The sequence below is a fragment of the Nerophis ophidion genome, linkage group LG05 (genome assembly GCF_033978795.1).
Source record: "Nerophis ophidion isolate RoL-2023_Sa linkage group LG05, RoL_Noph_v1.0, whole genome shotgun sequence".
In the NCBI taxonomy this organism is placed as follows: Eukaryota; Metazoa; Chordata; class Actinopteri; order Syngnathiformes; family Syngnathidae; genus Nerophis; species Nerophis ophidion.
In genome coordinates, this window is record NC_084615.1 from 77390170 (window position 1) to 77522628 (window position 132459).

The following is a 132459-nucleotide window of genomic DNA, read 5'->3' on the forward strand; positions in this document are numbered from 1 at the left end:
AAAAAATATTTTAACTAAATTAATAATTCAATGATGTATTTATTTAGTACGGGATAACAAAGTTAACATAATTAAAACATAGATGTACATATTTTCCTGACACACCTTATACGGGAATTAGGTTCTAGTCTGAGTATTTACCAGCCCAGCATTGACACTACCTGCCACAAGGGACACATTTAAAATTATATTATTGGCAATGACAGAGCAGGAAGGGGCTAGGAATTTTTTTTGGATTTTATTTTCAAGTCCTTCCTCCTTTCACAAAATGTTCCCATCTTTTTTTTTTTTTTTTTTCTTGAATGAAAACATTTTTTGGGACTTTTTTTTTTATCAAACTTGAATAACATTATTGGATATAAACAAAATATAAAAATATATTAATAAATAATGCAAAAATAAGACAAAAATAATTCAATAATGTATGTGTTTAGTGCGGGATTACACATTTAACATAATTAAACATATTTTCCTGACACATTTACCAGCCCAGCATTGACACTACCTGCCACAAGGGACACATTTAAAATTATATTATTGGCAATGACAGAGCAGGAAGGGGCTAAGATTTTTTTTTTACATTTTATTTTCAAGTCCTTCCTCCTTTCACAAAATGTTCACATCTTTTTTTAATTCTAATTTTCTTGAATGTGAAAATTTTTGGGGGACTTTTTTTTATCAAACTTGAATAACATTATTGGATACAAACAAAATATAAAAATATATTAATAAATAATGCAAAAATAAGACAAAAATAATTCAATAATGTATGTGTTTAGTGCGGGATTACACATTTAACATAATTAAACATATTTTCCTGACACATTTACCAGCCCAGCATTGACACTACCTGCCACAAGGGACACATTTAAAATTATATTATTGGCAATGACAGAGCAGGAAGGGGCTAGGAATTTGTTTTGCATTTTATTTTCAAGTCCCTCCTCCTTTCACAAAATGTTCACATCTTTTTTTAATTCTAATTTTCTTGAATGTGAAAATTTTGGGGGGACTTTTTTTATCAAACTTGAATAACATTATTGGATACAAACACAATATAAAAATATATTGATAAATAATACAAAAATATGACAAAAATAATTCAATAATGTGTTTAGTGCGGGACTACACATTTAACATAATTAAACATATTTTCCTGACACATTTACCAGCCCAGCATTGACACTACCTGCCACAAAGGACGCATTTAAAATTATATTATTGGCAATGACAGAGCAGGAAGGGGCTAGGAATTTGTTTTGCATTTAATTTTCAAGTCCTTCCTCCTTTCACAAAATGTTCCCATCTTTTTTTTTATTTTTCTTGAATGAAAACATTTTTTGGGACTTTTTTTTAATCAAACTTGAATAACATTATTGGATATAAACAAAATATAAAAATATATTAATAAATAATACAAAAATATGACAAAAATTATTCAATAATGTATGTGTTTGGTGCGGGATTACACATTTAACATAATTAAACATATTTTCCTGACACATTTACCAGCCCAGCATTGACACTACCTGCCACAAGGGACACATTTAAAATTATATTATTGGCAATGACAGAGCAGGAAGGGGCTAGGAATTTTTTTTGGATTTTATTTTCAAGTCCTTCCTCCTTTCACAAAATGTTCCCATCTTTTTTTTTTTTTTTTTTTCTTGAATGAAAACATTTTTGGGGACTTTTTTTTTTATCAAACTTGAATAACATTATTGGATATAAACAAAATATAAAAATATATTAATAAATAATGCAAAAATATGACAAAAATAATTCAATAATGTATGTGTTTAGTGCGGGATTACACATTTAACATAATCAAACATATTTTCCTGACAAATTTACCAGCCCAGCATTGACACTACCTGCCACAAGGGACACATTTAAAATTATATTATTGGCAATGACAGAGCAGGAAGGGGCTAGGATTTTTTTTTTTGCATTTTATTTTCAAGTCCTTCCTCCTTTCACAAAATGTTCACATCTTTTATTTTTATTTTTCTTGAATGTGAACATTTTTTTGGACTTTTTTAATCAAACTTGAATTACATTATTGCATACAAACAAATTAAATTAAATATAAAAATATATTAATAAATAATACAAAAATATGACATAAAATATTTCAATAATGTATGTGTTTAGTGCGGGATTACAAATTTAACATAATTAAACATATTTTCCTGACACATTTACCAGCCCAGCATTGACACTACCTGCCACAAGGGACACATTTGCCATTATTTTCTTAGCACTGACACAGCAGGAAGGGGCTACGAATACATTTGTGGTCAAATGTGATATGAATCACCCTGTCATTCATTATATATAGATAGTTTGCCGAAATCGTGGCCATAGGCAGAATCAAAACATTTTCACACTTTTTTAATTCATGTAAAATGTTTTTTTATACGTTATTAATCAAACTATAATTACATTTTTTGTACAAAATCAAATATATTGTAAAGAGATTGTTCAATATTCTATTTTATACCAGCCCAGCACTAACGCTACACGCCACAAGGGACTAATTTGCTATTGTATTCTTAGCAGTGACAGAGCAGGAAGGGGCTAGGAATATATATACATGCGTTCCTTCACACAAAACGGGGCCAACCACAGATCACTGGGCCCTACACACAAGTGCGGGCCTTTTTTTGTGACACAGGTAAATATATTATTTTTCATGATATTGGACCTCACATGGGCATATATATTAAGTGTATTTCAATTTAAATTGGAGATATCGAGAATTTTGGTATAGCTCAGATACAGGGCGAGTATCACCAATGCCGATATTTTTGACTTATTTCTTTATCGCTCGTGTTTGCGTGCGACCAGTATTCCTCTCAGAGAAAAAATCACACTGGTCGATCCCAAGTTCTTTTGGATGGCATATATGTTGAATAAAAATGACCCCAGAGACAGAATGGTACGATACCACGTTTCACTGAAGCTTCAGGAGACCAGCCCTTACTATGCAGCCACAGTATCAGCAAACAAAAAGAGTCATCTTACGTAGAGCGAAAACAGCCCGTCGCCCAGAAAGGAGCGCAGCTGCTTCTTCAAAACAGATAAGGAACTGGCCAAAACAGCTCTGTGAGCTGATAAACAGGAGCCTTTAAGACAAAACAAAGAGTTTACTAGCGGACATAAGATAAAAACAAGGAGGTCAGGAGAAGACACACTGCATGGGAAATTACTAACTGCTTTGAGCATGACTATGGATTAAAGAAGAACAATTAAACATACATCATTCTCACACTTTAGAGAATAAAATATTTTCACATTGCAGTCTTATTCTGTTGTTACATTTCGAAAAAACACTTTGGCTGATTACTAAGAAAAGAAACAGCCAGTTGTCCAACATTACTTATCTGAAAAGTTGCAAATGTAGAATATGGCCCCTTTATGACCACATCACACCAACTCTCAAATCCCTTCACTGGCTTCCTGTTCCATTCAGGATTGAATTCAAAATCTCCCAGGGCCTCCATGGAAATCCCCCCCTCTACCTCAAGGTTCTGCTCACCCCCAAATCCTCCACACATGCTGACCTCCTCCAATCTCCACGGACAAAGCTTCGAACAATGGGAGACCGGGCTTTCTGCTCCGCTGCTCCCAGTCTGTGGAACGCTCTCCCTGACCACCTGAGGGCACCTCAGACTGTGGATGCTTTTAAAAAAGGCTTAAAAACCCATCTTTTTTTGTTTTAAAAAAGCCTTTCTATAGACATGCATGCTGGTTGTAGCTTTTGGGCTGTTTCTAGTTTTATATTTCATTTATTTTTATTATTACTATTTTATACACTGTGGCACTTTGAGGTTGCTTTTTACAAATAAAATCAATTATTATTATTATTATTATTAAATACAAAACCAGTCATTTGTTTGGAAAGAAACCAAAAAAGAGAGGGCGTGAGTGTATTTCGCAACATCGTAATGACGATAAGAAGCAAAGTTTCACTGAGGCGCGCACCTTGACATATGTAAATGTTCCCATTTATTGTCTCGACTAGAAACCCTCTCCCTTTTTCTCCCTCCCTTCAGCGACAAACCAGTTTGACAGCTTTGGCTTGTGGCTTTGACTCTTAAATGAATCATGAAAAAGGTGCCACTGGTGACGAGCACAAAAAAAATGGGAACAAAAGAATGCAAGTTATTTTGTCTTGATGTCATCAACACACCGATGTGCTATGACAAAAATGCATGTGCAAAATAGGATGCATTTGAGGTATTAAGTGCTTCATAATAGTGAATGAAAGAGCAGAACTATCACGCCGATGATTTACATATTGAGGTATAATGTAAAGTGAAATTATTACAACATAATATGTTTGTTTCAGTCAGCAGGCTACTTTTATACGCAGGGATTCTCAGCTGGTGTCAACCTGCGTCACACTTTGCACCGTCTTAACGTCACAACTCTCTTTTTACTGTCATATTTGTAAATATAAATTGCACGTGCACTTTACAGGATGTGATAATAAATTGCAAAAAATAAAAAAAGTTTAAATTAAAATGTAAAACATTGCACAAAAGAGCAACACAAAACTGAATATGCTACTTCTGTGCTTTAACTATATAGCAGGACTGGGCAATTGTTTTGAATCAGGGGGCCAAATTTAGACAAAAGAATGTGTGTGGGTATATCTGTCTATATATCTATGTATACTTATATCCATCCATCCATCCATCCATCTTCTTCTGCTTATCCGAGGTCGGGTCACGGGGGCAGCAGCCTAAGCAGGGAGGCCCAGACTTCCCTCTCCCCAGCCACTTCGTCTAGCTCTTCCCGGGGGATCCCGAGGCGTTCCCAGGCCAGCCGGGAGACATAGTCTTCCCAACGTGTCCTGGGTCTTCCCCGTGGCCTCCTACCGGTTGGACGTGCCCTAAACACCTCCCTAGGGAGGCGTTCGGGTGGCATCCTGACCAGATGCCCGAACCACCTCATCTGGCTCCTCTCCATGTGGAGGAGCAGCGGCTTTACTTTGAGTTCCTCCCGGATGGCAGAGCTTCTCACCCTATCTCTAAGGGAGAGACCTGGAAACTCATTTGGGCCGCTTGTACCCGTGATCTTATCCTTTCGGTCATGACCCAAAGCTCATGACCATAGGTGAGGATGGGAACGTAGATCGACCGGTAAATTGAGAGCTTTGCCTTCCGGCTCAGCTCCTTCTTCACCACAACGGATCGGTACAACGTCCGCATTACTGAAGACGCCTCTCCGATCCGCCTGTCGATCTCACGATCCACTCTTCCCCCACTCGTGAACAAGACTCTTAGGTACTTGAACTCCTCCACTTGGGGCAGGGTCTCCTCCCCAACCCGGAGATGGCACTCCACCCTTTTCCGGGAGAGAACCATGGACTCGGACTTGGATGTGCTGATTCTCATTCCGGTCGCTTCACACTCGGCTGCAAACCGATCCAGCGACAGCTGAAGATCCCGGTCAGATGAAGCCATCAGGACCACATCATCTGCAAAAAGCAGAGACCTAATCCTGCGGTCACCAAACCGGAACCCCTCAACGCCTTGACTGCGCCTAGAAATTCTGTCCATAAAAGTTATGAACAGAATGGGTGACAAAGGACAGCCTTGGTGGAGTCCAACCCTCACTGGAAACGTGTCCGACTTACTGCCAGCAATGCGGACCAAGTTCTGACACTGATCATACAGGGAGCGGACCGCCACAATAAGACAGTCCGATACCCCATACTCTCTGAGCACTCCCCACAGGACTTCCCGAGGGACACGGTCCAATGCCTTCTCCAAATCTGGTTGGGCAAACTCCCATGCACCCTCAAGAACCCTGCCTAGAGTATAGAGCTGGTCCACAGTTCCACGACCGGGACCAAAACCACACTGTTCCTCCTGAATCCGAGGTTCGACTATCCGGCGTAGCCTCCTCTCCGGTACACCTGAATAAACCTTACCTGGAAGGCTGAGGAGTGTGATTAATACACTAATACAAAACCTCACAATAATGTCTGATTGAGTACTAAAAACATTATGACCCTCTTAAAAAACGGACTGGAATGTAATTTTCTTTAAACAAAATGAAACACCCAGAATCTACATGAAAATAAAGAATGTGGGATTTACAATATTAACTACGAATGATAAAGCACTGAATATTGACAACATATGAAACGCAACAAAAATGCCACAAACACAGCAAAATATGAATGTGAAGGGTATAAAAAAAAAAAAAAAAGCCCACCTACAATCTGATATATCACTAAGCTTTAGAACTTTGCTGTAAAAATGTCCTGCCGCGTCTGTCCTTGACATTTCAGGCTGGCCGCTCTGGAAACTCTCTGTGGAAACACTTCCCACCCGCAGTACTTGATGCCTGGTCTTGATGACCATAGTAACAAGTACATCATGCAAACCTGCAGGTTACAAGCATTGAAATACTTTGCATAGTTCAAGACTTACGGTCATTTGAAAACATCATAATGGCAGCTACACTTTCCATTTTAAAGATCTAAAAAAAATAATTTGGGAATGTCCAGATTGAAAAGCTTAACGGGCCTTAATTTGCTCAGGTCTGCTTTATACTGTACTGTAAAAAGGAGGAAGATGGCTACTGACATCCTGTATTTGTTGCACCTTTTTTGTCTGCAATTTTGCATGTATTGGTGCTTTAATACGTTTTTTTTTTTAACATGTAAATGTATTTAAATATCCTGAACGTGTACGGTTTACTGTGCAGAATTGTTTGCATTAATGTAAACACTTGAAACACTAAAAAATATGAAAATAATAAAACATTTATAAATTAATTAAGTTAGCGCCAATAAATTCCTTATTTATGAATGGGCAACAATTTTTAAAGGGGAACATTATCACAATTTCAAAAGGGTTAAAAACAATAAAAATCAGTTCCCAGTGGCTTGTTGTATTTTTTGAAGTTTTTTTCAAAATTTTAATGGTCCCGGAATATCCCTAAAAAAAGCTTTAAAGTGCCTTATTTTCGCTATCTTGGAAACCACTATTCATTTCCCTGTGACGTCACACAGTGCTGCCAATACAAACAACATGGCGGTTACCACAGCAAGATATAGCGACATTAGCTCGGATTCAGACTCGGATTTCAGCGGCTTAAGCGATTCAACAGATTACGCATGTATTGAAACAGATGGTTGGAGTATGGAGGCAGACAGCGAAAACGAAATTGAAGCTTTTGAGCGAATAGCTATTGACGCTATTCGGCCATAAAATGGGTGTACCTAATGAAATGGCCCATAGCATGGCTGCCTTATTAGCATCGCCGGTAAAATGTGCGGACCAAACCATCAGGACTTTCTTGTGACACTGGAGCAACTTAAATCCGTCGATTGGTAAGTGTTTTGTTTCGCATTAAATGTGGGTATCTAGTTTCAAATGTACACACAGCTAGCGTAAATAGCATGTTAGCATCGATTAGCATAGCATGTTAGCATCGATTAGCTGGCAGTCATGCTGCGACCAAATATGAATAGGAATAAATAACATTTAATTTATTTATAAAGGTGCTGGATAAAATTGAGGGTAGTCTTTAAACATGAAAAAAATTACGTTTTTTTGTGTACAATGCTTACAAAGATGCATGCAAAGAGAAGTCTCATTTGGAATTGATTAAAATGAATGAGACTGTCAACATAGACGATGTGACGTGATAAATCTATTGTTTGAAACAGTTTTCCTCACATGAATGTGTACTTGATGTATAGAATAGAATAAAACACGATGATTCAATATGCTGCTGCTGCCACATTATAATGTATAGGAGGCCCGGAAAAGGGTGGAGTGCCATCTCCGGGTTGGGGAGGAGACCCTGCCCCAAGTGGAGGAGTTCAAGTACCTCGCAGTCTTGTTCACGAGTGAGGGAAGAGTGGATCGTGAGATCGACAGGCGGATCGGTGCGGCGTCTTCAGTAATGCGGACGTTGTACCGATCCGTTGTGGTGAAGAAGGAGCTGAGCCGGAAGGCAAAGCTCTCAATTTACCGGTCGATCTACGTTCCCATCCTCACCTATGGTCATGAGCTTTGGGTCATGACCGAAAGGATAAGATCACGGGTACAAGCGGCCCAAATGAGTTTCCAGGTCTCTCCCTTAGAGATAGGGTGAGAAGCTCTGCCATCCGGGAGGAACTCAAAGTAAAGCCGCTGCTCCTCCACATGGAGAGGAGCCAGATGAGGTGGTTCGGGCATCTGGTCAGGATGCCACCCGAACGCCTCCCTAGGGAGGTGTTTAGGGCACGTCCAACCGGTAGGAGGCCACGGGGAAGACCCAGGACACGTTGGGAAGACTATGTCTCCCGGCTGGCCTGGGAACGCCTCGGGATCCCCCGGGAAGAGCTAGACGAAGTGGCTGGGGAGAGGGAAGTCTGGGTTTCCCTGCTTAGGCTGTTGCCCCCGCGACCCGACCTCGGATAAGCGGAAGAAGATGGATGGATGGATGTAGGAGGCCTAGGCCAGTGGTTCTCAAATGGGGGTACATGTACCCCTGGGGGTACTTGAAGGTATGCCAAGGGGTACGTGAGATTTTTTTTAAATATTCTAAAAATAGCAACAATTCTAAAATCCTTTATAAATATATTTATTGAATAATAATTCACACAACATATGAATGTAAGTTCATAAACTGTGACAATAAATGCAACAATGCAATATTCAATGTTGACAGCTAGATTTTTTTGTGGACATGTTCCATAAATATTGATGTTAAAGACTTCTTTTTTTGTGAAGAAATGTTTAGAATTAAGTTCCTGAATCCAGATGGATCTCTATTACAATCCCCAAAGAGGGTCCTTTTGTGACGATCCGTCACTTCATTTCTGTTGATTTTCCTACTTTTTGTATTTACTTCCCGTCAGCGCTCTTATTTTGTTAAATTTCCTGTTTGTTCCGCAGAACACTGTTTTCTCCTCACCTGCTGCCAATCAACATATGTCTATTTATGTTTTCACTCCAACACTCCTCAGCGCTCAAAGATAATTCTATGTTTGGAACTTCTGTTTGCAAGACTGCTTTGTGTTTTTGTTTTGATGATGATTAAAGTCGTCTTGCCTGCTCTCAGCTCTCCTGGTTCTTTAATTCTTGGGGTAACAAGACGGCAGTCATGCCTTTTCCTGACAACTTTAAGTTGATGATTACTTCTGTGTGCAGAAATCTTTATTTATAATTGAATCACTTGTTTATTTTTCAACAAGTTTTGAGTTATTTTTATATCTTTTTTTCCAAACAGTTCAAGAAAGACCACTAAAAAATGAGCAATATTTTGCACTGTTACAGAATTTAATAAATCAGAAACTGATGACATAGTGCTGTATTTTACTTCTTTTTCTCTTTTTTTCAACCAAAAATGCTTTGCTCTAATTAGAAAGTACTTGAATTAAAAAAAAAAAATTCACAGGGGGTACATCACCGAAAAAAAGGTTGAGAACCACTGGCCTAGGCAATTATTTTTACTCGGTGGGGGGCAAATTTATATCTCTTTTTGGAAACACTAATACAAAACCTCACAATAATGTCTGATTAAAAGCTAAAAATGTTATAAAAGACCGCCTTAAAAAACAGAAAGGAATTTAAAATTGTTTTACTGAATGAGAAAGAATGTACATAGGGGGCGGTATAGCTCGGTTGGTATAGTGGCCGTGCCAGCAACTTGAGGGTTGCAGGTTCGATTCCCGCTTCCGCCATCCTAGTCACTGCCGTTGTGTCCTTGGGCAAGACACTTGACCCACCTGCTCCCAGTGCCACCCACACTGGTTTTAAATGTAACTTAGATATTGGGTTTCACTATGTAAAGTGCTTTGAGTCACTAGAGAAAAGCGCTATATAAATGTAATTCACTTCACTACATGAAAATAAAGAATGTGTGATTTACAATATTAACTATGAACGATAAAACATTGAATATTGACAACATATGACCATCACACCAATTCTACAATCAAGCAAAACGCAACAAACACAGCGAAACAAGAACGCGACGAGTAATAAAATAAACCCAAAACTGCTGTATCACTAACCTTTAGAACTTTGTTGTAAAAATCTCCTTCCGCGTCTGTCCCTGACACCCACATTTCAGGCTGGCCACTGTGGAAACACTGTGTGGAAACGCTCCCCAACAACACTATTTGGTGCCTCGTTGGAGCTGCTGTGGCATAGATGACCATAGTAACTAATTAGATGACCATAGTAACTAATTAGATGACCATAGTGACTAATTAGATGACCATAGTGACTAATTAGATGACCATAGTAACTAATTAGATAACCATAGTAACTAATTAGATGACCATAGTGACTAATTAGATGACCATAGTAACTAATTAGATGACCATAGTGACTAATTAGAGGACCATAGTAACTAATTAGATGACCATAGTAGCTAATTAGATGACCATAGTGACTAATTAGAGGACCATAGTAACTAATTAGATGACCATAGTAGCTAATTACATGACCATAGTGACTAATTAGATGACCATAGTAACTAATTAGAGGACCATAGTAACTAATTAGATGACCATAGTAGCTAATTAGAGCACCATAGTAACTAATTAGATTACCATAGTGACTAATTAGAGGACCATAGTAACTAATTAGATGACCATAGTAGCTAATTAGATGACCATAGTAACTAATTAGAGGACCATAGTAACTAATTAGATGACCATAGTAGCTAATTAGATGACCATAGTAACTAATTAGATGACCATAGTGACTAATTAGATGACCATAGTGACTAATTAGATGACCATAGTGACTAATTAGATGACCATAGTAACTCATTAGATGACCATAGTAACTAATTAGATGACCATAGTGACTAATTAGATGACCATAGTAACTAATTAGATGACCATAGTGACTAATTAGATGACCATTGTAACTAATTAGATGACCATAGTAACTAATTAGATGACCATAGTAACTAATTAGATGACCATAGTAACTAATTACATGACCATAGTAACTAATTAGATGACCATAGTAACTAATTAGATGACCATAGTAACTAATTAGATGACCATAGTAACTAGTTAGATGACCATAGTAACTAATTAGATGACCATAGTAACTAATTAGATGACCATAGTAACTAATTACATGACCATAGTAACTAATTAGATGACCATAGTAACTAATTAGATGACCATAGTAACTAATTACATGACCATAGTAACTAGTTAGATGACCATAGTGACTAATTAGATGACCATAGTAACTAATTAGATGACCATTGTAACTAATTAGATGACCATAGTAACTAATTAGATGACCATAGTAACTAATTACATGACCATAGTAACTAATTAGATGACCATAGTAACTAATTAGATGACCATAGTAACTAATTAGATGACCATAGTAACTAATTAGATGACCATAGTAACTAATTACATGACCATAGTAACTAATTAGATGACCATAGTAACTAATTAGATGACCATAGTAACTAATTACATGACCATAGTAACTAGTTAGATGACCATAGTGACTAATTAGATGACCATAGTAACTAATTAGATGACCATTGTAACTAATTAGATGACCATAGTAACTAATTACATGACCATAGTAACTAATTAGATGACCATAGTAACTAATTAGATGACCATAGTAACTAATTACATGACCATAGTAACTAGTTAGATGACCATAGTGACTAATTAGATGACCATAGTAACTAATTAGATGACCATTGTAACTAATTAGATGACCATAGTAACTAATTAGATGACCATAGTAACTAATTACATGACCATAGTAACTAATTAGATGACCATAGTAACTAATTAGATGACCATAGTAACTAATTACATGACCATAGTAACTAGTTAGATGACCATAGTGACTAATTAGATGACCATAGTAACTAATTAGATGACCATTGTAACTAATTAGATGACCATAGTAACTAATTAGATGACCATAGTAACTAATTACATGACCATAGTAACTAATTAGATGACCATTGTAACTAATTAGATGACCATAGTAACTAATTAGATGACCATAGTAACTAATTACATGACCATAGTAACTAATTAGATGACCATAGTAACTAATTACATGACCATAGTAACTAGTACATCATGCCAAAGCGCAGATTTCAACCATTGAAATACTTTGTATAGTTGAATACTTACATTCATTTGAAAACATCACTGCACATCATAATGCCAGCTACAGTTTCCGTAAAGATCTAAAAAAATATATATTTGGGAATGTCCGGCAGCACCCGGGCCTTAATTTGTCCAGATCTGATGCAGTCTACCTGCAAAATTCAATGATATCCAATACAAGTTTTGACTGACAGTAATGTTTATATTCAGTTCAGTGAAGGAATGCACTTTTGGCTGTATATGAAAGGGGATATTGACATACAGCAGGGGTGTCCAAAGTGCGGCCCCAGGGGCCATTTGCGGCCCGCAGGTTATTTTTTAACAGCCCCACGGCACATTTTAAAAATACTATGGAAAAAATGTAAAAACATAAAAAGTGGCATAAAAGAGCAAACAGGTGAAATATAACAAGAACATGTTGAAATGTTTACTCTGATAACACAAAGCTGCCGTGCAGGCTGTTTCTTTCTTAAAAAAAAAAAAAAATAGTGAATCAAAATCAATTATTGACCTATTCAAAGCTCCAATTACGTCACATTAAATATTCCACTTTGAGACATTTTTGGGGGCAAATGGATATTTTGTGTTTGCCATATAAAAAACTGAGCTGTTCATTTTTTAAAGAAGGGCCTAAAAGGAACAAAGAAAAAACATAAACAAAAAAAAAAACTTATAATTGACGGATAGATCTGAAGTTGATCTCGAGACCATTGTGTTGAAAGTAAACAGTAAAAAAAATATATATAATTCATTTTTAACACTTTAATGAGTAGGACCCTTTTGGATCAGTGTGTTTTGTTTTTAAGTCTCATTGCACAAAAAATAATAGTGAATTAAAATCAATGATGTTATGAGTTGTTGACCTTTTTCCGGCTCCAATTATTATATAATCTCAAATGTTATACTTAAAAGTTTTATTGAGTGAAAATATTGCACATTTTGTATTTTTTTTCAGTAAAAAACAGTTTTCTTTGACAAAAAGAGCATACAACTTACATCCTTAAAAACGTCACATTGACAGATAGACCTAATGTTGATCTAGAGCAGGGGTGTCAAACTCAAACACAGAGTGGGCCAAAATTTAAAACTGAACAAAGCCGAGGGCCAAGGTTGAACAAATTAACCTTTTAACAAGGACCCAAACAAGTTTAGCAATGAATATTGAACAAGCACGGCTTAAATAGGGCAGCACGGTGGTACAGGGGTTAGTGCATCTGCCTCACAAAACGAAGGTCCTGAGTAATCCTGGATTCAATCTTTCTGTGTAGAGTTTGCATGTTCTCCCCGTGACTGCGTGGGCTTCCTCCCATGGAACAGGCAGAGCTTATATAACGTAATAGAGCAAAATCAACTTTCAAAAAACAAACGAAAAAACATCAGTGGTATATTGAATGAAATTTAATTTAGAAAATGAATGCCTCTTTTCTATTTGCAGCCTTCTGAGGTAAATATCAACATTAACTTTTTGCACAGGCTAATAAATTCAAAAATAAAATAAAAATGAGGTGGGCGGGGTTTGGTGGTAGCGGGGGGGTGTATATTGTAGCGTTCCGGAAGAGTTAGTGCTGCAAGGGAACCTGGGTATTTGTTCTGTTGTGTTTATGTTGTGTTACGGTGCGGGTGTTCTCCCGAAATGTGTTTTGTCATTCTTGTTTGGTGTGGGTTCACAGTGTGGCGCATATTTGTAGCAATGTTAAAGTTGTTTATATGGCCACCCTCAGTGTGACCTGTATGGCTGTTGACCAAGTATGTGTGTGTGAAAGCCGCATTTATTATGTGACTTGGCCAGCATGCTGTTTATATGGAGGAAAAGAGGACGTGACGACATGTTGTAGAGGACGCTAACAGTGCCTTTAAGGCACGCTCCCAATATTGTTGTCCGGGTGGAAATCGGGAGAATGGTTGGCCAGGGAGATTTCCGGGAAGGGCACTAAACTTCGGGAGTGTCCCGGGAAAATTGGGAGGGTTGGCAAGTATGAGTATTAGCAGTGAATTTGGTGTTACCGGCGGGCCAACTCTAATGTTAATTTGATATTCTAGAGCATGGGTGTCAAACTCTGGCCCGCGGGCCATAATTGGCCGCCATGTATTTTCATTTGGCCCTTGAGGCAATATCCAATTAACATTAGAGCTGGCCCGCCGGTATTATACAGCGGCGGTGTCGCTGTAACACCGCATTCACCGCTAATACTCATACTTGCTAACCCCCCGTTTTTCCAAGGAGACTCCCAAATTTCAGTGCCCCTCACGAAAATCACAGAGGAAAACCATTCTCCCAAATTTCTCCCGATTCCCACCTGGACAACAATATTTGGGGGCGTGCCTTAAAGGCACTGCCTCAAGCGTCCTCTAAAACCTTTCGTCACGCCCGCTTTTCCTACGTAGAAACAGCGTGCCGGCCTAGTCACATGATATATGTGGCTTTTACACACACACACACACACACACACACACACACCCGCTAATGCAATGCAAGCTTGGTCAACAGCCATACAGGTCACACTGAGGGTGGCCGTATAAACAACTTTAAGACTGTTACAAATATGCGCCACACTGTGAACCAACACTAAACGAGAATGACAAGCAAATTTCGGGAGAACATCCGCACTGTAACACAACATAAACACAACAGAACAAATACACAGAACCCTTGAAGCACTACCTCTTCCTGGACGCTACAATATAAAAATGTATTATTAGCCTGTGGGAAAAGTTTATTTTGATATTTACCTGAGAAAGCTGCAAATAGAAAAGAGGCATTCAATTTCTATTTAAATTTGATTTGATATGCCATTGCTATTTTTAAATTATTAGTATTATTTGAAACTCGATTTTGCATGTCACTATAAGGTTATATAAGTCTCGCTTGTTCAATATTCAATGCAAAACTTGTTTGGGTCCCTAATAAAAGGTTCATTTGTTCAACCTCGGCCCACGGCTTTTTTCAGTTTAAAATTTTGGCCCACTCTGTATTTGAGTTTGACACCCCTGATCTAGAGCATGGTGTCAAACTCTGGCCCGCGGGACATATTTGGGGGCGTGCCTTAAAGGCACTGCCTCAAGCGTCCTCTAAAACCTTTCGTCACGCCTGCTTTTCCTACGTAGAAACAGCGTGCCGGCCTAGTCACATGATATATGTGGCTTTTACACACACACACGCTAATGCAATGCAAGCTTGTTCAACAGCCATACAGGTCACACTGAGGGTGGCCGTATAAACAACTTTAAGACTGTTACAAATATGTGTCACACTCTCAACCAACACTAAACGAGAATGACAAGCAAATTTCGGGAGAACATCCGCACTGTAACACAACATAAACACAACAGAACAAATACACAGAACCCCTTGCAGCACTACCTCTTCCTGGACGCGACAATATAAAAATTTATTATTAGCCTGTGGGAAAAGTTTATTTTGATATTTACCTGAGAAGGCTGCAAATAGAAAAGAGGCATTCGATTTCTATTTAAATTTGATTTGATACGCCATTGCTATTTTTAAATTATTAGTATTATTTGAAACTCGATTTTGCATGTCACTATAAAGTTATATAAGTCTTGCTTGTTTAATATTCAATGCAAAACTTGTTTGGGTCCCCATTAAAAGGTTCATTTGTTCAACCTTGGCCCGCGGTTTTGTTCAGTTTTAAATTTTGGCCCACTCTGTATTTGAGTTTGACACCCCTGATCTAGAGATTTAAAACTTGAATAATAATTTTTAAAAATGACTGAATAATGACATTCTTAACATTTTATTTTTTACCAAAACCCTTTGGGGTCCCCGGCATCAAGCCTGAGTGGAGGCCTAAATAAATATTTTTTATACATATATTGTATTGTTTTTTAAAATAAATGGCCCCCGCTTGCTTTGATTATTCAGTGCGGCCCTCAGTGGAAAAAATGTGGACACCCCTGACATACAGTATTGATTAATACCTCTCTAAAAATATCATTAAATTCACATTTTGTGGTTACTTTTGTATGTGCTTTAATTCTGAAAGGATGAACTCCTGCTCTCTGCTGGTGAAAATGGTGCACTGCAACTAAAAAGGCACAAAAGTGCTCAATACCTGCTTACACCACTGCTATACTACGTCACTATCAGGCATTGTGTCTGAGATGAGGATAGCTCTGCACCGTGCGTTCGATCCCCTCCTTCAGGCCGACTACAGGTTTGTATCCCATGTCCTGCTTGGCTCGCTCGCAGCTGTAGTAGTGGTGGGTTCCCGCCAGAGCCACCCTCATTGGCGTGAAGGTGGGTTTGAAAGACACCAGCGGGCGTAGCACCAGAGCCAGCAGCCAAAGGAGGAGGGCAAGTCCGTACACAAAGGTGTATGGCAGGTGGTAGCGTGGAGCGGCGTAACCCAGAGCGACCAACACATCCGACATGAAGTCCCAAAAGCAAACTGGTTCATCGTTGGTGATGTGGTACGGCTAAAATGAGACACATCATTCAGTGAAAAATCTTTTAACAACACATATATACAGTGGGGCAAAAAAGTATTTAGTCAGCCACCGTTTGTGCAAGTTTTCCCACTTAAAATGATGACAGAGGTCTGTCATTTTCATCATAGGTACACTTCAAGTGTGAGAGACAGAATGTGAAAAAAAAATCCAGGAATTTTAAAGAATTTATTTGTAAATTATGGTGGAAAATAAGTATTTGGTCAACCATTCAACGCTCTCACTGATGGAAGGAGGTTTTGGCTCAAAATCTCACGATACATGGCCCCATTCATTCTTTCCTTAACACGGATCAATCGTTCTGTCCCCTTAGCAGAAAAACAGCCCCAAAGTATGATGTTTCCACCCCCATGCTTCACAGTAGGTATGGTGTTCTTGGGATGCAACTCAGTATTCTTCTTCCTCCAAACACGACGAGTTGAGTTTATACCAAAAAGTTCTATTTTGGTTTCATTTGACCACATGACATTCTCCCAATCCTCTGCTGTATCATCCATGTATCCATTTTGGTATAAACTCTACTCGTCGTGTTTGGAGGAAGAATAATACTGAGTTGCATCCCAAGAACACCATACCTACTGTGAAGCATGGGGGTGGAAACATCATGCTTTGGGGCTGTTTTTCTGCTAAGGGGACAGGACGATTGATCCGTGTTAAGGAAAGAATGAATGGGGCCATGTATCGTGAGATTTTGAGCCAAAACCTCCTTCCATCAGTGAGAGCGTTGAATGGTTGACCAAATACTTATTTTCCACCATAATTTACAAATAAATTCTTAAAAATTCCTACAATGTGAATTCCTGGATTTGTTTTTAACATTCTGTCTCTCACAGTTGAAGTGTACCTATGATGAAAATGACAGACCCCTGTCATCATTTTAAGTGGGAGAACTTGCACAATCGCTGGCTGACTAAAATACTTTATTGCCCCACTGTATTATTACTACTGACTTTGCCACAGATGGGAGAGTCTGGCCTCAGGTGCTCTGCAGCTAAGATGTGTCCATGGACCACGTTCTCCACAAAGGTGAAATCCACCAGGTTGGTGCCATCGCTAGAGAACATATAACATGAAACAAAACATAAGACAAATCTTCCATCCATCTTCTTCCGCTTATCCGAGGTCAGGTCACGGGGGCAGCAACCTAAGCAGGGAAGCCCAGACTTCCCTCTCTCCAGCCACTTCGTCCAGCTCCTCCCGGGGGATCCGGAGGCGTTCCCAGGCCAGCCGGGAGACATAGTCTTCCCAACGTGTCCTGGGTCTTCCCCGTGGCCTCCTACCGGTTGGACGTGCCCTAAACACCTCCCTAGGGAGGCGCTCGGGTGGCATCCTGACCAGATGCCCGAACCACCTCATCTGGCTCCTCTCCATGTGGAGGAGCAGCGGCTTTACTTTGAGTTCCTCCCGGATGGCAGAGCTTCTCACCCTATCTCTAAGGGAGAGACCCGCCACACGGCGGAGGAAACTCATTTGGGCCGCTTGTACCCGTGATCTTATCCTTTCGGTCATGACCCAAAGTTCATGACCATAGGTGAGGATGGGAACACAGATTGACCAGTAAATTGAGAGCTTTGCCTTCTGGCTCAGCTCCTTCTTCACCACAATGGATCAGTACAACGTCCGCATTACTGAAGACGCCGCACCGATCCGCCTGTCGATCTCACGATCCACTCTTCCCCCACTCGTGAACAAGACTCCTAGGTACTTGAACTCCTCCACTTGGGGCAGGGTCTCCTCCCCAACCCGGAGATGGCACTCCACCCTTTTCCGGGCGAGAACCATGGACTCGGACTTGGAGGTGCTGATTCTCATTCCGGTCGCTTCACACTCGGCTGCGAACCGATCCAGTGAGAGCTGAAGATCCCGGTCAGATGAAGCCATCAGGACCACATCATCTGCAAAAAGCAGAGACCTAATCCTGCGGTCACCAAACCGGAACCCCTCAACGCCTTGACTGCGCCTAGAAATTCTGTCCATAAAAGTTATGAACAGAATCGGTGACAAAGGACAGCCTTGGCGGAGTCCAACCCTCACTGGAAACGTGTCCGACTTACTGCCAGCAATGCGGACCAAGCTCTGGCACTGATCATACAGGGAGCGGACTGCCACAATAAGACAGTCCGATACCCCATACTCTCTGAGCACTCCCCACAGGACTTCCCGAGGGACACGGTCCAATGCCTTCTCCAAGTCCACAAAGCACATGTAGACTGGTTGGGCAAACTCCCATGCACCCTCAAGAACCCTGCCCAGAGTATAGAGCTGGTCCACAGTTCCACGACCAGGACGAAAACCACACTGTTCCTCCTGAATCCGAGGTTGGACTATCCGGCGAAGCCTCCTCTCCAGTACACCAGAATAAACCTTACCGGGAAGGCTGAGGAGTGTGATCCCACGATAGTTGGAACACACCCTCCGGTCCCCCTTCTTAAAGAGAGGGACCACCACCCCGGTCTGCCAATCCAGAGGTACGGCCCCCTAGACAAAACTTGTTTTTTTATAATTACCGGTGCTTTTAAGGATGTACTGCAAAAACACCAGAGAAAGATCATCTATATGTGACAGGAGCATTCTCTTGGTTTCAGGGCCTTAATGGAAAACCCAAGACAAAGACCTTCATTTTAAAAGACATAGGAGTGAGGGACCTCTGGTGGTTGAAAGGGCCTACTACAAAAATAAATTCAAAGATCTTCTATATAACCGAAGCATTCTGTTTTAAACTATGTACTCCAAACAGACAAGACAAAGATCCTCTATATACACACACAACAGGAGCGTTATTTTATTTTTGGGGAATTACTGGAAAATATAAGACAAAGATCATCTATTTAAAAGACATAAGGGGGGTCTCTGGTGGTTGAAATAGCATACTACAAAAAACACATTTCAAAGATCTTCTATATAACAGAAACAATCTATGGTTTTAAAACCTAGATTAAGGGTTATTTATTCAAAAGACAGGCGTGCTCTGGTGGTTTTTAAGGATCTACTAAAAAAGCCCTAGTCCGCGATCTTCTATATGGAACAGAAGCAGTGTGGGGGTTTCAAAAACCATCATTTAAAAAAATAAAAAATAAATAAAATAAAATCCCAAGTCAAAGATCATCTACATCAGTGGTCCCCAACCTTTTTGTATCCGCGGACCGGTCAACGCTTAATAATTAGTCCCACGGCCCGGGTAGGTGGGGGGGTGGATTGAATCTTTTTTTTTTCTTTTTTTTTCTTTGTCATGAAAAAGGGAGGTTTTTGTGGTTAGTGCACTAATTGTAAGTGTATATTGTGTTTTTTATGTTGATTTAATAAAAAAATATATATATGTATTTTTTTTTTAAATAAATAAAAATACATGAAAAATTATTCTGCGGCCCGGTACTAATTGGGCCACAGCCTGGTAGTTGGGGACCACTGATCACTAAGGATTGAACTTTCACAGTATCATGTTGGACCCGCTCGACATCCATTGCTTTCGGTCCCCTAGAGGGGGGGGGTTGCCCACATCTGAGGTCCTCTCCAAGGTTTCTCATAGTCAGCATTGTCGCTGGCGTCCCACTGGATGTGAATTCTCCCTGCCCACTGGGTGTGAGTTTTCCTTGCCCTTTTGTGGGTTCTTCCGAGGATGTTGTAGTCGTAATGATTTGTGCAGTCCTTTGAGACATTTGTGATTTGGGGCTATATAAATAAACATTGATTGATTGATTGATTGATGATCTACATGACAGGAGCATCCTATTTTTTTTTAACAGTTAACCACAAAACCCAAGTCAAGGAGAATTTGAAAACAGGCATGCGGTGGTGGTTTTAGGGACCTAAAAAATCCATTTGTTGAGATACGCACACACACACACACACACACACACACACACACGCACGCACGCACGCACGCACACAGATTGAGAGAATACTTCCTGACCAATAGGGTTCAATATGATGTGGGTCCACCTTTTGCAGCTATTACAGCTTCAACTCTCCTGGGAAGGCTGTCCACAAGGTTGCTGAGTGTGTTTATAGGAATTTTCCACCATTCTTCCAAAAGCGCATTTGTGAGGTCACACACTGATGTTGGTCAAGAAGGCCTGACTCTCAGTCTCCGTTCTAATTCATCCCAAAAGTATTCTATCGGGTTCAAGTCAGGACTCTGTGCAGGCCAGTCAAGTCGTCCAACATCACTGTGCACTGGTGCACAGTGATGTTGGAAGAGGCCCGTTCCAAACTGTTCCCACAAGGTTGGGAACATGGAATTGTACAAAAATGATTTGGGATCCGGGAGCATTCAAAGTTCCTTTCACTGGAACTATGAGGCCAAGCCCGACACCTGAAAAACCACCCGACACCCTAATTCCTCCTCCACCAAAATTCACACTCTGTACAATGCAGTCAGAAATGTACCTCCAAACCTGGACTCGTCCATCAGATTGCCAGATGGAAAAGTGTGATTCATCACTCCAGAGAACGCGTCTCTACTGCTCTCGAGTCTTGGTGATGTATGGCTTGGATGCAGCTGCTCGGCCAAGGAAACCAATTCCATGAAGCTCTCTGCGTACTGTACGTGGGCTAATTGGAAGGTCGCATGAAGTTTGGAGCTCTGTAGCAACTGACTGTGCAGAAAGTCCTCCCCCTCTTTGTACTATGCGCTTCAGCATCCCCTGACCCCTCTCTGTCAGTTTACGTGGCCTACCACTTGGTGGCTGACTTGCTGTTGTTCCCAAACTCTTCCATTTTTCTTATAATAAAGCCGATAGTTAACTTTGGAATATTTAGTAGCGAGGGAATTTCTATAACAGTTCCATGCTGGAAATCACTGAGCTCCTGAGAGCGGCCTATTCTTTCACAAATGTTTTGTAGAAACAGTATCTATGCCTAAGTCATGGGTGTCAAACTCTGGCCCGCGGGCCAATTTGGCCCACCGTGCAATTTAATTTGGCCCTTGAGGCAATATCAAATTAACATTAGAGCTGACCCGCCGCTATTATAACACAGCATTCACCGCTAATACTCATACTTACCAACCCTCCCGATTTTCCCGGGAGACTCCCCAAATTTCAGTGCCCTTGCCGAAAATCACCCGGGGCAACCATTCTCCCGAATTTCCACCCAAACAACATTGGGGACGTGCCTTAAAGGCACTGCATTCAACATCCTCTACAAACTGTCGTCCCGTCCGCTTTTTCTCCATACAAACATTGTGTCGGTCCAGTCACATAATATATGTGGACTTTACACACAAACAAGTGAATGCAACGCATACTTGGTCGAACCGCCATACAGGTCACACTGAGGGTGGCCGTGGGGCGGTATAGCTCGGTTGGTAGAGTGGCCGTGCCAGCAACTTGAGGGTTGCAGGTTCAATTCCCGCTTCCGCCATTCTAGTCACTGCTGTTGTGTCCTTGGGCAAGACACTTTACCCACCTGCTCCCAGTGCCACCCACACTGGTTTAAATGTAACTTAGATATTGGGTTTCACTATGTAAAGCGCTTTGAGTCACTAGAGAAAAGCGCTATATAAATATAATTCACTTCACTATAAACAACTTGTTACAAATATGCGCCACACTGTGAACTACAGATGCGCAGATAGGCAATTATATCATCCGCGTCACCAAAATCGTCATCCACCCGCCGTCCACCCGAACCAAAATCGTCCGCCCGCTGAAATACAGCAGAGGTTGGCCACCTTTACCACTCACAGAGCTATTTAAACCTGTTTCACAGAGTAACAAAGACAATTGGAGCCGCTAAAGTTCTCGCAATTATCCAATTGGCGTTCATCCTGACGACAAGGATATGGGCGTGCTGTGAAGCCATTGCCTTAGACACCTTCAACAACATGTACACACCGACTGTTAGTCCGGCATCATGTTGTGTGCAGCTTCCGCAATCACACGTACAAGATTGAAAGGCATACTGGGTGATACAGAGTACACTGATGGTTGTGATATAAACAACTTTAACACTTACCAATATGCGCCACACTGTGAAGCCACACCATACAAGATTGACAAACACATTTCGGGAGAACATCCTCACAGTAACACAACATAAACGCAACACAACAAATACCCGGAATCCTTTGTATCCGTGACAATTCCTGAATATATTTTACACCCCTGTGCCCCAACCCCGCCGTTTGCTGCTTGCGGGGTGTATAAAATAGTCAGGCAGTGTCACGGATACAAAGGATTCTGGGTATTTGTTGTGTTGCGTTTATGTTGTGTTACTTGGAGGATGTCTTCCCGAAATGTGTTTGTCAATCTTGTTTGGTGTTGGCTTCACAGCGTGGCGCATATTACTAAGAGTGTTAAAATTGTTTATATCACAAGCATCAGTGTACTCTGTGTCACCCAGTATGCCTTGCAGTCGTGTGGTGTTGCTGTGGAAGCCACACACAACATGATGCTGGACTGACAAGCAGATCGTACATGTTGTAGAGGGCGACAAAGCCAATGACTTCATAGCACGCCCTAATACTTATTATCTAGGGCAACTGCATTCTATATTCCTTCAAAACCGCTCTAAAACAACACCTCCAGGCAACTTCAACACTTTACTAATACCCTCCTCCATTCACATCCCATCTCCCCGGATTATAAACAACTCAAATGTACTTCTAATGTATATACTTGTTCTTATGCTATGTGAACTCACTATGTTCTCTGCTGGCTGTACATATCCTACTAAGTAAGACCTACACTGTTTCAATGTCCACATTTCTCTGTTGATGCAATTGTTGATGACTGAAGTTCTGATATCAACCAAAGCTCCTCATCCCACCCCCCGGATTGTAAATAATTCAATGTATATACTATGATGATTAACTTGTGTGATGACTGTATTATGTTGATAGTATATATTTGTATCATGAATTGATTAACGTGGACCCCGACTTAAACAAGTTGAAAAACTTATTGGGGTGTTACCATTTAGTGGTCAATTGTACGGAATATGTGCTGTACTGTGCAATCTACTAATAAAAGTATCAATCAATCAATCAATGCTGGTAGTCATTCTAGAGAATATTAGCGTCTCCTATTGACTTCTTCGCTTTGTGACACGGGTCTTAAATGGCTCCTTGAATGGCAAAGGATACCGATCCCAGAACCATGTATGTCAAATATTCCGGATGATTCAACCGCCACCCGCCCGAATCTAATTTAAATCTATTTTTTCGTCATGTCAACCGCCCGACCCGCGGTTTATCCGCGGACTCCGCGGATGAGACCGCAAACCGCGCATCTCTACTGTGAACCCACCCCAAACAAGAATGACAACCACATTTAGGGATAACATCCGCACCGTAACCCAACATAAACACAACAGAAGAAATACCCAGAACCCCTTGCAGCAATAACTCTTCTGGGATGCTACAATATTTGAAAATCGATTTTGCATGTCACTATAAAGTTATACAAGCCTTGCTTGTTCAATATTCAATGCAAAACTTGTTTGAGTCCCTATTAAAAGGTTAGTTTGTTCAACCTTGGCCCACGGCTTTGTTCAGTTTAAAATTTTAGCCCACTCTGTATTTGAGTTTGACACCCCTGTCCTAAGTGCTGGATTTCATACAGCTGTGGCCGGGCCAAGTGATTAGGACACCTGATTCTGATTATTTGGATGAGTGGCCGAATACTTTTGGCAATATGGTGTATGTGCTGCTAAAACTGCTGTAAACCATAACAATGGCAGACATCATTCAAAGAATAGACAGAGGCAGATACATAAAATCACTATGATATCATGTACGTGCAAGCAGTCACTCACCCAATGATGAACTTCATCTTGCCCCTGCGAGCTGCGTCCACCAGGATGGGCACCAGCTGCGGGTCCCGGGGTCCGAAGATGCCATGAGGACGGATGGCAACTGTGAGGAAACCTGTCTGCTTGTCACACGCCCGGAGGACCAACTGGAACATGGATGTACAAAATTCAAATAGGAAATTTATATATTTGCAGGATTCTTCTTTGAACATTGCATATTTTGTTTTCATTGCTTTGATGTTGGACAAGGCTCATATGAAGACTGGACTTCATTCTTCACCACTACGATTATTTAGTGTACATCATTTGCTGCAATGTGTTTTATACAACAGAAACAATCTGCTGTTTGAAGAATTTACTGCAAAAGAGCTAATAAAAGATATAATATTCTTATATTAAGATGACCTTATTATACTTATACTGTATAACATTTTTAATTACAGTATTTCCTTGAATTGCCGCCAAGGTGCTAATTAATTTAAAACCTCTTCTCACTCCTGCACTTACCAAAGGCATGTGGTAAAATGTAATGTCACCAGATGGTTAAGTATATTTAGCAAAAAATGTAGTCAAATATCCTTTACAGAACAAAAGCACTTTGGTGGTTGCTACGACCTATTCACAATTAAATATAGTTATAGATATTTTCTAGTGGACAGAAGTTATTCTGTGATTTTTTTCTTTGGTTCTACTGTACTGTACTAAAAAAAAGGAATTAAAGTGGTCCCCAACCTTTTTGTATCTGCGGCCCGGTCAACGCTTAATAATTTATCCCGTGGCCCGGGAGGAGGGTGTCCTTTTTTTTTTTCTTCTTTGTCATGAAAAAGAGACGTTTTTTTCATGAAAAAGGGAAGTTTTTGTGTTTGGTGCACTAATTGTAAGTGTTTGTTGTGTTTTTTATGTTGATTTAATAAAAAATAGAAAAATAATGATAATATTTAAAAAAAAAAAAAATTTTTTATAAAAAATTATTCGCGGCCCGGTGGTTGGGGACCACTGCTCTAACATCTTACATTTTAATCGATACGGTGCCAATTCTAATTCACGAAGCTCAGAGTAAAGCCGTCTGTTTTCCACATCGAGAGGAGCCAGATGAGGTGGTTTGGGCATCAGGTCAGAATGCCCCCCCCGGAACGCCTCCCTGAGGAGATGTTTAGGGCGAGTCCAACCTGTGGGGGACCACGGGGAAGACCCAGGACATGTTGGCAAGATTATGTCTCCCTGCTGGCCTGGGAACACCACAGGATCCCCCTGAGAAGAGGTGGACTAGGTGGGTGGGGAGAATGGAAGTCTAGGCTTCTCTGCTTAGGCTGCTGCCCCCGTGACCCGTATTCGGATGAGGGCAAAAAGATGGCTGGACAGTACCAATTCCTGGTAGCTGGGAAACAATTCCGGTACTCAACTGTACCAATTTTTGGTACTTTTGTGTGTGTTCAAATGTGTTAATAAATGAATGTTAAAACTTGTTTTCAAAAGGTATATTGTTTTTGAAACATTGAGCTGTGTGTTATCTTGTTTTCTTACACTTCTGTGTCTCAATAGCAAGTTCTGTACAGTATTGTGACTTTGCATGCAGTGTGTTGTCTTAGTCAGGAACTAGTCTCCGCCCTTAGGTTGAATGTTCCAGTTTTGTCTTTTGTTGAGCACTACAGAGTATTTATACTGTTAGTATTTTCATTATTAAACATCGACGGTTTTCGTCCTGGTCGTGGAACTGTGGACCAGCTCTATACTCTCGGCAGGGTTCTTGAGGGTGCATGGGAGTTTGCCCAACCAGTCTACATGTGCTTTGTGGACTTGGAGAAGGCATTCGACCGTGTCCCTCGGGAAGTCCTGTGGGGAGTGCTCAGAGAGTATGGGGTATCGGACTGTCTTATTGTGGCGGTCCGCTCCCTGTATGATCAGTGTCAGAACTTGGTCCGCATTGCCGGCAGTAAGTCGGACACATTTCCAGTGAAGGTTGGACTCCGCCAAGGCTGTCCTTTGTCACCCATTCTGTTCATAACTTTTATGGACAGAATTTCTAGGCGCAGTCAAGGCGTTGAGGGGTTCCGGTCTGGTGGCCACGGGATTAGGTCTCTGCTTTTTGCAGATGATGTAGTCCTGATGGCTTCATCTGGCCGGGATCTTCAGCTCTCACTGGATCGGTTCGCAGCCGAGTGTGAAGCGACCGGAATGAGAATCAGCACCTCCAAGTCCGAGTCCATGGTTCTCGCCCGGAAAAGGGTGGAGTGCCATCTCCGGGTTGGGGAGGAGACCCTGCCCCAAGTGGAGGAGTTCAAGTACCTAGGAGTCTTGTTCACGAGTGGGGGAAGAGTGGATCGTGAGATCGACAGGCGGATCGGTGCGGCGTCTTTAGTAATGCGGACGTTGTATCGATCCGTTGTGGTGAAGAAGGAGCTGAGCCGGAAGGCAAAGCTCTCAATTTACCGGTCGATCTACGTTCCCATCCTCACCTATGGTCATGAGCTTTGGGTCATGACCAAAAGGATAAGATCACGGGTACAAGCGGCCGAAATGAGTTTCCTCCGCCGGGTGGCGGGGCTCTCCCTTAGAGATAGGGTGAGAAGCTCTGCCATCCGGGAGGAGCTCAACGTAAAGCCGCTGCTCCTCCACAGACACGTTGGAAAGACTATGTCTCCCGGCTGGCCTGGGAACGCCTCGGGATCCCCCGGGAAGAGCTAGACGAAGTGGCTGGAGATACTTCCCTGCTTAGGCTGCTGCCCCCGCGACCCGACCTCGGATAAGCGGAAGATGATGGATGGATGGATGGATGTTTGTCCGTGTACCTTAGTTGTAATTTTCATTACCAAATTTAGAGGTCGCCATGTAAAATTGATAATGCTAATTGCTTGCATGTCTGTGGCAAATCCAATGTATAATAGCGATGATCTAGTGCCTGTGTGTCAAACTCTGGCCAAATATCATCCCAGGGGATGATATTTAATTAGTATTAGAACCGGCACACAGGCCGCAGCTCTTTTACACGCATCAATACTCAATCAGTGTTGTTGGAGTCTCACAGTAAATGTTTAGGGTCCCACTTTTTTTTGTAACTGTTCATTGAAAACAAATGATAAATATATGCATTATCCTGTTATATCTCACATTCTATATTGTGTTTTCAGAAAAAGCTTGTCATGAATGTTATTTAATTTATAAAAGAAGAAGAAAAATGTTATGCAAATGTAAACGAAATTTGGTTATAAACATTCATTCACTTTCTTCTTTCCTTCTTGGATGTAAACTTTACCGCTGACGGTATTTTTTTCCATATTTTTATTGTAATATTTTCAGAAAGTATTTGTTGTATTTTTGGCCAAAGTAAGACAAAAGGAAGCAATCTGAAGTTGTCTTTATTTTTTAGTTTTAATGCCATGATTTTAATAGTCCGCGGCCCGCCTGTGCACAGATTTTCCTTCACGCGACCCCTGAGCTAAAATGAGTTTGACACCCTTAATCCAGCGCAGTTATTTAGAAAAGTGGAGCCATACCATACTTTTGAGTGCCTTCTTTTGGCTCTCTTGACATATAAAATTGTAACATCACCCAGGGGCAGTCCAGTTGAGTCCACTCTATGAGTGCTTGACTGCTTGTTTCCCAGCCAAGTGCTTGAGCCAGAAATGAAGTCACGTGCAACAAAAGGTATCAAAATACATTTTCAGCCCTTTCAGACACTTGTGATTTAGGGCTATATAAATAAACATTGATTGATCAAAATATGGAGCCAGTTTGATTTTACGTGACTCGACACTCAGTAGTAAGAACGGATATGGTTGGTACCTTTAAAAGTACCAAATTCGGTTCCCATCCTTAAAGACTTGATTCTTGATTCTCACGATCATACTCATAATCTGTTTATGCAATCAAAGTTGCTCAAATTTGATGATCTTATTAAATATAATACATCAATAATCTTATATAAAGCATTTAACAAACTATTGCCGCCTAATCTACAGCGTTTTTTTAATAAGACGAGTCCAGGTTCATAACTTGAGAGGCTTTGGATATTTCTCATTGCCGAGACCTCAAACCACTTGTAAATGTTTTTGTGTGTGTCTGTATGCGCAGTAAAACTACGGAACAAACTGGACTTACAACACAAGCGATGCCAAACTATTAAGAGTGTAACTGTACACAAAAATTTCGGTACGGTACGTACCTCGGTTTAGAGGTCACGGTTCGGTTCATTTTCGGTACAGTAAGAAAACATCAAAATATAAATGTTTTGGTCATTTATTTACCAAATTTGTAAACAATGGCTTTATCCTTTTAACATTGGGAACACTATAATAATCCTGCCCACGTTAATCCACATTAAACTGCTCAAGTTGTTGCTTAGATTAAATAAAATGACACAACTTTTCTTCTACATATAAAAAGTGCAACATTAAACAGTTTCAAGTCAACTCATCATGCTTCATTTATAACAGCATTTGGGAAGCCTGTAGTAGACTTTTATTATGTAAATGTTATATTTTTATCAACATGTTATAGCAGGGACCCTGCTATTCAAAACTAGGCTGCTACATTACTAATGATTCATGTAACTATTGCTGAAAAAAATAGTACAATAGCAATAGGAGAGACTATTCATCCCTGAACACCATGGAGTTCAATGAAATAACAGACAGACAAGGCTTTGCTCCCCTAACACGCACACACACCACAAAATGAGCCTTCACCTCAAGCCAGACCTGCGAGCGAGCTGAGCTGCAGTTTAAGTTTCTAGAACAGGGGTAGGGAACCTATGGCTCTAGAGCCAGATGTGGCTCTTTTAATGACAGCATCTGGCTCTCAGATAAACCTTAGCTGACATTGCTTAACACGATAAGTAATGAATAATTCCGCTGGTAATCACGATGTTGAAAATAACGATCAAAATATAAAACATTCTCATGCATTTTAATACATCCATCCATCCATCCATCCGTTTTCTACCGCACCTGTTCAAGCAATAAAAATTGTTATTAAAAAAAGAATTAGAGACTTATTATACTCTAAAAATGTTGGTCTTACTTAAAAAATGCTCGCATTTAGTTGTATTATTACTTCGGTACTCTTGTCTTGTTCTGTATACTGTACAGTATTTTGTATTTGTAGTGTTTTTCTATTGTACAGGATTGCTTGTTATTTGTAATAGATAGTAGTCTGTTTATTTCAATTGTTATTTTTTCCTTTATTACCTCGTGTTATTTATTGTACCCCATATTTGCTCCCACAACCGCACCTTAAATTGGAGTCTTTAATCTTGTTATATGCAAATATAATGACAATAAAGTCTACTCTATTCTCTTGTATTGTATTCTATTCTATTCTATTCAGCGTTAAAAAATATGATATGGCTCTCACGGAAATGCATTTTAAAATATTTGGCTTTCAGGGCTCTCTCAGCCAAAAAGGTTCCCGACCCCTGTTCTAGAAGGTCAACGGGCTCATAGTGATGGTAATAGTAGTTGTTGTGACTGGGAGGTGTTTTTTATCATTTGGGGGAAGTCCGCTGCCAAATGCTCCCCTGCTAAACACCTATCTGCTCGACGCTGAAGCATTAACTACATGCGCTCTGAATACGCACTGCTGATTGGCTTTGTATGTAACCAATCAGATGGTTGTGTGGGCGGGACAATGCTGGGTGCTGACACAGAGGCAGAAAGCAGAGCAGCTTGTGAAGACTTTTGCTCACAAACTCGTTCGGTACCCCGCCTGCCGAACCGAAACGGTTCAATACAAATACACGCACCGTTACAAACTATTAATCGATGTAAACTATTTTACAAACATCGGGTCTGGTTCAAATATAGAGATGAGGGTTTTTAATTTGACTTGCTGTTGTACTCTGTCTCAAATTAACATGTGCTCAATGTTTCCTTACCATTATTGCTATGTTGTCTATTACCATTGTTTGTATTGTTCATTCTTCCTACATTGTTGATACAAAATATTGTTACAGTGTAATAATTATTGTTACCTGTGGTAATGCCACCATGCTACAACATTTGTATAATAACCATTGAACAAAGTAACAGTGAATCACCGAACAGAAAACTGGGAGTGGGATTAAATAAATTAGGCAAAGTTGTATCATCATGCTTACATACTATAAATTACCTTTTGCATTATATAAATAAAAATTATTATGTGTTGTCTAGCTTGTATTTTTTTTTATGTCATCGCCTGAAATGAGTAAATGAAATGAATTCATTGTAAGTACAGAACAGTGTAGCCCCCTACCTTCTCTTGCTCAATCTTGGTCTGCGTGTAGTAGTCGATAGGCTTCTTGGCATACGGTAAATCTTCCCTGCCGTTCTTGATGTGGACCCCCTCAAACACCACACTGGCACTACTGGTCAGCACCAGTTTCTGACAAAAACAAGCCAGTTTAAACACCTCCGCGCCAATATCTGTAATCCAAACTAACCTTTACCTGCATATCTCACCTGTACTCCGGCCTTGGCGCAAGCCTGAATGACAATCCTCGTGCCCTGAATGTTGACCTTTTCAAAGAGTCGCCTGTCGTCACTTGCAGGTGATGGAGAGGCGCAGTGGAAGACCAGAGACACGCCATTCAGGGCCGGCAGCAGGGCCTGAAGCAAAAACACACATGTAAAAGAGGATAGTGTGTCAATCAGAAGAATGAGGCTCCATGCAGACAAGTTATTTTTCAAAATAAAAGTATTATGCATGAACTTTTGGAGTCTTGTGTCTCTGCAGAGCAGGGGTCACCAACCTTTTTGAAACCAGGAGCTACTTCTTGGGTACTGATTAATGCAAAGGGCTACCAGTTTGATACACACTTAAATAAATTGCCAGAAATAGCCAATTTGCTCAATTTACCTTTAATAAATAAATCTATATACATAAAAAAATGGGTATTTCTGTCTGTCATTCCGTCGTACATTTTATTTCCTTTTACGGAAGGTTTTTTGTAGAGAATAAATGATGAAAAAACACTTAATTGAACGGTTTTAAAGAGGAGAAAACACGAAAAAAATGAAAATTTAATTTTGAAACATAGTTTATCTTCAATTTCGACTCTTTAAAACTAAAAATTCAACCGAAAAATATGAAGAGAAAAAAATAGCTTATTCAAATCTTTTTTAAACATTTAAAAAAAATAATTTATGGAACATCATTAGTAATTTTTCCTGATTAAGATTAATTTTAGAATTTTGATGACATGTTTTAAATAGGTTAAAATCCAATCTGCACTTTGTTAGAATATATAACAAATTGGACCAAGTTATATTTCTAACAAAGACAAATCATTATTTCTTCTAGATTTTCCAGAACAAAAAAACAAGAAATTCAAAAGACTTTGAAATAAGCTTTAAATTTGCTTTAAATTTGATTCTACAGAATTTCTAGATTTGCCAGAATAATTTTTGGGAATTTTAATCATAAAAAGTTTGAAGAAATATTTCACAAATAATCTTTGTCGAAAAAACAGAAGCTAAAATGAAAAATTACATTTAAAAGTATTTATCATTCTTTACAATTAAGAAAATAAATTTACTTGAATATTGATTTAAATTGTCAGGAAAGAAGAGGAAGGAATTTAAAAGATAAAAAGGTATGTATGTTTAAAAATCCTAAAATCATTTTTAAGGTTGTATTTTTTTCTCGAAAATTGTCTCTCTAAAAGTTATAAGAAGCAAAGTAAAAACAATTAATGAATTTATTCAAACAAGTGAAGACCAAGTCTTTAAAATATTTTCTGGGATTTTCAAATTCTATTTGAGTTGTGTCTCTCTTCGAATTAAAAATGTTGAGCAAGGCGAGACCAGCTTGCTAGTAAATAAATACAATTTAAAAAATAGAAGCAGCTCACTGGTAAGTGCTGCTATTTGAGCTATTTTTAGAACAGACCAGCGGGCGACTCGTCTGGTCCTTACGGGCTAGATGGAGCCTCACCTCCATGTCGCACAGGTCTCCCTGGTGGAAGGTGACCCCGGGGAGCTCGAAGCTCTGTCGGATGTCAAACACGGCCACGGTGTAGCCACGATCCAGGAGCTTCTCCACCAAGTGTCGGCCCAAGAAACCTGACCCCCCAATCACTGCACACCGCTTAGTGCTCTGCGTGACAAACAATGTGCATAATCAGGGAAAAAACTTTCAAAATCACATAAAATATATGTTATACTCACCGGTCGAACACGAGTGGCCATAGTCTGATTTGTTTTTAAGTGTAAAATTAAAGAAAATAATTCCAAAAACACAAGTAAATACTACGAGTGAACGATACTCGGTTTCAAGTTGGTTCAACAGGTACCATGCGTTTGGTTTTCATGGGGTTTTATCAGCTGAGTAAATACCGCCCTCTGATTGGGCAGCACGGTCATGACGTGTAAAATAAGCCAATCAGAAAAGGAGAGTGTCAAAGAACGCCACAATTTTGTCCAATCAAAAGACGTGTTACGCCCCCTAGCGTTGAACTGTCCGCCACTAGTAAAGCTTCCCATCGTGATTCGATGTATATGGTAGTTATATAATACAACAAAACATATATAAATAATGAAAACAGTTATGTCCAAATACAGTAGCGGCATTAATGTATGCAAAACAGTTCGCGGTTACGGTTAGAGAAAAAAGATAAGAATCGAATTGAACCATTTTGTCAGTGCACAGTGCTTTATTTCTGCGTCTTCACACCACGTGATTTCTAACAACCAATCCCCGTTTTGCCCGATCAATGCGTTTGATTGTACTCACCGCGTGCGCCGCCTTTAACCAGCCCGTACCATCTGAACGGCATTCGTGTTCAGGCACCCACGGTGACCAAAACAAACGCTTCCACGGGCAGCAGCTGCTAAATCGAGAACGCAGAGCGTGCTAACGTAGAGGGGAAAAAAAAAAAAACATTTCGTCTGTCATTTTTAATGTTTTTAGGAATATAACATACAAGGCTGGTGTGTGCAGCTAATTTAAAAGTATACATTGGTGTCTTACTTTCATCTTTACTAGGGAAGCCTGAAGATTCACTTTGCCCGGCGATATACACAACTGATGGTGAGTAAAACATATTGTATTGGCTACAGTCCATCCATCAATTTTCTACCGCTTGTCCTACAATATTGTATTTCATTTATAGAGAGGTTTGTTTTGTGTGTCCACCAGGCGTGTGCCAAGAGACCATCCTTACAGGGACCGGTGCCTCCTCCTCGCAAAAAGACTGGACTCAAAGCTGAGCTGACTGAGGAGCAGAAACAGGAGATCAGAGAGGCCTTTGAGCTCTTTGACACGGATGGATCTGGATATATTGACGTTAAAGAACTCAAGGTAGGAATACATAAAATAAAATACAAATGTAAAGGCCTACTGAAATGAGATTTTCTTATTTAAACGGGGATATCAGGTCCATTCTATGTGTCGTACTTGATCATTGCGCGATATTGCCATATTTTTGCTGAAAGGATTTAGTAGAGAACATCGACGATAAAGTTCGCAACTTTTGGTCGCTAATAAAAAAGCCTTGCCTGTATCGGAAGTAGCAGACGATGTGCGCGTGACGTCACGGGTTGTGGAGCTCCTCACATCCTCACATTGTTTATAATCATAGCCACCAGCAGCGAGCGCAATTCGGACCGAGAAAGCAACGATTTCTCCATTAATTTGAGCGAGGATGAAAGATTCATGGATGAGGATAGTGAGAGTGAAGGACTAGGGAAAAAAAAAAAAAAGGCGAAGGCAGTGGGAGCGATTCGGATTGGAGATGCGCGGATAGGCAATTATATCATCCGCAACCGCATCACCAAAGTCGTCATCCACCCGAACCAACATTTTATCAGAACCGCCCGCCGCCCGCCCGTTGAAATACATCAGAGGTCGGCCACCATTACCACTCAAAGAGCTGTTTAAACCCGTTTCACAGAGTAAACAAGACAATGGGAGCCGCTAACGTTCTCACAAATATCTGCTGCTAGCGGGGTGTATAAAATAGTCAGGAAGTGTCATGGATGCAAATGATTCTGGGTATTTATTGTGTTGCGTTTATGTTGTGTTACTGGGAGGATGTTCTCCCGAAATGTGTTTGTCATTCTTGTTTGGTGTGGCTTCACAGCGTGGCACATATTAGTAAAAGTGTTAAAATTGTTTATATCACAACCATTAGTGTACTCTGTGTCACCCAGTATGCCTTGCAGTCGTGTGCGTGTTTGACAAGCAGACCGTACTTGCTGTAGAAGGCGACAAAGCCAATGACTTCATAGCACGCCCTAATACTTATTAACTGGGTGACTGCCAGCAGTCATTCTAGAGAATGTTTACGTCTCCTATTGTCTTCTTTGCTTTGTGACACGGGTCCTTAATGGCTCTTTGAATGGTAAAGGATACCGATCCCTGAACCATGTATAACAAATATTTCCGAATGGTCCAACCGCCACCCGCCCGAATCTAATTAAAATCAATTTTTTCGTCATGTCAACCGCCCGACCCGCGGTTTATCCGCGGACTCCGCTGATGAGACCGCAGACCGCGAATCTCTAATTCAGATGTTATTAGACACATTTACTAGGATAATTTGGGAAAATCCCTTATCTGCTTATTGTTTTACTAGTGTTTTAGTGAGATTATATGGTACCTGAAAGTCGGAGGGGTGTGGCCACGGGTGTGGTGACCGCCAGTGTCTCCGGTGGGAGGAGGTAAGAGAGTCAGCAGCTGCAGGAGGATGCAAGCTCCACTCATGTCTACAGTTAGAGCTGACTTATTACCACCATTTTCTCACCGAAACCTGCCCGTTGACATGTAGTCGGGAACCATGTTCACTTGACCGCTCTGTTCCATAGTAAAGCTTCACCTTCGGGAATGTAAACAAGGAAACACCGGTTGTGTTTGTGTGGCTAAAGGCTAAACGCTTCCCCCCTACATCTTTCTTCTTTGATTTCTCCATTATTAATTGAACAAATTGCAAAAGATTCAGCAACAAAGATGTCCAGAATACTGTGTAATTATGTGATTAAAGCAGACGACTTTTAGCCGTGAGCGGTGCTGGAAGAACATGTTCGCTACAACCGGTGACTTCACACTCATTCCGCGACGTTTTTAAAAGGATACTTAGCGTGAAATTTAAAATGGCAATTTATTAAACTAAACCAATCCGTATTGGCATGTGTTGCAATGTTATAAATAAATAAATGATAAATGGGTTGTACTTGTATAGCGCTTTTCTACCTTCAAGGTACTCAAAGCGCTTTGACACTACTTCCACATTTACCCATTCACACACACATTCACACACTGATGGAGGGAGCTGCCATGCAAGGCCCCAACCAGCACCCATCAGGAGCAAGGGTGAAGTGTCTTGCTCAGGACACAACGGACGTGACGAGGTTGGTTCTAGGTGGGATTTGAACCAGTGACCCTCGGGTTGCGCACAGCCACTCTCCCACTGCGCCACGCCGTCCCTATGTTAATATTTCATCATTGATATATAAACTATCAGACTGCGTGGTCACTATTAGTGGCTTTCAGTAGGTCTTTAAAGTCATGTAACATATTTATATTGAACGCCACATGTCTTTGTTGTGTTTTCAGGTTTCGATGAGAGCTCTGGGCTTTGAACCCAAAAAAGAGGAGATTAAGAAGATGATCGGTGAAGTGGATAAGGATGGCACGGGGAAGATCTCCTTTGGAGACTTCCTCAGTGTCATGACACAAAAGATGGTAAATGAAAACATGTTTGTGGGGGATGAGTGGATGTCCAAGCAAACTAAGAAAATAGAAAAAGCACAAAAGCTGCATAATCAGCACGGTGGCCCAGGGGTTAGTGCATGTGCCTCACAATATGAAAGTCCAGAGTTCAATCCCGGCCTCTCCCCGTGACTGCGTGGTTCTCTCTGGGTACTCCAGCTTCCTCCCACATCAAAAAACATTCACCAGGGGATAGGTTGATTGGCAACACTAAAAATTGGCCGAAGTGTGTTAATGCTGTCTGTCTATCTGTGTTGGCCCTGCGATGCGGTGGGGACTTGTCCAGGGTGTACGCCGCCTTCCACCCGAATGGAGTTAAGATTAGCCCCAGCACCCCCCACGAACATACTTGCCAACACTCCCAAGATTCCCGAATTTCAGTGCCCCTCCCGATTTCCACCTGGACAACAATATTGTGGCCGTGCCTTAAAGGCACTGCCTTGAGCGTCCTCTACAACCTGTCGTCACGTCCGCTTTTCCTCCATTCAAACAGCGTGCCGGCCCAGTCACATAATATAAGCAACACAAACAAGTGAATCCAAGGCATACTTGGTCAACAGCCATACAGGTCACACTGAGGGTGGCCGTATAAACAACTTTAACACTGTTACAAATATGCGCCACACTGTGAACCTACACCAAACAAGAATGACAAACACATCTCGGGTGAACATCCGCACCGTAACACAACAGAACAAATACCCAGGATCCTTTGCAGCACTAACTGTTCCGGGATGCTACAATATACAACCCCTCTCCGCTACCATCAAATCCCAACCCCATCTCCCGAATTCGGAGGTCTGAAGGTTGGCAAGTATGCCCGCGAACCCAAAAGGGATAAGCGGTAGAAAATGGATGGATGGCTGCATAATCGGTACATTTCTCTATTCCATGCACGCAATCAGCAAGTGCTTTGGATTTTAACATTGCAGCCACTGGTAGGACGAGTGCAAGCGTAGTAGCACCTTCAGTAAAACTGCTTTCCCATTTAGGCTGAAAAGGATTCCAAAGAGGAAATACTAAAAGCCTTCCGCCTATTTGACGATGACGAAACCGGCAGGATCTCCTTCAAGAACCTAAAAAGAGTCGCCAAGGAGCTGGGAGAGACCCTCACAGATGACGAGCTGCAGGTCAGTCTCATAACGGGCCTTGTTCTGGTTAAAGGGGTTCACATAGTAGCTGTGGTTCTCGGACTAAAATACTTAGCTCACCAAGTATACAACCAAAATGACCAGCATTAAAATACAGTAGCGTAGTAGGCCAAAGTATTCATTAAAAGCAAGGCAGAAGTTTTATTTAACAAGTATTGTTTCATATTTTTGGCCACTACAACATTATAATCATTGTGATCCGCCACACTGTGTGTAAATATAGAAAAATAAAACACTGTACTTTAATCAAGTGATTCTATAGCATACCACTGGATGGAGCCCGAATACTAATAGTAGGCCACGTACCACAGTTAGGGAATCTCTGCTGCAGAAGTGACCGCCTCATTGACATGTGCTGCTATTCTCCCACTTTGTTTGCGATGAAGGAAATGATTGACGAGGCGGACCGAGATGGAGATGGAGAAGTAAACCAACAGGAGTTCCTGCGGATTATGAAGAAAACGTGCCTGTATTGATGGAAGTCTATATTCCTGACTAAACGGTTTGATACGGAAAGCTGCTTTTAGATTTCATTCTCTCGCAGTTGTCCATTTTACTTTTATCATTACGATTGTTGTGATGTGTCAGAAAAAGAAATGAACTTCAAACATATATTTAAAATCCTGTCAAGGTCGTTGTACAATCACAACATTGCTGTCACGTTAAAGGCCTACTGAAATGAGATTTTCTTATTTAAACGGGGTTAGCAGGTCCATTCTGTGTCATACTTGATCATTTCGCGATATTGCCATATTATTGCTGAAAGGATTTAGTAGAGAACATCCACGATAAAGTTCGCAACTTTTGGTCGCTAATAAAAAAGCCTTGCCTGTACCGGAAGTAGCAGACGATGACGTCACAAGTGTGAGGGCTCCTCACGTCCTCACATTGCTTATAATGGGAGCCTCCAGCGACAAGAGCTATTCGGACCGAGAAAACGACAATTTCCCCATTAATTTGAGCGAGGATGAAAGATTCGTGGATGATATTGATAGCGAAGGACTAGAAAGAAAAAAAAATTAATATAAAGTTTAAAAAATAAAAAGACGATTGCAATGGGACGGATTCAGATGTTTATAGACACATTTACTAGGATAATTCTGGGAAATCCCTTATCTTTCTATTGTGTTGCTAGTGTTTTAGTGAGTTAAATAGTACCTGATAGTCGGAGGAGTGTGGCCACAGGTGTCTTGACACCAGTCTCTGAGGGAAGTCGACGGCAGCTGCATGGACGAAGCAAGCTCAGCTGATCTCCGGTAAGAGGCGACTTTTTACCACAATTTACTCACCGAAACCTGCCGGTTGACGAGTGGTCGGGATCCATGTTCGCTTGACCGCTCTGATCTATAGTAAAGATTTACCTCTGGGAATTTTAAACAAATAATCCCCGTGTGTTTGTGTGGCTAAAGGCTAAAAGCTTCCCACCTCCATCTTTCTACTTGGACTTCTCCATTTTTAATTGAACAAATTGCAAAAGATTCAGCAACACAGATGTCCAGAATACTGTTTAATTGCGCGATGAAAAGAGACGACTTTTAGCCGCAAATGGTGCTGCGCTAATATGTCCTCTATAGTCCGTGAGGTCACGCGCACGCCTCATCATCAACAAGAAACGCCGCGGGAAATTTAAAATTGCAATATAGTAAACTAAATAGGCCGTCTTGGCATGTGTTGCAATGTTAATATATCATCATTGATATATAAACTATCAGACTGCGTGGTCGCTAGTAGTGGCTTTCAGTAGGCCTTTAACAGACTCTCGTTCGATACCGCATACTGTTGTGAAGATTACTGATATTTGTCAAATACTCTCAGTGCCTGCATTACAACCGTACAACATTCTTAAAATAATACCGGCATATTTAGTTTGTACATTAACTTGTATGAACTAGAGGCATGCTGTGAAGACAAAGTCAGTGAAGGAGCGTAATACATCTTTACACATCATAAGGAAGCTTTGCCATGATGTGCACAAAATGAAAATAGCAACACTTTCACACAGCACAGAATATGGAAAATTACATGCCAATTGTCTCTTTCTTATGTGTTACAGCAGTGGTTCTCAACCTTTTTTCAGTGATGTACCCCCTGTGAACATTTTTTTAATTCAAGTACCCCCTAATCAGAGCAGAGCATTCTTGGTTGAAAAAAAAGAGATTAAGAAGTAAAATACAGCACTATGTCATCAGTTTCTGATTTATTAAATTGTATAATAGTGCAAAATATTGATCATTTGTAGTGGTCTTTCTTGAACTATTTAGAAAAAAAGATATACAAATAACTAAAAACTTGTTGAAAAATAAACAAGTGATTCAATTATAAATAAAGATTTCTACACATAGAAGTAATCAACTTAAAGTGTCCTCTTTGGGGATTGTAATAGAGAGCCATCTGGATTCATCATCTTAATTCTCAACATTTCTTTACAAAAAAAGAAATCTTTAACATCAATATTTATGGAACATGTCCACAAAAAATCTAGCTGTCAACGCGGAATATTGCCTTGTTGCATTTCTTTTCACAGTTTATGAACTTACATTCATATTTTGTTGAAATATTATTCAATAAATATATGTATAAAGGATTAACTTGTTGCTATTTTTAGAATATTTTGAAAAAAATCTCACGTACCCCTTGGCATACCTTCAAGTACCCCAGGGGTACGCGTACCCCCATTTGAGAACCACTGTGTTACAGTATGAACATGGCTAATATTTTGAATGATACATAGTGTTTTGTCTGTATTTTTGAATGTTTTGTATGTCGTACTGTGCATAAAAAAAATATACAAATAATATTGCTTATTGTAGTGAATTGTATTTATATAGTGCGGGGGTCGGTAAACTTTTTGGCTGCGAGAGCCATGAAAGCCAAATATTTTAAAATGTATTTCCGTGAGAGCCATATCATTTTTTAACACTGAATACAACTAAATGCGGGCAGCACGGTGGGACAGGGGTTAGTGCATCTGCCTCACAATACGAAGGTCCGGGGTTTGATCTTGCACTCGGGATCTTTCTGTGTGGAGTTTGCATGTTCTCTCCGTGACTGCGTGGGTTCCCTGGAGATAGGTTGATTAGCAACACTAAATTGGCCCTAGTGTGTGAATGTGAGTGTGAATGTTGTCTGTGTTGGCCCTGTGATGAGATAGTGACTTGACCAAGATGTATCCCGCTTACCGCCCGACCGCAGCTGAGATAGGCTCCAGCGACCCCAAAAAGGGACAAGCGGTAAAAAATGGATGGACAACTAAATGCGTGTTTTTTTAAAGTAAGAACAACATTTTTAGAGTATAATAAGTCTCTAATTATTTTTAATAACATTGTTATTTCTTGAACAGGTGCGGTAGAAAACGGATGGATAGATTAAAATGCATGAGAATGTTTTATTTTGAACGTTTTTTTAACATGATTACCAGCGGAATTATTCATATCTTATCGTTTAAGCATTGTCAGCTAAGATTTATCTGAGAGCCAGATGCAGTCATCAAAAGAGCCACATCTGGCTCTAAAGCCATAGGTTCCCTACCCCTAATATAGTGCTTTACATAGTGAAGCCCATTATCTACATATTTAAACTACATTTAAACCAGTGTGTAGGACAGACTACAGCCCAGTAAGGCAATTAGTCTAGGAGAAGGATCTCTGATATAAAATACCCCTTCCAACCCGCACCAAGCCAGCGTGGAAGGTGTAGGCTAATAACCAACATGAGAAGTACGCCAAACGGCAGAAACATGCTGAGGCTTTCGTCCAGCAGTGGACTGACAACGGCTGATGAGGATGAAACCAGTGTGAGTGGCACACTGGGGGCAGCTGGGTAAATTGTCTTGCCTAATGACACACCAGCAGTGACTACAAGGGCGGAAGGGGGTATCGAACCTGGAACCCTCAAGTTGCTGGTACAGCCACTTATTCAACAGACCTACCCTTCCCCATTGAAGCATTTTGCCCTCCTATTTTTTTTTTTTTTTTAAACTTCCATCCATCTATTTTCTAACGCTTATTCCCTTTTGGGATCGCGGGGGGTGCTGGCGCCTATCTCAGCTACAATCGGGCGGAAGGCGGGGTACACCCTGGACAAGTCTCCACCTCATCGCAGGGCCAACACAGATAGACAGACATCATTCACACACTAGGGCCAATTACGTTACTTCATTGTTCTGCATAAGAGCTATTGTCCCTGCACACCACCTTTGTGATGTATTGACTTTCAGCATTTATTTAGGAAGCATAATCTAATACATTTGGATACTTTGATATGATGTCATACTGGATCACGATAATACCAACGACTGATGACCTTTGTTGTTGCGCACTTCATACAATTTGTGGGAGGGAAAAAATGAACAGGTTCGATGCATAAACATGAAAACTTTTATTAGTTGTATAAAACCGGACACAAGATAATCTAGAAGTCCACTCCTTAGAACACCACAGTTGTTTGATTGGCTCAGCGCTTGACAGAATCTAAACATTGACCATAAAATACACAACTGATTACTTAGTAGGCCATTGTATACTTCCATTATATTCTGACTGGTTCTGTTGCGGTGTTCCACTTACATCAGCATTATTTAGTCAAGAATGTCAATTTTCACTGACCTTGTTCTTAGATGCAAAGTCTGCACTGAGTTTTCGCATGACTTCTGCATGACTTTGACCCGTGAACTCCTGGCGTACAGTCTTGTAATTTTCCTTGACAAAGCTAGCGAAAGGTGTCGGAGGGCGAGGCTTTGACGGCGTGAGCAAGACGAGCTGACCAGTGCAAAGTGCACACACAAACCGCTGCGTGTCCAGTGACTTGGAATGGCGGCCGATCCTGTAGACATGCGCAGGAAGTAAGTATACACGGTACAAACGGCATAAAGTTGGAATCTCTTTAACTGACCTGTTCTGACAGCGAGTGCACTGGTACGTAAACTTGTACTTGATGTCATAGCTGTGGCAGCGAGTCACCATTGGGAGCTCAGGGTGCACCAGGATGGACTTGCGAGCGTACAGCTTCCAGAAGCCTCCGTGTCCGTCCCTGACGCCGTTGATCAGCCAGGTTGCTGCGTGGCACATCTCATGGATCAGTGTGTCTCTGAGGCGATCTATGAGGATTGGATCATTGGTAATAGTTTAATCAGTTCTACAAGCACGAGTTCAAGGATATAAAACAGGGGTCGGCAACCTCCGGCTCTTTGACCACTCTGATGTGGCTCAGCCGCATACTTGCCGACCGCCCGGAGAAGTCCGGTAGATTATCAATTTGAATGTCTCTATCAGAAATCTCCCGGGTTAACATTTTTCAATTTTCACCCAGACATCAACTTTGACGGCGTGCCGTGATGACAATGCCTCTAACACCCTTTCCACATGTCATCGCACCAGGATTTTCACCATGCTGGCTGCGTGCCGGCCGTCCGGTCACACTTTGGATGCGATCTCTATCTGAACGCATACGTAACTGCAAGGCATACTTGTTCAACAGCCATATAGGTCACACTGAGGGTTGTGATATAAACAACTTTAACACTCTTACTAATATGCGCCACACTGTGAACCCACACCAAACAAGAATGACAAACATTTTAGGAGAAAATCTGCACTATAACAACATAAACACGACAGAAGAAATACCCGGAATCTCATGTATCCTGACTCCTCCGGGCTCCGTTATACACCCAGCTACCACCAACACAACCCCCCCTCCAACCTTGCCCACCTCAACCGACACACAAAGGGGTGGAGGGGGTTGGGTTGGTGGTAGCTGGGTGTATAATGGAGCCCAGAAGAGTCAGGATACATGGGATTCTGGGTATTTGTTCTGTTGTGTATATATTGGGGGTGTAACGGTACACAAAAATTTCGGTTCGGTACGTACCTCGGTTTAGAGGTCACGGTTCGGTTCATTTTCGGTACAGTAAGAAAACAAAATATACATTTTTTTGGTATTTATCAAATTTGTAAACAATGGCTTGATCCTTTTAACATTGGAACACTATAATAATTCTGCTCACGGTAATCCACATTAAACTGGTTTAAGTTGTTGCTTGGATGAAATAAAATGACACAACTTTTCTTCTACATATAAAAAGTGCAACAAACAGTTTCAAGTCAACTCATCATGCTTAATTTATTACAGCATTGGGGAAGCCTGTAGTTGATTTTTATTATGTAAATGTTATATTTTTATCAACATGTGATAGCAGGGACCCTGCCATTCAAAACTAGGCTGCTACATTACTAATGATTCATGTAACTATAGCTGAAAATTCATCCCTGACCACCATGGAGTTTATGTAGGCTTTATGATGCACTTAAATTATTTTATACACTATTTTATACACTATCTGAGACAGAAACTCTTCATTTAATATAATGTCCTTTGATGCTTCAACACACCTTAATCAACACGGTCCGTAACACACGCACACCGCAAAACGAGTTAACGTTTCGCTAAAAGCTAACTAGCCTTCACCTAAAGCCAGGAATGCGAGTGAGCTGAGCTGCAGTTTGTTTCTAGAAGGTCAAAGGGCTCATAGTGATGTTTAGAAAGTAGTTGACTTGGAATATAATTTGGGGAGAGTGAGTTGCTTCCCTGCTAAACACCTACCTACTCGACATCGACACTGAAGCCTTGACAACATGCGCTCTGAATACGCATTGCTGATTGGCTTTGTATGTAACCAATCAGATGGTTGTGTGGGCGGGACAATGCAGGGTGCTGCGTACAGACACAGAGGCAGAACAGAGCGGAGCAGCTTGTTAAGACTTTTGCATAGGCGGCTACTTCATATGTACGTTTTGAACTCATTCGGTATTCCTCCGCACCGAACCGAAACCCCCGTACAGAAACAGTTCAATACAAATACACGTACCGTTACACCCCTAGTATATATGTTGTGTTATAGTGCGGATGTTCTCCCGAAATGTGTTTGTCATTCTTGTTTGGTGTAGGTTCACAGTGTGGCGCATATTAGTAAGAGTGTTAAAGTTGTTTAAACCTCCACCCTAAGTAACCTGTATTGCTGTTGAATAAGGATGCCTTGCAGTCTCTTACGTGTGTCTGCAATAGCCTCGTCAAACATTTCTTTTGGCTGGCAAGCTATTTGTACAAGCTGTAGAGGGCGGTAGTGACATCATTGTACGCCCTTGTTAGTGTTCATTGGGTGAACACCAGCGTACATTCGAGAGAATAATTACTCTGAAATTCGGGAGTCTCCTGGGAAAATTGGGACGGTTGGCAGGTGTGATGTTGTCAAGCTGCAATCATATAAAACTCGCCCGCTGCACTAACATTAAATTTTCATATTAAGGTGCGGGCCGCGTGTCTGAGACCCCTGGTTTATACATAGCACAAAGCAAAAAAAAAAAAACTCAGTATGCAGTATTATTTCATTATAAATTTCAAAAGGACGGCGTGGCGTAGTGGGAGAGTGGCCGTGCGCAACCCGAGGGTCCCTGGTTCTATCCCCACCTAGTACCAACTTCGCCACGTCCGTTGTGTCCTTGAGCAAGACACTTCACCCTTGCTCCTGATGGGTGCTGGTTAGCGCCTTGCATGGCAGCTCCCTCCATCAGTGTGTGAATGTGTGTGTGAATGGGTAAATGTGGGAGTAATGTCAAACCGCTTTGAGTACCTTGAAGGTAGAAAAGCGCTATACAAGTACAGGTACAAAAGAGTTATGTGGTTCCCATTGTTTTCTTTACTTTGTGAAACGGGTCAAAATGGCTCTTTGAGTGGTAAAGGTTGCCAACCCCTGATTTAAAAGAACACTCGTAATCTGGTTCAGTCAGTAGGAAGCCTATTTAACGATGGAAATGACAGACTTTCTGCAGGTATCACCAAGGCTAATCTAATGCCATTTTTTTAAACCATTTTAATGTCCAATTCCTGCTGCAGATGAAATATATAGTTTACAATTGCCTGTATGGACAACATTGTTAACAATGCACATTGGTTATTTGAATAGATTTAAAAATGCACATTAACTGTTACACTCCAGCCAATTAGAATCGGCGTACAAGACTGTTAAATGTGAGGAATGTCTTAAATTTTCATTTTAGCAATAGTTGCTTGTTTGTTCACATCAAAGAAATTAAATAACGGCTGCCTGCTTTTGATCCCTGACTTGTGATTAGCTGAAAGCATGTGTGATTTTATTGCATTAATACTAGGGATGCACCGATTAATCGGTAACCGAATATATTCGGCCGAATATGGCAAAAAAAAGCCACATTCGGCCTTCGGTGGAATGAGTTAAAAACAAGGCCGAATAGTGGCGTGTGACGCAATTTTTTGACGCGGTGACGCAATCAACCAACGTGTGGTGACGTTGGGATATGTTGTGTACCTGTATAAGTGTATGAGGTTACAAGCACACACTTATTGAGATTTAGTGGGGCCTCTGTTTACATTATTAGCATATCTACTGTGGCTAAGCAGATTTTTACCAAAAGGACAATAATTCATTTGTTGTGGGTTTATCCACTTTAATGCACTTCATTTTTTGGGGAATGCATGTTTTGTTTGAAGGCCTAATATAAATGAAAAACTTAGCTTTTTTTGAAACGCAAAGACTACTGGAATATTAAAAAAATGTCAATATTCACTAAAAAATTACTTTATTTGAAAAACATGTCCAAATATTTATTCTGGGGTATTTATGCAATATTAAAAAAATTGTGAAAAACTGCATTCATTATTCAGTATTCGGCCTTCGGCCAAGCGTTTAAATTTTATTCGGCTTCGGGCACAAATTTTCATTTCTGTGCATCCCTAATTAATACCCATTGAGCTAAGTTTGGAATTTATTTTCTCTGGGTTTATCATGGACGGGCATAAACCATCGTTCACTAATGAAGTCCAAGAAAACAAAAAGGTCATGATAAAACTCTTAAGTACACTATAAAGACAAATTACTTCAAAGACAAAACAAAAAAATTTTAATATGTTTTTATTTTGTTATCCCTTGCACATGTTTAATATATATTTTGTTTACTATATCCTTATGATAGTTTTGTTTCAATTTATTTGAACATTATTGAGAAAACATTTCAATCTACATATTTAGAAAAAAATGTAGAGAAACATGTTTACTTGTAAGTTCTGATTGTTTGAATTTTGTTTATCATTTTTGTTGAAATAAAATTAGGAGGAAAAGAACGTTAATGGGTCAACTTGTTACGAAAACATTTCCGGGGTTCACACAGGCCACCTTTGCGAACGTGTTTTCCTACGGTTTTGAAGAAATGTGCGCATTAAAAGTTACCCGTTTTATTGAAATGATTAGTTCCAGCTCCGACATTAAAGTGAGAGCCACTACCACTGCTACACACAGGAAAATACGTGCAAAAGAATTGCAAGTAGGTCCCGTCTGCTTATAGAGGGGTATCAGATGTTTCTACATTTCCCACAACGCATTGCCTTTGGCCATATTAGAAGGCTTCCTCATTGTTGCTGATCATTCAACTATTGATACTAGGGGTCTGGGGGAAAAAATCGATTCGAATATGTTGTGCGATTCAGAATAGGTTATCTTTTTTTTTTTTTAAATAAATATTTTTTTTTGATCAATCCAACAAACCACTACACAGCAATACCAAAACAATGCAATACGATTCCAAAACCAACACCCAGAACTGCAATAAACAGAGCAATTGAGAGGAGACACAAACACGACACAGAACAAACCAAAAGTAGTGAAACAAAAATGAATATTATCAACAACGGTATCAATATTAGTTATAATTTCAGCACGGCAGTGATTAAAAATCCCTCATTGAAATTATCATTAGACATTTATAATAAATAAAAAAAAAAGAACAACTCGTCATGTTTGGAGGAAGAAGAATACTGAGTTGCATCCCAAGAACACCAAGAATACTGAGTTGCATCCCAAGAACACCATACCTACTGTGAAGCATGGGGGTGGAAACATCATGCTTTGGGGCTGTTTTTCTGCTAAGGGGACAGGACGATTGATCCGTGTTAAGGAAAGAATGAATGGGGCCATGTATCGTGAGATTTTGAGCCAAAACCTTCCATCAGTGAGAGCTTTGAATGGTTGACCAAATACTTATTTTCCACCATAATTTACAAATAAATTATTTAAAATTCCTACAATGTGAATTCCTGGATTTTTTTTCCACATTCTGTCTCTCACAGTTGAAGTGTACCTATGATGAAAATTACAGACCCCTGTCATCATTTTAAGTGGGAGAACTTGCACAATCGCTGGCTGACTAAATACTTTTTTGCCCCACTGTATTGGTCACATGGTTACAACCCAAAAATAAAATTAACCACAGGCTGAACTTTGGCCACCAATATCAAATACAAGACAACTATAATATCAGTAACAGCGTTCTGGTTAAAAGGCATCGTATTAAAGAATTACCTGCAGAATCACAGACTTTCTCCGAGAGTTCTATGCGAGCGTATCTGTCCCCTTGTCCTCGCTCCTGCCCAGTAACGCAGTAGCCTGCCGTTTTACGCATCTTCTTATTCCAAGTCACAGACATATTGACTGGGAGCTAAACAAGGAAACATGAGTCATTCACTGCATTACCCAAGCTGTTATACACATGGATGATTTAAAAAAAAAAAAAAATAAACATTACAGTACTTTATTGTCAAACACGCTGCTGTTGTACATCTGGTATAGTTTGCTGGTGAGCTCTTCCTTGTGTTTTTTAAAATGAAGACAATATCTGGAGCACGGGTTTACCAGGGACTCCAGGAAGCAACCTGGGGTTTTGCACACTGCTAACCTGGAAGAAAAAAAACAAGCAGAGTGAAGCACAGAGAAGCCTTGCTTGATGGATGCTAATAAATACAGTATGCTTCAACAATCTAAAAACAAAGTGCACCTGCTGACGGGGCCCTGTCTGGGTTCTGTTTGACTGACAGTGAAGGTGGTGCTTTTTGCTGGAGTCCTTGCATCAAGAGGTTGTTCACCTAACGATCTGGCAATCCTCGGTTTAGCTGGTACCTTCATAGGTGGGTCCTGGCTGCATTCTGTATTCAACAACAAAGCTACTTTAATCTCTAAATATTTTTTATTATATTAGACCGTTTGTATAAATACGCCATATTGAAAAACACATTGTTAGTCCGCTTTATCCTCCACAACACTGGTGCACTTGGAAAAAAAAAACTGACATCCTATGCAAGAGCTGATCACTAATCCTGCCTTTAAAAAAGATCATGCTTAGTTTTGACACTGAAGGCAGGAATTTATTAAATGTCCCTGGTTATACAAAAATGACATTTAAATGTTATAACCGTAATACCAGTATGGTCTAACATTCAGAATACACTATTGGGGGACCTTCAGCAATATGTTAATGATTGTTGTTTGTAGTTAAAGGCCTACTGAAAGCCACTACTACCCACCACGCAGTCTGATAGTTTATATATCAATGATGAAATATTAACATTGCAACACATGCCAATACAGCCATTTTAGTTCACTAAATTGCAATTTTAAATTTCCCTCGAGTTTCTTGTTGAAAACGTTGCGCAATGATGACGCGTACGCGCGACGTCACGTGTTGGAGGGGACATATTAGCAAGCACCAAACACGGCTAAAAGTCGTCTGTTCATGGCGTAATTACACAGTATTTTGAACATCTGTGCTGCTGAATCTTTTGCAATTTGTTCATTTAATAATGGAGACTATAAAGAAGAATGCTGTTGGTGGAAAGCGCTGGATTGCAGCTGTCTTTAGCACCGAGACACAGCCGGTGTTTCTTTGTTTGTTGTGAAGCAGAGCGGTCAAGCGAACATGTTTTCTCTACGTCAACCAGCATGTTTTGGATGGGAAAATTCTGATATATGTCTTACCGGAGAAATCATTGGTTTATTCGTCATCCTGCAGCAGCTGTCGAAAAAGGCAGCTGTGAGCTTGCCTCCTCGGCTTCTCTCTGAGACACTGCGTGCTCACCGCAGCCAATCTTTAAAATCTCACTAAAACACTATTCAAACAATAAGCAGATAAGGGATCTTCTAGAGTTATCTGCTTGCCAGTCCAGTAACATGTGAGAGGCTTCCGCAGATGCACACACACGACTGGAAGGCATACTGGGTGACACAGAGTACACTGACGGTTGTGATATGAACAACTTTAACAATCCTATTAATATGCGCCACACTGTGAACCCACACAAAAGAATAATGACAAACACATTTCGGGAGAAAATCCTCACACTAACACAACATAAACGCAACACAACAAATACCCAGAATCCTTTGCATCCATGACACGACCTGACTGTTATACACCCCGCGAGCACCAAACCCCGTCCACATATAACATAGTCAGGAAGTGTCATGGATGCAAAGAATTCTGGGTATTTGTTGTGTTGCGTTTATGTTGTGTTACTGTGAGGATTTTCTCCCGAAATGTGTTTGTCATTCATCTTTTGTGTGGATTTACAATGTGGCGCATATTAGTAGGAGTGTTAAAGTTGTTTATATATCAATCGTCAGTGTTCTCTGTGTCACCCAGTATGCCTTGCAATCTCATACATGTGCCAATAGAAGCAGCGAAATGTATGTGTCCGGTCGGCATGCAAATAGCATTCCGTGAATGGCGGGCGCGATGACGTTCAAGAGGACGTTAAGAGTAATATCATCACGGCACGCCCTTAATATTGTAGTCCGAGTGAAAATTGGAGAACGCTGACTACGGGTGATGTCCGGGAGAGGCATTGAATTCCGGAATCTCCCCACAACAATCTGGGGGGTCGGCGATTGTGCAGCTGAGCCGCATCAGAGTTGCCAAAGAGCCGCATGGGGCCCCGGAGCAGCGGGTTGCCGACCCCTGTCCTAGTAAATGTGTCTAATTACATCTGAAACGCTCACACTGCCGCCGCCCGGAGCCGTCGCTTTTTTTTTTTCTTCTAGTCCTTCACTATCAATATCCTAATTCACAAATCTTTCATCCTTGCTCAAATCAATGGGGAAATTGTCGCTTTCTTGGTCCGAATTGCTCTTACTGCTGGTGGCTGCCATCCTAAACAATGAATATGTGTGGAGCCCTGCAACTCGTGACATCACGCGCACATACTTCCGGTAAAGGCAGGGCTTTTCTATCAGCGACCAAAAGTTGCGAACTTTATCGACGATGTTCTCTACTAAATCTTTTCAGCAAAAATATGGCAATATCGCGAAATGATCAAGTATGACACATAGAATGGACCTGCTATTCCTGTTTGAATAAGAAAATCTCATTTCAGTAGGCCTTTAACTTTACTGTATCATACTGAAGCTGTTTCTAAAATGTTACCCCTTGGAACCACCTCATTAACTAAGATGTCCGTTAAGATAATGGCATTATGACTTGACAAAATAAAACATTTCAAACTAAAAGGATAATCTTTGCAGGCACCTTTGTTCATCATAGGAGAACACGAAGAGCCTGTGGATGTGTTCTTTTTAAGTCTCTCAAGTAGGGATCTGAACTCATCTTCTGAACTGGATGAGTCATCCAGCTTGGAAGGAATGAAAAGTGTATGCTTGGGAGATGCTGCAGGATGAGGGGAAGGCTGAGGAAAAACGAAAGAGGGTCCTGGGAGCAAAAACGGTGACTGAGGGCTGTTCTTCTGGTCATGAAGAATTGCATTTCTTCCAGGTTTAGGCAGAGAACAGGGCGTTGTGTGGCGAGACCTCCAAGTGCTCTTGACGACAATATTGTCATCATCGTCATCACTGTCACTAATGAAAACCGAGAGGCCACACCGAGACAGTGACAGAGGTTTCTTGAAAGCACCAAGTGTGGCTGGAGTGTTGTTGTTCTTCTTAGGTCCTGCAGAATAAGCATGGTATGTGTTACTTTGTGATAAAAAGCAATGCCAATTCCATAATTAGGAATACCTTTTAATGATGATTTTGTCAATATGAAGTCATCCTCTGATGAGTAATCATCCACAATGAATTGTTTAAGGCTTTGGGATAGACACAAATAAGAGGGCTTTGGAAAAACACATTTACATCAACAGCATGAATACATTTGGATGGCAAGTTAAAGAATTACCTGTCATCACTCTCTGACAGTTTTTTCGGTTTGGCCGTTGGGGTTTTCACACGTAGCAGGACTTGATATGTACAGAAAGATGAGCTTAATGTCACACAGAAATAATTCTTCTGTTTTTTTTTCTTATTTAACAAAACACTATACTCCCACAATTTAATAAGATACAATAGAATAGTTGCATCAGCAATGCTGGCTTTATAGAAATAATGATTTTAATTTGACTATTAATTATTAAAGTTTTGTTTAAAAAGGTGTGCACCAACAATGTGTAGCGTACTAGCGTGTGGTCCACCCTGCACAGGCCCAAGTCTTAATCACACAGCCACACATTCACACTGATTGACAGATCGAGCAGCGCTAGCCACTGAGGCAAAATCCCTGGGCAATAAACTCTCTGTCCAGCGCAGCTCTTAGGGCGTCGGGGACAGAGGTCTCTACAACGTACTGTCATGCTATCTGGCATCTGTTACAATTGCACCATATTGGCAAGCCCGTTCCTGTTCTCATCATGCCTTGCTGCGTATACAAATTTAAGTTGCTTTTATAGTCTAGCGCAGGGATGTCAAACTCGTTTTCATTGAGAGCCACGTCGCAGTCATGGCTGCCATCGGAGGGCCGCTTGTAAAAGCAAAAAATGTATGAATTTGCCTTTGGATGTCATTATTAATTATATAAATAGTTTTAAGTATTGATCGATTGATTGATACTTTTATTAATAGATTGCACAGTTCAGTACATATTCCGTACAATTGACCACTAAATGGTAACACCCCAATAAGTTTTTCAACTTGTTTAAGTCGGGGTCCACGTTAATCAATTCATGGTACAAATATATACTATCAACATAATACAGTCATCATACAAGTTAATCATCATAGTATGTACATTGAATTATTTACAATCCGGGGGGTGGGATGAGGAGCTTTGGTTGATATCAGTACTTCAGTCATCAACAATTGCATCAACAGAGAAATGTGGACATTGAAACAGTGTAGGTCTTATTTAGTAGGATATGTACAGCCAGCAGAGAACATAGTGAGTTCACATAGCATAAGAACAAGTATATACATTAGAAGTACATTTCAGTTGTTTATAATCCGGGGAGATGGGATGTGAATGGAGGAGGGTATTAGTAAAGTGTTGAAGTTGCCTGGAGGTGTTGTTTTAGAGCGGTTTTGAAGGAATATAGAGATGCACTTACTTTTATACCTGTTGGGAGTGCATTCCACATTGATGTGGCATAGAAAGAGAATGAGTTAATACCGTTGTTAGATCGGATTCTGGGTTTAACGTGGTTTGTGGAGCTCCCCCTGGTGTTGTGGTTATGGCTGTCATTTACGTTAAGGAAGTAGTTTGACATGTACTTCGGTATCAAGGAGGTGTAGCAGATTTTATAGACTAGTAGACTGTCGATTTTACAGTAAAAACTTTACATTCACAAAATTGTACTAAAAAATAGTGTTTTTTAGATTTTTTACGACATTTTATGGTAAATGGAAAAACAGTACCGCTGTTTTGAGGGGGGGGGGGGTTTACGGAAAAAGCTGGCAGCTTAGTTGCCAGAATTTTTGTGTTAAACTTACATTGGTTTTTACAAAATTATATTGTTAATTGAAAAAACAGTACAAGTTTTTTTTTGTTTTGGCAACTTAGCTGCCAGTTTTTCTACCTTAAAAACAAATATATCGTTCTTCCATTTACAGTAATACAGCGTTAAAAACAAGACTTGACAGTAAAAATATGGCAGCTCAGTCAACAGAATTTTAATGCAATTGTTTTTTTTTATTTTTTTCAATTGACACTAATATGCTCTAAAGAACACCGTAAAATGTATTGTCATTTTTATTAATTTGATGGGTAGTTTGCTTTAAAATCATAAGTCAAGCAGATATTCAAGTATTTATTTTTATTTAGACAAAAATGTTTGGAAATTATGATAATATACTGTAATATGTTATAATATTGGGCACTATTAAAGTTTAAAAAGGTATGCAATTTCAAGCAGTACATATATTTGTCAAAATTAAAAAATAAGTACTTAATTGAGACATAATTTCCAGGTGTTTGCGGGCCAGATAAAAATATGTCACGGGTCTTGAGTTTCACACCTGTGGTCTAGTGTATTTGTTGCGCTATTTTGCCTTTTGTATGCTTTCCCCAATTTCGAAACTGTCCCTTTGTATATGTAATCTTTTTTATTATTAGCGTGTTTAATTGGTGTTCTGAGTCATGACACGCCTGTCAATTCCCCTTCTGAGCAACACTAGTAAGTCATTGTTTCTTATTACTATCACAATAAGAAGTACTCCCATCAAAACAAGCAAAAGTGCCTCTGACCTGTGTCTTGTTGGCCCTAGATTGTCACAGAAATATTTACAAAATTATGAGCACTTTTAGGAGACTTGTAGGGATTAAGGTTGGCTGTGTGATCATCTGCAACGACTAAATACTTCTGTTAAAATTGACTTTTTATTGAAATCCTTGCATTGGATATCACAAATGAATGTATTGCACTACAGTTCGAAAAGAAAACTCACATTTTTCAAAATCGCTGTCATCGTCTGAATTCACAGTGGGAACATTGGAACTGTAAATAAATGACATGTTGGTGAGGTATCATGCAACGGTCAGAATAAAGAAGGAATAACACACAAATGTATTTACACTGGTGTGCTCGAGTGTCCTACCTGTCATTCTTCACAGTGCTGCATGGGTTCTTTGAGGTAGGTTTAGGAGTAGCCCGGCTCACAAGAACTAAGGAGTGAACAAGTTTAGTGCACAAAACAGTTTTTGATGCAATCTTCAACACATTATGCACAAGCCAGTAGTCTCACATTTGTCAAAATTGTCACTGTCATCATCCGAATCCACAGTACGAACATCGGAACTGTATAGGAAGAACATTGTGGTTTTCACATGTTGGTGAGGTTACAACTGCCATAATAAAGAAAGAATAATGCACATGTTTACATTTTGCTCTATTTTCTTACCTGTCTGTCTTCACAACATGGCATGGTTTCTTTGAGGCAGCTTTAGGTTTTGGAGTAGCCCGGCTCACCAGGACTAAGAAATTAACAAGTTTAGTGCAAAAAAAACGTGTTCATGCAATCTTCAACACATTATGCACAAGCAAGTACTCTCACATTTGTCAAAATTGCCACAGTCATCATCTGAATCCACAGTACGAACATCGGAACTGTATAGGAAGAACATTGTGGTTTTCACATGGTGAAGTTACAACTGCCATAATAAAGAAAGAATAATGCAAATATTTACATTTTGCTCTATTTCCTACCTGCCAGTCTTCACAACAAGGCATGGTTTCTTTGAGGCAGCTTTAGGTTTTGGAGTAGCCCGGCTCACCAGGACTAAGGAGTGAACAAGTTTAGTGCGCAAAACAGTGTTGATGGAATCTTCAACACATTATGCACAAGCAAGTACTCTCACATTTGTCAAAATTGCCACTGTCATCATCCGAATCCACAGTACGAACATCGGAACTGTATAGGAAGAACATTGTGGTTTTCACATGTCGGTGAGGTTACAACTGCCATAATAAAGAAAGAATAATGCACATATTTACATTTTGCTCTATTTTCCTACCTGCCAGTCTTCACAACAAGGCATGGTTTCTTTGAGGCAGCTTTAGGTTTTGGAGTAGCCCGGCTCACCAGGACTAAGGAGTGAACAAGTTTAGTGCACAAAACAGTTTTTGATGCAATCTTCAACACATTATGCACAAGCAAGTCAACTCACATTTGTCAAAATTGCCACGGTCATCATCAGAATTCACTACAGGAACATTGGAACTGTAAAGCAATAACATGTTGGTGAGGCATGATGCAGCTGCCATAATAAAGAAGGAATAAGACACGTATTTACATGGTGCTCTCGTGTCCTACCTGTCGGGCTTTACAACACTGCGTGGTTTCTTTGAGGGAGCTTTAGATTTTGGAGTAGCCTGGCTCAAGAGAACTATTAGAAAATGACTATTAGAAAATGAATCATTCTCATATCCCCCTTGTAATACCTTTCAAAAGTATAAATTCTTAAAGTCCTACTGAAAGCCACTACTATCGACCACACAGTCTGATAGTTTATATATCAATGATGAAATAACATTTCAACACATGCCAATACGGCCGGTTTAGTTTACTAAATTACAATTTTAAATTTCCCGCGGAGTTTCTTGTTGAAAACGTCGCAGAATGATGAGGCGTGCGCGTGACGTCATGGACTGTAGAGAACATATTAGCGCAGCACCGTTTGCGGCTAAAAGTCGTCTCTTTTCATCGCGGAATTAAACAGTATTTTGGATATCTGTGTTGCTGAATATTTTGCAATTTGTGCAATTAATAATGGAGAAGTCAAAGTAGAAAAATGGAGGTGGGAAGCTATAGCCTTTAGACACACAAACACACGGTGTTTCCTTGTTTAAAATTCCCGGAGGTGAAGCTTTTACTATGGATCGGAGCGGTCAAGCGAACATGGTTCCCGACCACATGTCAACCGGCAGGTTTCGGTGAGAAAATTGTGGTAAAAAGTCGCCTCTAATCGGAGATCTGCTGAGCTTGCCGTCGACTTTCCTCAGAGACTGGTGTCAAGACACCCGTGGCCACACCCCTCCGACTATCAGGTACTATTTAATCTCACTAAAACACTAGCAACACAATAGAAAGATAAGGGATTTCCCAGAATTATCCTAGTAAATGTGTCTACAAACATCTGAATCCATCCCAATGCAATCGCCTTTTTTTTTTTAAACTTTATTTTAATTTTATTTTTGTAGTCCTTCGCTATCAATATCATCATCCACGAATCTTTCATCCTCGCTCAAATTAATGGGAAAATTGTCGTTGTCTTGGTCCGAATATCTCTTAGTGCTGGTGGCTCCCATTATAAATAATGTGAGGACGTGAGGAGCCCTCACACTTGTGACGTCATCGTCTGCGACTTCCGGTAAAGGCAAGACTTTTTTATTAACGACCAAAAGTTGTGAATTTTATCGTCGATGGTTTCTACTAAATCCTTTTCAGCAAAAATATGGCAATATCGCGAAATTATCAGGTATGACGGATAGAATGGACTTGCTATCCCCGTTTAAATAAGAAAATCTCATTTCAGTAGGCCTTTAAGTTTTGAACATTTCCAAAAGTTTCAAATAGCAAAATCTTACATGGGTTAGGACAAGCTCCACTAAAATATTTTATGGGACAGAAAGCAGCGAATCTCAAATTAGACTGACCAGGCCAGATGTGAGATGCCACCAAGGCGTTCCACTTTTGGGCAAAATGTTTATTTTTATATTTATTTTTTTAAAGAGAGTACACAGAGGAACACTTTATTGCTTTCTGTCAGAAGTCCCAGCTTTGCAAGTTTTAAAGACAATTTGAAAATGTGGCACAGGACAAACCAGAGTTGTTACTGTGTTTAAATATGTCAATATTCCGATGCTTACAGAATACAAGCTATGTATTAATATTTGGTGCAACATTTCTTACATAGATACACTTATGTATGCTATTTTGGTGCAATACATGCATATACTCATCTGTTAATGCTAACTACTTGCGCAATAGGGTTATGTGCAATAATAATAGTACTTTAACCTATATATAATCATTTTGCACACTTTTTCATCTGTTTTAAGCACTTCTTTACCACAAAGCCACGCTGTTGTAACACATGTAGAATGTGGCTTGGCATTGTCTTGCTGAAATAAGCAGGGGCGTCCATGAAAAAGACATTGCTTGGATGACAACATTTGTTGCTCAAAACCTGGATGTACCTTTCAGCATTAATGGTGCCTTCACAGATGTGTAAGTTACCCATGCATTGGGCACTAATACACCCCCATACCATCACACATGTAACAAATAACTAACACGTTTAGAGATGCACCTGGGGATAGGTTGAAAGGGCAACACTAAATTGTCCTTAGTGTGTGAATCTGAGTGTGAATGTTGTCTGTCTATGTGTGTTGGCCCTGCCATGAAGTGGCGACTTGTCAAGGGTGTACACCGCCTTCTGCCCGAATGCGGCTGAGATAGGCTCCAGCACCCCCCGCGACACAGTATTGATGCAATCTGCAACACATTATGCACGTACAAGTTAACTCCATCCATCCATTCATTCTCTACCGCTTTTTTCCTTTGGGGTCGCTGGTGCCTATCTCAGCTACAATCGGGCGGAAGGCGGTGTACACCCTGGACAAGTCGCCACCTCATCGCAGGGCCAACACAGATAGACAGACAACATTCACACTCACATTCACACACTAGGGCCAATTTAGTGTTGCCAATCAACCTATCCCCAGGTGCATGTCTTTGGAAGTGGGAGGAAGCCGGAGAACCCGGAGGGAACCCACGCATTCACGGGGAGAACATGCAAACTCCACACAGAAAGATCCCGATTCCGGGATTGAACCCTGACTACTCAGGACCTTAGTATTGTGAGGCAGACGCACCAACCCAGGGGTCACCAACGTGGTGCCCGCGGGCACCAGGTCGCCCGTAAGGACCAAATGAGTCGCCCGCTGGCCTGTTCTAAAAATAGCTCAAATAGCAGCACTTACCAGTGAGCTGCCTCTATTTTCTAAATTGTATTTATTTACTACCAAGCTGGTCTCGCTTTGCTTGACATTTTTAATTCTAAGAGAGACAAAACTCAAATAGAATTTGAAAATCCAAGAAAATATTTTAAAGACTTGGTCTTCACTTGTTTAAATAAATTTGCTTCTTATAACTTTCAGAAAGACAATTTTAGAGAAAAAATACAACTTTACAAATGATTTTAAGATTTTTAAACACATGTACCTTTTTACCTTTTAAATTCCTTCCTTTTCTTTCCTGACAATTTAAATCAATGTTCAAGTAAATATTTTTTTTTTATTGTAAAGAATAACAAATATATTTTAATTTAATTGTTCATTTTAGCTTCTGTTTTTTCGACGAAGAATATTTGTGAAATATTTCTTCAAACTTATTATGATTAAAATTCAAACAAATTATGCTGGCAAATCTAGAAAATCTGTAGAATCGAATTTAAATCTTATTTCAAAGTCTTTTGAATTTCTTTCAAAATTTTTGTTCTGGAAAATCTAAAAGAAATAATGATTTGTCTTTGTTAGAAATATAGCTTGGTCCAATTTGTTATATATTCTAACAAAGTGCAGATTGGATTTTAACCTATTTAAAACATGTCATCAAAAAGATCTATTTATTGTGAGAAATCATTAAGATGATCAGTGTTTCCACAAAGATAAATATCATCAATTATTAATAATAACATAGTGTCAAAGGTAAATTGAGCAAATTGGCTATTTCTGGCAATTTATTTAAGTGTGTATCAAACTGGTAGCCCTTTGCATTAATCAGTACCCAAGAAGTAGCTCTTGGTTTCAAAAAGGTTGGTGACCCCTGCACTAACCCCTCTGCCACCGTGAAGCCACAAATTAACTCACATTTGTCAAATTCGTCATCGCTGGACTCCGTTAAGACCTTGCTTGTACATTTGTCGCCCTGGTTCTCTTTGTCGTCATCGTCCAATTGAGGATGTGCAGGGGATATTGACCAATTCACAGCAGGACAGCCACTCGGGATGTTGTGACGTTTCTTTCCAACTGAATTCATCAGCTACAAATAGAAATAGACAACAATGAAATCAAACCTGCTAGTAAAGCAAATAGAAGTGTTGAATACATCATAACAAACCTTCTTCTCTGCTATGTCCAGTGCATTGTCACCAATCCACCCCATCTTTTGGGAAACTCGCTCAAATAAGCTGCAGGTTTCATCATTCATATTTTTTTTCCTCTGAAATGTATTAAAAACTATTTAAATCAATTAGAAACATTGTCAATGCCTTCGAAGTCTGATTAGAAATATAATGGTGTCAACAAGGCTTCACGGTGGAAGAGGGGTTAGTGCGTCTGCCTCACAATACGAAGGTCCTGAGTAGTCCTAGGTTCAATCCCAGGTTTGGGATCTTTCTGTGTGGAGTTTGTGTGTTTTCCACGTGAATGCGTGGGTTCCCTCCGGGTACTCCGGCTTCCTCCCACTTCCAAAGACATGCACCTGGGGATAGGTTGATTGGCAACACTAAATGGTCCCTAGTGTGTGAATGTGAGTGTGAATGTTGTCTGTCTATCTGTGTTGGCCCTGTGATGAGGTGGCGACTTGTCCAGGGTGTACACCGCCTTCCGCCCGATTGTAGCTGAGATAGACACCAGCGCCTGTCGATCTCACGATCCACTCTTCCCTCACTCTAAAACAAGGGTGCCCACACTTTTTCTGCAGGCGAGCTACTTTTCAATTGACCAACTCGAGGGGATCTACCTCATTTATATATATCATTTATATTTATTTATTTATGAAAGAGACATTTTTGTAAACAAGTTAAATGTGTTTAATGATAATACAAGCATGTGTAACATATATAGATGTCTTTCTTTCACGAAGACAAGAATATAAGTTGGTGTATTACCTGATTCTGATGACTTGCATTGATTGGAATCAGACAGTAATGATGATAACGCCCACATTTTCAAATGGAGGAGAAAAAAAGTTGTCCTTTCTGTACAATACCACATGAAAGTGGTTGGTTTTTGGCATCTATTTCATCCAGCTTCCATACACTTTACAAGAAAAACATTGGCGGCAAATTCCGTAGCTTGCTTGATTGACATTCACGGCACCCGAGGGTCTTGTGAGATGACGCTGGCTGCTGCCAGTTCATTATTATGAAAAAATGACAAAGAGGAAGGCGAGAAACACTTTTTATTTCAACAGACTTTCGCGCCGTCCCTTCCGTCAAAACTCTAAAGGCCGACTGCACATTTCCTGTCTTCACAATAAAAGCCCTGCTTCATGCTGCCTGCGCTAACAAAATAAGAGTCTCGGAAAGCTGGCGTGCACAAGTGATGTGCACGCCAGCTTTCTGAGGGATCGCTTGTGCACGCCAGTTTTCCGAGACTCTGTATTTAGTTAGCGCAGGCCGCATGAAGCAGGGCTTTTATTGTGAAGATAGGAAATGTGCAGTCGGCCTTTAGAGTTTTGACGGAAGGTACGGCGCGAGAGTCTGTTGAAATAAAAAGTGTTTCTCGCCTTCCTCTCGGTCATATTTTCATAATAATGATCTTGCAGCAGCCAGCGTCATCTCACAAGACCCTCCGGTACCGTGAATGTCATTTAAGTGACGTCTTGGTGAAGATTGATGATCACTCATTTTTAGGTCTATTTTTTTTAAAAGCCTGGCTGGAGATCGACTGACACACCCCCCGCGGTCGACTGGTAGCTCGCCATCGACGTAATGGGCACCCCTGGTCTAGAACAAGACTCCGAGGTACTTGAACTCCTCCACATAACTAAGCATTTTGAAATTAAAATTCCCCTCTCGTGTGCAGAACAATTTTTGAACGCTTCCTGGGAGTTTATTTATTTTGGCTTTATAAATTATTTGTGCAGTTTGATACAAAATAAAATCATTAAATTTCAATATTCTTGACTGTAAGAATAGTGAATGAGTATGGTCCAGATATCCAACCTTGTTGATGATGCATACAGCTCTTTTCTAAACTATAGTTATTGAGTTTAATGAGCTTTTATAATTATTCCCCCAGTAGGTTAAGTATGGTAAAACTAATGAACAGTAGAGAATGTGGAGTGATTTGTGATCCAGAACCTGCTTTGCCTGTGATGAGGTTGCGACTTGTCCAGGGTGTACCCCGCCTTCCGCCCGATTGTAGCTGTGATAGACGCCAGCGACCCCAAAAGGGAATAAGCGGTAGGAAATGGATGGATGGAACCTGCTTTGCTTTATGGACGGTGTCAACAAGAGCACGCTAACTCTTTAGCGAGATAGCTAGCTTCAAAACTATTATACATGAGTTTAAATGAGTATGAATATAAAGCTTGGAACAAAACCTAACAGTAAGAAGTGTAAATTACCTGTTTAATGACGGCTGAATGTTTCTCGGTTGCTTAAAAAAAACACTTAGCTAAGCGAGGTTTGAATCCGGCGCCTTCTTCCGTCCAAATGAAATGAACCAATGAGAGCAGGTTTTATTGCTTGGCTTCTACCAGCCTCACTTCCGGCGCACGCCCCGCCCATTAGAGTCACGTGATGCTCAGGCTGGCTTCTGTTCTCAATGGGTGCGAGTATAGTCTTTTAGTCTTTCTCGAAGATAAAAACAAAATTGCCGCACGTTCGTGTTGTTTTCGGCCGTACGAGTCGTTCGAATTTCGAAAAGGATATTTGCAGAGTTCTTTGAGGGGGAATCAAACAGGGCGGAAGAGTGCGAGATTTTACGAAGCTTTTTTTTTTTTAATTGTATAAACCTTTATTTATAAACTGCAACATTTACAAACATCCATCCATCCATTTTCTACCGCTTATTCCCTTTCGGGGTCGCGGGGGGCGCTGGCGCCTATCTCAGCTACAATCGGGCGGAAGGCGGCGTACACCCTGGACAAGTCGCCACCTTATCACAGGGCCAACACAGATAGACAACATTCACACTCACATTCACACACTAGGGCCAATTTAGTGTTGCCAATCAACCTATCCCCAGGTGCATGTCTTTGGAGGTGGGAGGAAGCCGGAGTACCCGGAGGGAACCCACGCATTCACGGGGAGAACATGCAAACTCCACACAGAAAGATCCCGAGCCTGGATTTGAACCCAGGACTGCAGGAAGTTCGTATTGTGAGGCAGACGCACTAACCCCCGGTTTGTAAACTTAATAAAGTAAAATAGAATGCAATAGAGAGAGAGAGAGAGAGATAAAAGTGCAAAGCCATAGTTCAGTGTTTCTCAACCTTTTTTCAGTGATGTACCCCTGTGAACATTTTTTTAATTCAAGTACCCCCTAATCCAGGGGTGTCAAACTCAAATACAGAGTGGGCCAAAATTTAAAACCGAACAAAGTCGCGGGCCGAGGTTGAACAAATTAACCTTTTAATAGGGACCCAAACAAGTTTTGCATTGAATATTGAACAAGCAAGGCTTATATAACTTTATAGTGACATGCAAAATCCAGTTTCAAATAATAATAATATTAAAAAATATCAATGGCATTTTAAATAAAAATTGAATGCCTCTTTTCGGCAGTGCGGTTGAGGTGGACGGGGTTTGGTGATAGCGGGGGGGTGTATATTGTAGCGTCCTGGAAGAGTTAGTGCTGCAAGGCATTCTGTTCTGTTATGTTTATGTTGTGTTACGGTGCAGATGTTCTCCCGAAATGTGTCATTCTTGTTTGGTGTGGGTTCACAGTGTGGCGCATATTTGTAACAGTGTCAAAGGTATTTATACAGCCACCCTCAGTGGGACCTGTATGGCTGTTGACCAAGTATGCCTTGCATTCACTTGTGTGTGTGTGTGTGTATAATCCGCATATATTATGTGACTGGGCCGGCACGCTCTTTGTATAGAACAGGGGTCGGGAACCTTTTTGGCTGAGAGAGCCATGGAAGCCAAATATTTTACAATGTATTTCCGCGAGAGCCATATAATATTCTTTTAACACTGAATACAACTAATTGTTTCCCTTTTTTTGTAAAACCACGTCTGTTATTGTTTTTACTAAAAAAAATTCATTCTGAAGCTAACTAATAATGAAAAAAATACTTCTTACCATTCTTGACTTCTTGAACAGGTGGGGTAGAAAACGGTTGGATGGATAAAAATGCATGAGAATTTTTTATATTTTGAACGTTATTTTTAACACTGATTACCAGCGGAATTATTCATTACTTATCGTGTTAAGCAATGTCAGCTAAGATTAATCTGAGAGCCAGATGCAGTCATCAAAAGAGCCACATCTGGCCAGAGTTTGACACCCATGCCCTAATCAGAGCAAAGCATTTTTGGTTGAAAAAAAGAGATAAAGAAGTAAAATACAGCACTATGTCATCAGTTTCTGATTCATTAAATTGTATAATAGTGCAAAATATTGCTCATTTGTAGTGGTCTTTCTTGAACTATTTAGAAAAAAAAGATATAAAAATAACTCAAAACTTGTTGAAAAATAAACAAGTGATTCAATTATAAATAAAGATTTCTACACACAGAAGTAATCATCAACTTAAAGTGTCCTCTTTGGGGATTGTAATAGAGATCCATCTGGATTCATCAACTTCTAAACATTTCTTCACAAAAAAAAAAACTTTAACATCAATATTTATGGAACATGTCCACAAAACATCTAGCTTTCAACACTGTTTATTGCATTGTTGCATTTCTTTTCACACTTTATGAATTTATGTTCATATTTTATTATTCAATAAATACATTTATAGAGGATTTTTGAATTGTTGCTATTTTTTGAAATTTTTTTTTAAATCTCACGTACCCCTTGGCATACCTTCAAGTACCCCCAGGGGTGTGTGTACCTCCGTTTGAGAACCACTGCCACAGGTGTCAAGTTAAAGTTTGGTCGAGAAGGCCTGGCTCTCAGTCTCCGTTCTAATTCATCCCAAAGGTGTTCTATCAAGTTCAGGTCAGGACTCTGTGCAGGCCAGTCAAGTTCATCCACACCAGACTCTGTCATCCATGTCTTTATGGACCTTGCTTTGTGCACAGTCATGTTGGAAGAGGAAGGGGCCCGCTCCAAACTGTTACCACAAGGTTGGGAGCATGGAATTGTCTGAATTGTTTTGGTATCCTGGAGCATTCAAAGGTCCTTTCACTGGAACTAAAGTTAAAGTTAAAGTACCAATGATTGTCACACACACACTGGGTGTGGTGAAATTTGTCCTTTGCATTTGACCTATCCCCTTGATCACCCCCTGGGAAGTGAGGGGAGCAGTGGGCAGCAGCGGAGCCGCACCCGGGAATCATGTTTAGTGATTTAACCCCCAATTCCAAACATTTATACTGAGTGCCAAGCAGGGGGGGCAATGAGGAGGGGTGGGGGGGTCCTCTCCAAGGTTTCTCAGAGTCATCATGGTCGACATCCCACTGGGGTGAGTTTTTCCTTGCCCTTATGTGGGCCCTACCGAGGATGTCGTTGTGGTTTGTGCAGCCCTTTGAGGCACTTGTGATTTAGGGCTATACAAATAAACATTGATTGATTTTATCAGGCCCGCAAACACCTGGAAATGATGTGTCAATAAAATACTTCATATTTTCTCACAAAAGGCAATTCTTTTTTTATAATTTTGACAGAAAAAAATGTATGTACTGCTTGAAATTGCATACCTTTTAAACTTAAATAGTATTCAATATTGCAACAAATATTACAGTATATTATCATACTTTCCAAAACATGTTTTGGTCCAAATAAAAATACTTAACTTTACAGCAAACTACCCATTATATTGTTCTTTACAGCATAATACTGTTATTTGAAAAAAACTACAAGTACTTTTGCGTTAAAATTCTGTTGACTGAACTGACGGTTTTTTTTTAACTGTAAAATCGACAGTTGTTGTTTTGAACGGTGTATAAACCTCCCCAAAAAACAGTGGTGGTTTTTCCATTCACCGTAAAATGTTGTTAAAAAAACACTATTTTACAGTAAAATTTTGCTAAAGATTTTACTGTAAAATTGACAGTCTAATTAAAATGGGGATAGGTTGATTGGCAACACTAAATTGGCCCTAGTGTGTGAATGTGAGTGTGAATGTTGTCTGTCTATCTGTGTTGGCCCTGTGATGAGATGGTGACTTGTCCAGGGTGTACACCGCCTTCTGCTCGATTGTAGCTGAGATAGGCACCAGCGCCCCCCGCGACCCCAAAGGGAATAAGCGGTAGAAAATGAACCCAGCCACTTGTTTTCCCTTCCAGGAAAATAATTAGTGTGTTAGAATATAAAAAAATTGGAACGGGATGGCGAAACGGAGGTCACGTGGTTTCAAACAACGTCCGCCCCCCATATATTACGAGGATGGTTAAAAACGAGATGGAATTTGATGGCCTTTTTTTCTCCGATGATTTTGAAAATAATATAATTGTAAATGTATCACATTACATCTGTTAAAAACATAATATTGACATGGGTCCTATTAAACGTAACATTGTGATGGCATCCTAAGACAGCTTCTTCAATTCGTTTATAACTCACTATCCATATCCATTTTCTACTGATTGTCCCGTTAATAACGACAAAAATAAAATAAAAAGGTCATAACCCCACCTTCTAAAATAATAAAAATGGTTACCATCCCCCCCAAAAAGTGCAGGTTGATACTTTTATTTTTCAAGTGTTACCCTTCACACATTTAATTCTTCCTTGCTTGTGTGTATTGTGGTTTCTTGTCAACGTATAAAATACATGGATGTCGTAATCTTCATTGTTGAATTAGAACTCTACTTTAGAACACTCTCTACCTCGAACAATCAAAAAGCTGTGAAAACGATGATGCTGTGTTCCAAATTTGGATTTACAGAACTTGCGTGAGCCTATGGTTTTACATTTTGCTAGTTGGCAACACTAAATTGGCCCTGTGTTGAGGTGGCGACTTGTCCAGGGTGTACCCCGCCTTCCGCCCGATTGTAGCCGAGATACGCTCCAGCGCACCCCGTGACCCCAAAGAGAATAAGCGGTAGGAAATGGATGGATGTATTGTCCTGGGTGTACCCCGTCTACTGCCCGAATGCAGCTGAGATAAGATTCAGCGACCCCAAAAGGGACAAGCGGTAGAAAATGAAGGTTGGATGGAAAATGAAGTTAGAAAAAAATTGGATTCATGGTTCTTTGAAGGGAACCTTACCTTTCAAAGAGTTGTTCAAAAGACTAGATGGTTAAACACAATTTTTTTTCATCAGAGAACAATATCAGGCTAGAAATCAACATCCATCCTGTTCTACAGCTTGTCCCTTTTGGGGTGGTGGGGGGTGCTGGAGTCTATCTCAGCCACATTCGGGCGGAAGGCGGTGTACACCCTGGACAAGTCGCGATCTCATCGCAGGGTCAACACAGACAATTTTCACACACGGGCCAATTTTAGTGCTGCCAATCCACCTATCTCCAGGTGAATGTCTTAAATTTTCACAAACATTACTCTACTTGTGGAAATTACCGTGAAATATCAACATCCATCCATTTTCTACAGCCTATTCCCTTTGGGGTCACGGGGGGCGCTGGTGCCTATCAGCTACAATCGGGCGGAAGGCGGGGTACACCCTGGACAAGTGGCGATCTCATCGCAGGGTCAACACAGACAATTTTCACACACGGGCCAATTTTAGTGTTGCCATCCCACCTATCCCCTGGTGAATGTCTTAAACTTTCACAAACATTACTCTATTTGTGGGAATTACTGTAAAATATCAACATCATTTTTTTTTGTTTTCATTTCAAACATTCCATAAGGAGATGTCATATTTCTATGCTTTTGACCGTGACATCACTAGTCTTGAAATTGAGCCTCACCTAAATAACGTAGCACAAGCGTTACTTAACAATACAGGAAAAAATGCACAAATAATAAAATGCCTTACCGGGTCCAGGGTTTCACCCGCCTTCTGCCCGAATGCAGCCGAAAAAGGGTAAGAATGCTGCAAGAAAGTACACCGTTGTCTAATTGGTCTGTCACTGAAATAAGCTTTTCTACCAATATACATATATAGTGGATTGACAAAATAGCATTGACGGGTGTAAAACATTGCAAATTGCCATCTTTATTTTTTCCCCAATATTCAGAGCAAATCATAATTGACAGCATAAACTCAGACTTTACAAAAACAAAACTGCTAAGAAAATACTTACCTAGGCCGTTCCTTCAGTGATTTAAGACCTGCTTAATCTGCTCTTAGCTATAAGGTTTCGAACTTGAACTTCATCCAAATGACCATTAGTTATTAAGCAGTGTAACATCAAAACAGGACAACAGCTAAATGGTCAAGGAGAGGAAGTCATTTCTTAAAAATGTTTTACATCCTCTTCGTTGCTATAATTAAATATCTTGGGAGAAGAGAGCAGATGCAATTGGTGTTAAAATTATAGGTTCAAGGTGAGTGAACTTAAGACTTACAATATCCATGGCGCAAAACTATCATACAAAAACAAAACAATATCTTTAATCCAATTATAAATATAACTATTAGGACTAGGCAATTTCTCCACAAACTGAAACAAGTCCTGTTCACACAACACATGGAAAGCAGGAGGAGGTTGAGGAGGGACTATTGATCCAAGTAATCTATCACGGTTACTCAAGTATCTCATGCTTTCCGAGATAGTCTCAAAACTGAAAGTTTCTAGCTGAGGATACACGATCAAGCGATGCAATGTGATGATGGGGGATAAATGTGTGTTTGGGTGAAGATCCATTGAGTCCCAAATAAAAGTCAAAGGGCGTGAAAAAACAGTGCTTCAACGGAAAGGTCAAAACATCCTTCCAAACCAAGATGCTAATGATTGTGGGAAAGTTTACATCCGTGGTAGTATTGTTAAGTTAGGGGAAGGTTGTGGACTTTTGAGTTTAGGCATTGTCGCTGCTTTCTACTGTGTGGACTTTAAAGATGTGCTCTGGTTTGTTGCCCTTGCTATGGTGCTCCCACATCTGCAGATAGAGTCTCTCCAATTCGATAGTGTACTGCTTGGTGTTGAAGAGAGGACTACAGATGCGCTGCTTCCAAACACGTGCTCTAATCATCTTTAAGCTGCAAGAAGTAAATGCAATTACAAGGAAGAATCGACAAAAATAATAGAATATTGACTTTTCCAAGTTGTAATAAATTTCTTCGTACTATTCCATGTCAGATCCCAACTTGACTGCTACATCTTCATAGTCCTGCCGTGTATGGGCAATGAGTTCTGGACAGCCAAGGCAGCTGAGTTGTGAAGCAGCCACTCGTGAGGCCAGAGTTTCACCTGGACAAGAGGTATAAAATAAAGAATGGATCTTGATTTGTTCTACACTGTGTGCATTCTGCATTGAAAAAGTGTGTGTTTATTTGTATCTGAATCATCAATGAGAAGCCCTACCTGGCATGGTGACCATAGGTGTTCCAGCCCAGAGAACATCCATGCCTGTGGTGTGACCATTGCACAGAGGTGTGTCTAAGCACACATCAGCCAGCTGCCCCCTCCTAACATGTTCTTCTTTGGGGGCCACTGGAGAGAAGATGATGCGAGAACCTGGAAGACCCATGTTCTGAGCATACTGCTGGATGTTGGGCTCGCCCACAGCTGGGAACCGAAGGAGCCACAATACACTGTTGGGTACACGTTTTAGGATCTGTAGAAATGATTTTATTTAATACACAACCGAAATAAGAGACCACCACTTATGAACACGTGATAGGAAGGTATAGCTTACATTGGCCCACATCTGAAGGGTTGGTGGGTCAATCTTGTAGAGTTGGTTGAAGTTGCAGTAAACAATGGAGTCCTCTGGAAGACCATACTGGGAGCGAGTCGTCACAACAATTGTGCGTGGAACTTCTTCCCCTGTGGCAGCTTTGTTATTGATCTGAAATGGGAGTGAAAATCTTACTTGTAAATATAACATATAGTGTTCAAATAGCATATACATTCTCTCCCCACCGTTTCTTTATCTCCATAGCCAACCAGACAAGAAGCAGCATTATGAACATTTACAAGTGGAATTTAGCTTGTCGTGCATACCTGGGTAGTGGCAAGGCCATTGCTGACAGTAAAGCTGTTGATGGTGACCTGTATTTGACCTTGGTTGATCATGTTGATAATTGCTTCTGCAGCTGTATTCATTGGGATCACAGGCATGGACAAGGCTCCATTTGTGTCTGCAGCTGGTTCCTGATTGTTGTCACATTTCATCTGGCCAAGAGAACAGTTTCAACATTACTGCTCAACCAAAGTTTAAATAATAGACTCACACTCAAGCACATTTAATACAACAACAAAATAACTACCTTAATCACTTTTACATCTGGCAGACTGTCCAAGAAGGCCTTCAGATCAATACCGTTAAGAACAATGCGGTTGTCAAAGATGTGTCCATTTGATTTGAAATCAATCACTGCTTTTTTCTGTGGGTAAACAAATACTTAAATTTATTTTTTGTATATTTAAAAAAAATTGCAAAAAGCTAAAAATGTATGACAGTCACAGGGAGAACAAACCTTGAGATGAGGAAACATGTTGGCATGATCTCCAATGAAAAATGTATGTGGCATGTAGGCAACCTTCTCAGAATATTGCTCGATTACTTCAAGAGGTGATGTCTCCTTGTCGCTGATGATGTAGTCCATGAAGGGTGCCCCGCTGGTTCCAGGGTAACCTAGCCACATTGCCTGTTACAGAATAAATAATACAAAAAGATTTTAAAATAAACTGCAGGCAGTATAAAATTCACCCTTAAAGGACTCAATCCTAAAATCACACTGATTTTTTTATAATCCATATATTACCTGAATAGGAGCAGCGCGGAGAGCAAACAGCTCATTTCTGGCTCCCTTGGTATATCCATTCATGTTAACCAGAATGTGGACCCCATCTTGGTGAATGCGATCAGCTGCCTTTCCATTGCAAGGAATCTGCAAATAAGGATATTATTATTAGGGTTGTTAAATAAACCGATGCGACCGGACATCTGGTGTGACAAGTGAGCGATTTAGCTGTGTAGGTAGCAGCCATTACAAGTCCCTCCATCTATCTATCCATCTTCTTCCGCCTATGTGGAGCTGGGTAGCAGGGGTAGCAGCCTATGCAGTAAAATCCAGACCTCCCTCTCCCCAGCTACTTTGACCAGCTCTTCCCGAGACAGTCTCCCCAACATGTCCTGGGTCTTTCCCATGGCCTCCTACCCGTTGGACAAGCTCTAAACACCCTGATAAAAGTCAGCTATTTATTAATAAGTTAATCAATTGTAGAAAAATTGACCGGGTATTGCGCAAATTAGCAATCAGTGGACAGTGTGTCTTTAAAACAATGTGAGATCCATGAACGTCTACAATACGATTCGTGCGCATGCTTCGTTAGCTTACCTTACTGAGGACAACAATAAATTTAAATACCATCAGCGCTGTCGACTGATGTGTCTTTGCTACCAAGCTAATTTAATGTCCCTCCACAGTGCAAAGCTGCTTCCAAGACAGCAATCCTCGCTTTCATGGCCGCAAATTAGCTGCGTTGATTACAGGTATCACTGAAGGACGAGAACAGATAAAAAATGCTACACTACACATCGTAGGAAGATAAAATAAGACAAGCTAGCGATGAATCGATTTATACTTCTAAGATTCAACTACTTTGACCGGTGCGCAGCATGTTGGCCTTCCGGAAGATATGCATCGATCCAACTTTGTTTTAAAAAGGCAATATATCGATTTTATCAATACTAGAAAAAAAAAAACATGTCAGACTTTATATGAAGTTAAGCACTTTTTTAATAATGAGGATGTTAAATGTCACTGAAGTCTGTCTGCCCGATGCTACCAGTCATCAAAACAAGAATGGCAGATACCTACGAAGGCTGAGAAAGCTCACAACAAATGCAAACGCCACAAGACTATCAAAAAGCAAAACACAACATTTTCCAGCTAGAGCACAACTGCAAAAGCCACAACAAAACACACATTTTCAAAAAACAGGCTCAGATCTAAATAATTGTATTAATCTTCGTTCCATTTCAAATCTGCCATTCCTCTCAAAAATCCTTGAAAAACTGTCTCCTCCCAACTTCCCTCCCACCTACAGTTAAATAACCTATATTAAACAATTCCAGTATAATTTCCGCCCCTGCACAGCACTTGTAAAAATCACAATCAATCTCCTCCTGGCAGTTGATTCTGGTCTTCTCACTATCTTAATCCTCTTAGATCTCACTGCAGCCTTTGATACAATTTCACACACAGTCCTCCTCCATAGATTGCACAGTATTGGAATCACACCCCTTCACTGTTTTAGATCATATCTCTCCGACCGTGCTCAGTTTGTTCAAATGAGTTTATTCAAATCCCCTCCGTCTTCTGTTTCCTGGCAATGGGAAACCATCATAGAACGCTATTAATCAACATTATGCACACAATCAGACATATTCTGTTTCAAACTCCACTCAGAGGGGAACATTGAAGAGAAAATGAAAGAGGAAGACCAAGACATAAGAATAAGGTTCCTTCTTGTTAATTCAACCTGAAGTGTCGGTTGCACTTCAAATACAATGAGAATGCGTTGGCCATTAATTGTTGTTTACTTGCTTGTTTGTTTGTATTCACAACCTACTCAGTGGCGTAGTGGTTAGAGTGTCCGCCCTGAGATCGGTAGATTGGGAGTTCAAACCCCGGCCGAGTCATACCAAAGACTATAAAAATGGGACCCATTGCCTCCCTGCTTGGCACTCAGCATCAAGGGTTGGAATTGGGGGTTAAATCACCATAAATGATTCCCAGGCACGGCACTGCTGCTGCCCACTGCTCCCCTCAATTCCCAGGGGGTGATCAAGGGGATGGGTGAAATGCAGAGGACAAATTTCACCACACCTAGTGTGTGTGAGAGACAATCATTGGTACTTTAATTCATTTACAACTAATTCCCTTACAAAATTATCAGGACTATAGAAAACATCAACCGCAGTGTCCAATATCCAGTGTATATTTCACAGTCACACTGTTTGATTGTTTTTTGTTAAAAAGTTATTGAATTGATTGCAACTCACGGAATCGTTTCATATCATATCATTCTAAAACTAATATCGTCCCTAAATCGTATCAGCAACATCAAACCATGATTCAAATCGGATCGTTAAAACAAACTGTTGCACCTCGAATAGCAAGTATTATCGACGCCAATATTTGGCATTTTGAAGTACTGTATATCGGTATGGGCCTCTTTTTAAATCGGTATCCGTCTTTTTTTTTTTTTTATTATGATCCATATCAGAACTATACCAGCAAATACAATATATAAAAACATAAGATACCAGTATATAGTATTTAAAAAAATAATTAGTCAAGCAGATGGTTATAAACACTGCTCAAACACCAGCCCGTTTTGCACTGCTTGCAAAGAGTTGCCTTTTTTACCCGCAGCAAGGCGCTTACTATCGGTATCGAAAAAAACATTGGTCAATCTTTATATATGGGCAATACTACAGTGAATAGATCAGATCAATATCACAAAACATTTATCATTTTTGTTTGCATACTCAAGAAATAAAGAGCAAAACCAAAAATTTAAATCAGAGCCAACAGCAGGAAATCATTTAAATAGTTGATTTTATTAGACATCCATCCTGTTTTTTTCTGATTATAATTATAATCAAAAAATTTAAAATCTAATGATTTTGAACAGACTAATAACAGTAAATGAACAAGTATATTATTATATTTTTGATAATTAGGAAAGAGGTGACCCCAAAAAGAATAAGGGGTAGAAAATGGATGGATGAATATAGGAAAGGATACAATATTACCGTACACATCAGCAGCCAAATTAGGACTGCATTAACCTGTTTTGAAATGGTGTTTTTACTTATATACCAAATAAAATAGTGTAAAATACAGATTTCAGGCTATATTGCCTTTCCCTTGCTGGTGGGTTCTTTAGGAAGTTGTAGTACAGACTGTTACGATTTAGACTGCCTTAAGAATTGCTTTATTAAATATTCCCACTCAAAAAAGATTAGTTTAAAATATAGTATGCTTACAATTACACATGAAATTAACTTATGTGGAAACTTATGATCCGACTTTGAATGATGACTAAGCATATGCGATGACCTTTTTTAGTTTGACGTACAACATTTTGTTATTTTACGTTTAAGTGTGAAAATGGGCATGAAAACAAGGCAAGCACATTGTGTTTATCAGTAGACTGTCATGGAGTTTGCAGAGTCACTGGTTGAGTCAATTTGATCAACTCACTGGTGAGCACTATGCTCAGATGAGACTTATGAAGTTATCAATAAAGAGACATAAGGTCATCAGAAACACAGAATCAGTTACCTGTGAGAGGTCTGTGAAATTATGAGCTTCTGCCACAACTTTGACTCTGAAGTTGGTACTGTCATCCGGGCTCAGAGCGTAACAAAACACCTTGAAAAACAGACATATTTATTAGAAAAATGATATAAGTAAATGTCCAAAACCAAATTTACAATAAGGATATTTCACCTCAAATTTCTCAGGATTATGCATGCCGGGAATGGACTGCATCAAGTGAGACGTCGGATGGTTGCCAAAGTCTGAGCTGACATATCCAACACGCAGACGTCCGCCGCTGGCTTTCAAATCTTTAGGATGCTCGTAAGTGGGTTTGTGCAATGCATTGATCTGAAGAATAGGCACATGTTTAGAACATACTTAATCATCCTTGCAGAATACTTACTAGCTGGTTTAAGTGGACTTAAATTCCATTGTCATTTAGTGTACTCTTATCCATCCTAACCCCTCATCTCTGCAAAAAGTGCCACTAATCACTTCAGCCAAGCCCACCACCCCAATAAACAACTTAAAGGTTACTTGCTTTGAAAAGAGCGTGTACCTTGTCCAGGCAAAGGTTTCCATGGCGCTCAGCAATGGCCTTGCGGAAGCCGTGAGAGAGTGGGTACAGCATGCTGTGATGAGGGTGCACTGAAGGCAAGCGATTCTTTTCAAGCTGGTCAGCAACAATGCTCACAAGCTTTTTCATCCGATCATCATAATCTGTCCAATCGCACACAATCTAAAAGAGAAGAGAAACATCTAAATTAAAATACGGTTATTGGAGCACCCTGAGGAAAATAAGACAAACATTTCCATTGGCACAAAGTGCTGCCACACAAGCCCAACATTTTGTTAAGGAAAGTCAAGACTTCATTTTTTACAATTGGGTGCATTTCTACACTATAATTTACTTTAAGATTTATTCTTATTTACTAATATCGTTTGGCTGTCTTTTTGACACTTACTAATTTTTAGTTTTTTTAGTAGATAATTTACTAACGTTATCATTCATCCATCCTTTTTTTACCGCTTGTCCCTTTCAGGGTCGTGAGGGGTGCTGCATTCGGGCGGAAGCTGGTGTACACCCTAGACAAGTCACCACCTCATCGCCGGGCCAACACAGACAGACAACATTCACACTCAAATTCAAACATTAGGGCAAATTTAGTGTCGCCAATCAACCTATCCCCAGGTGCATGTTTTTGGAGGTGGGAGGAAGCTAGAGTACCCGGACACTCTGCAGTACACGCAGAGAACATGCATTGGAAATGTAATTTAAAATTATACAACATGCATGCAATCAACTCAGAAAGCATTTCCCATTTGGCAACTGTATCCTGTAGCGACGGCCCTTGGGTAATACACTTCTGGTGTTGTGACCTTTGTTTACATCCGTTACGTCAAAAATATACCTTCTCGCTGCCCACTAATAAATGCTCTAAAACTACAACTGGTTAGAAACCAATTTTAATGATCCAAAAATGATTAGCATTAAAGTATAAAGTTGTCAATGATGTGGCTCGCAGAGCGAAAGCAGACGACAACAAGTAAGTTAGCTGGATGACGCCAACTATGCTAACAAGCAAGCTTGTTTTGGCGCCCCTGTCTGCCTGTAATGCAATTTAATGCAGAGTTTAGGCAAGAGCGAACGAATACTTGCGGCTGAGGAGAGTGTTCTAGAAATTTTGTTTAAAGCCTATTTTTTGATATTGTAGTCGGTTTACATAATTCACTCACGGAACTTTAGTTCTTGTTAAGAGAGTTCTGGTCGGACGGGTTTTCCCGGAACAACATTTCTGGTGTTGTTGCGCTGAGAAGCCACAAATGTAAATATACAGCATGATTGCTGGTAAGAAAACAAAAACTCAATGTCATTCAAACAATCAGCTCCATCTTATGACACTCCTCCTTTGACTCCCGTCCTTACACAATACAATATCTAATTTTAAAAATGCGGAAGTAATGTTTTTGACACAAAAATTAATGTTTTAAAACATGGATTTCTTCGTTTTCTCTGAAATTTCACATGCCTGAAAATATGTTTCTAAAAAAACATGGGGGAAATATGCTGTCATATCAAAATGGAAGTCGTTATTAACCAAACAAACCTGCAAGCAATGTGCCAAGTTACAGTATGCATCTGGGAAGTCAGGCTTGAGTTTCAAGGCTGTGCGATAAGAAGCAATGGCCTCTGGAATGTTTCCAGAATCCTAAGAGCAAAGACAAACATTAGAATACATGAGAAACACTGTTCTGCTTAGCATAAAGCTTTTTTTAATTTGCATTTTCAAATACAAACGAGCAGTGCTGTACATGCCTTCTGCTTTTTTTTGTAGTAGCAAAGTTCAAAAGTCAGCAAAAAGGCCACTCTTACGGTTATAAATAATAACAATACTTTAAATAACAGTGCACAATGTCTATGTTTCACATTGTGTTGCACACTGTGCATAACACAAAGCAAACATTTCAGACAGTATGAGTTTCTACAGTCAACGAAAGGGCTAATAATGCCTACTTTGTGTATTGACGCCAAATTGCTGTGAGCATCAGCAAAAGCAGGGTTGATTTGTATGGCACGTGTATAGCACTGGAGCGCTCCTTGTACATCTTGCATCTCTTTCAGCGTGTTTCCCATGTTTGAGTAGGCATCTGCAAATGTGGGGCTGATTCTAAAATCAAAAAGTTAGTGTTAACAGTTTATGAGAACACACACACAGTGTGTGAAAATCTACATCCAGTGAAGAAGTTATCAAAATAAAGTCACAATGAAACATGCGAGGCAAAGTACAATGGTTACAATGGCTTGTAACAACAGAATACAATCAGGTTTTGGCACAATGTAAACGTTATTCCATACTGTAAGAACTGAGAACTGCTGAGCAAAATTGCAAACCTGATAGCTTCTTTGTAGTGCATGAGAGCCTCCTGGAGTTTACCCTGCTGCTGGAGGACACTGGCAAGGTTGGAGTGAGCTGCAGCAAATTCGGGGAACACCTAGAAAAATGCATGAAATTTGCAGACTTTGTGATGACCGAATTTAACTGGATAAATATTTCATGATAATAAAATCTTATTATAAAGTTACTACTATACAGTACCTCTAGAGCTTTCCTGTATAGCTGAACAGCCTCCTCAATGTTGCCTTGCTCACGTTTGATATTGGCCAAGTTGTTAAGGGAGTCGGCATGGGTTGGGCACAAACGCAAGGCTGTGTTGTAGCACTCTTCTGCTTCAGACACCTGAGAAAGATGTTAACCAATTCAGTAATGCAAACGCTTCTCCAGACAACTACACGGTAATGTAAGAATGTATTTAAGAGTAGTTGCCTTACATTGCCTTTCTCCTTCAGGGCATTTGCTAAATTACAATAAGCATCTGGGAAGTGGGGTTGAAGCTCAATGGCTCGGCGGTAAGTGTCAATAGCCAGGTCAATAAGGCCCTGTTCATAGTAGACACAGGCCAAGTTTCCGTGTACAACGGCATGGTTTGGGCTAAGACTGAGGGCTCTCAAATATCCAGCCACAGCTCTGAAACATAAAAGATACTTATTTAATATTATGGTTATCTGTAAAAAAAAAAAAACATTCACAATGTAAACACCTTCTACTATTGCTATGAATTGTCAAATGTGTAGTGACGCTAAGACACTGAAGACAGAACACACACATGTAGTAATTCACAACTTAAAAAGACAGACCTGTCAAAGATTCGGGCTTCCTTTAAAACATTTCCTAAATTGATGTAAGCGTCAAGGAAATTTGGGTCCAACGTCACAGCCTTAAATTTGATACAGAGCATAAATGAGACTGAAATATAGTCACAGGATGAGAGAATACAAAATGCAGCACAGGGAAAGCAACTGACCTTTTCAAAATGGTGTATGGCCAGCCATATTTCTCCCTGGGCATTGAACACACAGCCCAGGTTGCTCCAAGCTACTGCGAAGTTGGGCTGAGTCTCAATGGCTTTCAGGTAGCAAGCCTTGAGTTTCCAATGGAAAAAAACAAAACACAAAAAAGGAAAAGAATAGGTAGGAAGAGAGATGTATAGTAAAGAGAGGGTAGGTAAGGGATTGAAGAAAAAATAAATAGAATAAAAGCAAGAAAAACAAAAACAAAAAAGGGCAGAGAAAGCAAAATTAGTGACAATTCTCCAGTACAACAAAAAGTGAGCCTACAGCATGGGCTCGCATGCGCATAACTGCCGCGCTAAGCTGCATTGCTTTTCCTACGCTGCGCAGAGCTAACCAACACCCACACATTGGCCATCATCTTGCAGTTATGGCCACATATTAAAACAAAACAGTGGCAACAGTATTCTTTACACTACACTGATAAGCTACCATCTAAATTAATAAAATGCATGTGAAGTGAATTATATTTACATAGCGCCTGAAGCGCTTTACATAGTGAAACCCAAAATCCAAGTTACATTTAAATCAGTGTGGGCAGATGGGTGAAGTATCTTGCCCAAGGACACAACAGCTGTGACTAGGATGGCAGAAGCGGGGATCGAACCTTGAACCCTCAAGTTGCTGGCACGGCCGCTCTACCAACCGAGCTATGAATTAGTTACATGGCATGATATTTCACAACCTGGGATAGTAGACAGTTTGTGCAGGTGATGGTCCCTGTAATGCATGCGCAACAAGTAAACGCAGGCGCGCGGGGTGTATGTTTTGCCACAATCACCGCCACAATGCACCATGACGCTTGCGCAGCCTTGCTCTTGGCAAAGGCAATTGCTTTGCCGCTTCGCTCGCTCTATGGCCTGGTGCAACAGCTGTAGACCGACACAACCCGTGGCAGAGAACCTGCCACCAGACTGGCACACACTCACACCCACCATCTTTTTTGGGGGGAAAAAACAGGTACTGTGAAAAATGTTGTCAGATCGTGGGATCTTGTGTAGTTGACAGGAAAGTGTTAATTTAAATCACTATAATGGCAAAATTTTACAAGCCCAATTCCTGTCTCCCCTTCAAAATGTATTGATTAATGGGGGCATTTGGGAGCGAGGCTGGTTGTAAGGGTAGGAAGGTCTGCAACCAAGAGGCCAAAAGGATTGGGGTTGGATCGCACGCTGGCGCGCTCTGCCTTTTTAGTGGCTCAGAAGAAGGTATCGCTGCGCAGCCCTTGCGCTACTGCAGACTCACAGCGCACTATCTGCATCATCAGAGCACTGCAACTTAATAAAGAAGGAAAAAATAAAACAAAACAGGAAAAACAAACAACAAAAGAGTTAGAGGATTCTTACTTGTTTATCACCATTATTGCTTCCAAATCCAAGTTTTTCTCTAGTTAATATGAAACTCAGTAATTAGTATAAGCATATCTTAAAAATGCTTACTCTCATTTCTTTAGCTACTTTTTTTTTTTTATTTGCTCTTCAAAAGATGCCACAAGACAGAGGAGCTCAATTGTGAAGGTGGTTTTTCTTTTGCTGGCAGTTACAAACCCGTTACCATATTTTTGGACTTTGTCAGAGTGGTGGCCGCGGCTGGCTGGAAGAAGAGAAGACTGAGGCTGCCCCTAGTGTTCCTTTCCGCCCGGACCTACGCAGGAATAGTGTCACCCACCTGAAACCTTCTATACAACAATTTCAGTTGAGGAAAAACCAAAAGAGACAAAATCAGAAACAACATCGTTAGTAAATTTGATAAACAATGCATTTGTGTTCAAATATGGAACTGCAATAAGGTTTTCCAAAACACAACAGATTTAACGGTCTAGTCTTAGTATTTGTACATGCAAAAAAATTTCAGTTTTGACCAAAAACTAAACAAAAAAACAAAAACGTTTAGGGGAAATTTGGAGGGGGAAGAAAGGCTTTGTTGCATTTGATTCAAGATGTCAGTAAAATATTTACTTTTTAAATTGTTTTTACAGGAGGGCAGTTACTGGCTTGATCTTAACCAAATGAACTGATCCCAATTTTTTGGGGGAACTTGCATGTCTGAACCAAAATGAAAGAAGAATTAATCATTGGCTTTTTGTATTAACATTTTCATGAAATATTTAATACTTAAAATGCTTTGTCCTGGCTTGCTCTCTTGAATCCTGGCCAATGGGGTGGGGAAAAAAAGTCTGTGGTTTATTTGGATCTAGAAGTCTCCACAGCTCTGAAATGAAGAAGTCATCGCTGTTGCTGCGCACGACTGTCCTAGCAACGCATCTGACGCAGGCGGTGGAGTACAGATTGCAAGCTGTCTTCCTGACAACAAATGGAGGCACCATTGAAAGGTACCGGATATATTAGTTTACACTGCACATTTACCAGCTATTAAAGATAAGGCTAGCAGTTAAGAGTTAAAGACTAAAATATAAAATCATGGAGAACTGCTGGAGAGGTCTCCAGTAATTTTCTGGAACGACTGAACGGTCAGGAAGACAGCTCTTGCTGCGCAGACTCCACCAATCCTCAGCAAGCGCGCGGGGGGCAGAGCGACAGAGCAGAGGAGCTTGTCACTCCCTGGTGCTCCATCCCCACTCTTCAACCCCACCATCTAGCATGAAATAAGATGGCCTGTAACCACGACAAACTACACCTCCAGATTTGACCCAACCCAGGGAGCCCCATGTAAACATAAAAAGAGCTGAAGTGGCAAATGGTTTACCAGTACTCCAGGCAAGGTAAAAGGAAGCAAGTGCTATATCAATGGACTCAGAACTTATTGTGGCAGTTTACACAACACTGGAGTTTAGTGGCGAGGTTACAAACCATCTTATCTTTAGCACTGCAAATATTAACTAGTTTCTCATCAGTTCATATATTCATCACAGACCGAGCCAGCATTTTCCCTCCAGAATCAATAGTCAAATGCATAGAGTGAATTGCCTATGACAAGCATTTAACTATCTCTAGCCTTTCTTCCTAAGGGTGGGGGGGTGACCTCCTGTACAAGGTCTAGGTAGACCAAAAGGGAATTGGAGGTAATATACAGGTTTGGGGAAAATTTAAGAGGTCTACCATGGTGGAAAACTAAGGTTATTCAAATGAAATTAAAAAAAAATTAAAATCATAAAAGTTAGAAAATATCCTGTATGTAGTCCAAAACATCATTTTACTATGTGAAGCACACTACTGCTTTGAGTGGGAAAATGTCTGCGTTCTCTGAAAATTAGCTTGCCAAAAAGGGAAAGTACTCCAGTTGTTGGCAACATTTTTAAAATAATCAGGAAAAAATAACTATATTTCTTTAGTTGGGGGAGGGACACTAAAATTAAAACAAACAAAAGACACCACCACTTCATCTCAAATACCAGATATGGGTGACATACCTTTGCCTCTTCCAAGCGTCCAAGTGCTTTAAGCAAGTTACCCAAGTCACTGCGCACACAATACAGATCCTGTGGAAGGTGGGGGGGGGGTTGTTACTATATATAATGCAAGAAAATGTTTTGAGTGCAAATGTGTTTACAAGAGCTACTGAGATTGTCCTCTGATTGCAATATGCAACGTCTGACTCACAGGGTTATACTGTAAGGCAGACACATAAGCCTGCACTGCTCCCTCCATGTCCCCGGCAGCGACCAGAGCTGCTGCAAGGTTGATGTAGCCGTCGATGAAATCTGGTTTCAGTCGCAGAGCATGGCGGTAATGTTCGATGGCTTCCTGAAGTTGCCCTCGCTCCTTGTACACGTTCCCGAGGTTGGAGTATGCCTCTGCTAGCATTGGATTCTGTTTGATGGCCAGCGTACTGAAGTGGGCAGACCTGTTGGGTTGGGATTGGTACAGATAGGTCAAAGTCCAAAAGTGAAGATGTGGCACGGTTGTTGCAACCACGCTGCCATTGATTGGTAAGACTCATCATTATGTAATAGTGAAATTGGTGGCAAAGCACTTTGCAGTGCAGATAGCTACTGACCATGAACATACTCAAAAGCAACTCAGTAATTTTTGATGGCAAGTTAGCCACGAATCCCTTTACTGCGTATCCTGCAACCATACTGCATCAGTTGCCCACCGCCCACACCTCACCTGTCAAGCCTCCTGCACTGGAAGTGAATGGAGGACAGGAGCAGCAGCACGCCCGTGTTATCAGGCTCCTGACGCCATAGCTGCATGCAATGGCGCTCAGCTGCCTCAAAGTCTCCTGACTGATATTCCCGGTGTGCCAGCTCAGCCAACCCTTGGAAGGAAAGCATACGTTTTGTCGGTTCTGGAGCACCAACACAGCCCGAGGAGCAGGGGGAAAACAAGACGTTAGATGTGATGGATGGGAAAATGGCAGACAAATGAAAAATAAATCTAAACAAAAATATGATACATAAACAACTCAAGTTAAATTTGTTTTGGCAATATATCAAAAAGTTGAAACCCCCCTGGGTTTTCAATAATCATTTGTGCATGAAGAACGGTTTGGTATTAAAAAAAACACAATATGTATATACCTGCAGATAATCAATCACAGAACAAAATGAGCATGCTGACTCTTCATTTTAGTTCATGTGTTCAGCACAGCAATCAGCTGATAAAAGTATACATGGTGTTCTTACTAAGCATCTGAGTAAGACATCTTGCTGTTTTACTTGAAAATGAAGACAAAATAGCAGGGGGAAATACGTGCATGATGTGAAAAACATGGAGGAAGGGCACAGCCTGATATATACCTAATACAGTGGTACCTCAAATTAAGTGTGGTAACTTACGAGTATTTTGAGATACGAATTGTCTTTTGGCTTGTTGTTATGCTTTAGGTTGTAAGCATAAATAAGTTACAAGCCTCCCCACAGCTTGTTGGCATTGATATTTATAAAGATACACAGACATACATAGTTGATGCTTTGAACAATTTCCTTTGTGGATCAATAAAGTTTGTTTAAGTCTGTCACCTCTGACCTCCAGTCTGTCACTCAATTATGTCCATGTGCAACATATACAACAATAACACTTCCAATTGTTACATGACAGAGAAGCCGCCCAAAGGAAGCACTGCAATAGTCCGCTCCCCAAGGTAAATGCTCGACACTATTACATCACTTAATAAAACTACCATGGTTGTCTGTAGCACAGCGTTTCCACGCCACTACGTGGTTCACTTACTGCGGTCTCTGAGCACGGCAAATTTTAAAATTCCCCTTGAGATTTGAGTTCCAGTTTAGGTCTAATATACAGTGACGTTGATACAAATCTTAAAAAACAAATAGCGTCCCTACTTAAAAGAAATGTACTAACCACAAGAGTGTTCTGGGACGTAACTCAGGCTATCATCAAGGAAGATTATGGCATTAATACAAAAGACACATCAAAATGTGCTTTGCGACACTCCCGTCGGTGCTAATGACAGTCAGGTGTTTTGGATAGGGTCGCTATCGAACCTCAATACTTTTTGTTCTGTGTCAAAAGAAAGGTGCAACATTATCTTATGTTTTTAGTCTTTATTTAACAACTTATCATTGACTTAACTTACGTGTCTTGCTTCCATTTTAGATTGAGTGACCGTGCTCGAGTGTAAAACTCAACCAAGCAAATAACCAACCAAGCGTCCTCCTTGTTGCGTGTACTGATGTTAAAGACAATATACACTTCATTACACGTGTGCCATATCGCTATATTGATGATTAAATGCTTTATAATTCCCTTAAACATGCAAAATGATTTCCTTGGCTCGTTAGTGCGTGCTGATTTTAGAAATTATGTACACTTCACTGCACATGTAATTCATCACCATGTTGCTGAACACATAAATCTATGAATGTTGGGTTTCAGCAGCACAGGTATGCATTCACTCTTTAATAATATTCCCAGGGCTCTGTGTACATGCAGGCTGGTTTCAAAGATAATGTGCGTCATTGCACGTCTAAAGTTGTTCAAAATAAACATAATAGGAGGTATAATGCCACGAAGTCAGATATTGCTGCTTTTTTCAGGCTTCTGATTGGACAAAATGTGCAAAACAGCAGGTGTATGTGTTTGTGTGTAGACATAGATAGTTTTGCAACTACACTTGTGTGGACGGAGATTGTTTTAACCACAAATATGTGTTTTTTAAACTCTCTGTGTTCATGTGGACATGGCCTAAGAGAACATTTAAAATCACCAGACACACTCTCCATACATAGCAGCACATTCCGTAATGAACACACTGTCTATTTGCAACGGCATATTTACTTTAGATTTTATTTAGACATGTACTGTCGCCATTCAGTGTTTAAGTTAAATTCTTGTGTGCTGCTATTGTGGTTTGCTGCTCAGCTACGAAACAGGATGAGGTTATTTCAATCCAGTGTATTCTTTCAGTGCATTTAAAAGTGCATGAATTATTAAGGACATATCATTACTAAGCAATCTGCATCATGCAGCAATGTGATTTCAAGAGCATAAAGTTTCAGTACTTAGGATTTCACAACATTTTGAAACTGTCAAATAGATTCAGAATTGTCATTCTTCAATGAATAATTACACGCATCCAAATGTACCAGAACAGGCTAACATGGCATATGCGCATTCTATTTAAGGCTATGTCTACACTATGCCGGAAAACCCCTTAAACAAATAATTATTTAGCCTAAGCCCCGTTTCAGCCACGTTAAACCCATCGTTTAAGGTAAACCTCCTTGGATAATTTTTTTTTTTACACGGGTAAGTGCGCCGTGAATTTCTTGAATCTTAGTCTCTTAGCATTGTATTGACTCATTGAGGTTGGTTTGGTGGTAGCGGGGGTGTATATTGTAGATTCCAGAAGAGTTAGTGCTGCAAGGGTTTCTGAGTATTTGTTACGTTGCAGATGTTCTCCCCAAATGTGTTTGGCATTCTTGTTTGGTGTGGGTTCACAGTGAGGTGCGTATTTGTAACAGTGTTAAAGTTGTTTATACGGCCACCCTCAGTGTGACCTTTATGGCTGTTGACCAAGTATGTGTGTGTAAAAGCCGTGGAGGAAAATCGGACGTGACGACAGGTTGTAGAGGACGCTAAAAGAGAATGGTTGCCCCGGGAGATTTTCGGGACGGGCACTGGATTTCGGGACGGGCACTGGATTTCGGGAATCTTCCGGAAAAATCGGGAGGGTTGGCAAGTATGGACTCATCGTATAAATAAAAACTTCTCCATATCGGCGTATCATGGATACGGCAACAGCAGAAGTCACACTGATTTGGTGGTGTGTAATTTGTTGTGAGTTCACACAAGGTTCATTTGATACACCATGAAAAAAAAAAAAAAACATAACTTTGTTTTGAATTTGAAAAAAAAAAAAGAACATTTTATTTTTCACAAAAGAAGGGTTCGGTGAATGCGCATATGAAACTGGTTGGGTTTGGAACCTCCAACAAGGTTAAGAACCACTGTCTTAAGGTATAGATTTGCGATTTCCAAAAGCGCTTGTACATGTACAATAAAGAGAAACATGGGCATGTCTGGATGATCCGCCTCCATCTTTGTTATGAGATGGCTGTGGCGTTGTCAAGCCAAATTTCTTCCCCCCTACAAGAACCTTCCCCCCCCCATTTACTTCCGGGGTCATGATTAACACAGACGTTTTGTTAACGCTACATTATAAAAATATAGCGCTATATTATAAAAATATAACGCTGTACTATAAAAATACAGACGTTTTGTTAACGCTATATTATAAAAATATAGCGCTATACTATAAAAATACAACGCTATACTATAAAAATACAGACTTTTTAACGGTATATTATAGAAAATAAAATCAAAAAAACAATTTACAAACACAAGCTATGGGATAAATAAATAAATGATAAATGGGTTGTACTTGTATAGCGCTTTTCTACCTTCAAGGTACTCAAAGCGCTTTGACACTACTTCCACATTTACCCATTCACACACACATTCACACACTGATGGAGGGAGCTGCCATGCAAGGCGCTAACCAGCACCCATCAGGAGCAAGGGTGAAGTGTCTTGCTCAGGACACAACGGACGTGACGAGGTTGGTACTAGGTGGGATTTGAACCAGGGACCCTCGGGTTGCGCACGGCCACTCTCCCACTGCGCCACGCCGTCCCATGACGGATGACGCATTTACTTCCGGGGTCACGTTTCCTCTCATGTCATCCCATAGCTTGTGTTTGTAAATTGTTTTTTTTTATAATATAGCGTTAACAAAACGACTGTATTTTTATAATATAGCATTATATTTTTATAATATAGCGTTATATTTTTATAATATAGCGTTAACAAAACGTCTGTATTAATTATGACCCCAGAAGTAAAGGGGGGGGAAGGTTTTTGTAGCGGGGAAGAAATTTGGCGTGACAGCGTGTTCTTTCTGATGTCACTTCCTGTGTGGGGCACGGTCTTTCTGGCGTCACTTCCTCTCCGAACTCACTTTTTGAACGATCAATGAGTCCATACAAAGCTAAGAGCCAAAGATTCAAGAAATAAACGGCCCACCTACCCATGTAAAAAAAAATGTCCGAGGAGGAGGACCTTAAACGATGGGTTAGTGTGGCTGACACGGGGCTTAGGCTAAATAATTATTCGTTTAAAGAGTTATCCGGTGTTGTACCGAAATCTGTTACCCATCGGAATTTGTAACTCCAGGGGGCGATGTTCCCATGGCGTTTGTTTGATGGTTTAACGGCAAGGCCAAAGAGGAGAAGAAGAACGCTTGCGTAAACTATCCTTGATGCTGAAATGTCAGTTGTCAGAATTTCAGCATTAATAAATTACACATATTCTTGAAATCAATGACTTACTTTCATTATAGTATGAGTCCATTGTATCAGCTGTTGATTCTCTCACACACATACATTTTCCAATATAGATAAGGCTATACATGCACATGCGGCACGTTGTTCTGTTTGTTACAATCAGAATCAGAATAGTTCTTATTGCCATTGTTTGAGAAAGGGTTCACAAACTAGGAATTTATGTTATGGCTGTATGTTCTCTATTCTTAAGCCAGGCACCTCAATAACCATTTCCTGCCATTTTATTAATGCTGAAATTCTGACAACTGACGTTTCAGCATTAAGGATAGTTTACACCAGGGGTCACCAACGCACTGCCCGCGGGCACCAGGTAGCCCGTGAGGACCAGATGAGTAGCCCGCCGGCCTGTTCTAAAAATAGTTCAAATAGCAGCACTAACCAGTGAGCTGCCTCTATTTTTTAAAATGTATTTATTTACTACCAAGCTGGTCTCGCTTTGCTCAACATTTTTAATTCTAAGAGAGAAAAAACTCAAATAGAATTTGAAAATCCAAGAACATATTTTCAATCAATCAATCAATGTTTACATAGTCCTTAATCACCAGTGTCTCAAAGGGCTGCACAAATTACAACACAAACCACAACGACATCCTCAGTACATAAGGGCAAGGAAAACTCACTTGGTCTTCACTTGTTTAAATAAATTCATTTATTTTTTTACTTTGCTTCTTATAACTTGCAGAAAGAAAATTTTAGAGAAAAAATACAACCTTAAAATTTATTTTAGGATTTTTAAACACATATACTTTTTAACCTTTAAATTCCTTCCTTTTCTTTCCTGACAATTTAAATCAATGTTCAAGTAAATGTATTTTTTTTTATTGTAAAGAATAATAAATACATTTTAATTTAATTCTTCAATTTAGCTTTGTTTTTTTCCGACGAAGAATATTTGTGAAATCTTTCTTCAAACTTATGATTAAAATTTCCAAAATCTATTCTGGCAAATCTAAAAAATCTTTAGAATCAAATTTAAATCTTATTTCAAAGTCTTTTGAATTTCTTTTAAAATTTTTGTTCGGCAAAATCTATAAGAAATAATGATTTGTCTTTGTTAGAAATATAGCTAACAACATGCAGATTGGATTTTAACCTATTTAAAACATGTCATCAAAATTCTAAAATTAATTTTAATCAGGAAAAATGACTAACGATGTTCCATAAATTCTTTTATTTTTTTTTCTCAAAAAGATTCAAATTAGTTAGTTTTTGTCTTCTTTTTTTCGGTTGAATTTCGAATTTTATAGAGTTGAAATTGAAGATAAACTATGTTTCAAAATTTAATTTTCATTTTTTCCCCTGTTTTCTCTTATTCTAAACCGTTCAATTAAGTGTTTTTTACATCATTTATTCTCTACAAAAAACCTTCCGTAAAAGGAAAAAAAATGTACGACGGAATGACAGAAATACCCATTTATATACATATGTATATATATATACATATATATGGCTTGATTGGATTATCCAGAGAATAGTGCTCGATACCCTGGTAGAGCGCAATATGGGCAACACCCTAAGAAAATTATTCAACAAGAACAACATTAAATTGAGCTACAGCTGTATGAATAACATACAACAAATCATTTCAAACCACAAAAAAGCAATTGCAAAAGGACTGCCTACCCCCAGACTAAACGACTCTGAAACCAATAAGGAATGTAACTGTCGCAAGAAACCTGATTGCCCTCTCAACGGAGGGTGCTTACAAACATCAGTCGTTTACCAAGCAAAGGTAACACGCAAGGACATTAACACATGACACATGACGTACGTAGGATTAACCGAAGGAGCGTTTAAAACCAGATGGAATAATCACAAAGCCTCCCTTAGAAACCAGACTTTGCGGAATTCTACAGAACTCAGCAAGCACATTTGGAACGTCAAAGACAATAATGTTGAATGTTCAATAACATGGCAAATTCTTGCATCCAGCACACCTTACAACAGTGGTAATAAAAGATGCAACCTATGCTTAAAAGAGAAACTGTTTATTATATATCATCCAGATCTATCATCCCTCAACAAGCGCAGTGAAATCATTTCAACATGCCGCCACAGACGTAAACACCTCCTGGGTAACACATGAGCCAATCACCATGCCCCTACACCTGCCTGTACCCACCCACTCTGTGCCCTATATAAACCACTGTATGTGAATGCTTCCATTAAAATCTCCTGATGATTGAGGGAACCCCTCATGAAACAGTTCTGTAGAGATGAAGTAGTCTTGTGATATTTCCCACACCTAAATATACATACATATATATATATATATATATATATATATATATATATATGGATGGATGAGTGAGTCACTCCAAAGACATGCACCTAGGAATAGGTTGATTGGCAACACTAAATTGGCCCTAGTGTGTGAATGTGAGTGTGAATGTTGTCTGTCTATCTGTGTTGGCCCTGTGATGAGGTGTCGACTTGTCCAGGGTGTACCCCACCTTCCGCTTGATTTTAGCTGAGATGGGCGCCAGTGCCCCCCGCGACCCAAAAAGGGAATAAGCGGTAGGAAATGAATGGATGGAGATATATATATATATATATATATATATATATATATATATATATATATATATATATATATATATACATATATATATATATATATATATATGTCTTATGTCCCACTCTCCCTTGTGGAGGGGGTCCGGTCCAATCCGGTGGCCATGTACTGCTTGCCTGTGTATCGGCTGGGGACATCTCTGTGCTGCTGATCCGCCTCCGCTTGGGATGGTTTCCTGCTGGCTCCCCTGTGAACAGGACTCTCGCAGCTGTGGTGGATCCGCTTTGGACTGGACTGTCGCGACTGTGTTGGATCCATTATGGATTGAACTCTCACACTATCATTTTAGACCCGCTCGACATCCATTGCTTTCCTCCTCTCCAAGGTTCTCATAGTCATCATTGTCACCGACGTCCCACTGGGTGTGAGTTTTTCCTTGCCCTTATGTGGGCCTACCGAGGATGTCGTAGTGGTTTGTGCAGCCCTTTGAGACACTAGTGATTTAGGGCTATATAAGTAAACATTGATGATTGATTGATTGATATATATATATATATATATATATATATATATATATATATATATATATATATATATTAAAGGTTAATTGAGCAAATTGGCTATGGTCATGAGCTTTGGGTCATGACCGAAAGGATAAGATCACGGGTACAAGCGGCCGAAATGAGTTTCCTCCGCCGTGTGGCGGGGCTCTCCCTTAGAGATAGGGTGAGAAGCTCTGCCATCCGGGAGGAACTCAAAGTAAAGCCGCTGCTCCTTCACATCGAGAGGAGCCAGATGAGGTGGTTCGGGCATCTGGTCAGGATGCCACCCGAACGCCTCCCTAGGGAGGTGTTTAGGGCACGTCCAACCAGTAGGAGGCCACGGGGAAGACCCAGGACACGTTGGGAAGACTATGTCTCCCGGCTGGCCCGGGAACGCCTCGGGATCCCCCGGGAAGAGCTAGACGAAGTGACTGGGGAGGGGGAAGTCTGGGTTTCCCTGCTTAGGCTGTTGCCCCCGCGACCCGACCTCGGATAAGCGGAAGATGATGGATGGATGGCTATTTCTGGCTTTTTTTAAAAGTGTGTATCAAACTGGTAGCCCTTCGCATTAATCAGTACCCAATAAGTAGCTCTTGGTTTCAAAAAGGTTGGTGACCCCTGGTTTACACCATTTACGCAAGCGTTCTTCTTCTCCTCCTCTTTGGCCTTGCCGTTTAACCATCAAACAAACGCCATGGGAACATCGCCCCCTGGAGTTACAAATTCCGATGGGTAACAGATTTCGGTACAACACCGGCTTGGTGTAAACGGGACCAAAGTCACGCTGTTATATACTCTCTCTGCATCTCATTTACAATAAATAATATAATTGCATGAATAGAATCAGATTTGTCATTTTTTTGGTGAATAGTTACGGACATCCATATGTACCAGAAAAGGCTAAAATGGCGTGTGCGCATTCTATTCAAGACCCTCTCTGCGCATCTCCTTGACGATAAATATAAAATCATTGCCTGAATTAGTGATTTCAAAACATCACTGCAATATAATTACGCAGGACAACATTTTGTCGTGTTGCTTCTAAAAGACATTTGGTCACAGGCGAGTACAAGGAATGGTTGTTTTTCACAAGGCTTCGTCCTCTGCTCCTCGCCATTTTACTGCTGTTATTGTTTGGAAGACACCAACCTGTGCTGTCCGCCACGTTCCCCACGGAGCTCGCCATCTCCTCGCTCTTCGCCTCTGGCACGGTGGACGTCAACGTGTCTGCCGGCAGCTTCACAGTTGGAAGAGAAAAAACAAAAAACGTTGTCTTTGTCGGACACTGGCGGGGGGCTAACACGTTGCTTTGCCTCGCAGCCAGCCACTAACTACATTTAGGTAGTGAACGTCGTAGTTAGCGTGCGGTTGTTAGAATAATCATAAATTCTACCCGACACACGATAAGGATTTAGAGTAACATTAGACGTGTTTTTTTTTTTAAATAGTAAAGCTAAATGTTGCGTCCAAACAAGACAACCGGGGAATTCAAAATGGCGAAGTGGGTGTGACTCAGTTTTTTTCCCCCCCGGAAAGTAGTTCGGCATCTGGCTATGTCCACTCAAAAATCATTGAAAAATGTAGATAAATATTTCACGGCTGTCATATTAATTGTAACATAATGGACGACTAGCGAGGTTTGTAACTAGCTACCAATGCCAATTTCAATTAAATCTCTCAAAAGGGAACTATATGCGCGGATGTATACATTGGTGCAGTGAGGCGTAGTGCAAGCGGTGAAATCGCGCCAAAGCGTCAGGATCACGTGACAGTCTAACGGTATGAGGGAGATTTTTTTATTTCATTTTTATTTTTTATAAATGTTTATTTATAAATTTCAACAATTACAAACAGTAAGTCAAACAACAATATAAAACATAAAACATTATGAAAACAGTACAAAACAGCGCCAGGGGGTTGTAAATTCAAAATAACAAAAATAGAATATATATATATATATATATATATATATATATATATATATATATATATATATATATATAAAATAAACAAAGTGCAAAGCCATAGGCTCATTCAGATTCATTAATCAACTTAAATTCGGAACACAGCATCATCGTTTTCACAACTTTTTTGTTGTTAGATGTAGAGCAGGGGTGCCCATTACGTTGATCGCGAGCTACCAGTCGACCGCGGGGGGTGTGTCAGTCGATCTCCAGCCAGGCTTTTAAAAAATATAGACCTAAAAATGAGTGATCATAAATCTTCACCAAGACGTCACTTAAATGACATTCACGGTACCGGAGGGTCTTGTGAGATGACGCTGGCTGCTGCAAGATCATTATTATGAAAATATGACCGAGAGGAAGGCGAGAAACACTTTTTATTTCAACAGACTCTCGCGCCGTACTTTCCGTCAAAACTCTAAAGGCCGACTGCACATTTCCTATCTTCACAATAAAAGCCCTGCTTCATGCTGCCTGCGCTAACTAAATACAGAGTCTCGGAAAACTGGCGTGCACAAGCGATCCCTCAGAAAGCTGGCGTGCACATCACTTGTGCACGCCAGCTTTCCGAGACTCTTATTTTGTTAGCGCAGGCAGCATGAAGCAGGGCTTTTATTGTGAAGATAGGAAATGTGCAGCCGGCCTTTAGAGTTTTGACGGAAGGGACGGCGCGAAAGTCTGTTGAAATAAAAAGTGTTTCTCGCCTTCCTCTCTGTCATTTTTTCATAATAATGAACTGGCAGCAGCCAGCGTCATCTCACAAGACCCTCGGGTGCCGTGAATGTCAATCAAGCAAAATACGGAATTTGCCGCCAATGTTTTTCTTGTAAAGTGTATGGAAGCTGGATGAATTAGATGCCAAAAACCAACCACTTTCATGTGGTATTGTACAGAAAGGACAACTTTTTTTCTCCTCCATTTGAAAATGTGGGCGTTATCATCATTACTGTCTGATTCCAATCAATGCAAGTCATCAGAATCAGGTAATACACCAACTTATATTCTTGTCTTCGTGAAAGAAAGACATCTATATGTGTTACACATGCTTGTATTATCATTAAACACATTTAACTTGTTTACAAAAATGTCTCTTTCATAAATAAATAAATATAAATGATATATATAAATGAGGTAGATCCCCTCGAGTTGGTCAATTGAAAAGTAGCTCGCCTGCAGAAAAAGTGTGGGCACCCCTGATGTAGAGAGTGTTTTAATGTAAAGTTCAAAATCTTTTTTAAAGGCACAAAAGATAGGTCGGGTATTAAGAAACTTACATTTATGAATATAAAACTTAGCCAATAAAATAATGAGGTTGCAAAGGTAGAATTCCTTTTCAAATGTTTGTTCATACAGTGTAAAACCAAAAATCACATCTTTAAAACAAAGCACAAATTTGTCATAAATATTGTCCAGGATAAAGCGACAGATGCCCTGTCACGCTATGAGGGAGATGATAAAACTTCCAATAATTGCTCAACACAGTATTAAAATGTACAAATAAATTACAAAAATAACTACATGTAACAAAAGAGGAAGCACTCATAAAGTCCTACTGAAAGCCACTACTACCGACCATGCAGTCTGATAGTTTATATATCAATGATGAAATATTAACATTGCAACACATGCCAATACGGCCTTTTTAGTTTACTAAATTGCAATTTTAAATTTACCGCAAAGTATCCTGTTGAAAACGTCGCGGAATGATGACGCTTATGTTGACGCCTGCTTGTGACGTTATTGGTTGGAGCGGACATGTTCTCCCAGCACCACTCACGGCTAAAAGTAGTCTGTTTTTATCGCATAATTGCACAGTATTTTGGACATCTGTGTTGCTGAATCTTTTGCAATTTGTTCAATTAATAATGGAGACTATAGAGAAGAATACTGTTGGTGGAAAGCGGTGGATTGCAGCTGCCTTTAGCAACCAAAACACAGCCGGTGTTTCTTTGTTTGTTGTGAAGCTTTAACACAGAGCGGTCAAGCGAACATGTTTCTCTACGTCAACCAGCAAGTTATTGGATGGGACAATTACCGGAGACTAGAGCGGATTATGCGACCTCCTGCAGCAGCTGTCAAAAAGGCAGCTATGATCTTGGCTCTTCCATTTTTCCTCAGAGACATTGGCGGTCACCGGAGCCCTCTGACGCTCTTAACACTATTAACACAAAGAGCGGATAAGGGATTTTCCAGAATTATCATAGTAAATGTGTCTAATAACATCTGAATCGCTCCCACTGCGTCACTTGGAGCTGTCGCCTTTTTTTTTTTTTTTTTTCAAAACATTTTGTGCTTTACTCTAACTTTCCTCATCCACGAATCTTTCATCCTCGCTCAAATTAATGGGGAAATCGTCGCTTTCTCGGTCTGAATCGCTCTTGCTGCTGGTGGCTCTGATTATAAACAATGTGAAGAGCCCTACAACCCGTGATGTCACGCACACATCGTCTGCTACTTCCGGTACAGGCAAGGCTTTTTTATTAGCGACCAAAAGTTGCGAACTTTATCGTCAATGTTCTCTACTAAATCCCTTCAGCAAAAATGGGTCACGATTTGATAATATATCGATTTTTTCGATTCGATTCGATTCGATTCTCGATTCAAAAACTATATTTTTCTGATTCAAAACGATTCTGTATTCATTCAATACATAGGATTTCAGCAGGATCTACCCCAGTCTGCTGACATGCTAGCAGAGGAGTAGATTTAAAAAAAACAACTTTTATAATTGTAAAGGACAATGTTTTATCAACTGATTGCAATAATGTACATTTGTTTTAACTATTAAACCAAACAAAAATATGACTTATTTTATCTTTATTTGTGAAAACATTGGACACAGTGTGTTGTCAAGCTTATGAGATGCCATGCAAGTGTAAGCCACTGTGACACTATTGTTCTTTTTTATTATTTTTATAAATGTCTAATGATAATGTCAATGAGGGATTTTTAATCACTGCTATGCTGAAATTATAACTAATATTGATACTGTTGTTGATAATATTCAGTTTTGTTTCACTACTTTTGGTTTGTTCTGTGTCGCGTTTGTGTCTTTTCTCAATTTCTCTGTTTATTGCAGTTCTGAGTGTTGCTGGGTCAGGTTTGGTTTTGGAATTGGATTGCATTGTTATGGTATTGCTGTGTAGTGGTTTGTTGGATTGATAAAAAAAAAAAAGAAAAGAAAAAAATCCATCCATCCATCCATTTTCTACCGCTTATTCCCTTACGGGGTCGCGGGGGGCGCTAGCGCCTATCTCAGCCGCAATCGGGCGGAAGGCGGGGTACACCCTGGACAAGTCGCCACCTAAAAAAATCGATTTTTTTTAAATATGAGAATCGATTCTGAATCGCACAACCTATTCGATTTGATTCGTATTCGAATCGATTTTTTCCCACACCCCTAACATATACTAACTAAAGGTGAACTGACATTTAATTATAATAATGTCCCTTTGCTGTAAAACTGTTTCACTCACTTTAAACACCACAAGCCAAATTACCTGTTGGTGCCTATTTGAAGCTAAAAAATATTTTAAAGTGCAAATAACTTTTGGTAAGTGTAGTTTTTTTTTAGATATATGATATAGCAGTGGTTCTCAAATGGGGGTACGCGTACCCCTGGGGGTACTTGAAGGTATGCCAAGGGGGACGTGAGATTTTTAAAAAATATTCTAAAAAATAGCAACAATTCAAAAATCCTTTATAAATATATCTATTGAATAATACTTCAACAAAATATGAATGTAAGTTCATAAACTGTGAAAAAAAATGCAACAATGCAATATTCAGTGTTGACAGCTAGATTTTTTGTGGACATGTTCCATAAATATTGATGTTAAAGATTTCTTTTTTTTGTGAAGAAATGTTTAGAATTAAAGGCCTACTGAAATGAGATTTTCTTATTTAAACGGGGATAGCAGGTCCATTCTATGTGTCATACTTGATCATTTTGCGATATTTCCATATTTTTGCTGAAAGGATTTAGTAGAGAACATAGACGATAAAGTTCGCAACTTTCGGTGCTAAGAGAAAAGCCCTGCCTCTACCGGAAGTCGCAGATTATGACGTCACCCGTGTGATGGCTCCTCACATATTCACATTGTTTTTAATGGGAGCCTCCAACAAAAAGTGATATTTGGATCGAGAAAACGACAATTTCCCCATTAATTTGAGCGAGGATGAAAGATTAGTCTTTGAGGATATTGATAGCGACGGACTGGAAAAAAAAAAGATTAAAAAAAAAAGTTGAAAAAAAAAAAAACGCGATTGCATTGGGACGGAGTCAGATGTTTTTAAACACATTTACTAGGATAAATCTGGGAAATCCCTTATCTTTCTATTGTGTTGCTAGTGTTTTAGTGAGTTAAATAGTACCTGATAGTCGGAGGTGTACGTCCACGGGTGTCTTGACGTGCAGTGTCTCAGGGGAGTTGACGGCAGCTTTATGGATGGCACAAGCTCAGCTTTTTTCCAGTAAGAAGCGACTTTTTACCACAATTTTCTCACCGAAAACTGCTGGTTGACATTCCGTCTTGATTCATGTTTGCTTGACCGCTCTGATCCATAGTAAAGTTTCACCTCCAGGAATTTTAAACAAGGAATCACCGTGTGTTTGTGTGGCTAAAGGCTAAAGCTTCCCAACTCTATCTTTGTACTGTGACTTTTCCAATATTAATTGAACAAACTGCAAAAGATTCAGCAACACAGATGTCCAAAATACTGTGTAATTATGCCGTTAAAGCAGACGACTTTTAGCTGTGTGTGTGTGCAGCGCTCATACTTCCTAAAAACCCGTGACGTCTTGCGTACACGTCATCATTACACGACGTTTCCAAGACGAAACTCCCGGGAAATTTAAAATTGAATTTTTGGTAAACTAGACTTGTCCAGGGTGTACCCTGCCCTCCGCCCGATTGTAGCTGAGATAAGCGCCAGCGCCCCCCGCGACCCCGAAAGGGAATAAGCGGTAGAAAATGGATGGATGGATAAAAAGGCCGTATTGGCATGTTTTGCAATCTTAATATTTCATCATTGATATATAAACTATCAGACTGCATGATGGGTAGTAGTGGCTTTCAGTAGGCCTTTAATGAGGACACTTTAAGTTGATGATTACTTCTATGTGTAGAAATCTTTATTTATAATTGAATTACTTGGTTTTTTTTCAACAAGTTTTAAGTTATTTTTATATATTTTTTTCCAAATAGTTCAAGAAAGACCACTACAAATGAGCAATATTTTGCACTGTTATACAATTTAATAAATCAGAAACTGATGACATAGTGCTGTATTTTACTTCTTTATCTCTTTTTTTTCAATCGAAAATGCTTTGCTCTGATTAGGGGGTACTTGAATTAAAAAAATGTTCACAGGGGGTACATCACTGAAAAAAGGTTGAGAACCACTGTGATATAGAGTCAAATGGCCAACAGGGGGCAACCTCTGCAAACTAATTGGAAGGAAAGCAGTTCTGCAGCCCACAAGTCAGTGCATGTTTATTTCCTCTGTACTTGACTCCAGCTAGTCCTCTATTAACTGGCCTAAAATCAGTTGGTTAAATATACAGAGAACATCCATGTATTTATTTATATTACCTTCTCTCTCTGCTCCACTAAATCAGTTTTTTATACTCACTTGTAGCAAAAGGGTCCATGCAATCATTAACATACCATTCTGTCATGCATATTGTGAAAAGGGGCTTTCTGCTGGCTGCACCCCCATCATTGCCCTTGTTGGAGTTTCTCTGTGTGCTCAAAGCCTCCACAGGGTTTCAGGGTTTGTTTACTCTTCCACACGCTCCCCTATTTTGCCCTCACCCTCTACACTGGTTCGTGGTCACCCGATGATGTCATCGGCACTGTGTTGCATTTGACATGTTTTATCTTCGTGCGAGCTGCAGTCAGGGGGCGAGGACGTCTCCTCTAATGCAGCTAAAGGATGACAGCTTTCCGCGGCAAGCCCCGCTTGTCTTTTCATGCAGGCTATTTTTGGAAGCACGTGAGAGCAAAAAGTTCACTAGCTCACTGGACACTGTAGACCAGGAGTGCCCATTACGTCGATCGCGAGCTACCAGTCGACCGCGGGGGGTGCGTCAGTCCATCTCCAGCCAGGCTTTTAAAAAAAATAGACCTAAAAATGAGTGATCATCAATCTTCACCAAGACGTCACTTAAATGACATTCACGGTACCGGAGGGTCTTGTGAGATGACGCTGGCTGCTGCAAGATCATTATTATGAAAATATGACCGAGAGGAAGGCGAGAAACACTTTTTATTTCAACAGACTCTCGCGCCGTACCTTCCGTCAAAACTCTAAAGGCCGACTGCACATTTCCTATCTTCACAATAAAAGCCCTGCTTCATGCTGCCTGCGCTAACTAAATACAGAGTCTCGGAAAACTGGCGTGCACAACCGATCCCTCAGAAAGCTGGCGTGCACATCACTTGTGCACGCCAGCTTTCCGAGACTCTTATTTTGTTAGCGCAGGCAGCATGAAGCAGAGCTTTTATTGTGAAGATAGGAAATGTGCAGTCGGCCTTTAGAGTTTTGACGGAAGGGATGGCGCGAAAGTCTGTTAAAATAAAAAGTGTTTCTCGCCTTCCTCTCTGTCATTTTTTCATAATAATGAACTGGCAGCAGCCTGCGTCATCTCACAAGACCCTCGGGGGCCGTGAATGTCAATCAAGCAAGCTACGGAATTTGCCGCCAATGTTTTTCTTGTAAAGTGTATGGAAGCTGGATGAATTAGATGCCAAAAACCAACCACTTTCATGTGGTATTGTACAGAAAGGACAACTTTTTTTCTCCTCCATTTGAAAATGTGGGCGTTATCATCATTACTGTCTGATTCCAATCAATGCAAGTCATCAGAATCAGGTAATACACCAACTTATATTCTTGTCTTTGTGAAAGAAAGACATCTATATGTGTTACACATGCTTGTATTATCATTAAACACATTTAACTTGTTTACAAAAATGTCTCCTTCATAAATAAATAAATATAAATGATATAAATAAATGAGGTAGATCCCCTCGAGTTGGTCAATTGAAAAGTAGCTCGCCTGCAGAAAAAGTGTGGGCACCCCTGCTGTAGACGGTTGTTATTAATATGCCATTATTCATAGCATCACCTGCTGATGTCAGGACTTAATTGCTGCTTCTGAATGAGTGGCCTAAACTTCAACCTGTAGGATAAACACGATGACCCATTTTAAGAATGCCTACCTCAGTGCGTGAATAGAGTTAATTTGGTGTACAATAATTGAGCAGGATGACTATGTCTTCCTTACAGTCAAGAGACCAGGGTGTGAATCTGATATGACCCTGATTGAGGACAAGAGGGATAGACAACGGATGGATAAATGGTGTAGAACAGGGGTCGGCAACCTTTACCACTCAAAGAGCCATTTTGACCCGTTTCACATAATAAAGAAAACACTGGGAGCCTCAAAACTCTTAAGAGATTTAAAATGTAATAACATTGCATACAGAGTTTTTTTTTTGGTTTGAGCTATGTATTAACCAGGGGTCTCAGACATGCGGCCTGCATCTTAATATGTAAATTGGATGTTAGAGCGGCCTGGAAATTTTATATGGATGCCGCTTGACAGCATCACACTTGCCAACCCTACCAAAATTTCCGGGAGACTCCAGATTTTCAGAGCGACTATTCTCATGAATGTTTGCTAATTTATACCTGGACCACAATTATGAAGGCGATGCCATGAAGGCGCTGCGTTTCTCATGTTGTATGTGGCTTTCGCAGACACACTTAAATGACTGCAAGGCATACTTGTTCAACAGCCATACAGGTCACACTGAGGGTGGCCGTAGAAACAACTTTAAGACTCTTACTAATATGCGCCACACTGTGAACCCACACCAAACAAGAATGACAAACACATTACGGGAAAACATCCGCACCGTAACACAACATCAATCAATCAATCAATCAATGTTTACTTATATAGCCCTAAATCACTAGTGTCTCAAAGGGCTGCACAAACCACCACGACATCCTCGGTAGGAAAACTCACACCCAGTGGGACATTGGTGACAATAATGACCCAGTGGGACGTCGGTGACAATGATGACTATGAGAACCTTAGAGAGGAGGAAAGCAATGGATGTCGAGCGGGTCTAACATGATACTGTGAAAGTTCAATCCACAATGGATACAACACAGTCGCGAGAGTCCAGTCCAAAGCGGATCCAACACAGCAGCGAGAGTCCCGTTCACAGCGGAGCCAGCAGGAAACCATCCCAAGCGTAGGCGGACCAGCAGCGCAGAGATGTCCCCAGCCGATACACAGGCGAGCAGTACATGGCCACCGGATCGGACCGGACCCCCTCCACACGGGAGAGTGGGACATAGAAGAAAAAGAAAAGAAACGGCAGATCAACTGGTCTAAAAAGGGAGTCTATTTAAAGGCTAGAGTATACAAATGAGTTTTAAGGTGAGACTTAAATGCTTCTACTGAGGTGGCATCGCGAACTGTTACCGGGAGGGCATTCCAGAGTACTGGAGCCCGAACGGAAAATGCTCTATAGCCCGCAGACTTTTTTTGGGCTTTGGGAATCACTAATAAGCCGGAGTCTTTTGAACGCAGATTTCTTGCCGGGACATATGGTACAATACAATCGGCAAGATAAGATGGAGCTAGACCGTGTAGTATTTTATACGTAAGTAGTAAAACCTTAAAGTCACATCTTAAGTGCACAGGAAGCCAGTGCAGGTGAGCCAGTATAGGTATATATGTATGTATATATGTATATAAAGGTATATACAGTACAGGCGTAATGTGATCAAACTTTCTTGTTCTTGTCAAAAGTCTAGCAGCCGCATTTTGTACCAACTGTAATCTTTTAATGCTAGACATGGGGAGACCCGAAAATAATACGTTACAGTAGTCGAGGCGAGACGTAACAAACGCATGGATAATGATCTCAGCGTCTTTAGTGGACAGAATGGAGCGAATTTTAGCGATATTACGGAGATGAAAGAAGGCCGTTTTAGTAACGCTTTTAATGTGTGCCTCAAAGGAGAGAGTTGGGTCGAAGATAATACCCAGATTCTTTACCGTGTCGCCTTGTTTAATTGTTTGGTTGTCAAATGTTAGAGTTGTATTATTAAATAGAGTTCGGTGTCTAGCAGGACCGATAATCAGCATTTCCGTTTTTTTGGCGTTGAGTTGCAAAAAGTTAGCGGACATCCATTGTTTAATTTCATTAAGACACGCCTCCAGCTGACTACAATCCGGCGTGTTGGTCAGCTTTAGGGGCATGTAGAGTTGGGTGTCATCAGCATAACAGTGAAAGCTAATACCGTATTTGCGTATGATGTCACCTAGCGGCAGCATGTAGATGCTGAAGAGTGCAGGGCCAAGGACCGAACCCTGGGGAACTCCACACGTTACCTTAACGTAGTCCGAGGTCACATTGTTATGGGAGACACACTGCATCCTATCAGTAAGATAAGAGTTAAACCAAGACAGGGCTAAGTCTGACATACCAATTCGTGTTTTGATACGTTCTAATAAAATATTATGATCGACGGTATCGAAAGCAGCGCTAAGATCGAGGAGCAGCAACATAGATGACGCATCAGAATCCATCGTTAGCAATAGATCATTAGTCATTTTTGCGAGGGCTGTCTCCGTGGAGTGATTTGCCCTGAAACCGGATTGAAAGGTTTCACATAGATTGTTAGACGCTAAGTGTTCATTTAACTGCTCCGCAACAATTTTTTCAAGGATTTTTGAAATAAAGGGAAGGTGAGACACCGGTCGGTAGTTTACCATGAGGTCAGGATCGAGGTTAGGTCTTTTAAGAAGAGGATGAATAACCGCTTTTTTGAATGCTAGGGGAACAGTGCCCGAGGAGAGTGATAAGTTTATAATATTTAGCACTGATGGACCTAATAATACAAAGAGCTCCTTGATCAGTTTCCCAGGAAGAGGGTCAAGTAAACATGTTGTCTGTTTTATTCCATTTACACGTTGTAACAATTCCTCTAATGTTATTTCCTCAAAACGAGAGAAAGTATTTTGGAGGGCAGAACGAGAGAAAGTATTTTGGAGGGCAGTATCCGCCGTATATACAATCGTGTCAGTGTTAATAGAACCCCGTTGTAGCTGGGACGCATTGTCTTTAATCTCCTTTCTAATGACTTCAATTTTCTTACTAAAGAATTGCATAAAGTCATCAGCTGAGTGGGTTGAGCTACTGGAAGGAGTCCCTTGTTGGGTTAGCGATGCTACCGTACTAAACAAAAATTTAGGATCGTTTTTATTACGGTGGATGAGATTTGAGTAATATTTAGCTTTAGCTAAGGTAAGCATGCGTTTATAAGTTATTAAACCATCACTCCATGCTTGATGGTGCACCTCAAGTTTAGTCGTGCGCCATTTGCGTTCCAGCTTTCTACATAATAATTTCTGAGCTCTAGTGTCTTCTGTAAACCACGGGGTGCGCTTTTTTGGAGCCTTTTTTAACTTTAGCGGTGCTATGTTATCAATGGTTTCGCGCAGGGCGTCGTTAAAGTTGTTAGTGAGGTTATCAATAGAGCCCACATACTTTGGGAATGGTGCCATTACCGAGGGCAGTAGGTCAGCAAGAGTTGTCGTTGTGGCCGTATTAATGTTGCGGCTGCTATAGCAGTTATTATTATTATTAGTTTGACGAACATGCGTCTGAACCTCGAATTTTATAAGGTAATGATCAGACAATACTTTAGTATACGGGAGTATCGTAACTTTGGAAACGTTGATGCCCCTGACAAGCACTAGGTCTATCGTATTACCGTTGCGATGCGTGGGTTCATTTATTATTTGTGTGAGACCACAGCTATCAATTACAGTCTGGAGCGCTACGCACGGTGGGTCCGATGGGGTATTCATATGGATATTAAAGTCCCCCATTATGATTATATTATCGGCGTGTGTCACTAGATCAGCAACGAACTCTGAGAATTCATTAATAAAGTCCGAATAGGGCCCTGGGGGGCGGTAGATAACAGCCAGGTGTAGAGGCAGCGGTGTGACAGACCTCATAGTAAGCACCTCAAACGATTTATATTTATTATTTATGTTAGGACTAAGGTTAAAGTTTTCGTTGTATATTAGTGCAACCCCCCCACCCCTTTTGAGCGGACGGGCAATATGCGCATGTGTAAAGTTAGGAGGACATGCCTCATTTAGCGCAAAAAAGTCGTTTGGTTTAAGCCAGGTTTCGCTGAGACCGATGACGTTAAGATTGTTGTCTCTGATAATATCATTAACTAACAACGTTTTAGGAGACAATGATCTTATGTTTAAAAAACCTATATTATAGGTAGTGGGCTGTTTTAGGGAGTTTTTGATCAAATTATCCGTAGTAGCAATATTAATAATGTTGTGTTTATTATGCCCAGTGCATTTAGTATAGTTACGACCATATCTAGGAATTGATACGACAGGAATTTTCCGATTGTTTGATTGTTGCTTTGATAAACTGCACGCATCATGGTTAGCCACCTCAGTAACGGGGATTTTCCGATTGTTTGTTTGTTGCTTTGATAAACTGCACGCATCATAGTTAGCCACCTCAGTAAAACACATGTCCAACTCTGAAACACTCAAAGCAGAAAAAACTTGTTCTAATTTAACTGACTCCTTACCCAGACCAGTAGTCTCGCATTTTCCATCTAAATCCGTCTTCGGGATGGAGGAAAGTGGTGTTCTGTGGGGATTAGCCTTCTGCTTTGTTTTTAGCCCCACTCGGCATCCGCGTTTCCGATCACACCGCTGGCGTCTGCTCCGTAGACGGCCCCCGCTGCTACTAGACTCCCCTGCTTCACAGGCCGCTGGATGTAGCCGCCGATGTATTCCCGTGCTAGTTAGCAAGTCTAGCACGCAAGTGTCTATCGGTCCAAAACGGCCCGATGTGTCCACATCCAGAAGTGTCTGGCGGTCGTACGTGATCACGGAGTGACCACGATGTGAGCCAGCCATTAAGTTTGTGGAATTGTCCGGTATTTCTGCCAAATGTTCCATCTTTAGCAGGAGCTCCTCGAGTGCGCAGCCCGTCCGGGCGCCGCCATCTTGGAGTCATAAACATAAACATAACAGAACAAATACCCAGAATCCCATGCATCCCTAACGCTTCCGGGCTACATTATGCACCCCCGCTAGCACCAAATCCCCCCCCCCCCCTCACCCCCTCCGTGCATCGGTTGAGGTAGGCGGTGTTCGGGGGGGGGGTTTGGTGCTAGCGGGGGTGTATAATGTAGTCCGGAAGAGTTAGGGATGCATGGGATTCTGGGTATTTGTGCTGTTGTGTTTCAGTGCGGATTTGTGATTTACATTCTTGTTTGGTGTGGGTTCACAGTGTGGCATATATTAGTAAGAGTCCTTAAAGTTGTTTATATCACAACCCTCAGTGTAACCTGTATGGCTGTTGACCAAGTATGCCTTGCGGTCACTTTTGTGTGTTGACAGGGGCTGTATACTACTTGTGACCAGCCGGCACGCAGATAACATGGTGTAAAAACGGATGCCGCGACAAGTTTTAGAATATGGCTAGGGCATTGCCATCACGTCATGACCTCAATAATGTAGTTCGAGTGATAATAGGAGACTGTCTGTCCCGGGTGATTTCTGGGAGAGGCACTTAAATCCGGAAACCTCCCGGAATAATCGGGGAGGTCGGCAATTATGCAGCTGAGCCACATCAAAGTGGTCAAAGAGCCGCGGGTTGCCGACACCTGGTGTAGTAGGAAAGCGTTTCATCACATCTGCACTAGACAGGAAGACCTGAGTGAACATGTGTAATGGATGTAGCTTTTTTTTTTTTTTTTTTCCCAAGATGGCGCTGCTGTAGTTGCTGCTGTAGGCAGGAGCTCTGTGTTCTTGTATCATCCTTTTGTGTTTCCCTCTTGTTTTCATGTGTTATTATATTTTTGGGCTTTTTGGTCCGGGACCCTTTGGGACTGTGTGACAAGGGGTGGCACTTTCGTGACCTCTGTGGTGCTTTTTTTGTGGACTTCTGGATCTGCCTCCCGGGAGCCTTTTGGCCATGAAGACCAGCTGCTGGGTGTCTGCCACACCGGAGTCTGTTTGGAGGGACTGGAGGAGGTGCGGATGAGGGGACTGGACTGCGGAGCTAGCACTGAGCGCTGGGACGGAGAGGCTTCGCGGTGTCTTGGCTGGGTGAGCAGGTGTCGGACCCCTCAGTCTCCTTGGACGTATCCTCGCTCATCCATGCGGACTGGACACTGGCCGAGAGTGGAGTCGGCTGTCTTGGTTGCTTTGTTGGGTCTGCTCCTGTCTCTGGCCATGCTCCCTCCACCCCAGCAGACGATGGCGTGGAACACCCCAGAGGCCACCACAGTGGATATGTTTCTTTTACTTTTTATTCATAGCTGTATGTAGAAGTGTCTGCTTGTATCTGCTGCTTTAATGTCTTTAATGTCCTCTGTGTTCTTTGATGTTTGATGTTTCCCTCTTACACACATGTAAGAGGGCTGTGTACCATGGCTATGAGTTGTTGTTTTTTTCCCTTGGCCTCAGTCTGCACCCCCTCTCAAGGGCCCAGGCTAAGACCGATTTTTTAATTTTATCTTCTATTTTTTTCTCCCCCCCTTGTTTATCTGTATCTCATCTTTTTTTGTAAGGGGCGCTGGAAGCCGGCAGACCCGGCAGCAATCCTGTTCTGTCTCCCTTTAATGTTTGTCTGATCTTGAATGGGATTGTGCTGAAAATTGTAATTTTCCTGAAGGAACTCTCCTGACGGAATAAATAAAGTACTATCTAATCTAATCTAGCTGTTTGACAATATGTTGTACAAACCCAGCTCCTTGAGACCTCAAGAGCTGCGCTGGACAATGCATTGACAGCTCAAGCATTTTAGCTCATTGGCCAGTGCTGCTCAACTTAACTCTCAGTTTGTGGGGGTTTGTGCTCGCTGGTTCGAGCCCGGTGTTTATACAGGGCTGGACTGTGAGGAATGACCACTGTTATACGAGCATGCAAACCCACTAATGGGTTGTACTTTTCTACCTTCAAGGTACTCAAAGCGCTTTGACACTACTTCCACATTCACACACACATTCACACACTGATGGAGGGAGCTGCCATGCAAGGCGCCAACCAGCACCCATCAGGAGCAAGGGTGAAGTGTCTTGCTCAGGACACAGCGGACGTGACGAGGTTGGTACTAGGTGGGAATTGAACCAGGGACGCTCGGGTTGTCCACGGCCACTCTTCCACTGCGCCACGCCGTCCCAATCTAAATGACAATCATTTTTTTCAAGGAGGCGCCGCTGTAGTGGCTGCTGGTTGCAGGAGCTCTGCGATCTCGTCTGTTCATTTTTCTTGATGGTTCCCTCTTGTCTTTTTTGTTTCTTGTTCAAGCGCATTCGGGACCGCGCAACAAGGGATAGCCCTTTTCTGACTTTTCAGTGTATTTTTGTGAACTTTTGGATCTGCCGAGGGGAGCCTTTTGGCCATGACCATGTTTGCACCGGAGACCATTTGCTGGCTCTCTGCCACACATGTGTTTGCATGGAGAGAGCGGAGGAGATGCGGATGAAGAGACGGGGCAGCGCAGCTATCGTCAGAGGGGAAGCGCGCTTTATTGGGGGGAATTTTGCTTATCACAGACAGGAAGACAAAAGTAAATGTACATATTTTTTTGCATTCTAATTTTCTAATTTGGCTCGTTCTTGGTGGCTAGCAACAACAACACTGGAAATGTGTCCCATGAAAAAACAAATGAGGGGAACTCTAATAACTAAAGTTCCTTGGGTGAATAATGTAAACTCAATACACCGTGTGTGTATGTAATGTTCTATATTTTCAATGGAACATTTAAAATTAAAGATGTCCGATAATATCGGACTGCCGAAAATATCGGCAGATAAATGCTTTAAAATGTAATATCGGAAATTATCGGTTTCAAACAGTAAAATGTAAGACTTTTTAAAGTGCCGCTGAACACGGACATAGAGAGCAGTACAGAGCGCCAATAAACCTTAAAGGCACTGCCTTTGCGTGACGTCCCAATCACATAATATTTATGGCTTTTCACACACACAAGTGAATGCAAGGCATTCTTGGTCAACAGCCATGCAGGTCACACTGAGGGTGGCCGTATAAACGACTTTAACACTGTTACAAATATGCGCCACACTGTGAACCCACACCAAGCAAGAATGACAAACACATTTCAGGAGAACATCCGCACCGTAACACAACATAAACACAACATAAACACAACAGAACAAATACCCAGAACCCCACTGGCTGGCGATCGACTGACACACCCCCGGCGGTCGACCGGTAGCTCGCGATCGACGTAATGGGCACCCCTGTTGTAGTGCATGCAATTCAACACGACCATTGTTTTAAGCCCTATTTTGTCTGACCTTGATTAAAAAAAACAACAACCGAAAAAACCTGGGATTGATTTTGTACAAAATGACGCTAGTACTAGGTGTCTCCCAGACATCATAATCATTTCTAGCAGCTTACTTCATGTTCCTGTCCTTTATTTAAAACATTTGTCAGCTGCAGACTGATGTTTTATAGCTGCACATTTTCCCGTTAGAAGTCGTGTCGGAACACAACAACTATGCACTCCTGTAAACATTTGGGCTGCGTTTGAAGTCGGGTACAAATTTCGCATCCGTAATGATGGTGATTTCCCCGACATAAGTAATAAAGGCACTACATCCTTTTGAAAGTGCATTTACAGTGGGGCAAAAAAGTATTTAGTCAGGCACAGATTCTGCAAGTTCTCCCACTTAAAATGATGACAGAGGTCTGTAATTTTCATCATAGGTACACTTCAACTGTGAGAGACAGAATATGAAAAAAAATCCAGGAAGTTTAAAGAATTTATTTGTAAATTATGGTGGAAAATAAGTATTTGGTCAACCATTCAAAGCTCTCACTGATGGAAGGAGGTTTTGGCTCAAAATCTCACGATACATGGCCCCATTCATTCTTTCCTTAACACGGATCACTGGTCCTGTCCCCTTAGCAGAAAAACAGCCCCAAAGCATGATGTTTCCACCCCCATGCTTCACAGTAGGTATGGTGTTCTTGGGATGCAACTCAGTATTCTTCTTACTCCAAAGACGACAAGTTGAATTTGTACCAAAATGGATACATGGATGATACAGCAGAGGATTGGGAGAACGTCATGTGGTCAGATCAAACCAAAATAGAACTTTTGGTTTAATGTATGGAATAACTAAGGTTTTGCTTGCCAACCTCGAAGCAATTTTATTTGTTACATGGTGTAATGATAAGTGTGACCAGTAGATGGCAGTCAAACATAAGAAATACGCGTAGACTACAATTTGATGGCAATATTACTAAAGTAAACAACAACAACAACAACACTTTATATATTCCATTGAAAATATAGAACATTACACACAAAGCTCAAAAATCTTATGAAAATGTTTTATTACAACTTTGGTAAGTTATGATGGATTGTCGGTGAATTCGACACACAAGTATAATTATGGACCGTATATAAGGTAAGACATTATCTGGCGTTTTGTTTCGCAATATTATGCAAAAGCAACTTTTCTTGCCTTCTGGTACCTGCTGATCTGTATTTGGGATCTGCATGAATCCTGAACAATTGCAAACCTCCAACTTTGTAGTCCGTGAAGAAATCGTAGTGTAAATATTACTCCTTTAATGTGCCCTATATACCGGTGCGCCTTATATATGAAAAAAGATCGAAAAATATTCATCAGCAGTGGGCCTTATAATCAATCAATCAATCAATCAATCAATGTTTACTTATATAGCCCTAAATCACTAGTGTCTCAAAGGGCTGCACAAACCACTACGACATCCTCGGTAGGCCCACATAAGGGCAAGGAAAACTCACACCCAGTGGGACGTCGGTGACAATGATGACTATGAGAACCTTGGAGAGGAGGAAAGCAATGGATGTCGAGCGGGTCTAACATGATACTGTGAAAGTTCAATCCATAATGGATCCAACACAGTCGCGAGAGTCCAGTCCAAAGCGGATCCAACACAGCAGCGAGAGTCCCATTCACAGCGGAGCCAGCAGGAAACCATCCCAAGCAGAGGCGGATCAGCAGCGCAGAGATGTCCCCAGCCGATACACAGGCAAGCAGTACATGGCCACCGGATCGGACCGGACCCCCTCCACAAGGGAGAGTGGGACATAGGAGAAAAAGAAAAGAAACGGCAGATCAACTGGTCTAAAAAGGGAGTCTATTTAAAGGCTAGAGTATACAAATGAGTTTTAAGGTGAGACTTAAATGTGCCCTATGATCCGGAAAGTACGTTAGTTTAATTAAGCATGCCCATTATTACTGTATAAATACTGTAAAAAGTCATTTTAGTGGGCATACTTAAAGGGGAACATTATCACAATTTCAAAAGGGTTAAAAACAATAAAAATCAGTTCCCAGTGGCCTGTTGTATTTTTTGAAGTTTTTTTCTAAATTTTACCGATCACCGAATATCCCTAAAAAAAGCTTTAAAGTGCTTGATTTTCGCTATTTGCGATGCCACTATCCATTTCCCTGTGACGTCATACAGTGCTGCCAATGTAAACAAACAATGGCGAATAGCACAGCAAGATATAGCGACATTAGCTCGGATTCAGACTCAGATTTCAGCGGCTTAAGCGATTCAACAGATTACGCATGTATTGAAACGGATGGTTGGAGTATGAAAGTATTGAAGAAGAAACTGAAGCTATTGACGCTATTCATAGCCATAGCATGGCTGAATAGCTGCGTTAGCATCGCCGGTAAAATGTGCGGACCAAACGATCAGGACTTTCGCATCTTGTAACACTGGAGCAACTTAAATCCGTCGATTGGTAAGTGTTTGTTTCGCATTAAATGTGGGTGGAAGGAAACGTAATATAGTTGCAAATGCATCTGCAGGTTATCCATACATCTCTGTGCCATGTCTGCTTTAGCACCGCCGCTAAATAGCATGTTAGCATCGATTAACTGGCAGTCACGCCGCGACCAAATATGTCTGATTAGCAAATTAGTCAAAATCAACAAAACTCACCTTTGTGATTTTGTTGAATTTATCATTGCAAATGCATCTGCAGGTTATCCATACATCTCTGTGCCATGTCTGTCATCGCCGGTAAAATGTGGAGCCACTTTGGTACATTCAATGGGGGTCTGGCGGCAGACACTTCCGCATCTTGGGGCCAGTGGTGCAACTTGAATCCCTCCCTGTTAGTGTTGTTACACCCTCCGACAACACACCGACGAGGCATGATGTCTCCAAGGTTCCAAAAAACAGTCGAAAAAACGGAAAATAACAGAGCTGAGACCCAATGTTTACAATGCGTTGAAAATGAAAATGGCGGCTGTATTACCTCGGCGACGTCACATTCTGACGTCATCCCCTCCAGAGCGATAAACAGAAAGGCGTTTAATTCGCCAAAATTCACCCATTTAGAGTTCGGAAATTGGTTAAAAAAATATATGGTCTTTCATCAATCAATCAATCAATCAATCAATGTTTACTTATATAGCCCTAAATCACTAGTGTCTCAAAGGGCTGCACAAACCACTACGACATCCTCGGTAGGCCCACATAAGGGCAAGGAAAACTCACACCCAGTGGGACGTCGGTGACAATGATGACCATGAGAACCTTGGAGAGGAGGAAAGCAATGGATGTCGAGCGGGTCTAACATGATACTGTGAAAGTTCAATCCATAATGGATCCAACACAGTCGCAAGAGTCCAGTCCAAAGCGGATCCAACACAGCAGCGAGAGTCCCGTTCACAGCGGAGCCAGCAGGAAACCATCCCAAGCGGAGGCGGATCAGCAGCGCAGAGATGTCCCCAGCCGATACACAGGCAAGCAGTACATGGCCACCGGATCGGACCGGACCCCCTCCACAAGGGAGAGTGGGACATAGGAGAAAAAGAAAAGAAACGGCAGATCAACTGGTCTAAAAAGGGAGTCTATTTAAAGGCTAGAGTATACAAATGAGTTTTAAGGTGAGACTTAAATGCTTCTACCGTGGTGGCATCTCGAACTGTTACCGGGAAGGCATTCCAGAGTACTGGAGCCCGAAATGAAAACGCTCTATAGCCCGCAGACTTTTTTTGGGCTTTGGGAATCACTAATAAGCCGGAGTCCTTTGAACGCAGATTTCTTGCCGGGACATATGGTACAATACAATCAGCAAGATAGGATGGAGCTAGACCGTGTAGTATTTTATACGTAAGTAGTAAAACCTTAAAGTCACATCTTAAGTGCACAGGAAGCCAGTGCAGGTGAGCCAGTATAGGTATATATGTATGTATATATGTATATAAAGGTATATACAGTATAGGTATATATGTATGTGTATATGTATATAAAGGTAGATACAGTATAGGTATATATGTATGTATATATGTATATAAAGGTATATACAGTATAGGTATATATGTATGTATATATGTATATAAAGGTATATACAGTATAGGTATATATGTATGTATATATGTATATAAAGGTATATACAGTATAGGTATGTATGTATGTATATATGTATATAAAGGTATATACAGTATAGGTATATATGTATGTATATATGTATATAAAGGTATATACAGTATAGGTATATATGTATGTATATATGTATATAAAGGTATATACAGTATAGGTATATATGTATGTATATATGTATATAAAGGTATATACAGTATAGGTATATATGTATGTATATATGTATATAAAGGTATATACAGTACAGGCGTAATGTGATCAAACTTTCTTGTTCTTGTCAAAAGTCTAGCAGCCGCATTTTGTACCAACTGTAATCTTTTAATGCTAGACATGGGGAGACCCGAAAATCAAGGTATATATTGACGCTTACATAGGTCTGGTGATAATGTTCCCCTATAACAAAATGCATTTCTCTGCAAGGTTAAAATACTAATACACACATGCCTTTGCAAAGCTCTTTTTCTAACTATCACTATTTCTGTATCCCTCAAGTGGTTTTAGTGACAGCTCCAGCATTACAATAATTCAACTGCGACCAGCCATGGGCAAATAAGACTTGTGTTGTGCGAGGGGAAAATCGTTTATCCGGAAAAATGGATCATCCGTCACTGACCCCGCCCGCCTCCTCGTGCCCCCTTCTCCTCCCACGCGTTACGTAACAGGCCCTACCTTGTGAGGGGAAGGTTTTGTCCGGAAAGAAGGTCACCGTCAAGGGAGTAGAAATGAGATGTCCGTCCTAAAACTGAAGCGTGACCCATGCCACCTTCCACTGAGCCTCTTGCAAGGGAGAAGGTTTTGTTTGATTGATTGATTGATTGATTGAAACTGTTATTAGTTGATTTGCAGAGTACAGTACATATTCCGTACAATTGACCACTAAATGGTAACACCCGAATAAGTTTTTCAACTTGTTTAAGTCGGGGTCCACGTTAATCAATTCATGGTACAAATATATATTATCAGCATAATACAGTCATCACACAAGTTAATCATCGGAGTATGTACATTGATTTATTTACATTATTTACAATCTGAGGGGTGGGATGAGGAGGATTTTGTCGATATCTGCATTTCAGTCATCAACAATTGCATCATCAGAGAAATGGACATTGAAACAGTGTAGGTCTTATTTAGTAGGATATGTACAGCCAGCAGATAGCATAGTGAGTTCACATAGCATAAGAACAAGTATCCATCCATCCATTTTCTACCGCTTATTCCCTTTCGGGTTCGCGAGGGGTGCTGGCGCCTATCTCAGCTACAATCGGGCGGATGGCGCCGTACACCCTGGACAAGTCGCCACCTCATCGCAGGCCCAACACAGATAGACAGACAACATTCACACTCACATTCACACACTAGGGCCAATTTAGTGTTGCCAATCAACCTATCCCCAGGTGCATGTCTTTGGAAGTGGGAGGAAGCCGGAGTACCCGGAGGGAACCCACGCAGTCACGGGGAGAACATGCAAATTCCACACAGAAAGATACTCAGCCTGGAATTGAACCCAGGACTGCAGGACCTTCGTATTGTGAGGCAGACGCACTAACCCCTCTGCCACCGTGAAGCCCAAGAACAAGTATATACATTAGAAATACATTTGATTATTTACATTAGGTTATTTACAATCTGGGTAGATGGGATGTGAATGGAGGAGGGTATTAGTAAAGGGTTAAAGTTGCCTGGAGGTGTTGTTTTAGAGCGGTTTTGAAGGAATATAGAGATGCACTTACTTTTATACCTGTTGGGAGTGCATTCCACATTGATGTGGCATAGAAAGAGAATGAGTTAAGACCTTTGTTAGATCGAAATCTGGGTTTAACGTGGTTTGTGGAGCTCCCCCTGGTGTTGTGGTTATGGCGGTCATTTACGTTAAGGAAGTAGTTCGACATGTACTTCGGTATCAGGGAGGTGTAGCGGATTTTATAGACCAGGCTCAGTGCAAGTTGTTTGACTCTGTCCTCCACCCTGAGCCAGCCCAATTTGGAGAAGTGGGTTGGATTGAGGTGTGATCTGGGGTGGAGGTCTAAAAGTAACCGGACTAGCTTAGTCTGGGATGTTTGGAGTCTAGATTTGAGGGTTTTAGAGGTGCTGGTGGTACCAGGAGGTGCAAGCGTAATCGAAAAAGGGTTGAACGAGAGTGGCCGTTAGAATCTTCAAGGTGCTTTTGTTGACCGTAGAGGAGATTCTGTAGAGAAACCTCGTTCTTTGGTTGACCTTTTTGATTACCTTGGTTGCCATTTTATCACAGGAAAGATTAGCCTCTAGAATGGAACCTGGGTAGGTGACCTCATCTTTCCTGGTGATAACAATGGTGTGGCTGTGTTAATGAGATCCATTCACTGTGCAGGTGATTCATTGTGGCCTTCGTGTGAGAACTTTTTGGCTCTCTGTCTTGATGAAGTTATGTAACAGCACACAATGTCACAATAAAGGATTAGACCTTCTTTGAACGGATAGGCGTGATAATACTAAGTGACACTGAGCTGTTTTCCCCTCTCTTTTGTCTTTTAATAAGTTGACGTAGATATCCACTGGGTGGTTTTAAAACACCTCTCGCAAAGTGATTCACATGTTCCTCTCATGCCGTTGCTGCACAGTTGTTTACTCATGCAGTCTAAATCATATCTGTCTTTTCCCACCCAGTCCTTTTTCCTTTCCAGGTATCCTGTTTATATGATTCGCACAGTCAGAGAAATAGGACTCACTTTTCAGAAATATCTCACGTGGGTGGATTGTTTCATCAACCATGGTTAACTCTGGTAAACACCTCTTAAAAGGAGAGTTCAATCCGAGGTCACGTCTTGGAAAATAAAGTGTCTATTTGGTCACTATCAGTGCATAAGCAGCAGAGTCGGAAATGGGCGGGCCCACGGTGACTGGGAAAAGGAACAGGCAAGGATTTGGGAGGAAAAGGCGTAACTGTGGCCAGTTAACTGCGGCATCCACTGTTGTTGCCAGGGGGTGCAATAAAACATACACCCGAGGCACTGGCACAAGTACACAATATCCTTCTGAGAACCAGCGTCCTCTGCAGTGGACATTTGTATTTTGTTTTTAATTTCCCGAAATTTAGAACTAGGGAAATGTAAAATGATCCAAAACTAATGTCTTCTGCAGAGGATGATGGCTCTCAGGAGGATAAATAACAACATGCACGATGGTGGAGCACGTTACCATGAATTGATTGACATGGACCCCGACTTAAACAAGTTGAAAAACTTATTCGGGTGTTACCATAAATAAATGGGTTGTACTTGTATAGCGCTTTTCTACCTTCAAGGTACTCAAAGCGCTTTGACACTACTTCCACATTTACCCATTCACACACACATTCACACACTGATGGAGGGAGCTGCCATGCAAGGCGCCAACCAGCAACCATCAGGAGCAAGGGTGAAGTGTCTTGCTCAGGACACAACGGACGTGACGAGGTTGGTACTAGGTGGGATTTGAACCAGTGACCCTCGGGTTGCGCACGGCCACTCTCCCACTGCGCCACGCCGTCCCATTTAGTGGTCAATTGTACGGAATATGTACTGTACTGTGCAATATACTAATAAAAGATTCAATCAATCAATCAATCAATCAATCAATCAATCAATCAATCAATCAATCAATCAATCAATCAATCAACCAACCAATCAATCAATCAATCCATCAATCAAAAACCACCCTCAAAACCTGCTTTGCTCTGATTTCTTCTACAATGTTTCAAACACTGCATTGCATCATAAGGAACTCAGTGGCCTAGAGCAGTGGTTCTCAAATGGGGGTACATGTACCCCTGGGGGTACTTGAAGGTATCCCAAGGGGTACGTGAGATTTTTTAAAAATATTCTAAAACTAGCAACAATTCAGAAATCCTTTATAAATATATTTATTGAATAATACTCCAACAAAATACGAATGTAAGTTCATAAACTGAAAATAAATGCAACAATGCAATATTCAGTGTTGACAGCTTTTGTGGACATGTTCTATAAATATTGATAAAGATTTATTTTTTTGTGAAGAAATGTTTAGAAGTAAGTTGATGAATCCAGATGGATCTCTATTACAATCCCCAAAGAGGGCACTTTAAGTTGATGATTACTTCTATGTGTAGAAATCTTTATTTAAAATTGAATCACTTGTTTATTTTTCAACAAGTTTTTAGTTATTTTTATATCTTTTTTTCCAAATAGTTCAAGAAAGACCACTACAAATGAGCAATATTTTGTCACTGTTATACCATTTAATAAATGCCACCTCAGTAGAAGCATTTAAGTCTCACCTTAAAACTCATTTGTATACTCTAGCCTTTAAATAGACTCCCTTTTTAGACCAGTTGATCTGCCGTTTCTTTTCTTTTTCTCCTATGTCCCACCCTCCCTTGTGGAGGGGGTCCGGTCCGATCCGGTGGCCATGTACTGCTTGCCTGTGTATCGGCTGGGGACATCTCTGCGCTGCTGATCCGCCTCCGCTTGGGATGGTTTCCTGCTGGCTCCGCTGTGAACGGGACTCTTGCGACTGTGTTGGATCCGCTTTGGACTGGACTCTCGCGACTGTGTTGGATCCATTATGGATTGAACTTTCACAGTATCATGTTAGACCCGCTCGACATCCATTGCTTTCCTCCTCTCCAAGGTTCTCATAGTCATCATTGTCACCGACGTCCCACTGGGTGTGAGTTTTCCTTGCCCTTATGTGGGCCTACCGAGGATGTCGTAGTGGTTTGTGCAGCCCTTTGAGACACTAGTGATTTAGGGCTATATAAGTAAACATTGATTGATTGATTGAATAAATCAGAAACTGATGACATAGTGCTGTATTTTACTTCTTCATGTCTTTTTTTCAACCAAAAATGCGTTGCTCTGATTAGGGGGTACTTGAATTAAAAAAATGTTCACAGGGGGTACATCACTGAAAAAAGTTTGAGAACCACTGGCCTAGAGGTTAGAGTGTTCGCCCTGAGATCGGTTAGTCGTGACTTCAAACCCCGGCCGAGTCATACCAAAGACTATAAAAATGGGACCCATTACCTCCCTGCTTGGCACTCAGCATTAAGGGTTGGAATTGGGGGTTAAATCACCATAAATGCAGCTGCTCACTGCTCCCCTCACCTCCCAGGGGGCGAACAAGGGTGATGGGTCAAATTCAATTTCGCCACATCTAGTATGTGTGCGACAATCATTGGTACTTTAACTTTATAATCAATCAATCAATGTTTATTTATATAGCCCTGAATCACAAGTGTCTCAAAGGGCTGCACAAGCCACAACGACATCTTCTGTTCAGATCCCACATCAGGGCAAGGAAAAACTCAACCCAGTGGGATGACAATGAGAAACCTTGGAGAGGACTGCAGATGTGGGTGACCCCCCGCCCTCTAGAGGAGTCCGGTGCAATGGACGTCGAGTGAGTCTAGCATAATATTGTGAAAGTCAAGCCCATAGTGGATCTAACGTAAGAGTGAGAGTCCAGTCCATAGTGGGGCCAGCAGGAGACCATCCCGAGCGGAGACGGGTTCCCAACCGATGCACAGGCGAGCGGTCCACCCCGCATCGCGACTCCGGACAGCCAGCATTTCATTTATGGCCACCGGACCTGTGCCCCCCCCTTCCACAAGGGAGAGGGGGGGCAGAGCAGAAAAAAAAAGAAACGGCAGATCAACTGATCTGAAAAGGGGGGTGTCACACCAAATTTCCTCCCCCTACAAAAACCTTTAACACAAGTTTACTGTAAATAAAAGTGTTGTAACAATACCAATATTTTGGTATCGGTACTAAAATTGTTTTTTGGTACTTTTCTAAATAAAGGGGACTACAAAAAATTGCATAAATGGCTTTTATTTTAACAAAAACTCTTACGGTACATTAAACATCTGTTTCTTGTTGCAGTTAAGTCCTTAAATAAAATAGTAAACATATAGTCGTAACTTAACAAACATCCATCCATTGTCTACCGCTTCTTCCCTCAAAGGCTCCTAATTTGTCTTCTGACATATGCAGTAACATATTGTGTGATTTATCATTCTATTATTTTGTCAACATTATTAAGGACAACTGGTAGAAAATGAGTTATTAATCTACTTACTTTCTCTTTTAACATGTTCTTTCTACACTTCTGTTAAAATGTAATAATCACTTATTCTTCTGTTGTTTGGATACTATACATAAGTTTTGGATGATACCACAAATTTGGGTATCGACCCGATACCAAGTCATTACAGGATCATACATTGCTCATATTCAAAGTACTCATGTGTCCAGGGATATATTTCCTGAGTTTACAAACATAATATACATTTTTAAAAAACGAAAGAAGATGTAAAAAATATCGACTTAATCATAGTAGTATCGACTAAATACGTGCTTGTGCTTGGTATCATTACACTGGATGTTAGATGTAGATCCACCAATGGTGTTTGTTTACATTTTGACGCCGGTGAGCTACGGTGTGTAGTGAAGCATGTTTAGCTATTCCTCGTCCTGCTGGGATGATACTTGTAAGAAACTGACTTTATCTGTCGCCATGGAGACCAGGATTAGTGATTTAGAAGTCGCTAAAACACTACCGACGGCGGATGGACCTTAGCCGCTAGCAAGCTAGCGCGGTCTTAAAGTATCTCTTCTTGAGGGCTTTTCAGTGTCATAACTTCACCTTTATCGTTAGTTTTTAAGCCAAAATGCGTCCGTTCTCCCTTTTCTGTCTACACACTGCTTTTAAAGGGGAACATTATCAGCAGACCTATGTAAGCGTCAATATATACCTTGATGTTGCAGAAAAAAGACCATCTATTTTTTTAACCGATTTCCGAACTCTAAATGGGTGAATTTTGGCGAATTAAACGCCTTTCTGTTTATATCGCTGGAGGCGATGACGTCAGAACGTGACGTCGCCGAGGTAACACACCCACCATTTTCATTTTCACATTACAAACACCGGGTCTCAGCTCTGTTATTTTCCGTTTTTTTTTACTATTTTTTGGAACCTTGGAGACATCATGCCTCGTCGGTGTGTTGTCGGAGGGTGTAACAACACTAACAGGGAGGAATTCAAGTTGCACCACTGGCAAGAAATCTGCCGCCAGACCCCCATTGAATGTACCAGAGTGTCTTCACATTTAACCGGCGATGCTAAGACAGACATGGCACAGAGATGTATGGATAACCTGCAGATGCATTTGCAACCATTAAGTCAACGAAATCACAAAGGTGAGTTTTGTTGATGTTGACTGCCAGCTAATCGATGCTAACATGCTATGCTAATCGATGCTAACATGCTATTTACCGGCGGTGCTAAAGCAGACATGGCACAGAGATGTATGGATAACCTGCAGATGCATTTGCAACCATTAAGTCAACGAAATCACAAAGGTGAGTTTTGTTGATGTTGACTGCCAGCTAATCGATGCTAACATGCTATGCTAATCGATGCTAACATGCTATTTACCGGCGGTGCTAAAGCAGACATGGCACAGAGATGTATGGATAACCTGCAGATGCATTTGCAACCATTAAGTCAACGAAATCACAAAGGTGAGTTTTGTTGATGTTGACTGCCAGCTAATCGATGCTAACATGCTACGCTAATCGATGCTAACATGCTATTTACCGGCGGTGCTAAAGCAGACATGGCACAGAGATGTATGGATAACCTGCAGATGCATTTGCAACCATTAAGTCAACGAAATCACAAAGGTGAGTTTTGTTGATGTTGACTGCCAGCTAATCGATGCTAACATGCTATGCTAATCGATGCTAACATGCTATTTACCGGCGGTGCTAAAGCAGACATGGCACAGAGATGTATGGATAACCTGCAGATGCATTTGCAACCATTAAGTCAACGAAATCACAAAGGTGAGTTTTGTTGATGTTGACTGCCAGCTAATCGATGCTAACATGCTATGCTAATCGATGCTAACATGCTATTTACCGGCGGTGCTAAAGCAGACATGGCACAGAGATGTATGGATAACCTGCAGATGCATTTGCAACCATTAAGTCAACGAAATCACAAAGGTGAGTTTTGTTGATGTTGACTGCCAGCTAATCGATGCTAACATGCTACGCTAATCGATGCTAACATGCTATTTACCGGCGGTGCTAAAGCAGACATGGCACAGAGATGTATGGATAACCTGCAGATGCATTTGCAACTATATTACGTTTCCTTCCACCCACATTTAATGCGAAACAAACACTTACCAATCGACGGATTTAAGTTGCTCCAGTGTCACAAGATGCCAAAGTCCTGATCGTTTGGTCCGCACATTTTACCGGCGATGCTAACGCAGCTATTCGGCCATGCTATGGCTATGAATAGCGTCAATAGCTATTCGCTCAATAGCTTCAGTTTCTTCTTCAATATTTTCATACTCCAACCATCTGTTACAATACATGCGTAATCTGTTGAATCGCTTAAGTCGCTGAAATCCGAGTTTGAATCCGAGCTAATGTTGCTATATCTTGCTGTGGTATTCCCATTGTTTGTTTACATTGGCAGCACTGTGTGACGTCACAGGGAAATGGCCAGTGTCTTCGCAGAGAGCCAAAATAAGGCACTTTAAAGCTTTATTTAGGGATATTCCGAGACCGGTAAAATTTTTTTAAAAACTTCAAAAAATCCAACAAGCCACTGGGAACTGATTTTTATTGTTTTTAACCCTTTTGAAATTGTGATAATATTCCCCTTTAAGTACTCCTTGATTGTCCGCTGCCGAACATGCTCATCTGCTCGTAAACCAGCAATAACACGACGGGACTTCAACGCGGGACCATCCATCCATCCATTTCCTACCGCTTATTCCCTTTTGGGGTCGCGGGGGGCACTGGCGCCTATCTCAGCTACAATCGCGCGGGACCTGTACCAAAAATGATTCATCAGAATCGCGGTACCATACTAATACGGGCATACCGTACAACCCTAGTGTGTATTGTTTTACTGTCAGGCCTCTCGGCTACAAGAGTGAGCCGAGAGGGGAGACAGCGTGGGACTGAGTCCAGACACAGCTGTCTGGTGCTCAGGTCATTAGAGTCACAGGTCACAGGAAGAGAGCAGAGGTTATTGCCATTAATACAGATTGTCTCCCGTTGCTGCATGGTTATAGTCGCAGTCCTGGAAAAGTCACATCTAGTTTTTGTTTTGGAATTTCTGCAAGATGACATCCTTTTTGTGTTGTCTCCAGAGAAAACACGGGATCGAAGGTACTTTTTGTCTGGCACAGTGAGACTTGAAAGTGAAAATATGATAAAAGTGAGTGCAAGTTCAGGAACTTCCCGTGTTTGACAGAATTTATAGATAGATAGGGACGGCGTGGTGCAGTGGGGAGAGTGGTCGTGCGCAACCCGAGCGTCCCTGGTTCAATTCCCACCTAGTACCAACCTCGTCGTGTCCGTTGTGTCCTGAGCAAGACACTTCACCCTTGCTCCTGATGGGTGCTGGTTGGCGCCTTGCATGGCAGCTCCCTCCATCAGTGTGTGAATGTGTGTGTGAATGTGGAAGTAGTGTCAAAGCGCTTTGAGTACCTTGAAGGTAGAAAAGCACTATATATACGGTGGCAGAGGGGTTAGTGCGTCTGCCTCACAATACGAAGTTCCTGCAGTCCTGGGTTCAAATCCAGGCTCGGGATCTTTCTGTGTGGAGTTTGCATGTTCTCCCCGTGAATGCGTGGGTTCCCTCCGGGTACTCCGGCTTCCTCCCACTTCCAAAGACATGCACCTGGGGATAGGTTGATTGGCAACACTAAATTGGCCCTAGTGTGTGAATGTTGTCTGTCTATCTGTGTTGGCCCTGCGATGAGGTGGCGACTTGTCCAGGGTGTACCCTGCCTTCCGCCCGATTGTAGCTGAGATAGGCGCCAGCGCCCCCTGCGACCCCGAAAGGGAATAAGCGGTAGAAAATGGATGGATGGATGGAAGTACAACCCATTTATTTATAGGGGGTTACCAATGTGATACTGAGTGCTGGAAATCACCTTGCAGTCTGAAATAATTTTGTGGCAGGGGCGTAGCATTGAATTCTGAGCCTCCAAACACAAGGCTTCTGAAGCCCCCGCCCCAAACCACCCTAGAAAATGTCTAAAAAACCCTTTTAAATTTGTTATAAGAAAATACGAACAAATTAAATATAAAGTGGCTAGAATCTGATTTTCTTATAACCTGTCATTATTCACTTATATATGATTATAGCTCGGTATAGCTCGGTTGGTAGAGCGGCCGTGCCAGCAACTTGAGGGTTGCAGGTTTGATTCCCGCTTCCGCCATCCTAGTCACTGCCGTTGTGTCCTTGGGCAAGACACTTTACCCACCTGCTCCCAGTGCCACCCACACTGGTTTAAATGTAACTCAGATATTGGGTTTCACTATGCAAAGCGCTTTGAGTCACTAGAGAAAAGCGCTATATAAATATCATTCAATTCACAAATCTGCGATGAGTTAGCGACTTGTCCAGGGTGCACTCCGCCTTCCGCCCGAATGCAGCTGAGATAGGCTCCAGCACCCCCAGCTACCCCAAAAGGGACAAGCGGTAGAAAAATATACCCCAAAAGGGACAAGCGGTTTCCCTTTACTTTATAGCAGGGGTGTCAAACTCATTTTCAGAGGGCTGAGTTTTTTTAATAATTAATTTACATTATGCATGCAAGTTATAACCTGTGATTAACCAAAATGCATATGCATTTGATTATTTTTTTTAAATGTATTACTTGCTTCAAAATCATTAATAAAGGTGACAAGCAGATATTTAACTATTTGTTAAAGGACGATGTCAGGTTCAAAGACTGATGACATCTATTAAACAAGACAAGAAGCAAAGAATCAAACAGAAACATAATTCAATTTGGCTCAGTGAGGTGAAACGTTTACATCCGTATCCTTGTACATTGTCATTATGCCCTGGCAAAAGATTTTACGCCTCCTCTTTTAAATTTGGACTTTGCCCTAATTACATGGCAACAGCTGTTTCTAAGGGAGGGGGGTCGTAAACAGCCATCGCCTTTGATTACAACAGTTCACAGAAAAGGTCGTAAAACAGTTCACAGAAAAGTTCGTAAAAAGGTTCAAAGAAGAGGTCCCTGGAGGGGAGTCAGGTCCTGCTTCCTCTTTGCTTTGTAGTTCTTGGGTCAAGACAATATTTTTCTGTTGATCACAATACGGGCTTCATGGTGGCAGAGGGGTTAGTGCGTCTGCCTCACAATACAAAGGTCCTGAGTAGTCAGGGTTCGATCTTGAACTCGGGATCTTTCTGTGTGGAGTTTGCATGTTCTCCCCGTGACTGCGTGGGTTCCCTCCGGGTACTCCGGCTTCCTCCCACCTCCAAAAACATGCACCTGGGGATAGGTTGATTGGCAACACTAAATGGGCCCTAGTGTGTGAATGTTGTCTGTCTATCTGTGTTGGCCCTGTGATGAGGTGGCGACTTGTCCAGGATGTATGCCGCCTTCCGCCTGATTACAGCTGAGATAGGCACCAGCGCCCTCCGCGACCCCGAAGGGGATAAGCGGTAGAAATGGATGGATGGATGGATGTTTTTATCTCACAAAAATATTTTTGCAATACAGTATCCATCCATCCATCCATTTTTCCACCGCTTGTCCCTTTTGGGGTTGCTGGAGCCTATCTCAACTGCATTTGTACAGTATATAATAATATAATTGGCATGATCAGATAATGCTAAAGTTTAAATATGCATTTTTTTCTACACAAATGCAGTAAAGAAAAAAAGAAAAAAGTATTTATTTGAAACCTATTTTTTCCCAGGCTTTCGCAGGCCACATTAAATGATGTGGCGAGCAAGAAGTGGCCTCCCGACCTGCAGTCTGACACTTTAGAGCAGGGGTCACCAACCTTTTTGAAACCAAGAGCTACTTCTTGGGTACTGATTAATGCGAAGGGCTACCAGTTTGATACACACTTAAATAAATTGCCAGAAATAACCAATTTGCTCAATTTACCTTTAATAAATAAATCTATATATATATTTAAAAATGGGTATTTCTGTCTGTCATTCCGTCGTACATTTTTTTTCCTTTTACGGAAGGTTTTTTGTAGAGAACAAAACACTTAATTGAACGGTTTAAAAGAGGAGAAAATACACACAAAAAAATCAAAATTAAATTTTGAAACATAGTTTATCTTCAATTTCAACTCTTTAAATTTCAAAATTCAACCGAAAAAAAGAAGAAAAAAACTAACTAATTCGAATCTTTTTGAAAAATTAAAAAAAATAATTTATTGAACATCGTAAGTAATTTTTTTCCTGACTAATATTAATTTTAGAATTATGATGACATGTTTTAAATAGGTTAAAAACCAATCTGCACTTTGTTAGAATATATAACAAATTGGACAAAGCTATATTTCTAACAAAGACAAATCATTATTTCTTCTAGATTTTCCAGAACAACATTTTTTTAAAGAATTTCAAAAGACTTTGAAATAAGATTTGAATTTGTGTCTTAAGATTTTTTTTAAATTTTAATCATAATAAGTTTGAAGAAATATTTCACAAACATTCTTCGTCAAAAAAACAGAAGCTAAAATGAATAATTAAATTAAAATAAATTACTTGAACATTGATTTAAATTGTCAGGAAAGAAGAGGAAGGAATTTAAAAGGTAAAAATGTACATGTGTTTAAAAATCCTAAAATCATTTTTAAGGTTGTATTTTTTCTCTATAATTGTCTTTCTGAAAGTTATAAGCAGCAATGTAAAAAAATAAATGAATTTATTTAAACAAGTGAAGACCAAGTCTTTAAAATATTTTCTTGGATTTTCAAATTCTATTTGAGTTTTGTCTCTCTTAGAATTAAAAATGTCGAGCAAAGCGAGACCAGCTTGCTAGTAAATAAATACAATTTAAAAAATAGAGGCAGCTCACTGGTAAGTGCTGCTATTGGAGCTATTTTTAGAACAGGCCAGCGGGCGACTCATCTGGTCCTTACGGGCTACCTGGTGCCCGCGGGCACCGCGTTGGTGACCCCTGCTTTAGAGTGTAAGGTAGAGATTAAATAAATAAATGATAAATGGGTTGTATTTGTATATCGCTTTTCTACCTTCAAGGTACTCAAAGCGCTTTGACACTACTTCCACATTCACACACACATTCACACACTGATGGAGGGAGCTGCCATGCAAGGCGCTAACCAGCACCCATCAGGAGCAAGGGTGAAGTGTCTTGCTCAGGACACAACGGACGTGACGAAGTTGGTACTAGGTGGGATTTGAACCAGGGACCCTTGGGTTGCGCACGGCCACTCTCCCACTGCGCCACGCCGTCCCAGATTAGCTGATTAATGTATAATTGCCATCAGTGGGTAATATGAATCATAATACGGCATTGGTATTTTAATTATAGGCCATCTCCTCGGGGTTATTCATCTCCCCGTCTTTAAAACCTAGTGACGCCTCTGTTTCTAGGGGCTTTGAATCCACCACATATGCAAAAGTGATACTGTTTCGACTTGGTCAAGGTGTTGACCCCAGGATGCAGAGACGGGAGGGAAGATCAAATCAAGAAAAGGAGTCTTTAATTAAGTCTAAAAAGGTTAACAAAAGGTGACGGGGCAGAAACGCACACCATATAATATAGTCAATAAGCAGGAACCTCAGAGGTCGGCAAGGGGAAGGACCCGGGCCCACTGAACTAAGAAGAATAGAAGAATCCACAATAGATCGCTTCTCCACCTCAGGGAGGACAGAAAAAGAAAAACACAGATGTTAGGGGAATAATAAGGCCGAAAAAACGTACCCGGACTTGAAGGAACGGGAAAATCAACCAGCAAAGGCACAGCTGTCTGTGCCAAGCAGAAATAGTCCAAGAACCGATTAGCCGCAGGTGTGCCTCAAGGTCCGCCTCTGGCCGAGGAAGAGTGAACTGAACAAAAGAAAGCACACCTGGGAGAATGCAGGCACAAAATAAAAAGGGAAGGCGGGTGAACAAACTACAGACAGAGCTATTACATTTTTACTTCGCTTCTATCAACTCATCCTGGTTCCAAAACGCTGGTGCTGTGTGTGAACGCGTAAAAGGTGAGCTTTGATGACTTTACGACATCTGTGTTGAGTAAAGTATTCCTTGCTAGGTTTGCCACAATGCAAGCGGAACGAACAATTTAGCATTTTTGATAGGGAGTGTAGCATGTGACGTGCCGTCAGGGGAGGCAAGGTGAGGCACTGCCTCACCTTGCCACCAGGTGGCTTAGCTATGAGATGTTCAAAAACGAAGTAATAAAATGAAATAAGTTTGAATATCTCTCTTTTGGTCTATGGTTTCTATGTGATTTTGGTGTGGTTCCTGTATATTTTGATAATTTTCAAGGTCAGAATCGTAGAAATTCCTTGTTTCCTGATCAAAAAAACGTGGCAGACGAGAAGGGAGGCAGACAAGAGTGGTGCCTCCACGGCTATACACTAAGTGTATTGAGCGTGTGCGTGAGAGGGGGCGCGTGCTTGTTGCCACGAGGAAAAAGCAGGCCATGAGGCAGCAAGTACCTCTGCCTCAATGCTGGTGCTGTGTGTGAACGCGTAAAAGGTGAGCTTTGATGACTTTACGACATCTGTGTTGAGTAAAGTATTCCTTGCTAGGTTTGCCACAATGCAAGCGGAACGAACAATTTAGCATTTTTGATAGGGAGTGTAGCATGTGACGTGCTGTCAGGGGAGGCAAGGTGAGGCACAGCCTCACCTTGCCACCAGGTGGCTTAGCTATGAGATGTTCAAAAACGAAGTAATAAAATGAAATAAGTTTGAATATCTCTCTTTTGGTCTATGGTTTCTATGTGATTTTGGTGTGGTTCCTGTATATTTTGATAATTTTCAAGGTCAGAATCGTAGAAATTCCTTGTTTCCTGATCAAAAAAACGTGGCAGACGAGAAGGGAGGCAGACAAGAGTGGTGCCTCCACGGCTATACACTAAGTGTATTGAGCGTGTGCGTGAGAGGGGGCGCGTGCTTGTTGCCACGAGGAAAAAGCAGGCCATGAGGCAGCAAGTACCTCTGCCTCAATGCTGGTGCTGTGTGTGAACGCGTAAAAGGTGAGCTTTGATGACTTTACGACATCTGTGTTGAGTAAAGTATTCCTTGCTAGGTTTGCCACAATGCAAGCGGAACGAACAATTTAGCATTTTTGATAGGGAGTGTAGCATGTGACGTGCCGTCAGGGGAGGCAAGGTGAGGCACTGCCTCACCTTGCCACCAGGTGGCTTAGCTATGAGATGTTCAAAAACGAAGTAATAAAATGAAATAAGTTTGAATATCTCTCTTTTGGTCTATGGTTTCTATGTGATTTTGGTGTGGTTCCTGTATATTTTGATAATTTTCAAGGTCAGAATCGTGGAAATTCCTTGTTTCCTGATCAAAAAAACGCGGCAGACGAGAAGGGAGGCAGACAAGAGTGGTGCCTCCATGGCTATACACTAAGTGTATTGAGCGTGTGCGTGAGAGGGGGCGCGTGCTTTTTGCCACAGGGGAAAAAGCAGGCCATGAGGCAGCAAGTACCTCTGCCTCAAGGTAGGGAGCGATATCTTGTCACCTGAAAATTCAGTGCCTCTGCAGTACTCTGACTCGCCACACTGGGAGAAGTGGGGGCGCTCTAGCTAGCAGACACAGGTCTCTCCAGCTGAAGCCAGCCTTTTTTTTTTTTTTAAACTGTATGTATAACAAACATGGCATTTTTATTAGAGTAAGCCAGCGTTTGTGGGTGTTCTTTGTCAGACGGAAAAAATTTTGTTTTATTGCTTGGAATGAAATTGAATTAAATAAATGTGTCTGCTAATATGGAGGATTATATACTGTATCTAAGATTTATCTAAACTAGATTTTTAGACAAAATAAATGTGCTCATACAAAGTACGTTTTCATGGAGGATAGCTATTGCTGATTCAGATACCAATACAGAAAGGTAAGGCACACTCACAATACTCGATTTATTTAATTAAAAGCAACTTTATCAAATACTTTTTGGACCCATTTATCATATCATAATATCATTATGATAACGTTTTTGTGAAAGTGAATAACTCCCTTCTTGTTCCTATTACTCTAATGTGCAGCCTAAATTAACAGTGATTAGAGTTGCACATATGAATTTAAGTTAGAAACAAAAAAAATATTTAAAAAACTCTATGCCTCACCTGGTGTTTATTTCACCGCACGTCACTGGTAGTATGTATTGATTAATGTGGACCCCGACTTAAACAAGTTGAAAAACTTATTCTGGTGTTACCATTTAGTGGTCAATTGTACGGAATATGTACTGTACTGTGCAATCTACCAGAGGTGGGTAGAGTAGCCGGAAATTGTACCCAAGTAAGAGTTCTGTTACTTTAGAGATTTATTACTCAAGTAAAAGTAAGGAGTAGTCACCCAAATATTTACTTGAGTAAAAGTAAAAAGTACGTTGTGAAAAAACTACTCAAGTACTGAGTAACTGACAAGTAACCTGATTACAGCAACAAATAATGCACAAAAACATAAAAATAGCAATGAGCAAATTCAGAGCCAGGAATATCTATTAAGCAACTAAAACAATAATATATATTAAATAATAGTACATTAAAATAAAATAAAAAAATGGCACATTGAGCCACAATAACTTAACAGCACCATAGTCTCAGTAGGCATTCATCGATTGATTGATTGATTGATTAAAACTTGTATTAGTAGATTGCACAGTACAGTACATATTCCGTACAATTGACCACTAAATGGTAACACCCCAATAAGTTTTTCAACGTTTATCAATTACTTAATAAATGACAAAGTCGAGGTGATCTACCTCATATATACATACACACACATATCATATATATATATATATATGTTTATATATATATATTTATTTTGCCGTTTTTGTTCACGTTAAAGGTGTTTTAATGAATATACATGCATGTTTAACACATAGATTCCTATCTTTCATGAAGACAAGAATATAAGTTGGTGTATTACCTGATTCTGATGACTTGCATTGATTGGAATCAGACGTCCACGTTTTCAAATGGAGGAGAAAAAAAGTTCCTCTTTTCTGTCTAATACCACATGAAAGTCGTTGTTTTTTTGGCATCTTATTTGTCCAGCTTCCATATTTGTTTTTATACACTTTACAAGAAATACATTGGCGGCAAACTCCGTAGCTTGCTAGCTTGTTTGCTCTGGCTTTCGGAGACTCTTATTTTGTTAGCGCAGGCGCAATGGAGCGGCGCTTTTATTGTGAAGACAGGAACTGTGCGATCAGTCTTTAGGCTTTTGACGGGAAGTACGGTTGAAATAAAAAATTTCTTTTTTCCTTTACACTTTTGATTGATTGATTGAAACTTGTATTATTAGATTGCACAGTACAGTACATATTCCGTACAGTTGACCACTAAATGGTAACACCCCAATAAGTTTGTCAACTTGTTTAAGTCGGGTCATGTGACCGCCTGGCTCTGTTTGATTGGTCCAACGTCACCAGTGACTGCATGTGATTGGTGAAACGCAGGCATGCGTAGATTCTACTTTGAAGCTCTGTCATTAACCAAAACAAACATTAACAGATCGAAAAAAAAAAAAAAAGTAGCGAGTAACGAGCTGAATGTAGATAAATGGAACGGAATAAAAGTAGCGTTTCTTCTCTATAAATATACTCAAGTAAAAGTAAAAGTACGTTGCATAAAAACTACTCTTAGAAGTACAATTCATCCCAAAAGTTACTCAAGTAGATGTAACGGAGTAAATGTAGCGCGTTACTACCCACCTCTGCAATCTACTAATAAAACTCTCAATCAATCAAAGGTGTCTTTGACATTTTTAATTTAATTCAAGCAACCTTATTTTGAAACTTTCACAGCTGCATTTATTTTTTGAGTAACATTTATGAAGGCACTTTTGTATAACACACATAATAAAGGACAGAACAAAAATAAATCATTAAACTTTCAAAAAGGCACTGTGCTTGAAGTCCTGGTAGTCTTAAACCTCCACTGCAGGCAGGTCAGACATTTGGTTGATCTTCCTGCAGATATTTTACCTTATTGGGGAAAAGCATTGGTAGGGGGGTTCAGTGGGGAGGGGACATGAAAATGAACACTTTGGGATAGCGAAAACAAAAATGAGGGTCATTGGGTGTTTGGATGAGGGTGGGTGACCTTTGACACCCCAGTCATAGAGTTGCAGACTCCAAGGGCCTGCTTTACTAAGATCCGAATACTACTTGCTAGACAGCGTGTGCAAACTATAAAATTGTGTGTTCTATTAGTGGGTGTGTTGTGTGTGATCTACTACAGTGAGACTGCGGTCCTATTTAAATGAGGATTTTGTGTGTAGTACGCGGCTTTCACCATGGAGACACTCATTTACTGCTTATATTATAAAAAACAGACATCAAACAATCAATCAATCAATCAATTTTTACTTATATAGCCCTAAATCACTAGTGTCTCAAAGGGCTGCACAAACCACTACGACATCCTCGGTAGGCCCACATAAGGGCAAGGAAAACTCACACCCAGTGGGACGTCGGTGACAATGATGACTATGAGAACCTTGGAGAGGAGGAAAGCAATGGATGTCGAGCGGGTCTAACATGATACTGTGAAAGTTCAATCCATAATGGATCCAACACAGTCGCGAGAGTCCAGTCCAAAGCGGATCCAACACAGTCGCAAGAGTCCCGTTCACAGCGGAGCCAGCAGGAAACCATCCCAAGCGGAGTCGGATCAGCAGCGCAGGGATGTTCCAAGCCGATACACAGGCAAGCGGTCCATCCAGGGTCCCGACTCTGGACGAGCGGTTCATCCTGGGTCCCGACTCTGGACAGCCAGTATGTCATCCATGGCCACCGGATCGGATCAGACCCCCTCCACAAGGGAGAGTGGGACATAGGAGAAAAATAAAAGAAACGGCAAATCAACTGGTCTAAAAAGGGGGTCTATTTAAAGGCTAGAGTATACAAATGAGTTTTAAGGTGAGACTTAAATGCTTCTACTGAGGTGGCATCTCGAACTGTTACCGGGAGGGCATTCCAGAGTACTGGAGCCCGAAATGAAAACGCTCTATAGCCCGCAGACTTTTTTTGGGCTTTAGGAATCACTAATAAGCCGGAGTCCTTTGAACGCAGATTTCTTGCCGGGACATATGGTACAATACAATCGGCAAGATAGGATGGAGCTAGACCGTGTAGTATTTTATACGTAAGTAGTAAAACCTTAAAGTCACATCTTAAGTGCACAGGAAGCCAGTGCAGGTGAGCCAGTACAGGTATATATGTATGTATATATGTATATAAAGGTATATACAGTATAGGTATATATGTATGTATATATGTATATAAAGGTATATACAGTATAGGTATATATGTATGTATATATGTATATAAAGGTATATACAGTATAGGTATATATGTATGTATATATGTATATAAAGGTATATACAGTATAGGTATATATGTATGTATATATGTATATAAAGGTATATACAGTATAGGTATATATGTATGTATATATGTATATAAAGGTATATACAGTATAGGTATATATGTATGTATATATGTATATAAAGGTATATACAGTATAGATATATACTCATCCTCACCTATGGTCATGAGCTTTGGGTCATGACCGAAAGGATAAGATCACGGGTACAAGCGGCCCAAATGAGTTTGGGTCTCTCCCTTAGAGATAGGGTGAGAAGCTCTGCCATCCGGGAGGAACTCAAAGTAAAGCCGCTGCTCCTCCACATCGAGAGGAGCCAGATGAGGTGGTTCGGGCATCTGGTCAGGATGCCACCCGAACGCCTCCCTAGGGAGGTGTTTAGGGCACGTCCAGCTGGTAGGAGGCCACGGGGAAGACCCAGGACACGTTGGGAAGACTATGTCTCCCGGCTGGCCTGGGAACGCCTCGGGATCCCCCGGGAAGAGCTAGACGAAGTGGCTGGAGATAGGGAAGTCTGGGCTTCCCTGCTTAGGCTGCTGCCCCCGCGACCCGACCTCGGATAAGCGGAAGATGATGGATGGATGGATGGATGGATGGTATGTATATATGTATATAAAGGTATATACAGTATAGGTATATATGTATGTATATATGTATATAAAGGTATATACAGTACAGGTATATATGTATGTATATATGTATATAAAGGTATATACAGTATAGGTATATATGTATGTATATATGTATATAAAGGTATATACAGTACAGGCGTAATGTGATCAAACTTTCTTGTTCTTGTCAAAAGTCTAGCAGCCACATTTTGTACCAACTGTAATCTTTTAATGCTAGACATGGGGAGACCCGAAAATAATACGTTACAGTAATCGAGGCGAGACGTAACAAACGCATGGATAATGATCTCAGCGTCAATTGAATTGACTGCAAAGACAAAACATTTAATGTTCGAACTGAGAAACTTTTTTTTTTTTGCAAACAAAAACTTAGACTTTAATGACAGCAACTGGCAATTTGCACAGGGGCATTTTTACCACTGTGTTACATGGTCTTTCCTTTTAGCAACACTCGGTAAACATTTGGGAACTGAGGAGACCAATTATTGAAGCATTTCAGGTGGAATTATTTTCCCATTCTTGCTTGATGTACATTTTAAGTTGTTCAACAGTCCGGGGTCTCCGTTGTGGTATTTTAGGCTTCATAATGCGCCACACATTTTCAACGGGAGACAGGTCTGGACCGCAGGCTTTTACTATGAAGCCACACTGTTGAAACACGTGGCTTGGCATTGTCTTGCTGAAATAAGCAGGGGCGTCTGATAACGTTGCTTGGATGGCAACATATGTTGCTTCAACACCTGTATGTACCTTTCAGCATTAATGGTGCCTTCCCACATGTGTAAGTTACCCATGCCTTGGGCACTAATTCACCCCCATACCATCACAGATATTGGGTTTTGAACTTTGCGCCTAGAACAATCCGGATGGTTCTTTTTGTCTTTGTTCCAGAGGACACGATGTCCACAGTTTCCAAAAACAACTTGGAATGTGGACTCGTCAGACCACAGAACACTTTTTCCACTTAGCATCAGTCCATTTTAGATGAGCTCGGGCCCAGCAAAATCGGCGGCATTTCGGGGTGTTGTTGATAAATGGCTTTTGCTTTGCATAGTAGAGTTTTAACTAGCATTTACAGATGTAGCGACCAACTCTAGTACCTGACAGTGGTTTTCTGAAGTGTTCCTGAGCTCATATGGTGATATCCTTTACACACTGATGTCACTTTTTGATGCAGTATCGCCTGAGGGATCAAAGGTCACAGGCATTCAATGTTGGTTTTTGGCCTTGCCGCTTACGTGCAGTGATTTCTCCAGATTCTGTGAACCTTTTGATGATATTACAGACCGTAGATGTTGAAATCCCTAAATTCCTTGCAATAGGTCATTGAGAAATGTTCTTAACCTTCGTCTTGTGTTAGGGTCGGCGCTGACCCGTTTTAGTTTTTAAATGCATAAAAAACACCACATACATTTATTTTTTTGCATCAAAGCTTTTTGACTTTGTCAGGAACCTCTTTGTCAACAAAATAAAACATTTTAATTTTTTTCACTAAATTATAAAATGCTCTGGTAGAAATTATGCCCTTGGTGTTGTTAGGGTCGGTTTCGACCCAGTTATAAAAATAAGATGATAAAGCAATGATGAGAGCCAAAACTGAGCACACTGACAGCCAACTCCTCTCCCAGTCATGTGAGCTTTAGTGGATTCTCATTTGACCTTGTTATCCTGTACAAAAACAAACAAAAGACGGACACTAAAAGTGTCACTTTTTGCCACTCTGATTTTGTTTTTTTATTAGTTTTGGAACTAGTAATCTATTTCTCTTGGTTTCATTTGCTTGATTGGTTGTTGGTTGTTGTTTGTTTGATGTTGGATTTCTGTTGCTGAAAAAAATACTTTTTAGCCTTCTTCTTGAAGTAAATATATATGGGTCAAAATTGACCCGTAACACCATAGCTGTTACTATAGTTAACATTCTTAAAATGAAAAAATAAATAAAACACATTTATTTAAGAGATGTGTTCTAATACCCCTTAGTAATAGTTAGGTAACACAACAACCTTTTTTTAATGTATATGATTCTCTTGAGGTTCGTTTTACCATTTTTAAAAATTGAAATTGAGGTGTATACTGACAAAAAAAAGGCCCAATGGCCCAAACCAAAAATATTAAAACCAATATTTTCAAGGATAAGGAAGCCTAACGAGGTAAC

General features: G+C 40.7%; 4 protein-coding genes across 10 annotated transcripts; 1 reads left to right on the plus strand and 3 right to left on the minus strand.

The window, feature by feature from the left end:
- Positions 1-15979: 15979 nt before the first annotated feature.
- Positions 15980-32657, minus strand: nsdhl (NAD(P) dependent steroid dehydrogenase-like). The gene is made up of 7 exons (XM_061902053.1): positions 32497-32657; positions 32264-32425; positions 30790-30936; positions 30584-30712; positions 24356-24498; positions 17551-17653; positions 15980-16570 (listed from the first exon to the last, which is right to left on the minus strand). The coding sequence occupies exons 1-7, from the start codon at positions 32515-32517 to the stop codon at positions 16238-16240; spliced, it is 1038 nt and encodes a 345-aa protein (XP_061758037.1). The 5' UTR covers positions 32518-32657; the 3' UTR covers positions 15980-16237.
- A 432-nt stretch (positions 32658-33089) lies between these two features.
- cetn2 (centrin, EF-hand protein, 2) lies at positions 33090-39983 on the plus strand. The gene is made up of 5 exons (XM_061902054.1): positions 33090-33358; positions 33467-33628; positions 35882-36010; positions 37030-37167; positions 37575-39983. Exons 1-5 carry the CDS (start codon positions 33356-33358, stop codon positions 37662-37664), a joined length of 522 nt encoding a protein of 173 aa, XP_061758038.1. The 5' UTR covers positions 33090-33355; the 3' UTR covers positions 37665-39983.
- A 1505-nt stretch (positions 39984-41488) lies between these two features.
- Positions 41489-61306, minus strand: gcna (germ cell nuclear acidic peptidase). Of its 3 annotated transcripts, none has more exons than XM_061902055.1 (22): positions 61163-61306; positions 58928-59029; positions 58678-58849; positions 55118-55190; positions 54972-55024; positions 54819-54891; positions 54663-54715; positions 54511-54583; positions 54359-54411; positions 54206-54278; positions 54050-54102; positions 53903-53969; positions 53753-53802; positions 51216-51276; positions 51056-51126; positions 50571-50987; positions 48048-48195; positions 47804-47948; positions 47576-47711; positions 42079-42283; positions 41793-42009; positions 41489-41657 (listed from the first exon to the last, which is right to left on the minus strand). In XM_061902055.1, the coding sequence occupies exons 2-22, from the start codon at positions 59015-59017 to the stop codon at positions 41508-41510; spliced, it is 2433 nt and encodes an 810-aa protein (XP_061758039.1). In that variant the 5' UTR covers positions 59018-59029; positions 61163-61306; the 3' UTR covers positions 41489-41507. The 3 variants fall into 3 exon arrangements, with proteins under 3 accessions (XP_061758039.1, XP_061758041.1, XP_061758042.1); XM_061902057.1 differs by having other exon boundaries at positions 58928-59046; positions 61163-61254; XM_061902058.1 differs by having other exon boundaries at positions 41542-42009.
- Positions 61307-66813: 5507 nt separating this feature from the next.
- On the minus strand, positions 66814-90298 carry ogt.1 (O-linked N-acetylglucosamine (GlcNAc) transferase, tandem duplicate 1). Of its 5 annotated transcripts, none has more exons than XM_061902061.1 (22): positions 89951-90298; positions 81045-81195; positions 80535-80778; positions 80345-80413; positions 76929-77045; positions 76762-76841; positions 76396-76591; positions 76163-76303; positions 75958-76058; positions 75580-75733; positions 75173-75274; positions 73606-73803; positions 73254-73412; positions 73086-73175; positions 69552-69677; positions 69264-69434; positions 69054-69170; positions 68788-68958; positions 68480-68632; positions 68146-68398; positions 67908-68031; positions 66814-67820 (listed from the first exon to the last, which is right to left on the minus strand). In XM_061902061.1, exons 1-22 carry the CDS (start codon positions 89985-89987, stop codon positions 67640-67642), a joined length of 3135 nt encoding a protein of 1044 aa, XP_061758045.1. In that variant the 5' UTR covers positions 89988-90298; the 3' UTR covers positions 66814-67639. The 5 variants fall into 5 exon arrangements, with proteins under 5 accessions (XP_061758045.1, XP_061758044.1, XP_061758043.1 ...); XM_061902060.1 differs by having other exon boundaries at positions 73624-73803; positions 81045-81225; XM_061902059.1 differs by having other exon boundaries at positions 81045-81225.
- Positions 90299-132459: the final 42161 nt, after the last annotated feature.

Coding starts and splice junctions, on each gene's coding strand:
- nsdhl (XM_061902053.1), bottom strand. CDS start 32,517: ATGGCCACTCGTGTTCGACCG. Junction 30,937..32,263: donor GAGACCTGTGCGACATGGAG/GTGAGGCTCCAT, acceptor TTTTTGCTTCAG/GCCCTGCTGCCGGCCCTGAA. Junction 17,654..24,355: donor AAGATGAAGTTCATCATTGG/GTGAGTGACTGC, acceptor TATGTTCTCTAG/CGATGGCACCAACCTGGTGG.
- gcna (XM_061902055.1), bottom strand. CDS start 59,017: ATGAATGATGAAACCTGCAGCTTATTTGAGCGAGTTTCCCAAAAGATG. Junction 54,892..54,971: donor CCGTGGCAATTTTGACAAAT/GTGAGTTGACTT, acceptor TTCACTCCTTAG/TCCTGGTGAGCCGGGCTACT. Junction 47,712..47,803: donor GCAGCGTGTTTGACAATAAA/GTACTGTAATGT, acceptor TTCCTTGTTTAG/CTCCCAGTCAATATGTCTGT.
- ogt.1 (XM_061902059.1), bottom strand. CDS start 89,987: ATGGCGAGCTCCGTGGGGAACGTGGCGGACAGCACAG. Junction 76,592..76,761: donor GAAGCCCGAATCTTTGACAG/GTCTGTCTTTTT, acceptor TTTATGTTTCAG/AGCTGTGGCTGGATATTTGA. Junction 68,399..68,479: donor CCCTTCAGATGTGGGCCAAT/GTAAGCTATACC, acceptor TCATTTCTACAG/ATCCTAAAACGTGTACCCAA.
- cetn2 (XM_061902054.1), top strand. Junction 33,629..35,881: donor TTGACGTTAAAGAACTCAAG/GTAGGAATACAT, acceptor TTGTGTTTTCAG/GTTTCGATGAGAGCTCTGGG. Junction 37,168..37,574: donor TCACAGATGACGAGCTGCAG/GTCAGTCTCATA, acceptor TTTGCGATGAAG/GAAATGATTGACGAGGCGGA.